Source organism: Artemia sp. Qi Xiang Cuo, chromosome 2 (genome assembly GCF_049724085.1).
Source record: "Artemia sp. Qi Xiang Cuo chromosome 2, ASM4972408v1, whole genome shotgun sequence".
NCBI lineage: Eukaryota > Metazoa > Arthropoda > Branchiopoda > Anostraca > Artemiidae > Artemia > Artemia sp. Qi Xiang Cuo.
This window is the reverse complement of record NC_142795.1, coordinates 95454089-95598267: the sequence shown is the minus strand read 5'-3', so window position 1 is coordinate 95598267 and position 144179 is coordinate 95454089. Positions and strand designations below refer to the sequence as shown.

At 35.8% G+C, this 144179-nt stretch overlaps 3 protein-coding genes and 1 non-coding gene across 8 annotated transcripts in view; all 4 read right to left on the bottom strand.

Annotated features, from left to right (window-relative positions):
• Positions 1 to 25915: 25915 nt before the first annotated feature.
• Positions 25916 to 85140, bottom strand: LOC148955852 (uncharacterized). Of its 5 annotated transcripts, XM_089108383.1 has the most exons (7): positions 84987 to 85140; positions 69903 to 70127; positions 61805 to 61910; positions 36890 to 37006; positions 32501 to 32639; positions 30432 to 30575; positions 25916 to 26460 (listed from the first exon to the last, which is right to left on the bottom strand). In XM_089108383.1, the coding sequence occupies exons 4-7, from the start codon at positions 37003 to 37005 to the stop codon at positions 26083 to 26085; spliced, it is 777 nt and encodes a 258-aa protein (XP_088964509.1). In that variant the 5' UTR covers position 37006; positions 61805 to 61910; positions 69903 to 70127; positions 84987 to 85140; the 3' UTR covers positions 25916 to 26082. The 5 variants fall into 5 exon arrangements, with proteins under 5 accessions (XP_088964509.1, XP_088964507.1, XP_088964508.1 ...); XM_089108381.1 differs by lacking the exon at positions 69903 to 70127; XM_089108382.1 differs by lacking the exons at positions 61805 to 61910; positions 69903 to 70127 and adding an exon at positions 38729 to 38855.
• On the bottom strand, positions 39006 to 43612 carry LOC148955853 (uncharacterized). The gene is made up of 2 exons (XM_089107922.1): positions 43037 to 43612; positions 39006 to 39020 (listed from the first exon to the last, which is right to left on the bottom strand). The coding sequence occupies exons 1-2, from the start codon at positions 43610 to 43612 to the stop codon at positions 39006 to 39008; spliced, it is 591 nt and encodes a 196-aa protein (XP_088964048.1).
• Positions 85141 to 91075: 5935 nt separating the features above from the next.
• Positions 91076 to 144179, bottom strand: part of yem (yemanuclein) — a 102766-nt gene continuing 49662 nt past the window's right edge. Inside the window, exons 3-15 of the mRNA XM_089104629.1 lie at positions 134600 to 134698; positions 129406 to 129627; positions 124399 to 124479; positions 121800 to 121932; positions 119366 to 119707; positions 117131 to 117350; positions 115103 to 115261; positions 108242 to 108370; positions 103986 to 104174; positions 100324 to 102011; positions 99040 to 99197; positions 94587 to 94698; positions 91076 to 91212 (exon numbers count right to left, since the gene is read on the bottom strand). Of these exons, the coding sequence (XP_088960755.1) occupies positions 91181 to 91212; positions 94587 to 94698; positions 99040 to 99197; positions 100324 to 102011; positions 103986 to 104174; positions 108242 to 108370; positions 115103 to 115261; positions 117131 to 117350; positions 119366 to 119707; positions 121800 to 121932; positions 124399 to 124479; positions 129406 to 129627; positions 134600 to 134698 (3564 nt within the window). The 3' untranslated portion in view covers positions 91076 to 91180. The remainder of the gene's footprint in view (positions 91213 to 94586; positions 94699 to 99039; positions 99198 to 100323; positions 102012 to 103985; positions 104175 to 108241; positions 108371 to 115102; positions 115262 to 117130; positions 117351 to 119365; positions 119708 to 121799; positions 121933 to 124398; positions 124480 to 129405; positions 129628 to 134599; positions 134699 to 144179) is intronic.
• Positions 105859 to 106150, bottom strand: LOC148955851 (signal recognition particle RNA). The gene has a single exon (XR_016143753.1).

Genomic DNA, 144179 nt, shown 5'->3' with positions numbered 1-144179 from the left:
TGATAAAAAAAATTTATTCACTCTAACACTTAGAATTTGTCAATTTTATCCTATGTATCTGAGAAAAGGATATTGATATAGATTTTAGTCTCTCTTATACTTAGATTTTGTCAATTTTATCCAATGTATCTGCTAAAGGATGTTGATAAAAAAAAAATTTATTCACTCTGACACTTATATTTTGTCAATTTTGTCCGACATATTCGATAAAGGATGTTGTTATAGAATTTATTCATTCTGAAATTTAGATTTTGTCAATTTTATTTGATTTGTCTGAGAAAAGGATGTTGATAAAAAAATTTATTCACGCTGACACTTATATTTTGTCAATTTTATCCGACGTATCCGACAAAGGATGTTGATAATGAATTTACTCATTCTGAAATTTAGATTTTGTCAATTTTATTTGGTGTATCTGACAAAGGATGTTGATAAAAAAATTTATTCACTCTGACACTTATAATTTATCAATTTTATTCGATGTATCTGGCAAAGGATGTTGATAAAAAAATTTATTCACACTGACACTTAGATTCTGTCAATTTTATCCTATGTATCCGAGAAAAGGATGTTGATAAGGAATTTAATCACTCTGATACTTAGAATTTGTCAATTTTATCCGACATATCCGACAAAAGGATGTTGATAATGAATTTATTCATTATAAAATTTTGATTTTGTCAATTTTATTTGATGTATCTGACAAATGATGTTGATAAAAAAAAAATTTATTCAAACTGACACTTAGATTCTGTCAATTTTATCCTATGTATTCGAGAAAGGGATGTTGATATAGAATTTAATCACTCTGTGATCACTTGTCAATTTTATTTGATGTATCTGACAAAGGATGTTGTTAGAAATATTTATTCACTTTTACAATTATATTTTATTAATTTTATTCGATGTATTTGGCAAAGGATGTTGATAAAAAAAATATTCACTCTGATACTTAGATTTTGTCAATTTTATCTGACATATCCGACAAAGGATGTTGATAATGAATTTATTCATTCTGAAATTTAGATTTTGTTAATTTTATTTGATGTATCCGACAAAGGATGTTGATAATGAATTTATTCACCCTGACACTTAGCGAAAAATGGTATTCCAACTCTTGCATTTCAAGGAAAGAAATCCAAAATGAACTTTGAAAAGTCAAGCGAATGTAACTATGACAAGGTAAACCATAACAAAAAACTACTGAAATATTCCAACTCTTGTATTTCAAGGAAAGAAATCCAAAATGAACTTTGAAAAATCAAGAGAATGTAACTGTGACAAGGTAAACAACTACAAAACACTACTGAAATATTCCAACTCTTGCATTTCAACGAAAGAAATCCAAAATGAACTTCGAAAAAATAAAGAGAATGTAACTGTGATAATGTAAACCACGATAAAACGCCACTGAAATATTCAAACTCTTACATTTCAACGAAAGAAAATCAAAATGAACTTTGAAACATCAAGAGAATGTAACTGTGACAATGTAAAGCACATCAAGACACTACTGAAATATTCAAACTCTTACATTTAAATTAATAAATACAAATAGACCCTAGAAAAATAAGTTGAATGTAAAATTTACAATTTAACCACATACACAACCTCGATGAAGCTGAACAATACGTTCATTTCAAGGAAAAAATCCCAATAAATATTTGAAAAATAAATCAAACTTGACTGTGTCAATGGTCGCCCCTCAACTATAGTAATTGACATTACAAACACTAGAATGTAAACTGGCTAAATCCAAAAGAAACTTAGAAAAATTAAAAGAATTTAAATGTGACAATTCAAACAACTAAATAATAGAACTTAAATATTACAAATCTGTCAATACAGGGACATATATCAAAATTGAACATTTGAATTTCAATGGAGTGTAAATCGTATTCTTTGAACGCATAAAAGACAGGTCTGAAACAGTAAGAATCTTGCATTCCGTGACAGTAAAAACCATAATACATTGAAAACTAAGGATAAGTTAACTGTGATAATGCCTATATCACAAAAAAAAAGATGAAATATTACAAATACTGAATCTAAGCGCAATAAATAAATATTGAAATTTGAAAAATCATGAGAATGTAACTGTGAAAAGGTAAACCACGACAAAATACTATTGAAATATACCAACTCTTGTATTTCACGAAAGAAATTCAAAATGAACTTTGAAAAATAAAGAGATTGTAACTGTGACATAGTAAACCACGACAAAACACAACTGAAATATTCCAACTCTTGTATTTCACGAAAGAAACTCAAAATGAACTTTGAAAAATCAAGAGAATGTAACTGTGACGAGGTAAAGCACAACAAAACACTACTGAAATATTCCAACTCTTGCATTTCACGAAAGAAATTCCAAAATAACACTTAAAAAAAAATTGAATTTAACTGTGACAATGTAAATCAAAAAAAAAACACAAATTAAATATTAAAACTATTTAATTTAATATAAATAAATCCAAAATTAAATTTTAAAAATTAAGAGAATGTACCTGTGAGAAGGTAAAGTATAACAAAACACTACTGAAATATACCAACTCTTGAATTTCATGAAAGAAATTCAAATTGAACTTTGAAAAATCAGGATAATGTGACTTTGACAATGTAAAGCATAACAAAACACTACTGAAATATTCCAACTCTTGCATTTCAACGAAATAAATCCAAAACGAACTTTGAAAAATTAAGAGAATGTAACTTTGACATGATAAAGCACAACAAGACACCACTGAAATATTCCAACTCTTGCATTTCAACGAAAGAATTTCAAAATGAACTTTGAAAAATTAAGAGAATGTAACTGTGACAAGGTAAACCACGACAAAACACTACTGAATTTAAGTTTGTTTCATCTCATTCGAAGATATGTAAAAAAAAAGTTGAAAAAATATATCATGTTAAAAAAAATAAAAAATAAACAAATGGGGAGGGGGACAAAAAGTTGGAGGGACGGGGCCCCCTTCGAGTTTGGGGGTAAGGGACCTTTGGGGGGTTGATGTCTCTGCTGGTTAGGGTCGTTTGTGCTTATGATCCTTGATGGTTCGTACTCCCATACACCTTACAATTTGATTTTCAAGCATTTCTAAGGTTTGTTCTGAATTTCATTATTAAAATTCTTTTCTTGCCATCTAAATCTCTCTTAGTATCAACTATTTAGTATACTATAACGTTAAACTCTATTTTGAATTGACAACACTGTCCAAAAATCACTTATATATTATACAGTACAAAATCAACCCATCTCCCCCAAAAAATATTTATTCAGAGATTTCATGTTAAAAAATTATCCAATCACTAATTAGAATCAATCACACTCCTATTATTCAAAACATTAATTAATATCGTTCATAGTGTCCAATTTGCGAATTCCATATCCCTTTTTGCAAAAATGTCAATCAAAACAATTCCTAAATACGCAATTTGACAATCTCTAGTTTTCGATAAAAAAAAAAAAACAGCGGGGAATCCCCGCTAGTAATTGATAATCACTTTAACCCTTTTTTTCACTCTCTTTGAAAAGTTGTAGGGCATCCAGAGAAATGTCTTTCTATAGCTTCCATAGAAATATAAGGTCATGTGAGAGGATACTCACTCTCTTTGAAAAGGTGTAGACCCTTAAAATAACATGGGAGGGAACATAAGCCCTTAAAATAGCATGGGAGGGAATATAAACCCTTAGAATAGCATGGGAGGGAACATAAATCCCTTATAATAGCATGGGAGGGAACATAAACCCTTAGAATAGCGTAGGAGGGAACATAAGCCCTTATAATAGCATGGGAGGGATCATAAACCCTTAGAATAGCGTAGGAGGGAACATAAACCCTTAGAATAGCACAGGAGGGAACATAAGTCCTTATAATAGCATAGGAAGGAACAAAAGCTCCTAGAATAGCATGGGATGGAACATAAGTCCTTAGAATAGCACAAGAAGGAACATAGAATCACCGTTAAACCTTTTTCATGATATTAAACCAATAAGGAAGAAAAGAGTAGTGGCTATACGTCCCCCCAAATCCAGAAGGCGCATTCTACTCATAAAGAGCCAGGTGATGAGGAGGGGGCAGTCCCCCTCATACATGGAATAATTTCTGGTTGTTTTGGGTTTTAATGTTACTCATTGCTTTCAGTTGACAAAAAATTAGTTAATTCAGTTTCTGAATATTTTTAGAATAATGCCAGGAAACCCACCTCTCAGCCATCCTCATCATCATTACAAAATTATGGTACAATAAGGTACAATTCAGTATTTTTTTATTGATGTTTGAATTCTTTCATGTACAAATATTTTATTCGTTCTGATCATCTTCGCCATAGTCAAACAGTTCGTGGTAGCGAACTGTAAGTAAGGAGCAACCCGGCTCAATGGTAACCGAAACTCTAGAAAACGGTATTTTGATGCAAATAGATACATCAAAAGAATCAGATTTTAATGCTGATTTCAAATATATAAGTTTAATCCTAGTTTATCAAGTTATCAAGGTACCTAGTTATCAAGTTTAATCCTACCCATCAAAAGTTAGGTGCCTGAGAAAATTTGGCTGATTTTCGAAAAAAGGAGAAAGACCCCCTAAAAGCTATAGAACCTTAATGAAAATCACACCATTATATTCCGCGTATCAAAGAACCCTACTGTAGAGGTTTCAAGGTTCTATCTACAAAAATGTGGAATTTTTTGCCAGAAGAAAGATCACGGGTGCGTGTTTATTTGTTTGTTTGTTTGTTTTTTTTCCCCCAGGGGTGATCGTATCGACCCAGTTGTCCTAGAATATCGTGGGAGGGCTCATTGGAATGGAAATTGAAAGTTCTAGTGCCCTTTTTAAGTGACCAAAAAAAATTGAGGGCAACTAGGCCCCCTCCAACGCTCATTTTTTCCCAAAGTCACCTGATCAAAATTTTGAGATACCCATTTTGTTCAGCATGTTCGAAAATATTATAAGTATGTCTTTTAGGATGAATTAATCCCCCGAAGTTCCCGGGGGGAGGGATGAAAGGTATGAACTTTACCCAATGTTAACATATAGTCTTGGTTATTTGGAAGTATACAGGCGTTTTCAGGGGAGATTTTTCCTGGTAGTGGGGGGGGGAGGGATGGGTCAGGGGTTATGTGGGAGGATCTTTCCATGAAGGAAGTTTTCATGGGGGAAAAGACATTGCTATGAAGGGGACGCCGGACTTCCCAGCATTATTTTAAAAAAGATCAGAAATTTAATATAAAAAAAACAAGTATTTCAACTGCAACAGCAGCAACATCGAAACTTTAAACGAACAGAAAATATTACATATATAATTGAGTTCACCCCGTAGTCAATGCCTCGCTCTTTAAGCCAAAGTTTTCTAGTACTTTCAAAAGAGCTATTTATTCTAATTAAACGGCCTTTGTAATTCAGCGGTCATTCTTAAAGAACTGGAACAAAATTTTAACTTAGTCTAGAGGGCAAGGTATTGACTAGGGGGCGAACCCCTTAATATACGTAATAAAAATATATGAATATAGAAGTTCGTTACGTAAGTTAATTCGTAAGTTACGTATATTTATTACTAATAAAACGTTCGTAAATAAAATTAAACAAGTTTCGAGAAAGCCATTTAACTAAATAAAAGTAAATTAATATGAAAATTTTGTTTTAATTATTCATTTCCGGTGAGCCAAAATCAAAACCTGCATTAATTCAAAAACGTTCAGAAATTAATTAAAAAAACAAGTTTTTTTAAACTGAAAGTAAGGAGCGACATTAAAACTTAAAACGAACAGAAATTATTCCGTAAATGAAAGGGACTGTCCCCTCCTCAACGCCTCGCTCTTTACGCTAAATTTAGTAGTAAGGCCATATTGACTCCGAGCGGGAGTCCATATATGGGCATAGCCTCCCTAGGGGAAATGGATTTCCGAGAAATTTATTGCGTAATCGAAGGGGAAGTGAATTTCCGAGAAATTAATTGCGTAATCGAAGGGGAAGTGAATTTCTGAGAAATTGATTACATAATCGCTAGGGGCAATGTATTGATCTAGGACTCGAGGGGGAAGTATATTACCGAGAACTTGATTACGTAATCGAAGGGGAAGTGGATTTCCGAGAAATTGATTGCGTAGTCGATTGGGAATTTTATTGATCCGATAACGGGAAACAGGATCACGTGTCTCCTTCTCAGCCAATCAGAGGGCTGGTTACATATTAGCGGTAGAGGTTTGCAGAGAATATAAGCAAATGATTTTGGCTATATTTGTTTTATTAGTCTGTGAATAGAGTTCAAAAGAGTAAGAAGAACAGTTTGACTTTACTCTTTTGGATATATATATTTGTGTGTTGATAAGTGGAATATTTACTCTATTAGAAGTTGATAGTGGAGTTGATGGTAATAATAATAGAGCACCAAACATTGCGGTGGAAATCACGAGAGGATCACGGCTTTGTCTGGAATGGGATGAAGTATATGCAAGATATGTGATATCCTTGAGCAAATTTAAAATGGAGGATGAATTATGTTTCGCTGTAAAAGTGGATATAGCGCATGTTAATGGACTTCAAAGTGCTTTAAGTGCATTAGTGAAGCGAATCGAAAACAATAAACTGTATCGCAAATTATACATGCTTAGTATTATTGTTGTTGTAATTATTCAATAAAATTGTTTCGAAATCAAAAATTTTCCATTTCTTTTCTGGTCAGGTTAGACTAGGGGCTAGCGAATCAGGTTCATTCTAGAGTCAGAAGTCAGAGTGAAAGGATTGAAAAATGAATAAATTTGAGAAAGAGAGAATTAGATCAAATCTAGTGTTTATGGAAAAACATTTGATTTTGGATGATGAATTTCTCGAGTTATCTCTTCAACGCAGGGTATTCTGTCGTCAGGGAACACTTGACAATATAATGAGGAGTGATTCTCCCCCATTGGACTATTGTATGAAACTTTTAAAATGTGATTCAAGTGCTTATACTCAATTTATTGATATATTAATTGGAATTAATATATATAGCACATGTGAATAGACTTCAACGTGCTTTAAGTGCATTAGTGAAACATATCGAAGACAATAAACTCTATCGCTAATTGTACATGCATAGTATTATTGTTGTTGTAATTATTCAATAAAATTTTTCGAAATCGAAAATGTTCCATTTCTTTTCGGTGCAGGTTAGGTTACTTTACTCTTAGGGTACTTTACTCTTAGGGCACTGAAATCAATACTGTATAGGTCTGAGAGGATATTTTCCCCTAGAAAGTCGTTCAGACGTGAATTGTCACTATAAATATGGAGAAACTGCTTGTAAGTATAGCCGTGACATCGGAACACAAAATATAGTAGTACATGGAAGCCACAGCTTTTAGTCGTTAGATCCTGCACCCTCTTTCAATTTTGAATAATAGTTTTCCCTTTGCTCTCACTGTAGTTTCTGATGTGGGGTGTTTAGAATGTATAGGGTGCACCAACAGGATCAAAAAATTCAATCGTCTTTATTGTTTGAAAGATGCACAGCCAATCACCCACCAGCATAGTCGACGGGCTGCTATTAACAATAATCAAGGTATTGTAGACACTTTGAATTTTTCCAAGAAAGTCCGAGGGTAGACAATAGGATTTGTACTGGGACATGTAGGGGTCCATATTAAATACATTGATTATTTGACTGGTGTTCATGGCGCCAAGTCTAGTAGAACACCACCTTTGGGAGTGATTTCCTAATAGGTGTCACATTGATTTTGTAAGATCAGTGCAATACTCTCAGTCGAAGGATTATTAAATGAACACTCTAAACGCAAAGTCTCCGTATTTACTCTACTTATATCATGTGTGCCAGAAGAATCTAATACAATGATACCATTTGTTTTAGCAAACATTCATTCGGTTATCTCATTTTTAAATAGTTGCGAATCATGATCTAGGATTTGAAGTGTCAGCTCATACAATGTTCTATAGGATTAATCAAAAGATAGATTGTAGAGTGGGATACCATTTACTTTACACACAAGAGATGAAAGTCCAAAAATCTCGAATTTATGTGGGCATTCAGTTCACGATCCTATTGCACTGGCGCTTTTTACAAATGCCAAAGCGAGTTTTGACGGAATTTCGCCATTGATAAAGGATGAATCGGTGAAGGTGCGTGAGCCCATGGTAATATGACGTTGATTGGTGATTGTATGAGGAACAAGTAGTTTAATATTATTTCCATTGGCTCTCAGTTTTTCCACGGCCAAAGCAACAGAACTCATGACCTGTTGTTTGCGTTTTTGAAGTATTGCCGAGGTGAGCGAGAGACTTACATCAGGATTGGCAGCAAGTTCTTTTCTCAATATGAAATTAGATGGTGCAAGCGTCAGTTTTATATCCACTTTAACATTGGGCGGCAGCCATTGGGGTATATTAAATATTTCATGATATATTTTTCCAACTAGATGTAATTCACTAGTTGTATTATTTTTAAGTGCATCTGTACTATCAGTATTAGTAATATATTCATATCCATTGGAGGTGCCTCTCAATTCCTTGTATGACTTGGGTTTCATTAGCATGAATTGCATATAGCTTGTATAATTTGAGAGATTGTTGCTTGTGCTCACCAGCGTGCCATTGATGTAGACACTGATTTGACGAAATAGATTATGTAATATACAATTTTCATAGGATATTCGATCGGCCCGAATCGGCATTGTATTATCGGATTTCCGGACTTTCATTTGTAAATCTATAAATGTTGAAGACATGTCCATAAAGTAGTCTTCATTGGAATAAATTTGAAAGTGGATATTATTGGAGAGGGGTTGTTGAGGATAAAATTGTTCATAGTATCCATACTTGACACTCACATCAACATTTTCAGCATTGAATAGATTCAATGAGGCGGTGATTGAAGGTTGAGAATCCTTATGCGGCAGGTAGGACATCTTAAGAGAAGAAATCTAGTTTCGATCTAACAATTTTCTTCCTGGGGCTTCTTCTTCTGTTTACAGCACGTGTCGGCTTTTTCTTCTTTTCTTTGACAAGAGGGATGATGTCTTTCGTTTCCGACCTGAGTGGAGACTGATGAGTGATGCATTGTTTCTTGACCTTTTTAAGCCTTTACCATTTTGTTTTAATCTCTCGCCAAGGCTTCACGCACTGGACCTAAGATTTTCCTTAGCACTTTTTTTAAAATCCTTGCTAGAGCCCCAATCGTATAGTGTAGAGGATGCAAAATCTGTCACAGCCGGTACAAGATATTTTATAGCCAGTGGTAGTGAAGAGCGAAACAGCTTAGCAAACCAACTGCCAAGACCGTAGCCAGACATTGACGAGCGACCTTTGTAATAGTCCATTCCATTGCCCTGTTGTCTTGGGCCAAGAGTATTAATATAGCAGTCAATATCAGGACAAGTGAATACCACTTTTCTATTAGACATCTTGTTGTTGAACGATGGGACGAAATTGGCATGTAATCACAGCCAAACATTTTGAAATTGCTATGGGATCACCCAATTCAGTTCTTAGTGTTAACTGACAGAGTTCCAAATAGGAAGTGTTTACGGGAATATACTGAAGATGCTTCATACTGTAGTGGTGAATATGTTCTTGATTGGTTTTTCGTTCAAGAACTCGTAGGAGGGGAACATTTGAATTACCAACCCGAGATGTTTCCACAAATGAGGCGTAGAGAAATATACAAGTGTCCGTGGAGAAGGCAGGCTGGTAGTCAGCAAAAATGAAATTAGTGTTTCCGGCACTTTTACCATTGATTATATTCAGCTTAAAGCCAAGAACATCCTTTAGGTTATCATTGAGAATAACCTTTTCGCTGGCAATTGGTGAAATAATGTAGATCTTGCCCTCCTCCTTTGAATAGTTGAAGTGAAAAGCTCCTTTTTTACGAGCGGAAATTCTTTTATTAATAGAACGATATAAATCATTCATACAGGTGAGTTCCTCGTAGGGTAATTCAATATATGGATAATCCATCCAATTGATTTTTTGAATTTATTCTTGATCACTTGATGATGGTGACGGCCAATCATAGCGATTACTTTTGATTTCATATCTACGATCTTTTCTCAGTATGTCATAGGTATTATTGAGAATACAGTCGACAAAATCCACTTCATACTGTCCACTCCCGTCGAATTTGATGGTGGGGAATAGTTTTGTCCAAAAATCACTTATTCTATTCAATTCATTGTAGAGAGGATCAGAAATATTGGACATGAAAGTCACATAGAAATCATTGGGCATTGTTAATATCTTCAGCACTGACCCAAAAATCAATATCTGAGTTGTATCCTAGCCAGTGAACAAGCAACAGTCTCTTGCCCCTACGAGTACGACTCTTTAATATCTTTTCATTTTGATAAATTTTACTAGTGTTTCTAACTTTTTTAAGCTCTTATTCATAAACACCGCTAAGAATTTCATCATTTTTGTCCTCTCGTAGTTGATATGTCGTTGGTTAATCGTCCAAGATTTTGGACACTTTAAAAATTTCAGTGCTTAACAAATAAGTCCTCATTTAAAACACATTGGTGGTTCGATTAATGCGAAGACTATCACCAATAATAAATTTTTTCTTCACATTTTTTTTTTCTTTTCCACTATCGGAGTATTACTTTAGAACAGTATCAAATGTATTTTCACTGCAGTGAACATCCCAAGGGCTCGAGTTGGGCAGAGATCGATGAGGTCGATGGTTGTATATCCGCATGATTTTATCTAAATCATGAATAAAAGCCGGTGTGTTATTCAGGCTACAATATCTTGAAATTAATAGACGAATCGTTCTTATCATTCGTTCAGCCAATGCAGCCTTTATCGGACTGTGACTATGATAGAGTGCTTTATTATATTTTAATAGAACCTTTTGTACATGAGGATTAACAAATTCACTACCAAGATCTGATTGAATTTATCTATACAGATCCTGTTCAAGAATAGTTTCAATGGCCCGAGCAACTTCAACACCTCTCTTTGATCGCAGTGGAATGGCATAGGAATAGCGACTAAAGACACTGATTGCCACCAGAATATATTTGTAGGGCGCATTGTGACGCTGTTGAATTGCATCTAAAGTTAAAAGATCCGTTTGCATTATATGCAGAGGGAAAAAGGCTTTAGTTTGTCAATATTGTTTGCCGCGAAGCCTGTGATTCCGATGCAGTGTGTAACTCGGTTCATTCTCTAGATACTGTTTTGCTTTTTTCAATGTGCTGCCGGAGACAACTTTAGAAAGCATTTTGGGAGAACTTAAACTTCCCGCTTCACCAATATTTTCATAGACACCTTTCTGAAGTACATCCATTTTGAACGCAAACACATAGTGTGATGTCCACTCTTCTTTTGAACACTGGAGTGTGAATCAATTCATCTTCGCTTTTAACTAGCAGCAACAGGTGTTGCAAAATCTTTGCTGCTGCTGCCGCTAGTATTTTCCAATATTGAATCTTCTTCTTCTTTTTTAAATGGTATTGGTGATGGTGTTGTTGGATGACTATATTCTCTTAGTTTCTTAAGAATTTTCTTATTGTCAATAAGACTTTTTGGGAAGTTTGATACACTTAGAAAGGTGTATAGATTATTGTCAAATGATAAAAGTCCTTTACGATTCGTCACCATATCATAAATTAAATCAACTAGATTATAACTTTTTACTTGAATAGTAATTTGTCTCTCTGCGCGGTCCACTTGAATTTGATGTTCATCAACAGTTTTCAAAATAAGATATGATGCGACTCTTTTACCCCGTTTACAATAGGTGAGTGGAACTAGGTTCCGAATTTTCGTTGCAATCGAATTCAATTCTTTCTCCTTTGATGCTGCTGCAGAATCTTGAGAAGATGTTTCCCGTTTAAAAGGATCGGTAACAGTGGTGGGTCTCTCACGATAAGGTTTATGCTTTTCCACACGTCGCAATGCATCTTGAAGTAAAAGCAGTTGTTTGTCATCGGCAATATTCTCATCATTAATGAATTTGCTTAGATTGTCTTCAAAATGTTCGACAGGCGAGAGGACAAGTTCAAATGGTGTCAATTTTTAGGGTTTTGCCATTCTCTCTCTAGAGAAAACTGTTTACAAGTCCTGCAATTATTGGCAGTAAAATTGTAAAAAAGCTACCGCCTGCTTGAAGGAGACGTTTTCTTTCAAAATTTTTTCCTTTGTTTTTACAAGCCAAGGCACGTACAGTGGAACGATGTTGCTTTGTCTTTTGTCTAACACCTTCTGGTAGTTTAACATTGCCCTCAGTTAAATTTAAACAAAGTTCAGATATTAGATTAATGAAATCGTTGTCAACACCATGTTTGAGTATGGCCTTCCTAAGCAAGGGTTTTGAAGTGCTTAAAACGGAAAATAAATGCCGTTGTTCGTCTAGTTTCTTCAGTGTCATAACAGCAACTAACAGCCTTTTCTATTGTTCACTAGAAGATATACTGTAATTTCGTTGTTAAAAATGTCATTGACTACACGTATGTACTCAGGTTTACTCTGATTATGATCCAACAATATGTAACCGTAGGGCTTGTTAGTCACCTGAGTGTACACTGACAATAGAACTTTTGGGGAGCCGGGGTATATCTGTTTATTTAGAGTTATGAGCGATCTAGAATCACTAACGACTCGATAGATAATATAGATGGTGCAATTAAAAGCAAGGGTTTGCATACATTTGATCTGATGAAACAGATTGTGTATAACTAGGGTTATGGAAATCTGTTCATGGTGGAAGCAAACAGTCAAGAGTTGTAGCATTTCCTGTGAGAACTGTTCAATGGATTTAGCCGAATCATCAATAATCAGCCAAGAGTTCAATTCAATACTATTGAAAACATCAAGTTCCCGTATGAATTGTATTGGTATGGTTGTGGCAATAGCTTTTATTTGATCGTAGGACTCCTGCCAAATACTATAGCAATAGTAGATTTTTTTTCGGCTTTTCCAAAAACATTTTATCGCAATGTCGATTTATTCTAGCTAAGAGTGTTGCCGTCCCCAATATTTACGGCCAGTAAGGAAACGATCTACAGACTGTTTTAAATTGATATTTGCTATTGTTTCCGCTGCTGACAAAAGTCGGACTATAACTAACTTTAATTCATGCGTGCCCAATGAAAAAGTAGTAGTAGTAGTAGTAATTTCCCCATAGATCTATCTAGTACGTTATCAAGAACAACAACAACAAAAACAATATTTCATGGCAGCATTTATTTCGGCAACATGAAAACAAATATTTGTTCAACATGAACCTGACAACGATAAAAATAACATTTTATGTTCAACAAGAACAGTTGACAATATTTCATGGCAGCATTTATTTCGGCAACATGAAAACTCTATTTGTTCAACATGAACATGAACATGAACAACAATGATAAAAATTACACTTTATGTACAACATAAATAAAAACACTTTTTGTCCATCAACAGCAAGAACCTGACACTTATTGTCTTAAAAACACTTTTTGTCCATCAACATGAACACTTTATGTACATTAGTACACAGAGTAGCAAACTTTTCTGTACAACAACAACAACAACAACAACACTTTTTTTTTTAAAACAAAAAAACACTTGAAAAAACAACACTTGAAAAAAAAACACTTGAAAATTCTGGATAGCACAGTTGAACATTATGAATTTAAATGGGGAGACCCCCCCCCCGGAGTGGCTGCAAGCGGGACCCCCCCCCCCCGGGGCCGGCTGCGGGAAGGGTCCCTCCCCCCGGGGGCCGTGGGGCGAAAAAACTGTACAATAGTTGTCGTCACTGCGGCAGGTTAGGTTGGGTTAGTTGGGTTAAGATGGTTAAGGTTGAGGTTAGTTAATTTATGAAAGAGTTAGAGCATTTAATTTATGAATGGGTTGGGTGGTTAGTTGGTTAGTGGTTGGGTTAGTTGGTTAGGTTAATTTATCCAGACTAAGTTTATTACGATAGTCTTTGCATTGAATAGGGTCTGATATACGGTAGTGACCATGAGGTAAGAAACACACTATTCGCGAGCACATAGACTTTGTTAGATATAAACGACATTGCATTTTTTTCCACTCTCACAGTATAATTTCTATACTGTAGAGAGCGAATTGCAAGCACTTGTGCTCTCGGCACTAGGCTACTTTCTACACAGTCTCTGTACATGCTCATGTTGAAATTGCTCTTTACAAAGTGTGTAGGCACCCCTTTACACGCCTTCTTTTCATCCCCATTATGATTTTTTACGCAATAAATTTTGCGACCTAGGAACACCCCCCTGGATGTCAAGTCACTCCCCGTCTCTGATTTTAACATTAATAGTTGGTTGGGGCTTGACGTTTCACCAACTCGGGGTAGAGTGATTGATTCCAGTTGGTAAAATCCATCCGCGAGCTGATGTGTTCCCCCTGCTTTAGATACTCAATTAACTCTTCTGTCCCATTTATCTTTAAACACCGAGGATTTGAATTACAGCAGCAAAATTGCCCCTTTCCCTCTCTATGCCAATACAACAGGAGCAAAGTGTAAAAAAAACGACCGCCAAAGCTTTTTTGGACTTTCCAATACTGAACTGCCTAGTACTAAGATGGTGCTGTATACAACAACCAAACCCAGTGTTTGACTAATTAAATTGACGGGCCCCTTACAGGGAAGACCATCCCTTTTTTTTTAAACGAACCCCAACTTCAAATTCAGTTTCATACTGAACCACAGTAACGCCGATATTTAAATGGGCATTAGCCCTTTCAAAAATATCGATAGATCTTTGCGTCACTGGGTATTTTCCTTCTAAACAAGAGAAATCTACAATGGGGAAATTGGACCCGTCCTTCCCATGTACAGCCCAATCGTCTAAATTTGTCTTGGTAGCTTCACGTGCTAGAGGCTCGAATGCTGATATGAGGAAAGCATACTTGAAACATTTTTGACCTGTTTCAAAACAGATCCGCTGGACACCTTTACATCCTTCTAAATCTGGATTATATTTTAAAATTGTACACTTATCCCTATGCCCGCCTCTTAAAATAAAATTTTTCTTAAATTTACAAATATTAACGCTTAAATTTTCAATAAATAAAACTACAGACCCACTTCCGTTTCGTTTAAAGTTCTCAAGATGCGCAATAATATGACCTATCCACTCGCAAAAAAAACCCTCAAAATTTTCAAAATTCGGATAAATCACACGCATCTCGGAATGTATATAATGATAGTAAACTTCACTTTTCCCCTCATTTAAATAAAACCCCTTTAAAACAATAGAAACCTTAAATGAAACCCTACCCCCCATACTTGACTTTGGTTCTCCAGCATTGGACGAATTTTATCTTCAGATATATGCACAATTTCTATAGGACCAAACACATAATTTCCCCCCCATTAATGAATTAAACGGGTCCCCAAAAATCGCAGTGTAAACAACTATTGCATTTAAAATTGTGCTGGACAACTGAAAGTCTGGAAATGTCGTCAATTGGATGATTACCCCCTCCCCCTCTTGTATATTACCAACACTCCCTCCACATTGTTCAACAATATTTGGGGTATGCGAATGCTCCACTTCAGTTGTTTGAAGTGGATCGTTAAGGTAATCGGAGGCTAGAGGAGGAGGGTTCCCAGTTAATTGGTTTGTAAAATCATCTAAAAGCTGTAGGGTATTTTGACTCAAGTCTCCCTGCTCAACTGTGCTATTATCTACATTAAAAAGAAAATCATTTAAAAAATCATCAATATTATCAGGTATTTGACTGTCATTAACGATACGACTCCATGGTGAGTTGCTGTGGAAGTCCACCGATGCGTCCTCTCCGTCTCCAACTGACGAGCAGGGGGGGGGATGGAGAGTATGGAACCAATGGTCCAATCTATAAATGAAAAATAGCTTATTTTCAAAGTGTTCAAATCACCCCTACTGTTTTTTAAAATTTGGATTATTATTTACGTATTATTTAAAACGCGCTTAGTAGTAGTAGTAGCAGTATGCACATAGTAGCATTTGGTTAATTCACTGTTCCCCACACAACTATCGATATTCTGAAAGTTCCAATTTCCAACTTAATATAAGATATTTACAATCTAAAACGCTGCTTTACATAGAAGTTGGCACTGTTTGATTTTGTTCAAACAACTCCCCTCAATTTCCAGTATTTAATGCCCCCCTCCGAGCCGCTCAATGAGCTCGGCCCAGCGCTTCCCGCGGCACTTCCAGCGGCACTTCCCAGGGCGCTTCCCGGCCCCCGCAGCGCTTCCCGGACCCATAGCGGCTCCCCACCGGTTAATATAAGATATTTACAATCTAAAACGCATGACATAGTAGGTTTTGATTTTGTTCAAACAATCCCTCCAAATAAAATTTCGTATTAATATCTCATTATCTGCTCTGGAAAAAAAACATGATTTGAAATGGATAGCCATCCCCTGTCATGATACACAACTCATTCCGATAGAAATTTGTTTTTATGAATATTTGTAGAGGCAAGATTAACCTTTCGTTATATCGCAATAAAAATTACCTTACCCTATTATGAACAGAATATAGTTCCTTTTTTGGATTTACTAACCAAATTTAGCATGGTGAATGAATGCACTTGACATGATTCAAAGGAAGAAAGTTATATTTCCTTTGGGAGAAAAAAATCTTTTAATATATCTGAGATACACGTTTACTGTGTTCGAAACTGGGGAAAAGAAAAGGCCTAAAAAAGTTGGAAGAATTAGGTAGATATTTTTATAACTAGAGGTAAATTCTCACAGCCTTCAAATTGAGTGGGGAGGAAAAACATCCTTTAAAATCTATGATATAATTTTACAGTGTTGAAAAAAAGCGAAAAGCAAAAATATGGAAAAAAAAGGTAGGAACGAATCATATTTGAAAAAAAGTGGAAAAGTCACTCTAAAAGTAATTTCATATAAACTATTTAAAAATATTATTATGAGATAAAGAAATATATTATGAACTTGAGGGGGGGTACCAGAGAAAATATGAAAAAAAAGAGCAGGTTGACAAGCAAAAACAAAAAAAAAATAGCTTTAGATAGCTCTCAGGGCGGGGGGAGCAGAGAAAATTAAAACAATGGTTGGGGCGGTGGGTTAGTATTTTAATATCTCTGAGTTTATATTAGGTTGAAAAATAGTTTTGTTTTTAGATATTTCTATAAGATAGGTAAGAAAACATGCTCACATTCACATATTCTGGCTGTATATGACTGTCCGAAAGCCCAGGTAAAGCATACTGTACCATCTGTGGACATTGCGTAGGTGGGGCAGTGACATTACCTGCAGCGAAATTTGCCATTATGTAGGAAGCTGCCCATTCACTTTTGAATTTCCTGCTATTGGATGGGCCAACGATATCATGGGCTTGGGTAGATTGGTTTGCGGTTTTAGTGGGACCATCATGTCTTATGACCACAGACCTCGAAGGTTGCGCAGAGGGTACGGTTTAGGATGCTCCAGCCATCTCTCTCCGTTGTACGGGGGCTGCCTCGTCCTCTCTCGCTCTCTTGGATGGAGGGGGTATACATTCTTCATAATTGGCCTTAAAAAAGAAGAGAAAAAATTAGTATCAAAATAATTTCCCCCTTTTTTAAAGAAGGAAAATTAGTATCCCCACCCACACTAACCATAATTTTGTCTAGAAAAGCATTTATCACTAAGAAAGCCCCCCTACGCCAGCATTTTCAGTAAAGCAAAAAGTAAAAATATACTAAACTCAGAAATCAAATGCTATTTTAATTAATTAAAAAAGCTTATTCATAGAAATCCCAACCTAACCTTACTTTTCATGCAAAGAACCACTTTGTTTTCATTTTACAATAATGGCAATAGAATTGAGGCGTGTCCCCCTCCTTCCTTTCACCAAGGTCATGCAAATATTGTTATTTATTATTTTCTTAAATAATCCCGTTTCCCTCCTCCAAAAATACAGATTACGAATCCACGAGCTTAATAAACAGCAATCCCATTTTGCTTAGAATCGTTTTAATTTGAGAAAGAGAGAAACAAATCCTTTTTATCACTGAGACCTTTTGGTTAATTTACTAACGTAAAGGATTGACAAGCAGGAAGTGCAATTGTGGGGTATCACCTGTTTAAATCACTGCGGAAAAATCTTTTTAAGCCAAGTAAGCGGCGGCGGCTTAAATGGAAACGGTATATTAATAGCTAAGGGATAGACAGAAGTTGAATGTCACTTTTTGATAGGCTTACAGAAATAATAAATTTATCTAAAAATATAAATTTTTCTTTTGGAAGAATTTTAATTTCAAAAACAGTGGGGGTGGGGGGTTTGATGGGGGTTAGGTAGTAAAAAGAACATATTTTATGTTTTCTATCGAGTATAAAGCTAGCACGGTGGTTAGGTTTGTGGGGGCGGGGGTACTTACCTAAATATACTGGAGGGTGATCAAGGAAAATAATTTTATTTGAAAATAAAAATGAAAATGTACTAAAACAGAACTTACATGGTAAATTGAAGCGGCTAGTGCTTCAAGCTCATCAACAATATCAATTCTTGTTCTTTCAACTGTGTCAAAATACTTTCTGAATGTTTAATCACAATGCATGTCCGTTATATACGAAATCTAAAGGGCGAATTGTTATGTAACGGGGAAAACCATATGTAAGCAAGTCTCTGATTGGCTGAGAAAGGATATGTAACGGAGTCGCTGATTGGCTGAGAAGGATGCATGTACTTCCGGTTTCCTATTTCTGGACACCTTGACATTCGCCCCGAGCATGCATTTGACCAAAACAACAACAACGAATAAATCCCCAGGCCTAAAGATTAAAGAAGCCATAATGTTTCTTAATTCCCCTTTCGTGAATCAATAATTCCCCGCCGATTATGTAAATCAAGTTCTCAGGTTAGGTTCGCCAAAAGATCAATGAAGCCATGTTTGTTTCTTAATTCTCCTTTCGTAAATCAATACATTCTCCCCCACCGATTATGTAAATCAAGTTCTCAGGTTAGGTTAGCCAAACAACAAAGAAGCCATGTTTGTTTCTTAATTCCCCTTTCGTGAATCAATAATTCCCCGCCGATTATGTAAATCAATTTCTCAGGTTAGGTTAGCCAAACAACAAAGAAGCCATGTTTGTTTCTTAATTCCCCTTTCGTGAATCAATAATTCCCCCGCCGATTATGTAAATCAATTTCTCAGGTTAGGTTAGCCAAACATCAATGAAGCGATGTTTGTTTCTTAATTCCTCTTTCGTGAATCAACACATTCTCCCCCACCGATTATGTAAATCAAGTTCTATTAAATTCAATTCACCCTCGAATCTTAGATTAATACATTGCCCCTAGTGATAATGTAAATCACCACCCAGTGTCATAAATCAATAAGTCCCAGAGCGATAATATATATCACCCCTCGTGTCCTTATACATGGTCAAACAACAACAGATATATAATCCTTGAATAAATTATGTAAAAAAGTTGTAGGTGGCAGCAGGGGTGACTCGTGGGAGTCAATAAGGCCTTTCTACTCAGGACTTGTTGTGGGGGATGTTCAACTAACCAAAAGAAAATATTTGCATCCTAATAATACGGCTTCTACTCACACTACTACTAATGCTACTATTATTAATACTTCTACTACTACTACTACTGCCACTAAAGCTAAGTCTACTACTATTAATTCTACTTCTACTGCTACTAATACTGCTATTAGATTTAAGGTTATTAATTCAAAAAATGTTGGATATATTGAAACTGTGTGGAAATAAATCGAAACACAGGTCAAAAAGGTGACAAAGCAATCAAGAACAGCCTACATTATTATGTTAAACCTTTAAGGGTACGTTATGCCGGATTTTAAACTAGCCAGAAGGCACTACGCATATACTATTAATACTACCACTACAGTTACTGTAAAAAATGACGCTAAGGGTATTAAGGTGAAACTATTAAGGAACGTTCAATGGGGAGTTTCAATTAAATGAAAAAACTATATGCATGAAGGTTTTCGAAAGGGCACATAGGCAATGTCAGCGCCACTCTATAATAACTAGCGTGCAGGCAGCGCCGCTCTATAATAACTAGAAATGTCATTGAAACTTTTAAAGAAGCTAGCTCGTTACAAAATTAAAAGTTCTAGTGCCCTTTATAAGAGTAAAAAGAGATTGGAGGGAAAGCAGCACTCCTCCCAAGCCCATTCATTTTCTACACATCCAGGCAAAATTTTGACACAGCAAAGTAGAACGGCCCAGCAACTATGTCTCTAGGGATATTGGCTATCTCAACCCCCCACAATTATGCAATTGATCCTTTTATGGTTTAAAACTAAATGTTGCTGTAAAACTAAATCAAAAGACACTGTGTGTATAGTCACCAATAAGAAACCTCAGCAATATATCGATAACAACTGGGGATATTCAGTTTAAACTTTCGAGGCTACTACTATTTCTACTTTTGCTCTCATAATTTAAATTAAATCAAAAGAGTGTAAGTGTATCCAGGTTGTCAAAGAGCATTAATACAGTTTTCTTGGAATTAAATTAAGTTTTATTTTTCAGGTCAACTTGAAGAGGCATAAAATGAAATTAAGCAATTCTATTTATGTCAGGATTAAAAATTATTAAAAAAGTTTCTCCAACACACAAATAGGAAGCCAAGCTAGGGATTGTTATAGAAAAAAAAAACAAATAAGATAGAAAATAATTTTTTTTTTTACCAAGAAAAGACCATGTAAATAAAAAACGAACATAAATTAAATTAAAAATCTTTTTCTACAAAACAAGTTTTTCAAAGAAAAGTAAAGAGCTCTATGAAACCAAAAATGAGCATTAATAAAGTCAGATAATCTTCAAAGAGTAAAACTACCCCAAATCACCATCAACAAATAAATGAAATTCAAAGCGGACAAATATTACAATAAATAATTGAGTCAAACTCAAAACGAGCAAAAATTAACATGAATAGTACTGACACCCCCATGTCATCTCAAGACCAGAACATAATTTGCACTTTACTGAAAACAAAATACATTTTAAATTTTTTCAATTCTTTTACTTAAAAAAATATTAAAACTAAAGAATAAATACCTGTATATGTATATTAAACTGACAATCCACAGTCATTTGTTGTCTCGCAGTGAAGGATGACAGAAAGCAAAAAAAGCCATTGCCGCCCATCAATCTAGGGCCAAACGATAAGTAGATCGTCCGAAAATGGGGCCATAGGATGTCGTAAAGAAAAATTTAGGGATTTTGGAACTTCTTAGAATGACGTGTAGAGACTCTGAATATACTGGGATGGAGAAGGAACGTACGTAGCTATCTTAACCTCAGGTGGTTTGGTGTTCCAGTAACTTGTCACCACTAGTAGTACTAGTACTACAATAGCTAGTCAGTCATTATCTAGCTATTGAAGACTGAACTCCTATAATCGGATTACTTTTTCAAGTTAAAAGGATTAAATTTGATATTGTTTTGAACTTTGCCATTGCGTAATTTGATGGAAGTGTAGACTTCTACGTGCGGATTATAGCATTCATTATGGCTGTCACTGAAGCAAAATTTGATGAAGGAATGAAACGGCTTCAGGCGTTGCTGGATGAAATATTAGCAGAGCAGAAAAGTTTTTCTGTCTCAATAATTTCCCTTCAAGATGAAGTTAGGCAAATGTCAGCTGAAAATGCGAATCAACGAGAGGAATCTAAAAAGCTTCGAAATGATCTAGAGCAAGAAAAATTGCGGAATAACGATTTTGAGAGTAAGCTTTTGGACACCGAAGTGAGAGAAAGAAAGTTGAATTTGATTGTTCATGGTCTGCCTGCTGAAAAGCATAATCAATCAGTGACTAGCAACGTAAAGTCTCTTCTTTCTGACAAATTGCAAGTTACCGAGGACATTTCTCTTACCAAGTGTCATCGCTTTGCGAGAAATAGGAGTTCAAACATCACTAGTAGGAAAACTAGTGTTCGACCGGCCCATGTTTTTATATCGCTAGACACAGATCATAGCATTCAGGCGACTCTCAGTGAGGTGAAAAAGTTGAAGGGTAGTGGAATCTGCATTTGCACTGATCTCCCACCAAAGCTACATTTCCTGCAGAATGAGCTATTGTCTAAGGAAAAGGACAATCTTGACTTGGGTTTGATTCTTCTTACACGTATTAAACAAAAATAAAGCAAACTATGGCTCGAGTGTAAAAAGTCTCCGTTTTCATAGTGGGTTAACATTGACTAGTTACGGTGATTAATAATGCCATTCGTTTGGTGGGATTATTCTTATTACTTTATGTAATGTTTCTCTGTTCATAGGATCTATTATTTTTATTTCTTGTGAGGTTTTTTGTCCCTCTGTAGCTTATTATAAGTTTATTTTCTGTCTTTGTTGTGTGTTTATATTGAAATGAAGTTATTGATTACAATAGTTTTTTCTGCATCCACATTTCATTTTACAATAAATAAGGTGCATTTCTTTCTTTGGTTTATCCTTATTTTTAAGAAGTTTCTTTTACTTTCATAAATGTTTTGGAGTTCTTGCTGGTTCAGCTGTTTTCGCTATGTTAACGCTCGGACGGCGTGAATTTTGTGAAAGTTTCTGTCGGCCCTGATCATAATTCTGATTATGTACATTGGATGATAATTGTATTGGGGATAAGACTGAGAGACTTAGAGTCTAACCCTTTTGACTTTTCCATTTTGGAAAAGTCAATAAATGATGACCCTTTTGAAATGAGATAAATGATGGTGGGCTAATTAATTTTCCAAAATGGAAATATAAATTACCTTCCGAAGTTTCTTATCTTCCCAGTACCGGTGTTGTGAGAACTGGATTTTTAAATTGTAGAGGTTTTATTAGTTCACAGGATAATCTTGTCGATGTAGTTCATAAGCTATCTTTACATGTCGTTGGATTCTGTGAGGCTTTTATTACAGACCCGACTCCTCAAGTTATGTTTCCTGGATATCAATTTACTTTCAAAAACCTACTGACAAGGTGCCAAGGTGGTTTGGCAGTATTAGTTAAAGAAGGTATCTCTTTCCGACGGCTTGCAAATCTAGAAGATTCTCTTGATGAAATACTTTTTGAAGTACAAGTGACTAAAAATATGCTTGAAAAAATTGACGTAGTTTTTTGCAAACCATACTAACTTTATTCTCCTCCAGCCAAGTCTTTCCTTTATAAGATCATTGATATCTTTTACCAAAATCATTTTTAAACTATATATATTGTCATCTCCGGGTATTTCAACATTAACCTTCTCGAAGCTTCAAATAAAGCTTCTGTTGATGTATTGTCTGCTTGCTTCTCTGCATATCTCCTTCCTACTGGCCTGATACCTACTAAAATTTCACCTAGTTCTGCTTCTCTCATTGATAATTTTTTTTTACATCCTTGCCAATTAAAGCCAATTTTGCTGTTTTAAGTGATATATCGGATTATTTCCTGCTTGTTTCAGATTTAGCTTTTACTTATAAAATACCGCAGGTAAGTAAGGAACGTCAAGTACGGTTAATAAATAAAATAACATTAAAGCACCTGAATGAAAGCCTTGGTTTGTTAGATAGGCAGGATGTAATATCCATGGAGGATACAAATATGGTAGCTGATACTTTCCTAAGAAATTTCAATTGCTGCCTTGATTCTAGTTGCCCATTTGTTACGAAGAAAATTTGCAGTGAAAAATTTCCTTAAGGCCGATATCAGTTAAGAAAAAAAACCAGTTATTTAAAAAGCAGTTAAAGAATCCAACTGATTATAATATTAAAAATTTAAAAATTTTCAAAAATAAATTAACCGCACCGATACGATTGTCGAAACATAGGTATTATAAAGAGTCTTTCGAAGAAGCTCAAAATTCTCCTCGCAAAACGTGGTATTTAATTAATTCTATTATAAAGAAAACAAAGGAATTCTAAGTTTCCTGAAGTTATTAGTTTAGAAAATGGTTCGACTGCTAAGAAATTGGAGAAAGTGGTTGATATTTTGAATACTTATTTCGCTAGTATAGGAGAGAAAATTGTTTCATCAGTAATGAACCAGTTTGATTGATGTAATAATAAACATTTTTCTTCATACCTTCCATCTCCTCAAAGTAATTCAATTTTTCTTGGGCCTATTTCTCGGTCTGAAATAACACAAATAGTGTGTGACCTAAATCCAGGTAATTCAGCGGGAATCGACGGGTCTAGTTCTATAATTGTTAAAGAAATATTGTCTGCAGTAATTTTACCATTCCAGCATATAATTAATCTTTCATTTAAAACTGGAGTTTTCCCGTCTGCTTTTAAAGAAGCGAGGATAATTCCGCTTCACAAAGGTGACTTTCCTGAAAACCCATCAAATTACCGCCCTATTTCTATTTTGTCAGCATTTTCTATAATATTTGAGAAGGCAATTTATAGGAGGTTCTATGACTTTCTTAAATCGTCAAATTTTTTCACAAATTCACAGTTTGGTTTTAGGTCTGGACACAATACTAAACATGCTATCATTGCTCTCATCCAGTATATTCATGAATGCTTAGATAGATGTGAAATTCTAGTAACAATATATTTGGATTTTAAAAAAGCATTCGATACAATATCCCATTGTATTCTTTTTCGTAAATTGGATATTTGTGGTGTGCGCGTACCGGCGTTGGATCTAGTTAAATCTTATCTTTATAAGAGAAGGCAACGAATTGATGGAGGGAATCTTCTCTCTTCGCCTGTTCCTCAGTCCTCGATGGTTGGGGTGCCTCAGGGTTCTGTCCTCGGTCCTCTGCTTTTTCTAGTTTATATAAATGATTTTCACCGCGCTTTAGCAATCCCATGTCTCAGCACACATTTTGCTGATGATACGGCAGTTTCAATTTCTCAGAGGAATGACGAGGAGTTGGAGGCAAAACTTGATACTGCATTTTCTAATGTTCTTGAATGGTGTTCTGCAAATTCTATTGCTTTGAATTTATCAAAAACTAATTTCATAATTTACGGCAGGAAGTCAAATATATGCCCTCGTATTACCCGAATTACTTCTTCAAAGTATCTATTATCAATATCTCGGGTGAAAGTGATAAAGTACCTTGGACTTATGATTGATGAAAGCTTTTCTTTTAAAACACACATTCAAAATATACGCTTAAAGATTTAAAGGTATGTTGGTTTATTGCGGAGGTTGAAGCATTATTTACCCTACTCTGCTTTAAGAAGCATTTATTTTGCTCTGATTCAGTCTACTATTAATTATTGTTCTCTAGTATATTTATCTACATTTAAAAGCCATATTAAACCAATACAAATTTTACAAAATAAAGCAGTAAGAATCCTGAAGCTTTTTATTCCATCACCTATTGCACTTCCAAATAACTCTTCTACAGCATCTTTATATAATTATATAGATATACTTCCAGTTTCTCAACAATTTACTTTTAGAGCGATTATTTTCAAATTTAATTATGACATTAAGAAATTACCGCCATATTACCTCAATCAAAGTTTGTTCTCCCAATCACAAGATTTACATGGTTATAACACGCGACAAAAAAAGAGTATCTACATTGACAAGTATAGTACTGAGAAATCTAAATTCGCCCCGTTCATGTCAATAACGGTGCTGGGATGCTCACAAGGATTTTATTGATAAATTTTCTTCTATCCATTTAATAAAAAGGAATCTTAAATTTCATTTAGTTCAGGATTACTTTTAATTAGGCGTCTTTTTAATATGACTAAGTTATCTGTTTGGATTGTTGTTCTGGGGGAATGTGGGCCTCTTGGCCATCTTTTAGTATTAATTTATATTTAATAATATTGATTTTTTTTTTTTTTTTATATATATATTTGGATCCTGGGCTAGCTGCTACTTTCATATTATTGTTGTATTATTGTATATTTGACGTCGTAATTATCTTTGTATTGTAGCGTAATTTGTTATTGTATCTATGTTTAGGCCTAGTTTTTCGAGATTGTCTCCCCATGGGCCTATGTCAATTATATACATGTATATGTTAATAATAAAATGATTGAACTTGAACTTGAAATAGATATGACACCTCGGAAGTAATAATGAGCTTTCTTTAATATTTCACAGAAATTAGGTAATATTTAAAAGAAAAAATAAGTTAGAGAATTCAAGCAGAATAAACAACACGTATTTAATTACTTAAAAAGAACTTGTAAACGAAAATTGTGTAATAATATCTTTTCAAGTGTTTTCATTATTCATTTCTATTCTTTTAGCTATTGGAGCTAGAATACTTTCAACTTTCACAATCAGTTCTTGCTCTAAAGCACCAATCTTTTCTTCAATAAACTGATTTAACCGCTCTTCAACCCCATCTAATTTCTTTTCGAGCACCATTTCAAGTGTTCGTTCTTTATCCACTGAATCAAGTTTTGTAAAAATAGAATTTAACAACCTACTTTCACAGGCCTTCACTTTTTCATCAACAATCCGTTCAAAAACGTTGATTGAAGAGCTTAAAGGACTTACTGAAGTAGATGGCGTGGATGAAGCTTTGATTTCTTGACAAACAAGCACTACAAACAACATACACCGACGTGGTTCACTTAGTTTTGAAAGCTAAAAAAACAAGGTACTATAAGTAAATAGGCTATTCAGTTACCAAATTAGTTAGCTTGTTGCTCAATAAAAAAAATATCAGAGAAAAACCTTTCAAATAGAACGCTAATCGTGGCCGCCTATAGGCTGAATTTTAGGAGAAAGGCTTGCTTGGTCTAATCGGCAATTCCAATGTTGGATATCGACCCTGGTGACGGGCCGGCGTATGCATCGAACGCCACTGACGAGAGGCCCGGTCGACTGCCGCCAAAGTGTCGTAACGCCACCGGCCGAGGAAGCGGCGTTCCGCTGACTTTAAAATAGTTTGAGCCACTTCTTTATTGCGTCAACCGCAATTCTGGAGCTTTTCTTTTCTCGTGTGGTTAAGGATTTCAATTTCCTCGCTTAGAAATCAAGTGCGGTTTTCAAAATAAACAAACAAGTGCGCACACAAATAGTTTGCAAGAATGCCTCTTGCTTCCAGGGTGAGTTTTTATTCAGCAGTAGTTCTTGTAGCACATCCATTGAATAGACAATTATCTTTCGAAAAGACACCAGATTAAATTCCAGATAGGAACTTAAGATTTAAGGACCTTTCTATTTCAAGACACCTTAGTATAGCAAAGAATCAATATTTATTGAGTCCTTGCCACAGGCAGGTGTTTATAAATACTGAGGTTTTGATTCCGTGACATAGGTGCGTTACGACGCACCTGAAAATTCTCAAGTTCCTAACTGTTAAATTCTGAATTTAACATGGAGGACAATTAATGTGTTTCCTTATTTGTCATAAAACTACAGGAGCCGTAATAACTAGGAGTAGACTAGGAGTTGTCTAATTACAGGACAGGGACCTATTTCAAACATCGACAGAAATGAATGAGAAGGAAACTACAAATGCAGGTCTCCATAATTACCATTTATTTTTATTTGATTCAACACCGCAGAAATCTGTCAAAATTTTCTTAATAAGTATTTCATTAGTTTGAATATTTCAATCATATACATTGGTAACTAAATTAAATGCACAGACAGTTAATAGTAAAGACCTGATTGTAATTGCAAATTTTTAGCTTGACTCTAATATAAGGAAAATAGGCTGCTGCTTATTTTCCAAGATTAAAATCTTGAACAAAGAATCTTAAAAGTGAAATATCTCAATCATAGACAGATTCAATCACTGACATGCGTTGTAAAAAAGTAGTTAGATTTAAATAGACTTGGCTATAAGATTGTAGTCAGCCAGTCCCAACTATCTGCATGAGGTCCAAGATTACGAACCTGCTGTCCTTGTTTAGGGAAGATACATTTTGGTCAAAACATTTGTCCAAGTTCACACACTGTCGGTTTTTACCGACACTGGGTATTGTTTTTTTTTTACCCTAAATCCTCTTTCATGTAGTAGATATGATCTGGCTGTTCAGGCCACTTTCACACACTACCTCTCCCACCATTCATAGTCGTCACACTGACCTCTGCAGTAGGTTCTACCTTCTTCCAAATGACCCTTATAGATGACTTATACAAAGTTGCCAACTGCAGCCCAAATCAAAACTAAGTACACATTCTTTTTCCCTATCTTACCCAAGAGAACTGTTTGAGTTGTCATCAGCAGTCACTGTCTGAATTTCTTCAGTTTCATTTTCACCCTCAATGCTGTCTTCTCACCAAATCTCTTCACAGCCTGCTTCTTTTTTGTTTTCTTGCTTTTGCTGCTTCAATTTTTTTTCCACTTCTTCTTTGCCTTCCTTGTAGCAAAGGATGCTTCAATCTTGGTTTTCACTGATGTATCATTGAGCATTTTTGCTCTACCCTCCTTTCTTCCTTGAAGCATTTTATTTTCTTGGTGGTGCTGGGGTGTGGTTGAACTTGTTCAGGTGTGGCTATCCTATTTCAAAGTGGCTGCAAAATAACAGGGCTTACTGAAAGCATTGGGGGAGCGAATGGCAGTGCAGGTAGGGATGGGGTTAAGAGTTAGAACCTCTGATGAGTTTGGCAATTTGCCGCCAGCTTCATTGGCTAAAAAACATTTGGTTGGTCTGTATTTAAGAGCGCAGATATTCATTATCAAAACAATCTGGATTGAAAGGGGATATACCTTCCAAATCCCTTCTGGGTGTTTGATGGTATGAAAGCTAGGGGGATAGATTTTCCTACCAACCCAGCTGTGATGCAAATGGTGATAGTTCTTCTCGATAGTGTCGGTTGCTCGATGAAAAAAAATACTACTAATTTTGATAATTAATTCCGTTATGAAAACATAGCTGTTAGATATTTCAACTATTATGCAAGGGTTCTGAAATGCCACAGCCATTTCGTTTCTACCAGATTTCTGCTTCTCTTGATGAAAAACGAAGAAGACCAGCGGCCAGCCAGCAACTCACGAAGTTTCCAACTCGTGAATACGCCCAAATCTGATGTATATTAAAGCTGGGATTTGAGAAAGCCTGATCAAAACAAAAATGTTTGCAGTCAACAATAATCACGGCAACGGCGCACCGCTGCTGCTATTTTTTACCCCCGCCGCCACCGACCTTCCCTTATCGGAACGGCGCCAGGGTCTAGTTATATAACAGAAATCTCAAAACAAAAATATAAAACTGCGTCATTCAGCCTGAGGGGAGGAGCTGGTCCCCCCCTTATGGGCACCCATGACGCTAATATCTCTAAATGTACTGAAAAATATAAGGTAACACTTTTTTCCTGCTGCTCAAAAATTAAAATTCTTAAGACTAATAAACATAAAGCATAAGGTGGCCATATTATAGAGCCGTCTTTGAAGAATTACACAACATTTCTGATTACTTCACACTTGTATCTTCAGTTTTAGAACAGTTCAATATTTCTGGGTACTAAAATTTTTTTTTTTTTTGCTTTTTACAGCATTCGAAAATAAAAAAAAAATTTCAAGTTGTTTTAATATTTTTAGTCAGCAAAATCTTTTGGGACGAAAATGTAAACATTTTCATATTTCGGTTTAACTATGTACAATGTACGAAAGCGATCGAAAAAGCACAAAAGTGGAAGAGTTGGCAACCCTGTTAACTGATGTTTCATATACTACCAAATATTATTCTATACCACAAAATATAAGGCCAAGACCACGCCTACATCTTCTTCAAAAACCAAAAACCAATCATTATTTGCATAGGATACAGACCAATTCTCGTAAATGGGTATTAAATTTTGAAAATCGATTTTTGAAGATTTTGTCCTCTATACAGGTAAAGTCGAATAAAAGTAAATTGAAAAATGAAAAAAAGGTAAATGTAAGCTACCCCATACTCAGCTCTCAGCCACTCCCGGTAATTCAGCCGAACTTTTACTAGATTATCAACAAATGCATACTCTACCATGTTTCAGACCTATCATTTTCTGCTTTCGACGGGTTTGAATAATGAATATGATCGCTTTCCCCATCGAGTGACGATCTACAGACTTCACTGTGGGTATACTAGTCAAAAGTCTACGTTCAACTTTGCCTCGTTATACTGAAATTCAAAGTTCATTTTTCAAGATTATCGTAGCAAACAAAACAAAAAACGATTTTAAATTTTTTTAGCTACCACAGATTAGCCCTGGAGGGGATATTAAGACTTGCAGATACAGTTTACACCTATATAGAAAAAGACTGATTAAGCAGAGAACTGCTTGATGCTACAACTTAAGTAAACCAGACCAAAAAATAAGAAATAAAATGAATTTTCATTATACAAATTGACTTTTCTCCTCCTCTTAGAAATTAGAAACTAAAGTGGTACAGAAATTCTAAGACAAAGAAAATTAAGAAAAATGACGAAAAATGACAATCATAAACTAAAGAGAAAATCTGACTCTACCAATAAACACATGATTCGGCTCACATTTATAGGCTACTGAGTATGATGGGGTGGTTAAGTAAATTATTTATTTTAACCTAATTTTGGGGAGTTGTGACAAAAAAAGGCTGATAAATGTATAGATTAAACTATAAAATAAGATGCCCTTCTCACCTTTAATGTTAGATATTCACATGGCTTCTCCATTCGCATACTTACAACAGACATTACAATGTCTTCCCTGTCTAAATGCTGAATTGCTTTAGATGTAAAGAGATACTCTTCAAATTTCCCACAGTAAGCTTCAACGGTTCGACTCTGAAAACAATTTCGACCAATTTGTATAAATAAAGAAAAGAGTTTAAACATAGATAAAGAAAACAGATTTTCCATTTTTTATTCTTCAATGAAAATACCACTAAAGGGTATTTATCAATGAAAGCAAAAAAAGCTATTTTTTAAAACCTAGGGGGCTAATCCCTCTCTCCCCCTCCCCTTCTTTGCCAATTTGAACCCCTGTCGGTTGTGTGCCCTTTTAGGGAATGTGGTTATTTTATCTATGGCCCAATGTAAAGCAAAAGTAAACAAAGATAGACAACAAAGAAGTACACAAACAACTTGATTTAGGTTTTATCAATACATACTAATGTTAATACATAGCTTTCGAACTTTAAATGACGTTGGCAATTCGCTCCTTGTCTTTTTTTTTAATTCTACTAAAATCAAAACCCATCTGATGCAGTTTAGATTTTTATATTTCTCACTAATGATTCGTGGTAGCATTTTCCTTTGTATTTCAACTTGAATTTCAACTTAAAACAAACTTGACGAACACCTGCGGAGGACAGGTTGAAATAATTTATTGATAATTTATATATAATAATAATAATAATTTATAAATAATTTATTGAGGATCAAGATTGCCAGATTTATTCAAAACTAAAGATACACTTAATTGAAATTCCAATAATAAAAGATTTGAGCTTCTGTCTTATTAACGCCTTGGCATTTCTTGGCAATCTCAGCTATACAGTTCTGCTTTTCTCTTGCGATGGCTAAACGCAGAGGTTACGCAGTGAAATATAACGCTAAGAAAGAATAAAACGAACCTCTTGCGTTCTTGCGTTGAATTAGCGCGCAGACATCAAGAGTGGTTTATTTGGCTAACTTATAACTGAAGATTCGGAGGAAATACTGGCAAACATAGCGTAAGAGTGACCTGGACTGTACAAAAAAAAAGAAAAACAGACTAAAAATTACAAATATTGCATGAGATTTCTCTGTGATATTTTCAATACAGAATTCAGCAAAAGCTGAATTATAAATTACTGTATCCCAATTGCAATTAAAGGTTTTAAACAGAGGCATAACTAGAGGGTTTTTCAAAAATGGGGTTGTAATTATAATGGGTTTAATTACAACAATGTTATTGACAAATATTATATTGGAAGGAGAGGACTCCAGGGCTAAATTCAGGGCCATCCCCACGATATTTGGTCCGGGGGGGATACAAAATAACTTTTAAAAACACATCAAATTTGTTTATATGCATTTTTCTTGCGTTTTTACGAGTCAGACTAATATTTCAGGGGGGGAGGTAAAAAACCCCTAACCCTCCCCCCCAGATATGGTCTTGGCTAAAGTGAACCCCAAAACACTGCTTGAAACGTCAAGCCCCAGAAAAAATTATAAAGAGTTATCTAGAAACCAATCCTAATTATTGAAATGGTTCTGAATGGTACTGAATTATCAATCGCTGCAAAATTGGTGCAGCGACTGCAACGCAAACACAACGAGCTGCACCGACGCTTTACTATGAAAGAGGCAATCACCGATCTATACTAGTCCAATTTCATAATTGTCGAAAACCTTTCAGCGCTAGAAAAAAAAAGTTTAAGATCCAACTAATTAGAAATAGCAGGTATTGACTTTCTATATAAAACTAACATGTCTATCATATAGCCCCAAGGTTGAAGATCAGGTTTCGGTAGGACACGTAGTGATTTCATTTAGTTGGATAAAATTGAGAGTTGAGCAAAATAGAGCGCATTGTTCTCTAAATAGGGAGAAAGCAATCATTGTAAAATCTCGCTGAGCAGAATTTTACTATCGCTACGAGTTTCCAAACAGCGGCGTTATTAGGATTGGTCAAACCTCTTTCAAAACTCGAGCTTGAATAAAATTGAGGATTCTTTATAAACAGAAAATAAAAATACAAAAGGTAAAAGGAAACTAGTTTATACCTCGGAAATGATGGTAACTGCAGCAAGAGAATGTCCACTGTCTGCTTCGAGCATTAATTTTAGAGGGGTTTGACCACCTCCTTCCGGATGTTCAAGCAAAACTGCATTATCTATATCAATCAAATCAAATGCATTTATCCTAAAAAAGGAAAAAAGATAAATATTAGTCTTAGAAAAAACGGCACAGAACTGACCTTAGAAACAGGGAAACATTGAATAAAAAAATTTCTAGAATCTAATGTGGCTTATAATCTCTCTTGAGATTTTTGCCCTGTCTACACTCCCACCATTTTTGTGTCTATATTCCCAATAATTATATGCGCAAGTGCTTACCCCACAGAAGCTCCACTTATGGGGTTCTTCTTTGTATGCATTCTACAACATTTTCTCTGAAATAATAAAGATCAGTTGAAGTTGAAAATCAGTTAAACCCCAGTAAATATGCGTATCTATGCATTTTCAGCAGGGGTCATAATACACAACAGATGTAACAAAGTAAGGAAAGAGCTTAATTGATCAGAAATACCCGTTTATAGTGCCCCTTTTAACGGATGGAAATGATTGGATGGCTCCTCAATGTCTTATATTCCCATGTAGCCGCAAATGGTTATCAGACCAAAAACTTCCAACATTTTAATCAAAACTTTCAAAAGGCCAAAAATAAATGAGTTCAAATGAGTGTTCAAACAATTGTGTTCAATCCAATTTAATACAAATGACTAAATTTTTCTTATATGCATTTAAGTAGAAATGTGGATGAACTGCGTCTTGTGGAAATCAGTCAAGCACGTATTTCGAGCCTGTTTTATTGTAAGGAATGAAGTAGAAAGAGAACTAGTAACCCCCCCCCCCTAGCTCCTAAATGAAACTGTTGCGCATAAATATTTGCGGTAAGTAGAATGGGTTTTAGAAATGTTGCGGTAAGTAGAATGGGTTTTCTGAGGCGTTAGAAGCAGCTGACATAGGATCCACACCGGTTGTTTAGGTCTCACTATACAGACTGAATGATTTCACTCATGATTCCATCATTCTTGTTAGATCAATAGGGACTGATTACCTGTTTGTATATTGCCAAGCTTTTTTCTAGTAATTTTCTATAATATTTGGACTATATTCAGGCAATAAATCTAAGACTACAACTAGAACCTACTATTCGGTAACCAGAGTAAAATCGTCGACAAATGAGTCACCACATGTCACCCACCAACGATTTATTTCTTTGTTAGGCTATTTATCCGATTAAACCTATTGTACATGGATATGATCTGACCATATCCAGCTCGTGATTTAGGCACCTTCCGTGTAGATGAGAAGACAGAATGAAAATGAAAACAAAAAGTAAAAAACAGAATGGACAAAAACAAGAAGTAAAGATAAATCAGAAATTTTTTAAAAGGGAAACTAAAAATAATTAAAATTCGAAAAACTAGACAATTCAAATGTACAAGTTACTGACGACAATCCAGGCTGTTTCTTTGCTAGTACTTTTTGTTGTTGCTTGCCATGGTTTTTCAGGTCGGGTTCTAATCTTTCATTGAAGTTAAAAAAAATACTTAAAGAGTATGGGGGCAAATCGTATTGAAACTTTTGGCAAATTTTTAAACCTTATTTTCTATAGCAACAATACAAAGTTAGAACTCAATCTATCAGTGTCCTTTCTTCTTCTTGTTTATACTAGCATTCAGACGCTTCTGCTTAATCTCCATCACCGCAGTCAAATTCAGAGTTCAGCACTTTGTTGCTGCAGCTGTGTCCAAACTCTTGGTTGCAAATTAGGATACACTAACGGCGTTAAGTTTATGGATAACAAAGCTTTGGATCCTGGTCTACTACCTGCAGCGGTTCTGCTTGATATCAGGAAAGCATACCATTCAATTCTCCTCGGGAAACTGGAACATATAGGAATAAGAGGTGAAGCTCTGGATTGGTTCAAATCATATCTGAGGGACCGTAGGATTTATTTGGGAGAAGATCCTGGAAACGATGTGCTCGTTAACTCTGGTGCCCCCCAGGGCTCAATAATAGGACCATTACTTTTCCTGATCCATTTTAACGATCTGAGTCGAGTGCTGAAACCGGCACAAACAAATATTCCCTGCTGTTACTTGTGCCAGGATGAAAACTCCTTCCGGTCCAAAGGTGAAGATGATGAGCTCGTGGCCTTTGCTGATGACACCACGCTTGGTTGCTGTGAAACGGATAAGACAACGCTCAAGTCTAAACTGACAGAGGTTCTGGAGGGGATGTATCTCTGGATGGATGCTAACCGACTTGTTATTAATGTTGAGAAATCTTGCGTTCTATTTTTTTCCCGGGTTGGAAGTGTCCATCCGGAGATATGTGGTATCCAGACATCCAGAGGTGTGATTAGTCGGCCAGAAAAGCATTTTTGCAAAATACCTAGGAATCCTCCTCGATGAGAACCTATCATTCGCGCATCCTATTCAAGCGGTAGAGTTGAAGATATCCCGGAATTTTGGAATAATAAAAAAACTGAAAAGCGCTTTGCCGCAGAAAACGCTGGTCCTCCTGTACAACGCTCTTATAAAACCCCATTTACAGTATTGTGCAATGATCTGGCAATCAACTTTTCAATCCCAACTGCAAAAACTGAATTTGATTCATCAACGATGCCTGATATTAATTGGAAAAAATTAAAAGTACTTGTCATCAGGGTCCCCGCAACAATTATCATGCTTGACCTTCGTGTTCAAGTTTTTAGCTAGAGAGCTGCCATCTGCGTTTAAAAGATTATTTCGATCTATTTCAGACCAGCATAATTTGCATACCCGATCATCATCAAACCTGCAATTACCCCTCACCCCGACCGTGCGATCAGATTTCGCTCCTAACGTAGCTTGTGCAAAGATGTGGAACCTGATCCCAGAAGAGTTGAGAGGTAGGAGCTCCCTCGCATCATTTAAAAAAAGAGTAAAAAATCCTTTAATAGCATTACAAATGAATAGTTAAAAATAAAAAAAAAAAAAAAAAAAAAAACAAACTAGAATTAAATGTAAGTAGTAAATTTAAATTACAAATGTATGATTTTTAAATATGACGGGGTGGTTTCCCCTGAGGGTAAGGAACGGGAAGGTAATAGTTTTAGTTATTTGGTAAATGAGGGGTATGGTTGTGTCTGGGATTAGGAGCGGTGACCATTCTGCGTATTATGTTAAACTGTAATGATCTTGGCTCTCGGCGTCCAGGAATGGACTGAGTATTTTGATTATGTGTGATTTATTCTTTTCATTTGTTAATAAACCCATTGAACATTGAACATGAACATAAATTACCAAATTGATATCATACCCACTGCGCCACTACATTCCCATTTTTCCGCAGATCTGTAGAATTTGTTGTCTGTCTATGGACAAAAGAAAGCAGTTGCAGAATCTACAGAAAATAAATTGAAAAAACGGATTCCCACTGAAAATGTAATATTCACACATTCTTTATAATATGCCCAAAGTTACCAGAGAAAACCGATGCCAAGTCTAAGTTTCAGTTCAAAACCAAGGTGTCAGTCAGGCCAAAATTTTGATATATTCGGTATAGGGAATTTTTGCTTTTGTGGTATTGGGAACTCGTACTTGTTAATAGGGTTTTTGAACAAGACCCTTATATATATATGTATATATATATATATATATATATATATATATATATATATATATATATATATATATATATATATATATATATATATATATATATATATATATATATATATATATATATATATATATATATATATATATATATATATATATATATATATATATATATATATATATATATATATATGTGTGTGTGTGTGTGTGTGTGTGTTGAACTTCACTGACCAGAAAAAGAGAAAAAGTTTAAAACCTGGTGAATTCCAATTTCGCCAATTTTCTTTTAAACCAAATTCAGCCGATAGTCGATGCAAAACTAATACATGAGCAGCATGGCTTTCGATCAGGCGGGCCAAGTGCTGATTTAATATTTAGATTGAGAGTACACATAGAAGAGACACATGAATGGCTGACTGAGATTAACACTGGATGTTGCGTTTATATATGTGCTATGTGCTTGAAAAAGTGTATATTTCATTAAAATAAGTATATTATCTTACCTTGAAGCCGTTTTTACCACCTAAATACCATTTTTTAGAAAACAACGGTAGTTTCTTATTACCAATAACTCTCAATTTTCGGTATTACTGCTTAGAAGTAGGTTGGGAAAAGATCCTAAATTAGTACAAGTTGATATAGATTCAAGTGAAAACTTTGATTCGAACTAAGAAAAGCCGAAAGGTTTTTCCTGTGTGTAATATGTAATAATTAAAAGAACGAGCTAAAATACAAAAAAACGTAACTTGAAATTAAAAAGTGACTAGTGAGTATTCACCTTGAATAATCTTGAAGAGAATTGACACGATTGACAACCAGACATTCAGTGCCATCTTCTTCACTCAAGTTGAGGATTGACCAATTAGTTTCCAGCTGTTTTCTATCTTTAGCCATTCTGAAAGACATACCAGTAACCAGAACTTTAAGCTGAAAACTATGTTGAGTTCGATAGACTTTAATACCTTCTCTCTCTCTCTCTCTCTCTCTCTCTCTCTCTCTCTCTCTCTCTCTCTCTCTCTCTCTCTCTCTCTCTCTCTCTCTCTCTCTCTCTCTCTCTCTCTCTCTCTCTCTCTCTCTCTCTCTCTCTCTCTCTCTCTCTCTCTCTCTCTCTCTCTCTCTCTCTCTCTCTCTCTCTCTCTCTCTCTCTCTCTCTCTCTCTCTCTCTCTCTCTCTCTCTCTCTCTCTCTCTCTCTCTCTCGGTATGAAGAACTTCATGCGCAACGATCTAATGGTGAAGAAAACTTGGTCATTCAGGGAACGCAATTGTTCCAGAAAACGTGTCTACCCCTATCACAGCAGTAGCTGTGATGGATACAAACTAGGTGATTCTCAAAGAAATGAAAATAGTGTAAATAGCCCAGTGTCTTCTAACATTGAAATAAGTACCATTGATAAATCAAATGATTTACTTTACAGTGCAAGATCAGTAAGATGTACCCTTTCCAAACAGACTGTTTTCATGAGTGTTGATTCATAATAATAGCAGCATAGTGGATAATGATGCGCACAGCCTGAATAAAATTTGCATGCACTGGATGGATAATGGATTGAAAGTTGTCTTCAGTAATGAATATTTTCTAACGTCAAAGCTCTGTCTAACGTCAATGGCATCTCAATGGAAATGACAGACGTTTATGCTTTTGGCAGGATCAAACCTAAATGGACCAATACTCCTCTTATGGAAACCCAATTGGATAAGATATCCAATTATACCCTGGTAACCGATATTAATTCACATCATCAGCCATCATCAGCTAATGTTGAACAAGTGTGGGCATCTGTTCTCCTACCTTTTGGGCCATTCTTTATTGGTTGCATGTATGGAAGCCCCAGTTGCCTTAGCCTTGAATCCTCCCTAATTGCTATTAGTACTTCAATTGATATGAAGCAACAAGGAAATGTGATTATTATTGGTGACTTTAATCTGCCAAATATTCAATAGGTTGATGGATATGCTTTCCTGAAAATAGTTAAATAAAACCATTCCTGGGGTGCATGTTTTAATCATTCTTTGTATAAGGCAGTTAACTTCCTGGCAAGATACAGACATGGTGAGAGCCCCTTGCTGCTTGATCTTCTACTAGCGAAAGACCTAGAGTCTATAATAAGCATTGACCCCCTACCACTATTTGGAGCTAGTGACCACATTGCAATAGGCTGCAGTTTTAGACTCTATCCCCAAAGACTAGAATTTACAGAGCATGTGTACACTGATTACAATCTAATTTGTCAGGAACTGACTCAATGGTATTGGTACTTTCACTGAGAATACAGATGTAGAAGAGTCATGGTCAACTATGAAAAGAATATCACTGAAAGCTGTTGAAAATCACTCTTCTATAAAATGGAAGAGGAAACTAAATGCCCTCCTATATATTACAAAAGAAATTAAAAAAGCTAGGAACAGAAATACTAGAAGCTGTACACAAAGAATCAGAACGAGGCTAACTATTACATGAAATGTAAGCAGGTGTATAACAAGCTGAGAAGTCTCACTAGAAATATCACCAAGAAATACAAGGAATCAGTGGTAGCTGCACCAAAAACCAATCCCAACAAATTTTGGAGGTATGCATATGCATCATTGAGTAAGCCTGGAAGGCACTCTGTCACTCACCTTGTACAAGATGGCCAAAAAATCTACAACCTAAGGTAGATAGCTAATACTCTAAATAAGCAGTTCATCTCAGTAGTCGCAGTTGCAGATAATGCTGGCACTTCTAGAGCCCCCATAGTATGAAATTCTAAAAAGTATGCATCCCATTAATATGACCAGAGTAGATGTAATGACTTGACTAATGAAGATTAACCCTAATAAATTAACAGAACCAGACAGAGTACCCTCCTGGCTTTTAAAGGAGGCATATACAGAATTATCTCATCCTCTCGCCCTACTATTCCGAAAATCCCTAAAAACAAAACAAAAACAATCGTACATACAAAATGCATGAATAGAGCAAAAGATAAATAATATAAAAAAGAAAAAAAAGACATTAATACAACAAATTCACACAAAACATGAAAACAATCAATTAAAAATAAATAACTATTAAAATAAAGAGTAACTCAAGGGCTAATTGCGAAATTTAGGCTATAAGATGGATCTAGGGGCCTCCGAAACTTGGCTTGGTTTTTCAAAATGGCAGAAACTGGTTCCGCGGCCCCATACTTATTACTTAAAAATGAATTTTTGGCCCATAGAGGAACATTCAATTGAAACTTTCAAAATTTATAGAATTTAGACCGAAGTTTTCTCTTATCCGTTAAAGAAAAAATATTCCAAAACGGAGCCAGTACTAAAACATGGGGTATTACTAGCGCATTATATAGTCTAGCACGAATTTGGCGATTATATTTTACCTTTGTTGAAGCAAGAGTTCCGTAAATAATATATATAATCAATATATATAGTTTTTACTTTTTATATATAATCAATATATAAAGTTTTTACTTTTTATATATAATCAAATATAAAGTTTTTACTATTATAACTTTAATAAATAAAATAATATTAAAATTTTAATTACTAAATATCAGTATAAGTATATTAAACTGACAATGCACATTCATTTGTATTTTTTTTTCAGTAAAGTGCAAATTTTGTTCTTGCCTTGGGAAGGCATAGGGGTTTTGCGTCAAACTTATGTTAATTTCTGCTCGTTTTGAGTTTGACTCGGTTATTTATTGTAATTTCTGTTCGTTTTGGGTTTCATTTATTTATCGATGCTGATTTGTGGCAGTTTCACGCTTGGTAGATTATTTTATTTTATTTTTTTGATTTTATGACTATCTGAAAATTTTGATTGGATGTGTTTGGAGGAATGGCGGGCGTGAGAGGGGGGTTAGTTACGCTCCAATCACTTTCAACTATTACAAGGCGCACTAGCCCTCTCAATTTCGAATTGAATGAGCCCCTTTTGAAGTTTTACGACAACTCTATCTAAAAAATCTTATATGCCCCCAGGGCATACACTACAACCTTTGCCCTTGGGGCTCTTGGGGATTTGTCATCCTTAAATATACATAATTTTCAGAACTTTCAACTATGTTGAACAAAATGGCTATCTCTAAACTTTGATTGAATTTTTTGGGGGAAATGGTGGGCATAAGAGGGGGGTTAATTACTCTCCACTCACTTTCGACTATCAAAAAGGACAATTTCAATTTCCAATCAAATGAGCCCTTTTTGAAATTTCTATAACAACTTTCGATATAAACTTTAATGCCCCCAGGGCATAACTTACAACCCTTGCACTGAGGGCTCTGAGGGGGTTGACCGAATTTCCAGAACTTTTAACTACGTTGAACAACATGGATATCTCAAAATTTTGATTGGATGTGTTTGGGAAAATGGTGGGCGTGAGAGGGGCGTTAGTCGCTATCCAATCACTTTCAACTATTAAAAAAGTAACTAGCCCTTTCAATTTCCAAATGAATGAGCCCTTTTGAAGTTTCTACACTTTCATTTAAAACCTTAGATGCCCACAGGGCATAAATTACGACCCCTACCCTGAGGGCTGTGTGTGGCGGAGCTATCATCCTTAAAGACCTAATTTTCAAGACTTTTAACTTCATTGAATAAAATGGTTATTTAAAAATTTTGATTGGATGTGTTTGGGGAAAAGGTGGGCGTGAGAGGGGGGGGGGGGGTAGTTGCTCTTAAATCCCTTTTGACAATTAAAAAAGTTACTGGCCCTTTGAATTTCAAATTGAATTAGCCCTTTTTCCAGTTTCTACGACGAAAATTCAATAAAAACCTTATCTGCCCCCAGGACTTAACTTATAATCCTTGCACTGATGGTTCTGAGGGAGTGTCTGGGGAAAAGGTGGGCGTCAGAGGGGGGTTAGTTGCCCTCAAATCACTTTCGACTATTAAAAATGGCACGAGCCCTTTGAATTTCAAATTGAATGAGCCCTTTTTCAAGCTTCTACGACACAGATTTCAGTAAAAACCTTATCTCTATGTGTATCTATGTGTAGTATCTCTATGTGTGTCGTCTCTATGTGTGTGTCGTCTCTGTGAGTGTGTCGACTCTGTGTGTGTCTCGTCTCTGAGTCTGTGTCGTCTCTGTGTGTGTTTCGTCTCTGTGTGTGTCGTCTTTGTGTGTTTGTCGTCTTTGTGTGTATCGTCTCTGTCTGTGTGTAGTCTCTGTGTGTGTGTCGTCTCTGTGTGTGTGTCGTCTCTGTGTGTGTCGTCTCTGTATGTGTGTCGTCTCTGTGTGTGTGTGTCGTTTCTGTGTGTTTGTCGTCTGTGTGTGAGTGTCGTCTCTGTGTGTTTATCGTCTCTGTGTGTGTGTCGTCTCTATGTGTGTCTCGTCTCTGTATGTGTGTCGTGTCTGGTCTATGTTAGGTTAGAGGGGTTAGTTGTCCACAAATCACCTCCGATTATTTAAAAGATTATTAGACCATTGAATTTCAAATCGAATGAGCCCTTTTTCAAGTCTCTTCGTCAAATATTTTAATAAAACCCTTATATGACCTCGGGACATAACTTATAATCCTTGCACTGAGGGTTGTGAGGGAGTGTCTGGGGAAAAGGTGGGCGTCAGAGGGGGGTTAGTTGCCCTCAAATCACTTTCGACTATTAAAAAGGGTACGAGCCCTTTGAATTTAGAATCGAATGAGCCCCTTTTCAAGTTTCTACGACAAAGATTTCAGTACAAACCTTATCTCTATGTGTATCTATGTGTATTATCTCTATGTGTGTCGTCTTTGTTTGCTTGTCGTCTCTGAGTGTGTCTGATCTCTGAGTGTTTGACGTCTCTGTGGGTGTGTCGTCTCTGTGGTTGTTTTGTCTGTGTCTTCTCTTTGTGTTTGTCGTCTGTGTGTGTGTCGTCTGTGTGTGTGTGTAATGTGTATGTGTTTGTCGTCTCTGTGTGTGTGTCTTCTCTATGTGCGTGTCGTGTCTGGCTGTGTGTGTCGCCTGTATGTGTTTATCGTCGCTGTGTGTGTGTCATCTCTTTTTGTGTATCGTCTCTGTGTGTATGTCGTCTCGGTCTATGTTAGGTAAGGTTAGAGGAGTTGGTTGCCCTCAAATCACTATCGACTATTAAAAAGGGTACTAGCCCTTTGAATTTCAAATCGAATGAGCCCTTTTTCAAGTTTCTACGACAAAGATTTCAATAAAAAACTATATATGCCCCCAGGGCATAACTTATAATCCTTGCCCTTAGGGTTGTGGGGGAGTTTCCTCTTAAAAAATAGGTTTTCTATCTGGAAATCAACTACGCTGAACAAAATGGCTAAACATTCAAAATTTTTATTGGATGTGTTTGGGGGAAGGATCGGTGTGTGTGTGGGGGGGGGGGCTAGTTGCTCTCCAATCACTTTCGACTATTACAAAGGGCACTTGCCCTTTAAATTTCAAGTCGAAATAGCTTTTTTTTTGAAATTTCTACAACAACGCCTCCTTTTAAAATCTTATATACCCCCAGGGCATAACTTAAAACCCTTACCCTGAGGGTTGTGGGGGAGTGTCCTCCTCAAAAAGATATTTTCTATCTGGAAATCAACTACGCTAAACAAAATGGCTATCTCAAAATTTTGAATGGATGTGTTTGGGGGAATGATGGGCGTGGGGGGGGGATAGTTGCCCTCCAATCACTTTGGACTATTAAAAAGGGCACTAACCACTCCAATTTCCAATCGAATGAGCCCTTTTCGAAGTTTCTACGACAACTCCTTCGATACGAAGTGCCCGGGTATGGAAAAAAAAAAAACACACATCGTTGTGCCCACATCGTTCTTTACTTAGGCAGGGCTAGCGCGCTGCCTATGATATTACAAAGTAGGCCAGCGCGAGTAGAAATTATATCTGAGCTTATTGGCAGTCCTAAATACATGATGGAACTAGATCCTATAACTTGCTTATTTCCAAATTTACAAACAGCATCAGAGGAATCACCATTAAAAACAATAAACTCACTTTTACTAGAATTAAATGACAGGCCAATCCCTCCATACATTTCATTACGAATATCAAAATTCTCTTTTCAATACGAGTTAAAGATCTACTTATATTAAGAATATCGTCTGCATAATGTAATAACGTTATATTTACACCACGAAATATAAAACTTGGTTTAGCATACTTTTGCGCTTTTATAATGCAGTTATTATAAAGTAGAGGCGATGATATTGCACCCTGCCTAATACCCTTCTTCACTTGGAATTTTTTAGAAGATAAAACTGGACCCTCATTTGACGGAATATTAATTTGTACTTGAAGATTCTTATACATATTTCTAAATGCTAATATCACAGACTGGTCAACCGCGCGCTTAAGAGCCGACAGGAGTAGCTGGGAATGAATCCCCGAATCGAAAGCCCGGCGCACGTCGTGACTTGCGAGCAAAAATCTTTCATTTAAGTCAAGTACTTCTGCAATTACATTAGCAAGAATATAATGCACATGCTCGCAGCTAACCCCCTTTTTGAAACCAAACTGGGAGTTGGGAGTAGAACACTTATCTATGAGCATATCCACTACAAGTAGTTCCATTAATTTACATAAAACTGGTGACAAGGTTATAGGACGGTACGATAAACATTCAGATGGATTTTTCCCCTTTGTCAGTATCGGTGTAATTAACCCCCTACAAAACAAATCAAACAGTTCGTGGTAACGAACTGTAAGTAAGGAGCGACCCGGCTCAATAGTAACCGAAACTCTAAAAAACGGAATTTTGGTACCAATAGATACATCAAATGAATCAGATTTTAATTCTGATTTCAAAAATATAAGTTTCATCAAGTTTAATCTGACCTATAAAAAGTTACGTGCCTGATAAAATTTGACTGATTTTCGGAAAAAGAGGGAAAGGCCCCCTTAAAAGTCATAGAACCCTTATGAAAATCACATTATCATATTCAGCGTATCAGAGAACCCTACTGTAGAGGTTTCAAGATTTTATCTACAAAAATGTGGAATTTTCGATTTTTTGCCAGAAGAAAGATCACGGATGCGTGTTTATTTGTTGTTTTTTTTTGTTGTTTTTTTTCCCCAGAGGTGATCGTATCAACCCAGTGGTCCTAAAATATCGTCGGAGGGCTCATTGGAACGGAAATAAATATCTCCGAGGGTATTTTTAAGTGACCAAAAAAAAATGGAAGGAAACTAGGCCCCCTTCCACGCTCATTTTTTTCATATAGTCTAAGGATGAGACTCGTTAGAAAGCTATGATGTTGGGCATGGTTGACATTACTATAGGTTTGTCATTTAATATGACTTAATCCCTCGAAGCCCCCAGGGGGAGGGCTGAAAGTTATGAACTTTACCCAATGTTAACATATAGTATTGGTTATTGTGACCCGGCTCAATGGTAACCGAAACTCTAGAAAACGGTATTTTGATACAAATAGATACATCAAAAGAATCGGATCTGATTTCAAATATATAAGTTTCATCAAGTTTAATCTTACGCATCAAAAGTTGGAAATTTGAATTTTGCATTTTTTTGCCAGAAGAAAGATCACGGGTGCGTGTTTATTTGTTTTTTTTTCCAGGGGTGGGTGATCGTGTCTACCCATTTGTCCCAGAACATCTTGAGAGGACTCATTGGAACGTAAATTAATAGTTTTAGTTTTCTTTGAAAGAGACAAAAAATGGAAGTTCACTTGGCCCATTCCCACACTCATTTTTCCTCAAAGTTACCTGATCAAAATTTTGAGATAGCCGTTTTATTCAGCATGTTCGAAAATATTATAATTATGTCTTTTAGGATGACTTAATCCACCGAAGTTCCCGGGAGGAGGGCTGAAAGTTATGAACTTTACCCAATGTTACATATAGTATAGTATACATACATATAGTATTGGTTATTGGGAAGTGTACAGTACAGACGTTTTAAGGGGAGATTTTTCCTGGCAGTGGGGGGGGGGTCGGGGATTATTTGGGAGGTTCTTTCCATGAAGGAATTTTTCATGGGGGAAGGGACATTGCTATGAAGGGGACGCCGGACTTCCCAGAATTATTTAAAAAAAAGATCAGAAATTAAATATAAAAAAACAAGTTTTTCAACTGCAACAGCAGCAACTAGACCTACACAACATAAAACACTTATCAAGCTCCCCATTAAACTTATCCTCGAGCACAGGATCAGGGGGTGAGAATTCAGCCGTAAAGTGAGATAACCAATCATGTTCATTTGGGGGAGTAGTTTCAGATTTTATAATACTACTTTATTTGGATCCTGACTAATCTTCTCACTATGCTCATGAATAACGTCTCATTTATGCTTAGATAAAAGCTTTCCAAGTTCATGTTTACTATAAAGACGAATCTGGTTAACAACGCCAGATCTAGGCCGATCACATTCATTCCATATCCCAAGCCAAAATTTTGCTCGATGACAAGCTTCACTCAAAACTGGGTTCTGCGACCACTTAGGAATTTCAGTACCATCTTTGACCTTGCGTGTTGGGACAGCAGCCGTTTCAGCACATAATAAAGCATGAGTTATTTCACTGCAGTAAATATTAAGTAGCCCTTGTCTCTTCCTATCTGGTATATGTACACTCTGTTGAAACAACTTAAAATGCATTTTGATCTTATCCAAAATATTATCGAACATAGCGTGATCGAGGATAGGATCAAACTTATTCCAATCTTCTCTAGTAATCCACTTTTTGGTGTAACCAGCATTAGCTGCTTTAATTATTTTAAAACTGTTCATAATTGGAAAATGATCTGATGCGCAAACACTCAGATCTACATGAGAGGTGCCATGCGTCTCAAACATCGATGAACTTAACATAAAATCAAGAGAAGAGGTAGAGCCAGAATTATGCACATAAGTAAATTCAGAATTATTGATGGTCAAGCATATATCGTCACAGAAGGCTAACAATAATTGGGTTCTTGCACTATTATTATTTTTTACATCACAATTCATATCCTCGGCAAGAATACATTCGAAACCTTGACTAAGACAGCTCCTAATAGAATTAGAAAGCTTACTGCATGCTCCACTAAATTTCACTTCAGATTTATTGTTTCTATAGTCAGTAGGCATATACACAGAGAAGACGATTGGCTTATGCATTCTTAACAGTGATGAAAAAGTCAGATGTCTTATATAACACAGGGTTTAATGTGTCACTAACTAAGATGGCCACCCCACCAGATGGTCTACCTTTTACAGATGACTTTGCAGGAACCGCAAAAGCTTTCACTCCTTTGTTTAACTCGAGGATACTGGTGGCTTCTATTGAAAGGAAATGTTCCTGTAAACAGACTATATCATTACAACACAACAATCTCTCAAATAATGGTAGTTTTTTCTTCACACCACCATTTAAGTTCCATGAGGCTACGCGTAATGTATCGAAATTCATTGCTTAGACAGGACTTTCTGAGCTTCTGGACATTTAATACTGTTGCATGGATGCCTATCAGATCCACACAAAGCACATTTTTGAGCATTTTGGCAAGGATTAGCCCGAGAATTCGAATGACTTCCACCGCACCTGGAACAGATTGGAGGACTGGTACACGATTTAGCTGGACGACCGAATGATTGACAATTATAGCATTCCACAGGCTTAAATTTGAATTCCTTTACTAATAACCTTTCGTAACCAAAGATTGGCAAAGAATCCATTACAGCACTTAACTGAAGCTTGCTATCGAACTATATCTTAAAGGATCGAGTATTACCCATCTGTATTGCCTTAACATAATTTGGTATCGTTGCACAAACCTCTTCAGCTGAAATTCCATTAGGAACATGACAAATAATTCCAAAAAACGAAGGGCTTTTTACTTTTGCATTTACTGTTGTATCTTTTACACTCACTGTTTCAGCGAGTGATTCTGCTGCACTTTTGTTGTTAAAAAAAAGTTTCCATTTAGTTTTTCTTGCTTTTAATTCGACAATATTTGAACTATTATCTCCACATATACTGTCTAAATATGCTTTTCGCGCTTTAGGGTTTGGTAGATCTTTGGGGGGATTCTTTAAGACTACAGCATATGACGATTTCGTTGCAGTAGAATGAGGTTCAGCAACACACGCACAGGAGGAGCAGGAACATGAGAAGAGGGACTAGACCCAACAAAGCTGTTAAACTTGACGCACAATTCATTTACTTTTCTGGTAAGAGTAGCCGTGATCTCACCAGTGATTAATGGAACTTCGTCGGGCTCGAAAATTACAAAACGTGACAAACAAGTATTTTTATCTTCTCACGCATGAAATACTTTTATTATATCCAAAACATTGTCTATAATTTTTGTTCGCACAGTAAAACGAGTAGAAATTCCTGCCAGAGGCCACAACAATTCTTTAGCGTTAACAATCGAATCCTCTGAAAAAAATTCCACTGCTTTATATCGTCAGAGCGATTCCCGGCTTTAATTGCCCGACAAATCTAATTCAGAAAAGGATTCCATATAAGATTGTCGTCACTCATTATTGTAATAAAAGAAACACAGTTCACAATACATATACCACAGTCCTATATAAGCTTTTGTTTTTAATCTTATAGCTTAAACGTAATAATTTCTCCAATAAACAATCGGGGATTTTAGAGTGATTCAATTAGAGAAGTCCAAAAACAAGCTTAGGTCATGAGTCAATACGAAAAAAACTGGTTCAGCAGGTAGATCTAATTATCCAATAAATAATCCAACGACTTGTTATCACCTCGAATGTACAAATGATACTAAGTGTGAACAAGGTACCATCGCCTAGTCAGCATGGCTTTCATCCTAGTAAATCAATTGATACAGACCTCATTGATGCTTCACAAATGTAACATCACACACTTTGGAGCTAATGGCCCCCAGAGCCAATACTTTATGGATTCCAATGATAGTTCCAAACAGCTACTCAAAACTAGTCACTAGCAAAAAAGACCTGGGAGTCTTGGTTGATGATAAGTTCAAATGCAATTTACACATGCAGTCTGTTGTAGCCAAAGCTAACCAAACTTTTGGTATAAATAAAGAGAATGTTCTGCACTATATCCCCAGTAGTGATTACTAAGCTCCTAAAGGACCCAATTCAACCTAAATTAGAATTCAGGATGTCAATTGCTACTCCAGTTAACAAGCTACATAAATCAATTCTGGAACCAGAGCAAAAGGGAAGTAACAAAATGCATAAGGAGTTTCCAAGAATTACCATATTCTACCAGGCCTCAGAGGCTAAAAATGCCACCTCTTACAAATTATCGTAGGCATGGGGTTGCATTAATGGCATATAAATTGATCTGCAACCATGATATCATCCCGAACCTATTCCAGATTGACAGTTTTTCAAGAACAAGAGGGCACCCCCTGAAGATTTACCGAAAATGTGCTAATACTAGGCTGCAATACAAAATTTTTGCTAACTGTGTGGCAGGCCTATTGAACTCCCTTAGCCGGAATATAGTCAAGGTCCCTAGTACTGAAGCCTTTAATTCAGCTGTCAACAGAGATTGGTGTAGCAAGCTATGGTGCACAGTTTGGGATGCACCCAATGAGCTGAGTCACCATCATCATTGATCAGCAGCTACAGGATTCGTCCTTATTGCTCGAAAGTGTGATTTAAGGTTAATTGAGAAATGTTTTTGCAAATTCTACATAAGAACATTGCTCTGTTTCCAAAAAAAGAATTTTCACACAGGGTAAGATACCCAGTAGTTATACAGCTAATTCCCTCTTCGGCAGGTTGATCATTGATCAATCTCTATTATACCACCTAGAAAGTGGATTGTTTACCGATTGGATGTGTTAAAATCTTCTACATAAGCGATTAGCTTGAATATTTTAATCATATACAACACTTGCATTTTCAATATACTGATGGACAATTGAGGAGCCCAGCAGCAGTTCTAAGCCTGCGCAGCTGCTCCCCCTCCTAGTTTTTCTGACCAAAGACATTACATCCCTCTTATTTTGTATTTTGACTCTCCTATTAAGGTACTTAATTGACTTAAAAATTATTTTTGAATAACTTGCCCTCCCCCCCCCACCCATTTTATGAGGTCTATAACCATTATTGGTGGAGCTTAATCTTAACTACACATTTCAAACTTGAGTCTAATCTTAGAAAATGTTATCTAATATTGGAAACAGGACCTCAAAGTTAAAACAACACATCCTAATCACAGATAAAGTTGATCTTTGACATATTTAGGTAGAAGCCAAGAATTGGAGCAATTGAGAAGGAAATATGTAAAGAAAAAATTCTTATTCCAAAATATGCAGAAAAATTGTAGTGAACAGATTTTGAAAGCAATTCCACTATATTAGTACTTTACCCCTAACCTCTTGTCCCCCTTCCCCTTTTGCACAAATATATAGCCAAAATTATATATTTCCCCATGTATTTTGCTATGCTTCACTCTTGTTTCAACCCCTGTACCCATAAGTGGAATCAATACTGACAAAACCAAGAACTGGAAAGATATACATTTTTGGCTATGTATTTGCATATTAGGGGGAGGGGAAGTAAATTATAGTGAAATTACTCTCACAATTTGTTCAATACAATATTTCTGCATATCATGAAGTAAGAATTGCTTTCTTTAAATGCTTCCTTCTCAATTTCCTTAATTCTAGGCTTATACCAAGATCTAATCAAAGACAAAATGATGCAATGCAGAGTAGTTGCACTTAAATAAGCTAGAATGCAGGGATAATATACTAGGCACTAGTTTGCATATATAATGCAAACTAGTGCCTTGTAGAGCTTCATAAACACGCTTGGGGCATCTTCTGGAGATAGTTCTTTTGATCATTTCAAGAGATTAGAGGGCAGACAACTATACAGATTTTGCATGGGTGCTGAAAATAAGTTGACAATTAACAACGGCTCCAAGATCTTTTTCTTCAGAGACTGCCAAAAGGGGGTTACCTTGGAGATGGTACTGATGATGAGTATTGTGATTACCAAAGTAGATTACATGGCATTTATCACCATTGAAAGAGGAGCTCCCAAGTATCAGTCCAAGTCCCAAGAATGTTAAGGCCCTTTTGGACAGAGGGTAGGTCAGAGGGTGTAGCTGCTTTACCAACAAGTTTTGAGTTGTCAGCATAAAGAGTAAGGAGGTTCAAGAGAAGATTTGATGCATCATATATATTGAAGTTGAAGAGACTTGAGGAAAGTTGCTTAAAACAGTATCTACGTCATGCAGTATCTAGTAATGGAGATTCACCATTCGTGTTTTGCTTATCTGACAACTTCCTTCATCAAACAGTTGACAAGGCATCATGGCAACCAGAATCCTTCCTTGTTGGATCTCCTAATTTTGAGTTAACCTGATTCCCTTATCAGAAATGAATTTCTTCCTCCAGTTGGCAACAGTCACCATCAGTGACCCTTTCTGTGTTATCCTTGAATACACGTCAGTTGCAACCTAATCTTTGTCCACAAACTTTTATTGACTATCAAGCAATACACAAGGAACTAGCCTCAGTAAATTGGTCAGAACTAATTATTTCTTATGTCAACATATCATGAACAAATGTTAAAGAAGCCCTCCTATGAACTGAAAGAGAAGCACTCCCATGTCATGTACCAAAAACAGCCAAAAACAGTTCCAATCCTCACAAAGGATGCAAAAAGAATAATCAACAGGAAAGCCAGAGCCAGGAAAAGGTACAACAAGGAGAAAACACAGGAAAATTGGATAAGGTGTGCAAAGGCTCAGAATCTTGCCTCCAATGTAGTTAGGAAACTGAAGTCTCAACATGAGGAGAAGCATGCCACAGATATCAAGGCAAACCCGAAATCTTTCTGGAGACATGTTTCTGCTAAAAACCCTAACCGTCACACCATTCCTGACCTCAAACATTATGGCATAACCCACTCATCGCCAGTAGATAAGGCTAATGTATTCAATATCCAGCTTGCCTCTGCCTTCACCATCCAATCTTATCCAACTATCCCTTCAGCACAATCAAACTTAATATGTCATCGAATGACAAAATTATCAATTACTGAAGATATGGTCTTAAATAGCCTGGAACAACTTGATGTTAATAAATCCAAAGGATCAGATGGGATGGGATACACCCAAGGCTTCTCAAGGCATCCCAAATTGTTCTCAATTCTCCCTTGTGTAGACTCTTCAAGCTCCTAAAAAAACAGAGAACTATCGTCGGATTGGAAAACAACCTATATAACACCAATCTACAAAAAAGGCCCCAAAGATCCTGCATAAAATTATCGTCCTATCAGCATCAATTCTGAAGTTGTAAAGGTGCTTGAGACATTTGTCAACAGAGCTCTAATTCAGCACTTACAAATTAAAAACATTCTCACTTCCATTCAACATGGCTTCAGATCTTTAAGATATGTTGATACTAATCTAACACACACATATAAGTATATTACATCATTGTTGGATAATGATTTACCTATTGACATGGTGCTCCTGGACCTCTCAAAAGCATTTGACAGGGTTTATCATGAATTCCTCATCACTAAACTAAAAGCAGCAGCTGTTGACGATGTTACTGTCCAGTGGATACAGAGTATCCTTTCAGAAAGAACCTGAGTTGTAAGAGCTCACGATTCTCAAGGTGTTCCTCATTTCTCCTTGTCTACAACTGTTTTAAGCAGCATTCCCCAGAGGACCGTTCTTGGGCCAAGTCTCTTCAACTTATATATAAATCATGCACCCAATCTTCTCTCAAACCTCCTCCCTCTTGATGTTGACAATTCAAAACTTGTTGGTAAAGCAGCCACAACCTCTGACCTGCAATCTATCCAAAAGGACCTTGATATTCTTGAAAATTGGCCTGATACATCACTCCTTTCTTTCAATGCTGACAAATGCCATGTCATCCACTTCGGCAATCTTTGTTAAAATTTTGTTATCTTTGTTAAAAAAAAGAAATCTAGAAAAATTAAACTAAAGTTTTTTTTTGCGTAAACCAAGACATATATTACCGGAAGGGAGGGGGAAGGTAAATAATTTTTTTTTATATCTAAAATTCCCTTCACCAAGCAAATCGGTCTACTAGGGCTTAAAACTGATAACAATAGATAAAAAGTATGGGTTTGTACCGCCTATGCGTGAACATAAAATTTCTAAAATGTAAGAAATATAAGAATATAATGCTTGGATTCACTTTATCCTACTTGCATCAGACATTTTGTACAATATATTGATGCAGAGATAATCCACTTCGGCAATCTTTGTCAAAATTTTTGTTGTCTTTGTTAAAAAAAAGAAATCTAGAAAAATTAAACTAAAGTTTTTTTTGCGTAAATCAAGGAATATATTACCGGAAGAGGAGGAGGTTACAGAAGTTTTTTATATCTAAAATTCCCTTCACCAAGCAAATCGGTCTACTAGGGCTTAAAACTGATAACAATAGACAAAAAGTATGGGTTTGTACCGCCTATGCGTGAACATAAAACTTCTAGAATGTAAGAAAAATAAGAATATAATGATTGGATTCACTGTATCCTACTTGCAGCAGACATTTTGTACAACATATTGATGCAGAGATAAATACCACACAAGCAGTGCCGGCGTTATGTGAAATACAACTAATAATACTAATGATTCTCAGTATATTTATGTTAATTCTTTTTTTGGAGCTGGTTAAAATAAATATATAGAAAAGTGAAAATGGCGAGAAGTGTTCATTGTATACTATAGCAGTTCTATATTGAATGGTTAGTATATAAATCCAAAACGCAATCTCTTAGTTGCAGCCCCCCTCCCTCAGATGACCCTGCTAGGTTCAGCACTAGGCAAATATTTTGCAGTTCATATTATTGACTTACAAATAAAGTGAACATACCACTTAATCTCTTTTTTTATGCTCTTTATGAATATTGTTTAGGCAAAGAAGGTATTAATAATAGAATACTAATCACTCATTTTATGACTAAAAAGTTCAATGTATCAGTTATAGTAGTATCTGCCTCTTTCTAACCGACTGCCGGTTATACTAGTGAATCAGATTAATTTTACTCACAGATAAAGGAACAATAAGTAAGGATCCCAAGCAAAAATATTATGTTTTTACTAGGAAATTTTAACGCCCAGGTCGGTAGAAATACGGATAGATGGAATCCTAGCCTAGGCAAACTTGGTGTAGAAAAAGAAAACAGCAATGGATACAGACTTTTGCAATTTTGTAGGTACATCAATCTAGTTATAACCAACACGGTGTTTGGTCATAAAATGGCTCATAAGTTAACATGGTATTCACGTGATGGTAAGACAGGAAACCTTATTGATTATGTTATAGTAAACCGAAAACTGGCACGATCAATACAGGATACTAGGGTATATAGAAGTACTGTTATTGATGTTAAAAGTCTACCACTACCATCTGGTAGTGTCAAGGGTTAATTTAAAGCTCAAATTTCGGAAGGGTAACTACCTCCCAGGAAGTTATGATGTTAGTAGACTCAAGGATGAGAATTTGAGAGAAACTTTCCAGGAACAGTTCAATACTAAACTTGAGAGTTTAAAACTTGATAATGTGGAAGATGGTTGGAATAATTTTAGAAAATTAATTTGCGAAGTTGCTGAAGGTGTCATAGGGAAGAAAGCTAGGACTGCAGCTAAGAATATTAGTGAAAAAGCTTTATGTTTAATAGAAAGGAGAAAGGACTTGTACAATAATTATCTGAGTGACAGATCATATGAAAACAAAAGGAATGTAAAGAAAATGGAGAAAGCATTAAAATATGAACTAAGGAGGTGTGAAGTGGAGACCATGGATAAAATTGCCGGCATAATATGCCGGCATAATAGCGGCATAATAGTAAATATTGTACAGGCATGTCAATAGATTGAGAGGGAGTAGTCAATCCGGACTTGGCCCAGTTAAAGAAAGATTTTGCAAGGAAGAATTAACAACAGTCCTAAAAGGATTAAAAAATAATATGGCTCCAGGCGCTGATAGGGTAGTAAATGAGTTTCTTAAATATGGTGGCTCTGAGGTTACAAATAAGTAACAGAAGATTATGAATATGATTTTTGAAAAAATGGAAGTAGCAAATGATTTTAGGAAAACCTTAATTAAGCCAATTTACAAGAAAGGTGATTATCAAGGCATTAGTCTGGTCTCTGTAGGTAGCAAATTACTTAGTAATATGATACTTTTTAGACTGAGCGATGCCATACACAAAGTTTTAAGAGAAGAATGGTGCGGTTTTAGAAACCGTACCGCAGAAACCGCAGCTGCTTTTGTATTAAATCAGGAGTTAAGCAGGGTTGTGTTCTATCCCCCTGTATACGGGTTATTTCGATTGATTTTGTATTAAGGAGCACAGGAAAGGCAATGGGGGACCACATAATCAAATGGGGAGGAAAAAGTCTCCTGGACTTAGATTATGCTGATGATTTAAGCATCCTAGAGGCAAGTGTGAGCAATATGAATAAACTTTCTGAAGTTTTGCAAGTTGATGGTGCTACAATAGGTTTGAAAATTAATGTTAAGAAGACTAAGTCACTAAGGCTAGAAATAAGTGAAGACGAAAAGGTGACGTTGGGTAATTAAAAGATTGATCAAGTGGGCAGCTTCACTTGCCACTAGAAACTGGGTTACCTTCATAAGACTATATAGAAAATTTTGTCTTTATATCTGAGTGATAGAATATTGTCATTTACTCTTATATAGAATGCAGTATAAAGTCAAACAGAAGACAATATCATGCTTTCTCCTATTATGTAGAATGTTAAAAAGTCATACAAATGACATTATGCCTCATTCTTTTACAGAGCAAAAATACATAAAGTCATATAAATGACTTTTTGCCTCATTCTTTTATAGAGCAAGCAAAAATAAAGCCATACAGATGACTTTTTATATATCTCACTATTATAGAGAAAACATGAATAAAGTCATACAGATGACTTTTTATACCTTACACTATTATAGACTACACATGAATAAAGTAATGCAGATGATATTTTATACCTTGTATTATTGTATAGCAAACGCGAATGAAGTCCTACAGATAACTTTTTAAACTTCATACTTTTATGGAGCAAACATGAATGAAGTCATACAAATGACTTGTTATACCTTGTATGTTTGTAATTATATTTTTCTATCATAGGCAGCACGCTAGCGCTGCCTAAGTAAAGAATGATGTGGGCACAATGTGTTCGGTTTGTTTTTGTTTTTTTCCTCCATACCCAGGCACTTCGTATCGAACGCAGTTGCCGTAGAAACTTCGAAAAGGGCTCATTCGATTGGAAATTGGAGTGGCTAGTGTCCTTCTGAATAGTTGAATGTGATTAGCGTGCAACTAGCCCCCCCCCCAAACCCATCAGTCCCCCAAACACATCCAATCAAAATTTTAAGATAGCCATTTTGTTAAGCGTAGTTGATTTCCAGATAGAAAATATGTTTTTGAGGAGGACAATCCCCCACAACCCTCAGGGCAAGGGTTTTAAGTTATGCCCTGGGGGCATATAAGGTTTTTAAAGAAGGCGTTGTCGTAGAAACTTCAAAAAAAGCTCATTCGATTTGAAATTCAATGGGCTAGTACTCTTTTTAATAGTCGAAAGTGATTTGAGGGCAACTAACTCCTCTAACCTAACATAAACCAGACACGACACACACACAGAGACGACACACACATAGATACGACACACACAGAGAGACGACAAGCACACAGAGACGACACAAACATAGAGACGACACACATACATAGACTAAACTCACACAGATACGACAAACAAAAAGAGACGACACACATACAGAGATGACACACACACAGAGTCGTAACACACCCACAGGCGTCACACACACAGAGACGACACACACACAGAGACGACACACAAACAGACGACCAACACACAGAGACGACACACACAGAGAGACGACATATACACAGAGACGACACACACACAGAGAGGACAAACACATAGAGACGAAACACACACAGAGACGACACACACAGAGAGACGACACACACAGAGAGACGACACAAAGAGATAATACACATAGATACACATAGAGATAAGGTTTTTACTGAAATTTTTGTCGTAGAAACTTGAAAAAGGGCTCATTCAATTTGAAATTCAAAGGGCTAGTACCCTTTTTAATAGCCGAAAGTGATTTGAGGGCAATTAACCCCCCTCTCATGCCTACCTTTCCCCCAGACACTCCCCCACAACCCTCAGTGCAAGGATTATAAATTATGCCCAGGGAAGCATATAAGGTTTTTATTGAAATCGTTGTCGTAGAAACTTGAAAAAGGGCTCATTCGATTTGAAATTCAAAGGGCTAGTACCCTTTTTAATAGTCGAAAGTGATTTGAGGGCAACTACCCCCCCCCCTCTCACCCACCATTTCCCCAAACACATCCAATCAAAATTTTTAGATAACCATTTTATTAAAGGTAGTTGAAAGTTTTGGAAATTAGGTCTTTAAGGATGACAACCCCTCCCCCCACAGCCCTCAGGGCAAGGGTCGTAAGTTATGCCCTGGGGGCATATAAAGTTTTTATTGAAAAGGTTGTCGTAGAAACTTCAAAAGGGCTCATTCGATTGGAAATTGAAAGGGCTAGTGCCTTTTTTAATAGTTGAAAGTGATTGGAGAGCAACTAACGCCCCTATCACGCCCACCATTTTCCCAAACACATCCAATCAAAATTTTAGAGATATCCATGTTGTTCAACGTAGTTGAAAGTTTTAGATATTAGGTCTTTTAGGATGGTAACCCCCTCAGAGCCCTCAGTACAAGGATTGTAAGCTATGCCCTGGGGGCATTAAAGTTTATATCAAAAGTTTTTATAGAAATTTCAAAAAGGGCTCATTTGATTGGAAATTCAAATTGCCCTTTTAAATAGTCGAGAATGAGTGGAGAGTAATTAACCCCCTCTTATGCCCACCATTTCCCCAAAAAAAATTCAATCAAAGTTTAGAGATAGCCATTTTGTTCAACGTAGTTGAAAGTTCTGGAATGTATTTAAGGATGACAAACCCCCGAGAGCCCCAAGGACAAAGGCTGAAGTTTATGCCATGGGGGCATATAAGATTTTATAGATAGAGTTGTCGTAAAACTTCAAAAGGGGCTCATTCAATTTGAAATTGAAAGCCCTTTGTAATAGTTGAAAGTGATTGGAGCATAACTAACCTCCCTCTCACACCCACAACTCCTCCAAACACATCCAATTAAAATTTTCAGATAGTCATTTTGTTCAACGTAGTTGAAAGTTCTGCAAATGAGATCTTTGAGAGTAATATCAGGGTAAAGGTTGTAATTTGTGTCCTGGGGGCGTTTAAGGTGTTTATAGAAAGCGTTGTCGTTTCCAAAAGTGCTCATTCGATTGGAAATCGAAAGGCCTAGCGCCCTTTTTAATAGTCGAAAGTGATGGGAAGGTTTGATATTTTTCAAACAGTTCGTGGTAACGAACTGTAAGTAAGGAGCGACCCGACTCAATGGTAACCGAAACTCTAAAAAACGGAATTTTGATACCAATAGATACATCGAAAGAATCATATTTTAATTCTGATGTCAAATATATAAGTTTCATCAAGTTTAATTTTACCCATCAAAAGTTACGAGCCTGAGAAAATTTGGCTGATTTTCGAAAAAAGGGGGAAAGACCCCCTAAAAGTTATAGAACCTTAATGAAAATCACACCATCATATTCAGCGTATCAGAGAACCCTACTGTAGAGGTTTAAGCTCCTACCTACAAAAATGTGGAATTTTCCATTTTTTGCCAGAAGAAAGATCACGGATGCGTGTTTATGAATGAATGAATTTTATTAATAACCTGTCTTACAATAAACAGAAAAAGACAGAGCACGAACTAGAAAAGAAAGAAAAAGCAAAAACTGGCAAGAAAAAAAAATACAAACAGAAAGAACTACATAATAACACTATTTGAGTAGGTGGGCCCACTGGTGATCCAGGAGCTCTTGTTTTTTCACGGAATTATGAATTACCTCCTCCACGACCCTCAGAGGCTGAACAATTCCATATTTCACAGCAATACGGCGGTTTCTAACAAAAGGCGGCACTTAAAGAAGATTTTGGGGATACTTGAAAAATATCGACCTTATGTCTTTTCGGTTTCGAGAACTCAGAAGCTTACAAAAAGAAGACAGGTACAAGACATGAGGCAACGCAACTGTATTATAAAAACGAGCCAAATATCTACGGCTCGAAGTATGATGGCTAGTGACAGCACCTATATAAGCAATGTGCACATTTTCAGACAGATGTTCTGTAACTAAATATAGGGTCCCGTAATGATTACGACCAACCGTCAGGCCAAGGTAATGTTACTCTATGATATTATGGTAACTCCATCAATCCCGGCAGTAGCATTATCTTCAGGGCAATTAAAAAACAAAACGGCAGACTTTTCTACATTTAACTGCAAACCAATATCAGCATAACTTTTTTCACGACGCGAGAAATTATTTTCTAATGAAGAAAGCAACCGAGACAGATTTAAAAGATCATCTGCAAAACCCAGAAGTGACAAGTCAATATGCTTGCAAATATAATTCGGAGAGATAACCTGTTGTGCATCATTAACACTGTTATTATACAAAGTAGGAGACGTTATAGCCCCTTGCTTAATTCCCTTATGTATGGATATCTCCCCACTAAGCTCACCATCTTGCAAACGAACACGAAGCTTGAGGGTCTTATACATATCACGTAGTGACCTTACAATAGAAGAACGCACGCCTCGCTTACACAGCTCAACCAAAATCTGGGCATGAATCCCAGAATCAAAAGCTCTCCTGACATCATACTGACCTAAGATCAAAGTCTCTCGCGAGAGAAGAGCATCAAGTAATATGTTAGCAATAAGATAAAGTACATGGGTGCACCCGAGGCCTATTTTTTTCCTTTTTTTCCCCCAGGGGTGAACGTATCGACCCAATGGTCCTAAAATATCGTGGGAGGGCTCATTGGGACGGAAATTAAAAGTTCTAGTGCCCTTTTTAAGTGACCAAAAAAATTGAGGGCAACTAGGCCTCCTCCCACGCTCATTTTTTTCCCAAAGTCACCCGATTAAAATTTTGAGATAGCCATTTTGTTCAGCATGGTCTAAAATATGATAAAAATGTCTTTTAGGATGACTTAATCTCCCAAAGTCCCCGGGGGAGGGCTGAAAGTTATGAACTTTACTCAATGTTAACATATAGTATTGGTTATTGGGAAGTATACAGACGTTTTCAGGGGGAATTTTTTCTGGTAGGTGGGGGGAGGGGTGCATCGGTGGCTATGTGGGAGGATCTTTCCATGAAGGAAGTTTTCATGGAGGAAGGGACATTGCTATGAAGGAGGGGCCGGATTTCCCAGCATTATTAAAGAAAAAGATCAGAAATAAAATTAAAAAAACAAGTTTTTCAACTCATCAACTGATTGTGATTATGGGGTCATTTTTAAAGAATTGGAAAAAAATTCGAACTTTAGCTTAAAGAGCAGGGTATTGACTAGGGGGCGAACCCCCTAATATACGTGTTAAAAATTTATGAATATAGAAGTTCGTTACGTAAGTTAATTCGTAAGTTACGTATATTTATTACTAATAAAAACGTTCGTAAATAAAATTAAACAAGTTTCGAGAAAGCCATTTAACCAAATAAAATTACAATTAATATGCAAATTTTGCATTAATTATTCATATACGGTGAGCCAAAATCAAAACCTGCATTAATTCAAAACGTTCAAAAATTAAATTAAAAAAAAAACAAGTTTTTTTTAACTGAAAGTAAGGGACGACGTTAAAACTTGAAACGAACTGAAATTATTCCATATATGACAGGGGCTGTCCCCTCGTTAACGCCTCGCTCTTTAAGCTAAAGTTTGACTTTATCACAACTCTATTTTTTTTAAACAATAAAAAACTTTAGCGTAAAGAGTGAAGCGTTGAGGAGGGGACAGCCTCCTTCACATACAGAATAATTTCTGTTCGTTTTAAGTTTTAACGTCGTTCCTTACTTTCAGTTAAAAAAACTTGTTTTTTTTATTTAATATAGTAAAGATCGATATGGGTATAATGTATTATTTTTTGTTGTTGTTGTTGTTTAGAGCAGGGCACTTCGTATCGAAGGAGTTGTCGTGGGAACTTCGAAAAGGGCTCATTCGATTGAAAATAGAAAGGGCTGATGCCCTTTTTAACAGTCGAAAGTGATTGGAAGGCAACTAGTTTCCCTTCCACTCCCACCCTTCCATTTACCCATTATGTTTAAAAACTAAATGTTGTCTTAATATTAAATCAAAATACACTGTGTTAATGCTAATTCCCAATAAGGCATCTCAGCAGTATCCCAAAAACGATTGAGGGTATTATATTCAAACTTTTGGGGCTACTTCTGTTCTTAAAATTCCACGAAATAAAAATAGCGTACGTGTACCCAAGCTATCAGATAAAATAAACATAATTTTTTGCAAAAGGTATAAAGTTTTTCATTTCAGGACAACTAAATGTGGTTTGAAACTAAATTAAACAGTACCTTTTGTATCCAGGTTTTTAAGAGGGTTTATGTAGTCAAAAATTACAGAAAATTATTCTCCAGTATACAAATAGCAGGCCAAACTACAAAGTCTTAAAAAAAAAAGATTTAAAGTATTATTTTCTTTTTCCTTGAAAGGACTATGTCAATATAAAACGAACAGAAATTAATTTAAAAAACTTTTTCTACAAAATAAGTTTTCAAAGAAAAGTAAAGAACTCCATTAAACAAAAAAAGAGCAAAAATAAAATAAAATAATCTACCAAGCGTGACACTACCACAAATCAACATCGATAAATAAATAAAACACAAAACGAACAGAAATTACAATAAATAACCGAGTAAAACTCAAAACGAGCAGAAATTAACATAAGTTGGGCGCAAAACCCCTATGCCTTCCAAAGGCCAGAACAAAACTTACACTTTACTGAACAAATACAAATGAATGTGCATTGTCAGTTTAATATCATTATACTGATATTTAGTAATCAAAATGTTAATATTATTTGATTATTAAAGTTATAAAAGTAAAAACATTTATATTTATGAAATTTTGAAAGTTTCTCTCAAATTCTCCTCCTGGAGTCTACCAACATCATAATTTCCTTGGAGGTAGTTGCCCTTCCTAAATTTCAGCTTTAAATTAACCCCACACACAACTAGATGGTAATCTTTACTTTTAACATCAATAGCATATACACCCTAATATTTTGTATTGATCCTGCCAATCTTCCGTTTACAATAACATAATCAATAACATTTGCTGTCTTACAAAAAAGTGAATACTATTTTAACTTCTGAGCCATTTTATGACCAAACACTATATCGGTTATAACTAAGTTGTTATACCTGTAAAATTGCATTTGCCTGTAGCCATTACTGTTTTCCTTTTCTACACCAAATTTACCTAGACTAGGCTACCACTTATACTTATTTCTACCGACCTGGGTATTAAAATCTCCTAATAAAAACACCATATTTCTACTTGGGACCCTGTTTATTTGCTCCTGTAACTGTTATTAAAATTCATCTGAGTCATCAGTATCTCCGTCAGTCGGTTCTACAGGGGCATATTCTACTGTAAGGGATAGCCTGAACTTTATAGGCATAAAATGAGCGATTACTATTCTATTATTAATACCGAGCCCAAACAAGACTTAAAAGCATAAGTCCAGTTCGAATCATCTGAATTCGTCAGTCAAGATGTCGATACGATATTTATTCTTTACGTCGTAACATTGAAACTTTCAATTTTCAATGTTAGGAAAAAGGAGCGTAGAAGGGGGTCTACTTGCCTTCCAATCTTTTTGGTAACTTAAAAAGGGTATTGGAACTTTTGATTTCCAATCCAGTTAGCTTCTTTTCCAATCTTCTAGAACAATTGGTTTGATATAATTACTCCTGAAAAAAAAAATTAATAAACATGCATGTATTATTTTTTTCTGGCAAAAAAAATTCAAAATTCCACATTTTTGTAGATAGAAGCTTTTAACCTCTACAGCAAGGTTTTCAAATATGCTTAGTCTGATAGTGTGATTTTCACTAATATGGCTTAAATTTTTGATGGTGTTTTTCCCCTTTTAAAAAAATAAGGCACATTTTTTCAGACTCGTCTTTTTTTATGGATAACATTAAACTTAACGAATTTTTGTCTCTGGAATCAGCATAAAAAGCCAATTTATTTATAATGTCTATTTTTATAAAAAGTGTTTAGAGTTTTGGTATATGTCCAGCCGGAGTTACTGCTTACTTGCAGTTCGTTATTACGAATGGTTGGGTAACGTCATCTATGCAATAAGCTAAATTCTATAAATAGTAAATGGCTCTCAATATAAAATGACTGTCATCTGTGCTATAAATCACATGCCAGATTGTGAATTGGAATAGTTTGTTACAAACACTTGGACGATAACTTTAGAAAAAGATGTTAGCCGCTTGTACACTGTTGCCCGTAGGAGAGGGAGATCTGTTTATGTCAGACGATGAAAGTAATGTGAAGCTTATTGGGGAGAGAGGGAATTTATACCAAAGTGATAAAGATAATAAAATGAAAGTTGGAAAAACAATTGGTTTCTCTATGGTTACCAGTCCTATGTCTACCAACGATGGAAGAGAAGAAATGAAATCAATAAAAAGAGGAAGGAAGTCTCTTAAACTGACATCAGTTCGTGCAATCACTAAAGCAAAAGTCAATAAAGAGCAAGTGGAAATCTTTCCAGTGACATCAATTCGTGGAAGTACGAAAGACAAAGTGGATAGAAAGATAATGGGAAAGTTCACGGAAAAGACAAGAAAACTGCCATCCTTGTTTTATAAAACCACGCCCGACTCTATAGTTGTTAGACCAAGAATTGTAGAAAATTTTCCATGGGTGAGAAAACCTACTTGGCCACTGAATCCAGGAATGTATTCAAAATTGGTAGCAAAACGGCGTGAACAGGGGATTGATGTTCATATTGAAGCTCAAAAGATAACATTTAGAATTTGTCAATAGAAGAAGTTGATGATATGAGTGAACACTTTCCAATTTTGTAGTAACTAAATTATCGTTGTTTAAATAAATAAGAATAAAAAAAATATTGGCTTTACTTTAAGAAAAACCCTTTACTTTACTTTAAAAAAAAAAATTGAAATTAGTTTAGATTTCGACGTGAGTTAGGTAAGAGTTTTGGTTTAAAGATATGCAACGATTAAATTAGGATTAAGTTACACACCAGAACTTACAAGCCTGGGATTATTTGTTAGGGATCTAACAAAAACAAAGAGTGTTTTGTTTTGATGCAATTTGCCCCATCAAATTCATCACATTAGAGAACCATATTGCAGAAGTCTCTACCCTCTATCGACGAAAATAGAAAGTTTTGTAGTTTTACAAATTACAGAAAGATGTTTTAAGTACCATCAAGAATGATATCAAGTTCCAAATAATTCGTTGACGATGGATACTGATTGAGATAGAAGACTAAAGATTGCTAAAAAAAAAGAAAGGCTTCTGTGTTTTCTTGGGCTCTCTATTTTACGGTGTTCCAAATAAAGAGGTGGTTGTGAGCTAGAGCTTGTTTAACTTGTACATAAATTCACCGCTGGTTATAAAAAAATAAAATAAAAGACACTTCAAAATATCTATTGTTTCTGTACTTTACAAATTATATTCTAGCCTTTAAGGGTTTACAGAAGACCACAACCTCATTTTCTTTTTTAATACTTCACATGTTTTCAAACTTCGGAAGGGCTCATTTGATTACAAACTGAAACATCTAGTGCCTTTTTAAAAAGTCAAAAGGGACTAGAGGGTATACAGCTCTCCTTCTTCGCGTCTTGTCTCCCAAAGCTCCAATGAAAATTTGAAGACAGCCATCCTGTTTGGTATAGTCGAAAGGTTCAATAGCTATGACTCTGGGGATGACGACTTACACAGTCTGTGGGGCAAGAGATTTAAGTTACAAAATTAGCCGATTCTTTACGTATAGAATTTGTTATTGGGGAAGGGGGCGTGTTTGACTCTTTGTGTAAAAAAAAGATCAATGGCATTTAGGTGAAGTTCTGAGGGAATGTTGTGTGTGTTATATGCTACTACTCACACTGCTAGTATCGCCACTTATGTTTCTAAACCTGCTAATTCTATTATGGTTGCTACTAAGGCTAAAGGTATTAAGGTTTAAATTCAAAATGTGTTGTCCTTCAGGCAAGGACTGTACGTTACACATTTCGCCGATTCTTTACATATAGAATTTGTTATTGGGGAAGTGTTTGACCTTTTGTGTAAAAAAAAAACCAATGGCATTAAGGCAAAATTCTCAGGGAATGTTGGGGGAAATTATCTACTGCTACTCACACTGCTACTATCACCGCTTATATTTCTACACATGGTACTTCTTTTGTGATTACTACTAAGGCTACGGATATTAAGGTAAAAATTCAAAATATGTTGATCGGAAGTCAAACTAAAATCAGAACACACTATGTGCAAACAACTGTCAAAAGGATATATTGGCAATATTTTAGGAATGGTTTAGTGTTCAATTTGAGGAACCAGGACATGATGAGAAGGATGTTCAACTGACCAAAAAGCAGTTTGGGCATACTAATGCTATTACTGTTCCTAATATTACCAATAAGGCTAAGGGTATAAAGGTGACATTTTCATTGAATGTTTTTTTTTTGTTTTTGGGGGGGGGGGGCGGGTTTAACTAACCAAAAGCCAATATTAGCATGATTACTATTAAAACTAAAGCTAAGGAGACTAAGGGTATTAGAGAGCCAAATCAAAACACTATGTGCATGTAATTTGTCAAAAGGACGTATCAGCTATGTCCGAGATCTCAGAAACAGATTAAAGTATTCAGATGAAACTATCAGGGTACGGTGAGGGAATTTTGAACTAGACCAATAAGGTAAAATGTGAATATTATTACTGCTACTGCTGCTATTAATATTACTCCCCATAATCCTACTATTAACTATAACTATAAATAAATAAAACCCAAAAAGAAAAGTAAGTACATTGCATAGCTGAGTCATATTCAAACGAGCAGAAACTAAGCAGAGTAAGGGTGCCCCTCCCCCGCCCCCCCCGTTCCTTCTGAACACCCGAACATAATTTGTACTTTACTGACAACAGTTTTTATTTCGGTTTATGTGTCTTAATTTCTAATTAAAATGAAAAAAATACCATCATAACCAAGATTATTGAAAAATAACCAAACAATTGTGGATTGACTTAATATACAAACTGATATCCATTCCGGAAAGTCTTAATAATTCTGGATTTATTATTTCCATTCGTTTTGTATTTCATTTATTTATTGACGATGATTTAATTTGATTTTGTGCTTGGAAAATAATTTGACTTTATTTCTGCTTATCTCTGTTTAATGTAACTCGACTTTCCTCTGGAAAACTTCTTTTAGGGAATAAGTTTTTTTTTAAATTAATTTTTGTTTGTTTTTAGACATATTCTTTTTCATTGGTTAACAGAAGAATATTCTAAATGTTTTCGGTTTTTCTCTCTTAGAATCTAGATTTTGGCTCAATATTAATATGTTTGACAAATTTTTTTACTGTTTCTAACAGTATACACCCTTTTGAAAACCTGGATACAGATTGTACATTTTGCATTATTTTTGTACCTCAATTTTCTATGAAAAATACAATTTAACACTCTATCCTGTTCTTAAAACATTCTGTCAACTCCATTTTGACAACTTAGATGTACTTACATCCTTTTGGTTTAGTTCAATAGTATGAACAGAAATAGTAGTAGTAGTAGCTCTGAAAGTTTCAACTTATTGCCTTCAATAATTTTTAAGTATTGTTGAAATTTGTTATTTACAACCAGCATGGAAATGCTGCCTTTTGATTTAATTTTAAAGCAACATAAACCTTCCCTGATAGTTACTACTTTATACCCTTTTCCAGTCCTAAGATATCCCACCTGGATATCTTAACAAACTGATCTATTTTGACACCCTAGATGCACTTAAACTATTTTGATTTATTTAAATAATAGCAATAATGCTAGTAAAAGAAGTAGTAACAAAATTGGCAGTAATATTTGCACCCTTGGAAGTTTCAGCTTAATATCCTAAGGCGTTACGGAGATATTGTTAATAATTCCCTTCAATAACCCACACGTACATTATTTTTACGATTCAGTTCACCACCTTAATTTGTACGGTAAAAACGGCAACACCTTAATTTTTACGGTTATGTAACCGTAATTTGAATACGGTTACATAGACAAGGACCATCATCAGTAGATAAATTCTTTATCTACTTATCTGCTGATGACGGTTACTGCGATGTGACCGATTTATCCAGAGATTTCGTTATTGTTTTTACTGTCTAATAAAATAATTTGTCTTTATTGTAATGTTACTTGTACGCAACATATCACTCGGTAATTGAACAACTCTCAATCAAAATTTAATCATTGAGATTAGTATGGAAGTGGTAGATATTAGAGGCTATACTAATGAGAACCATAATCAGAACCATAATAGTATTTACCTTCTTTGGCTTATACGAGTTTCAGTAAATCCTGGACAGCGCAGTAAATAGCGAAGCTGGTACTTGTATTAATTTTTTTTTTCTTTCTTTAAGAACTTTAAGGCACTTGGTATGGAAGGAGTTGTGTGGAAACTTTGGAAGGGGCTCCTTCGATTAGAGATTGAGCATTCTAGGGTTCTTTTCAAGGTCAAAAGTAATTGTAGGGTAACCCCCCCCCCACTCACACCCCCCTTTTCCTCAAATACATCTGATCAAAATTTTTGGACAGCTATTTTTTTCTACATAGGTCCAACAGAAAGGTACAACAACTGTCCCTCTGGGGAAAGCACCCTATAACAGCCTATTGGGCGAAGATTATAAGCTGTAATTTGCCCATTGTTTATATATAATACTGTTTATTGGGAAAGTGTGGCATGTTTGACCCTTGGTGTCCAAAATACCCAAGAGCATTAAGGTGAAGCTTCCAGAGGATGTTACAGGGGTGTTGAACTAAATGAAAACACATGCGCATACCGGTTATGAAAAGGACGTATCTCAGGAATACTTTATGGTATTAAGTTGAAACTTTCAGGGAGTGATGAGGGGGATGGTCAATTGACCAAAAGGCAATATTTGCACAGGTAAAGGGCTCAGGGAATGTTGGAGGGAATTATCTACTGCTACTCACACTGCTACTATCACCGCTTATATTTCTACATATGGTACTTCTTTTGTGATTACTACTAAGGCTAAGGGTATTAAGGTAAAATTCAAAATATGTTGATCGGAAGTCGAACTAAAATAAAAACACAATATGTGCAAACGATTTTCAAAAGGGTATATCAGCAATATTTTAGGAATGGTTTAGAGTGTTCAATTTGAGGAACAAGGACATGATGAGAAGGATGTTCAACTGAACAAAAGGCAATTTGGGCATACTACTGCTACTACTGTTCCTAATATTACCAATAAGACTAAGGGTATGAAGGTGACAAGGTGACATTTTCATTGATTTTTTTTTTTGGGGGGGGGGAGTGTTGAACTAACCAAGAGCCAATATTAGCATAGTTACTATTACTACTAAAGCTAAGGAGATTAAGGGTATTAGAGAGCTAAATCAAAACAATATTCGCATGTAATTTGTCAAAAGGACGCATCAGCTATGTCAGAGATCTCAGAAACAGATTAAAATATATTCAGATGAAACTATCAGGGTACGATGAGGGAATTTTGAACTAGACCAATAATGTAAAATGTGAATACTATTACTGCTACTGCTGCTATTAATATTACTCCCCATACTCCTATTAACTATAACTATAAATAAATAAAACCCAAAAAGAAAAGAAATTACATTACATAGCCGAGCCATATTCAAACGAGCAGAAACTAAGCAGAGTAAAGGTGCCCCTCCCCTCCACCCCCTTTCCTTCTGAACACCAGAACATAATTTTTGCTTTACTGAAAACAGTTTTTATTTCGGTCTATGTGTCTTAATTTCTAATAAAAATGAAAAAAACACCATCATAACCAAGATTATTGAAAAATAACCAAACAATTGTGGATTGACTTAATATATATACTGATATTCATTCCAGAAAGTCTTAATAATTTTGGATTTACTATTTCCATTTGTTTTGTATTTCATTTATTTATTGATGATGATTTAGGTTAATTTTATGCTTGGAAAATAATTTGACTCTGCTCATCTCTGTTTAATGTAACTCGACTTTTCTCTGGAAACTTCTTTTAGGGAATAAGTTTTTTTTAATTAATTTTTGATTGTTTTTAGACATAATCTTTTTCATTGGTTAACAGAAGACTATTGTAAATATTTTCGGTTTTTCTCTCTTAGAATCTAGATTTTGGCTCAACATTTATATGTTTGACAAATTTTTTTTACAGTTTCTAACAGTATACACACTTTTGAAAACCTGGATACAGATTGTACATTTTGCATTATTTTCGTACCTCAACTTTCCATGAAAAATACAATTTAACACTCTATCCTGTTCTTAAAACATTCTGTCTATTCTATTTTGACAACTTAGATGTACTTACATCCTTTTGGCTTAGTTCAGTAGTATGAACAGAAATAGTAATAGTAGTAGCTCTGAAAGTTTCTACTTATTGTCTTCAATAGTTTTTAAGTATTGCTGAAACTTGTTATTTACAACCAAAATGGAAATCACTCCCTGAAAGTTCCAACTTAATACCATAAGGTATTCCTGAGATACGTCCTTTTCATAACCGTTTAGCGCATGTGTTTTCATTTAGTTCAAAACTCCCTGTAACATCCCCTGAAAGCTTCAGCTTAATTCCCTTGGATATTTTGGACACCAAGGGTCAAACATGCCCCACTTTTCCAATAAAAAGTAATATATATAAACAATGGGCAAATTACAGCTTATAATCCTCGCCCAAAAGGCTGCTTTCCCCAGAGGGACAGTTGTTGTACCTTTCTGTTGGACCTATGTATAAAAAACGGCTGTCTAAAAATTTTGATCAGATGTAACTGGGGAAAAGGGGGGGTGCGTGGGGGAGGGGGTTTGCCCTACAATTACTTTTAAAAGTATTACAATTACTGATAAAACAGGCAGTAGTAGTAGTAGTAACAGTAATTTATTATAAAAAAATAAAAATATCGTAGTGCACCAAAAACGTTGCTTGCGAGGGTGTGCTACTAGTAAAAAGAAAAAAAAAAATAAGGCACATTTTTTCAGACTCGTCTTTTTTTTATGGATAACATTAAACTTAATGAATTTTTGTCTTTGGAATTGGCATAAAAAGTCAATTTATTTATTGTGTCTATTGTTATAAAAAGTGTTTACAGTTTTGGTATATGTCCAGCCGGAGTTACTGCTTACTTACAGTTCGTCATTACGAACTGTTGGGTGACGTCATCTATGCAATAAGCATAATGCTATAAGTAGTAAATGGCTCTCAATATAAAATGACGTCATCTGTGCTATAAATCACAACACTTTCGAATTTTGTAGTGTCTAAATTATCGTTGTTTAAATAAATAAAAAAAAATATTGACTTTACTTTAAGAAAAACAAGAAGCCAACTAAATTGTAAATTATATTACCCCTTTGACAAGCATTGACAATGCTTGTCAATGCTTGACAAGTCTTGACAATGTAGTTATGAATTTGACAATTCATAACTGCAAGTGGGAAGTACAGATTGACTGCCAAACCTTCCATAAAAGCGTGAATAATATAATAATATCAGGAAAAAAAACTAAAATCTTACAAGTACCATACCTTACAATTTCCTAAAACAAAGTGCAATAAAGACGCACAGACGCAATCAGATTTGAAAAGAGCAGAAATAAGCATGAATAAATAAATAAAACATCAAAATAAATGGTAAAGCCAAACTTAAAACAAGCCGATATACCACAAATTGTCGGTGCAGGATTTCTACTCTTGATGATTGAAAAGCATCGCCAAGTGCTGAAAACCATGTTCGGCCCAGGATTGAACAAAGCCTGCATTCAATTGGGAGTTTCAGGGAGTTCTTGCTGTCCAAATCTAAGCGGGCTTAAGCACTTCGTGCATACTTGGAGAAAATGTGTTAGTCTCTGTCCTGCACTGGTTCTGGGACCATTGCTTTTCTGGAGGCCTAAATAATTTCAGTGATTTAAAGAATATTAAAATTGAAACTTGGAATGTTACGATGTTAAAAAATGACTATCGTATCGACATTTTGACTGACGAATTCAGACGATTCAAACTGGATTTATTAGGAGTTTCAGAAACTCATACCCCAGGGGTAGGAAGTATGAAATTAGGTGATTTGAGATTTGAAGTGTTATTTACTTTTTCCCTGAAAAGAATTTGCACTTTACTTTTTAATTTTTTTTAATTAAAGAACAAAATTTGCACTTTACTGAAAAATTTAAATGTTTTTGCATTTATAAATTTAATAAATCAAGTAATATTAACACTTTGATTACTAAATATCAGTATATGTATATTAAACTGACAATGCACATTCATTTGTATTTTTTCAGTAAAGTGCAAATTTTGTTCTGGCCTTGGGAAGGAATAGGGGTTTTGCGCCCAACTTATGTTAATTTCTGCTCGTTTTTAGTTTGACTTGGTTATTTATTGTAATTTATGTTCGTTTTGGGTTTCATTTATTTACCGATGCTGATTTGTGGTAGTTTCACGCTTGGCAGATTATTTGATCTTATTTTTGCTCATTTTTTGTTTAATGGAGTTCTTTACTTTTCTTTGAAAAACTTACTTTCTGGAAAAAGTTTTTTTAACTAATTTCTGTTCGTTTTATATTGACATAGTCTTTTCAGGGAAAAAGAAAATAATACCTTAACTCTTTTCGTTTTTTTAAGACTTTATAGTTTGGCCCGCTATTTGTATGCTAGAGAAAAATTTTCAGCAATTTCTAACAACATACACCTTTTTAAAAATCCGGACACAAATAATAGTGTTTAATTTAGTTTCATACCTCCTCTAGTTGACCTGAAATAGAAAACTTGATACAATTCGCAAAAAAAATCTGTTTACTTTCTTTGATAGATTGGATACACTTACGCTATTTTGATTTGTTTAAATTTTAAGAGCAGAAGTAGCCCCGAAAGTTTGAACATAATATCCTCAGTTATTCTTGGGATACTGCTGAGATGCCTTATTAGGAATTAGCATTATTACAGTGCATTTTGATTTAATCTTAAGGCAAAATTTATTTTTTAAAACATATTAGGCAATTGGGTGGATGGGAGTGGAAGGTAGATTAATTGCCCTCACACAACTTTCTACTATTAAAAAGTGAACTAGCCCCTTCTATTTTCAATTTAATGAGTCCCTTTCGAAGTTCCCACGACAACTCCTTCGATGAGAAGTGCCCTGGTCTAAACAACAACAACAACAAAAAATATCACTAATTACTTTTGACTATTAAAACTGGTACTAGCCCTTTGAATTTCAAATCGAATGAGCTCTTTTTCAAGTTTCTACGACAAAGATTTCAATAAAAAAACTTATATGCCCCCAGGGCATAAGCTAAAACCCTTTCCATGAGGGTTGTGGGGGAGTGTCCTCCTCAAAACATATTTTCTATCTGGAAATCAACTACGCTGAACAAAATGGCTATCTCAAAATTTTTATTGGATGTGTTTGGGGGAATGATGGGCATGAGGGGGGGCTAGTTGCCCTCAAATCACTTTCGACTATTGAAAAGGGCAGTAGCCCTTTGAATCTCCAATCGAATGAGCTTTTTTTGAAGTTTCTACGACAACTCCTTCTATATAAGCCTTATATGCCCCCAGCGCATAACTTAAAACCCTTGCCCTGAGGGATGTGGGGGATTGTCCTCCTCAAAAACATATTTTCGATCTGGAAATCAACTACGCTGAACAAAATGGCTATCTCAAAATTTTGATTGGATGTGTTTGGGGGAAGGATTGGTGGGGGGGGGCATAGTTGCCCTCCATTCACATTCGGCTATTAAAAAGGGCACTAGCTCTTTGATTTTCCAATCAAATGAGCCCCTTTCGAAGTTTCTACGACAACGCCTTCTATAAAAACCTTACATACCCCCAGGGTATAACTTAGAAGCCTTGCACCGAGGGTTGTGGGGGAGTGTCCTCCTCAGAAACATATTTTCTATCTGGAAATCAACGACGGTGAAGAAAACGGCTATCTCAAAATTTTGATTGGATGTGTTTGGGGGAATGGTGGGCGTGGGGGGAACTAGTTGCCCTCCAATCACTTTTGACTATTAAAAAGGGCACTAGCCGTTTGAATTTCCAATCGAATGAGTCCTGTTTTGAAGTTTCTAGGACAACGCCTTCTATAAAAACCGTATATGCCCCCAGGGCATAACTTACAACCCTTCCCTTGTGGGTTGTGGGGGAGTTTCCTGATCAAAAACATATTTTCTATCTGGAAATCAACTAGCCTACGCTGAACAAAATGGCTACCTCAAAATTTAGATTGGATATGTTTGGGGGAATGATGGGCGTGGGGGGGGGGGGGGGGCTAGGTGCCCACCAATCACTTTTGACAATTAAAAAGGGCACAAACCCTTTTAATTTCCCATCGAATGAGCCTGTTTTGAAGTTTCTATGACAACACCTTATATAAAAACCTTATATGCCCCCAGGGCATAAGTTAAAACCCTTGCCCTGAGGGTTATGGGGGAGTGTCCTCCTCAAAAACATATTTCTATCTGGAAATCAACTATGCTGAACAAAATGGCTATCGCAAAATTTTGATTGGATGTGTTTGGGGGATGATGGACGTAGGGGGGGGGGGGCTAGTTGCCCTCAAATGACGTTCGACTATTAAAAAGGGTACTAGCCCTTCAAATTTCCAATCGAATTAGCCTTTGTTGAACTTTCTACGACAACGCCCTCTATAAAACCTTATATGCCCCCAGGGCATAACTTAAAACCCTTGCCCCGAGGGTTGTGGGGGAGTATCCTCCTCAAAAAGTAATTTTCGATCTGGAAATCAACTACGCTGAGCAAAATGGCTATCTCAAAATTTTGATTGGATGTGTTTGGGGGAATGATGAGCATGGGGGGGGGGATAGTTGTCCTCCAATCACTTTTGACTATTAAAAGGGCACTAGCCACCCCAATTTCCAATCAAATGAGCCCTTTTCGAAGTTTCTACAACAACTCCTTCAATACGAAGTGCCAGTCGAAGAAAGAAGAATGCCCTCAGGACATAACTTGTTGTAGAAACTTGAAAAAGAGCTCATTCGATTTGAAATTCAAAGGGCTTAGTACCCTTTTTTATAGTCGAAAGTGATTTGAGGGCAACTAACCCCCCTAACCTAACCTAACATAAACCAGAGACAACACACACACAGAGACGATACACACATAGAGACGACACACACACACAGACGACAAACGATGAGGGCACATAAAGAACAATGTGGGCACATTGTGTTTTTTTTTTCTCCATACCCGGGCACTTCGTATCAAAGGAGTTGTTGTAGAAACTTCGAAAAGGGCTCATTCAATTGGAAATTTGAGTGGCTAGTGCCCTTTTTAATATTAGAAAGTGATTCGCGGGCAACTAGCCCCCCCCCCCACGTCCATCATTCCCCCAAACACATCCAATCAAAATTTTGAGATAGCCATTTTGTTCAGCGTAGTTGATTTCCAGATAGGAAATATGTTTTTGAGGAGAAAATTACCCCACAACCCTCAGGGCAAGGGTTTCAAGTTATGCCCTGGGGGCATATAAGGTTTTTATAGACGGCGTTGTTGTAGAAACTTCAAAACAGGCTCATGCAATTGGAAATTCAAAGGGCTAGTACTCTTTTTAATAGTCAAAGTGATTGGAGGGCAACTACCCCCCCCCCTTCCACCCCCATCATTCCCCAAAAAACACATCCAATCAAAATTTTGAGATAGCTATTTTGTTCAGCGTAGTTGATTTCCAGATAGAAAATATGTTTTTGAGGAGGACACTCCCCCACAACCCTCAGGGCAAGGGTTTTAAGTTACGCCCTGGGGGCATATAAGGTTTTTATAGAAGGCGTTGTCGTAGAAGCTTCAAAAATGCTCATTTGATTGGAAATTCAAAGAGCTAGTGCCCTTTTTAATAGTCGAAAGTGATTGAAGGGCAACTAGCCCCCCCCCCCACCCAAGCCCATCATTTCCCCAAACACATCCAATCAAAATTTTGAGCTAGCCATTTTGTTCAGCATAGTTGATTTCCAGATAGAAAATATGTTTTTGAGGAGGACACTCCCATACACAGTCCTCAGGGCAAGGGATTTAAGTTATGCCCAGGGGGCATATAAGGTTTTTAAAGAAGGCGTTGTTGTAGAAACTTCAAAAAAAGCTCATTCGATTAGAAATTCAAAGGGCTAGTGGCCTTTTTAATAATCAAAAGTGATTGGAGGGCAACTAGCCCCCCCCCCCACACCCCTCCTTATCCCAAACACATCCAATAAAAATTTTGAGATAGCCATTTTGTTCAGCGTAGTTGGTTTCCAGATAGAAAACATATTTTTGAGGAGGACACTCCCCAACAACCCTCAGGGGAAGGATTATAAGTTATGCCCTGGGGCCATATAAGGTTTTTATTGAAATCTTTGTCGTAGAAACTTGAATAGGGACTCATACAATTTGAAATTCAAAGGGCTAGTGCCCTTTCTGATAGTCGAAAGTGATTTGAGGGCAAGTAACCCCCCTAACCTAACCTAACATAAACCAGAGACAACACACACAGAGACAACAAACACACAGAGACAACACACACACAGAGACAACACACACACACAGAGACAACACACACACTGAGACAACACACACACAGAGACAACAAACACACAAAGACGACACACACACAGAGACAACACAAACACAGAGAGAACACACACACAGAGACAACAAACATACAGAGACAGCACACACACACAGACAACACACACATTGAGACATCACAGACATAGAGACGACACACACACAGAGAAAACACACACACAGAGATGTCACACACACAGAGACGACACACACTGAGACAACACACACACAGAGACAACAAACACACAAAGACAACACACACCCAGAGACAACACACACACACAGACAACACACACACAGAGACAACAAACATACAGAGACAGCACACACACACAGACAACACACAAATTGAGACAACACAGACATAGAGACGACACACCTAGAGATAATACACATAGATACACATAGAGATAAGGTTTTTTACTGAAATCTTTGTTGTAGAAACTTGAAAAAGGGCTCATTCAATTTGAAATTCAAAGGGCTAGTAGGGTGAACTTGGGTAAGTCCGGCCCTTTATCGAGTTTTTTTCAGCTTAATCTGGTCCCAAGATTGTTTTGGAGTTTCTGCCACAATAAAAACTATTTGATGTTGCTGTTGATCATACTAGTAATATTCTGCATAATCCAAAAAGTCCCCTAGTTTTGTTGTTTCCATGAGTTGCTACACCAAAGTAACCCATCTCAGGGAGGCCAAACTTACCCCAAGTCTGGGGGTAAATGAGGCACTTCCCAGGTAAATCTTATCTATGTAGAGATAAAAATTATTTCACACTAAGACATGACAGAGGGTCCCTCAATGTACGGAAAAACCATAAAAACCAAAAACTCTCGTTAATGGTTTGTATGTGCCACAGCGGAACATCAGCTTTCTGCTTATCATGGGGTAACTCCGACAGTGGTGGTTTTACCCCGTAAATATGAGAAGTCTCTTAGAAATTAATTTTTTCAAATTTTTCATTTTAAATATGAAAAAGGTAAAGACATACTTCAAATAATAGGATAAAAAAAAAAGAAGCAGTTTAAATTATTATAAAAGAGATTTTAAAAAGCAAACTTTTGATCACTTGCAGGCCCTAATGTGCTTCTTGTAAAGGCTAATGATGTGCCAAATTTGGAATGGTGGTAGAGTGAAGGTTCCAGCTTCAGAGAGCCTCAATGGTTTGGCAAAGATGTAGTTTTCTTCGACTTTGTCAATGTCATCCTTTTTTGATCAATCGTATGAATAGTCGGCTAGGCTCAGGCATCAAAGATATTTTATACGAACAAGATTTTCATCGGGAAAATCAAGCACCCTTCCAATATACAAGCCTTGTTGATCTCGTTTGGTATCGTATGCTACAGTATAGTACTCATTTAGCTGTATTTTAGCTTCTTTTCCTCCTCTTCTTCATGCTTGAGGAACCCGATGAGACATCCAAGTCAGAGTCTTCACTGGGAAGATCATCTTTCTTATTCTTTTTCAGTTTTGGCTTGAACGTGTTCTTGTTTACTTTCCATTTTTTGTTCCCTAGCTTTTCTTTTTTCTCTTTCTCTCTTTGTTCAAGCACTCTCAAAGCCTCTGCAGATGTGATTACTTCAGCTTCCCGGGCAACTCTCTGTCTACCGGATGTCCCGGATGCTGAGACATCAAGAGAAGGGCAACGTACTGAGTCCAAGAGAAGTTCTTCTAAGGTTTTGTCATGCGTATGATTCTTCTTCGGACTAACCAACACCGAAATGGTAATCTGTTCAGTTGCAGTATTCACCCTGGTAGTCACTCTTGTTAAATTCTGAGTCTCCGATTTCTTACTCTCAACATATCGTTTGAACTTGGCTGGATCAAACTTCGCGTTGTCGACCATGTCGCGGTTGATACGCGCTGGAATAGCGGAATCGTAAAGTCCTGTCGCTTGAAATGATTTTTGAATCAGTGAAGGGGTTAAGTAAGTCTCCCAGATCTGACATAAAATTTTCACGAGGCCTGGTCGTGACAAGCCGTCACCTGGGTGTGCTCGTTGCCAGTTCACGAGCTTCTTCTCATAGGATGATTTCAGCCCTTGGAAAATAACCCTGTCAAGGGGCTGCAAAACATGGGATGCATGGGCTGGCAACTTGAGGATGGTAACGTTCTTCTCTGAAGCGAGCTTCGCAAGAGCCAAGGATAAATGGGAGCCATGGCCATCAAGAATAAGATGTGGTTTTTCTTTCACCTGAGGCAGGAAAACATCTCTAAACCAGTTATAGAAAAGGTCCGCAGTCATCCATCCTTTCTTAGTAGCTGAATAACATGCATCTGGATGGAGGTTTCTTAAGCGAGATGTTGTTTATTTTCTTAGACCCAAGCCACCAGTCCTCACCTGACCGGTTGTTTGTGAAACAAGTATTGATTTTGTTCACGCAGACGCATTTTTGCACTTCGTCTGGGAACTGTTGTTTGGTAAGACCCATACCCCACTTTTTTATGTCCTTCAGTAACTTTGCCATACTGTTCTCAACATCAGGAGGTAGGTCCGGAGCTCTCCCAGGAGTAACAGCAGGCGATTTCCGGAAAGTCCTTTGCTTCTTTATCTGATCCAGTAGTGTTGTCCTTAGTATGTTGTAAAATTTCACAGCTTTTTTTTAAAGACATTCGACATGATAGAACTTCATCTTTGGCTTGTTTAAGCTGTTCAGCAGTATATCGTCCTCCTGCCCCCTTGTTGGTTTTTTGGTTGTACTTGCGTGGCATCTGGAAAAAATGCAGGTTTATAGTAACAATAGTAAAGCGTAGCTATTGCATGAGAAACGACAAGCCATATTGACAAATTCAAGCTTATAGCGCGTCCATACTATCCGTTTTCTGGAAAATTGGAAGAAGGAAAAGCTGTCCAGACTTAACGTTTTTTTTTAAAAATATCTTTACAAGTTTATCAGATATCCGCATCAAGGTTTTTTATTATCCAAAACCTACAGAAAACAATTTTAGAGCCTCAGTTAGACAATTTACCTTTTTTTTGTTCTAAACCACATTAAAAAAAACAATTTTTATTTTCCAATTATGGCCTCGTTGGGGAGGGGAAATCTCTTGAAGATGGGGAGCAACAAATTTTCTCTCATGAGAAAATTGTTGGCGTTTGCAACCTGAGAAAAACATCAGAAAATGTGTTTATTCTCTATGGGTACTCGTGAATTCAGCTATATTGTTACTGATTGACAAACTTTAGAAAAAAATCATATTAATCACAGTCAGTATTTTGGTGTTTTCGACCCCAACCCTCTTCACACTCAAATATATTCCCCTAAACGTGTCTACCATGCATTTGTTTTTCTGTTAGAACCAAAAATCCGATGTTATCTAGTGTTTCATTGGAAAGCAATCCGACGATACTAGGTTTAATATTAACTTGGCACAATGCGATTCTTCAATGCCTAATTACTTTCAGCTTTGACAGATTTAGCTGTTATTAATGGCATTGATTTTCATGGGTGTAGCGAGGGGGGCAGCTGCCCTCCCCCCTCTAGACCTTCGAATATACATTAGATATGGCTGAAAAAGCAGATGGTTTGGAAAAAGCAGTTGATAAAACTCCATCACACTATCGACTTGGGTCAAGACAGTGAATAAACTAAACTAAAAAAGATTTGTATATATCATTTTCATGTCTGGAAACCTTTATTATTAAAAAAAAACATAATAAGCAACTGGAAGATGCAAGAAAATCACATAAAAAGGGAAAAATATGAAAGCAAAATCTTATGCAAAAAATTAAGACACTCAAATCTGAAAAAAGTATTTTCGATCAAATTAAAATCAAAAAAGGAATTTATTCAAGGTTTTCTCATAACTTTAAGTATATTTTTGGCATAATCTTTCTTTTCCAGTTCCATTTTTCAGTTGATGTCACTCCTTTTCGTCAAGATCTTGGGATCAAGGAATAGTTGACAAATATAATTCACTGAGATCTAGGCTAGAACTGCAGAAGACTAGCCAAACGTATACACGGGGAAAGTCCGGCCCCCCGTGTCGGAATTTACCCTGTATGGGGCAAGTCCGACATGCCGAAGTTACCCCGAACGGGGTTCTTTCTGGGGTAAGTCCGACACCCCGTGTATCTCCTGACTGGCTTGAGGATAAAATACTAATAAATTACAGTAAATTCTTCAACTATCCTATTAACTCATCGGCTATTTACAATCATTCCATCCTCTCTTTAGTTTTCCGCACTATCAGTTAAAAATTAGTACCCACCTCGTGGCCAGCAAAGATGCCCTCCTCGAAATTTCAAAATTTCGTCACCACCAGAGAGGTTAAAAATGGCGGCAATACTGAACACTGTTGTCAAGTACCAAGCCAAAGGAAGAAAATGAAGTACAGAACCACAGATTTCTGTCTTCACTGAATCAGATAAGACAGGGGTGACGGAGTTACCCCGGTGTCGGACTTACCCAAGTTCACCCTACCCTTTTTAATAGTCAAAAGTGATTTTAGGGCAACTAACCCCCCTCTCACGACCACCTTTTCCCCAGACACTCTCCCAAAACCCTCAGTGCAACAATTATAAGTTATGCCCTGAGGGCATATAAGGTTTTTATTGAAATCGTTGTTGTAGAAACTTGAAAAAGGGCTCATTCGATTTGAAATTCAAAGGGCTATTACCCTTTTTAATAGTCGAAAGTGATTTGAGGGCAACTACCCCCCCCCTCTCACGCCCACCTTTTCCCCAAACACATACATTCAAAAATTTTTGATAACCATTTTATTCAACGTACTCGAAATTTTTGAAAATTAGGTGTATCATAATGAAAACCCCACCCCCCACATCCCTCAGGGTCCGGGTCGTAAGTTATACCCTGGGGGCGTATAAGGTTTTTATAGAAAGCATTGTCATAGAAACTTCAAAAGTGCTCATCCAATTGGAAATTGTAAGGGCTAGTGCCCTTTTTAATAGTTGAAAGTAATTGGAGAGCAACTAACACCCCTCTCACGCCCACCATTTCCCCAAACACATGCAATCAAAATTTTGAGATATCCATTTTGTCCAACGTAGTTAAAAGTTCTGGAACTTAGGTCTTTGAGGATGATAACCCCCTCAGAGCCCTCAGGGCAAGGGTTGTAAGTTATGCCCTTGGGGCATTAAAATTTATATTGAAAGTTGTTATGGAAATTTCAAAAAGGGCTCATTTGATTGGAAATTAAAATTGCCCTTTTCAATTTCCTATTCAAATTTCCTATTCAATTTCCTAGTCAAAAGTGAGTGGAGAATAACTAACCCCCCTCTCACTCCTACCATTTCCCCAAAAACATTCAATCAAATTTAGAGATAGCCATTTTGTTCAACATAGTTGAAAGTCCTGGAAATTATGTATTTAAGGATGACAAAACCACAAGAGCCCCAAGGGCAAAGGTTGTAGTTTATGCCCTGGGGGTATATAAGATTTTATTGATAGAGTTGTTATAAAAATTCAAAAGGGGCTCATTCAATTCGAAATTGAGAGGGCTAGTGCCCTTTGTAATAGTCGAAAGTTATTGGAGCGTAACTAACCTCCCTCTCAAGCCCACCCTTCCTCCAAACACATCTAATCAAAATTTTCAGATAGTCATTTTGTTCAACGTAGTAGAAAGTTCTGGAAATTAGGTCTTTGAGAATGACCTTAGGGTAAGCGTTGTAATTTATGCCCTGGGGGCATATAAGGTGTTTATAGAAAGCATTGTTGTTCCCAAAAGTGCTCATTTGATTGGAAATCAAAAGGCCTAGTGCCCTTTTTTATAGTCAAAAGTGATTGGAAGCCTTGACATTTTTATAGTAAAGATTGATGTGGGTATAATGTAATATTTGTTGTTGTTGTTGTTGTTTAGACCAGGGAACTTTGTATCGAAGGAGTTGTCGTGGGAACTTTAATAAGAGCTCAATCGATTAAAAATAGAAAGGGTTGGTGCACTTTTTAATATTCGAAAGTAATTGGAGGGCAACTAATCCCCTTTCCACGCCCACCTACCCATTTTTCAACTATGTTTAAAATATAAATGTTTTCTTAATATTAAATCAAAATGCACTGCAATAATACTAATTCCAAATAAGGCATCTCAGCAGTATCCCAAAAACAACTGAGGGTATTATGTTCAAACTTTTGGGGCTACTTCTGCTCTTACAATTTAACCAAATCAAAACAGTGTAAGTGTATCCAAGCTATCAAAGAAAGTAAACAGATTTTTTTGCAAATGGTATCAAGTTTTCCATTCAGGTCAACTAGAGGAGGTATGAAACTAAACTAAACAGTACTATTTGTGTCCAGATTTTTAAAAGGGTGTATATTGTTAAAAATTTCTGAAAATTTTTTCCAGCATACAAATAGCAGGCCAAACTATAAAGTCTTAAAAAACGAAAAGATTTAAAGTATTATTTTCTTTTTCCCTGAAAAGACTATGTCAATATAAAACAAACAGAAATTAATTAAAAAAACTTTCTCTACAAAATTAGATTTTCAAAGAAAAGTAAAGAACTCCATTAAACAAAAAAATAGCAAAAATAAAATTAAATAATCTACCAAGAGTGAAACTACCACAAATCAGCATCAATAAATAAATGAAACCCAAAACAAACAGAAATTACAATAAATAACCAAGTCAAACTCAAAACAAGCAGAAATTAACATAAGTTGGGTGCAAAACCCCTATGCCTTCCCAAGCCAAGAACAAAATTTGCACTTTACTTAAAAAATACAAATGAATGGGCATTTTCAGTTTAATATACATATACTGATATTTTGTAATCAAAATGTTAATATTATTTGATTTATTAAAGTTATAAAAGTAAAAAACATTTATATTTTCTCAGTAAAGTGCAAATTTTGTTCTGGCCTTGGGAAGGCATAGGGGTTTTTCACCCAACTTATGTTAATTTTGCACCCAAAAGATGGAAAATGATATAAAGTTTTCTGTATGACTTTAAATATCAAATTATTTTAGAGAAGTATGAATGAAGTTATACAGAAGACTTCTTGGTTTCTTATTTAATAAATATATGATCCACTAAAATGTCATACAGAAGAAATTATATTACCCCATGGATACATAGAGAAAACAGCAAAAAGTCATATGAAAGACTTCATTCATGTTTGCTCTATTACAGTATGAAGTATAAAAAGTCATCTGTATGACTTTATTTATGTTTGCTCTGTGATAACAGGAGGCATAAAAAGTCATCTGCATCACTTTATTCATAATGTTTTATAGTAGAGTGATATATTAAAAAGTCATCTGTATGACTTTATTTATGCTGCTCTATAATGAAATCATGCAGGCCTAGGCTATAAAAAGCCATCTGTATGACTTTTTGCTGTTTTCTCTATGTATCAGTGGGGTAATATAATTTCTTCTGTATGACATTTTAGTGGATCATATAATAAATAAGAAAACCAAAAAGGTTTTGGGCTCGTAAACCCAAAACTCTACCATTTATGACCAAAAAAATAAAGAAAGCCAAAAATAAAAAGAACAGGTATTGGAAACTATATAAACAGAATGTACACCGTAAGAACTAGTACACAAAATATACTTAGACACGAAAAAAAGTCAGAGATGTAAGCAGAAATTTATTTGAACATCATGAGGAGGCTGAAGCAGCAGCAAGCAAGTTAAATCCAACACGCTCTTGGACTTATGCCTCAGCCCGTAAACCTGGTAGACACTCTTTTATGCGACTTAAAGAGAATGACCGCATAATAGATGACCCATTAGAAAGTGCCAATGCCGTAAATAGGCAGTTTACATCTGTATTTACTCAACCTGATAATGCCCCTCTTCCCGACCCCCCCACCGCTCCCCGCATAACCCCGCTGCGCCTGATTACAGTCAATAGGGTAGATGTAGGGGCACACCTAAAAAGTTGAATCCAAATAACTCGGTGGGACCTGATGATGTACACCCAAGGCTTCTTAAAGAATTGCATGTTGAACTATCAGGCCTGCTCACTCACCTTTTTCAGAAATCCCTTGATGAAAAGTGTATCTCGCAGGATTGGCACATGGCCCACATAACCCCCATACATAAGGGTGGCAGCAAAGAGGACGCAAGCAATTACTGGCCAATCAGTGTCACCTCTGCAGTCGGGAAGCTACTAGAAGCGATTGTTAACACTGCAATCCTGAAACACTTGACAACCAATAAACTATTCTCATCATGTCAGCATGGCTTTAGGTCTGGTCAGTCGGTTGAAACAAACTTGATTGATTCTTATAATTATATCACTGATCTTCTAGACCAGGGGTTCCCAGTCGACATCATACTACTCGATTTGGCAAAGGCATTTGACAAATTCTGCCATAAAAGACTTCGAATCAAGCTCCAAGTTATTGGGGTGAGTGGTGGTGTGGTTGAGTGGGTGATGCAGTTCTTAACAGATAGGAAACAGACGGTTAAAGTATTTGGTGAGGATGGAAGGACGTTTTTCTCCAAGGTGGCCGCTGTTGGAAGTGGTGTCCCCCAGGGCACGGTTTTGGGTCCGACTTTATTTAATATATATATAAATGACGTGCCAAAAATCCTAAACAACAAAGTAAGCCTCTACACTGATGACTCGAAACTTATCGGTTATGCAGACGCATCGAAAAATATTAAGTTAATCTAACAGGACCTCAATACATTTACTCACTGGACTAATATTTGGAGGCTTGAATTCCATGCATCAAAATGCAAGACTCTCCACCTTGGGACGAAAAACCCACACAATCAGTACCATATGGATTGTAGGGAAAGCCCGCCTGCTGTTAAATAGAAGAAGATGTAGGGATGGGTCCTGAAATGCCATTTCCAGCAGCCACGCGGAGAGAGATCTTGGTGTCCTGGTAGACGACAAATTGAAATTTCATATTCATGCACAAGCGACGATTGAGAAGGCTAATCAGACACTTGGCTTAATCAAAAGAACATTCACTAGCAGATCTCCAACTGTTATGACCAAGCTATACAAGAGTCTAGTTCGACCAAGGCTAAGAGTTTGGAATGTGTATTGCATGCCCAATCAATAAGACAGACCAAGCAGCTCTAGAATCAGTCCAGAGGAGGGCAATGAAATGTATTAGAGACCTCTATGATGTCCCTTATCCATCCCGTCTCCGTAAGCTTAGAATACCATCTCTAACATATCCTTGCAAACAAGGCGATGTGATAACAGCATACCAGCTCCTAAATACTGAGGATACCATTCCTGGCCTTTTCCAACCGGACAATTCAAACAGAACTCGTGGTCATTCTCAAAAGCTTTTCCAGAAACGAGCCAACACCAGACTAAGGAACAAGTTCTTCTCAAATAGAGTTGTCAGCTTGTGGAACTCCCTTAGTGAAAAAACAGTAACCTCTACCAGCGTGGATGTGTTCAAGTCATCAGTGGATAGGCAGTGGCTCAACAAACCGTGGTGCACCATTTGGGACGCCACAGATGATGATTAACTATCATCACTAAAGCTGGCGGACACAGGATTCGTCCTATTGCTAGCAAGTGCGATTTAAGGTAATTTAAGGTAAAAAGTCTTCTGTATTACTTTATTCATACTTCTCTAAAACAATTTGATGTTTAAAAAGTCATACAGAAGACTTTATATCATTCTCCATGTTTAAAGGAAACACAATATTGTCTATTGTTTGACTTTATAGTGCTTTCTATATAAGAGTAATTGACCACATTTGCTGCTTAGAGTATAAAGAACCAACAACTTTAATAGTCAAATGTTGCTCACTCCTAGAAACTAAACTAGCCTAAGGTTGTTATTTATTTGGTCAGAGCAAGTATATGTGGTATAAAATGTGTATCATATTTGGAAAAATAAGATGCTACAGTATACAGTGATATAATTAAAATTGGTAAAATTCTAGTTTAGCTACTTTTGGCTATCTTGGAAAGGGGTTAGGTTAGGAAAATGAAACTTTCAAGGATGGGTCTACAGGCTAAAGTTTGTCCCGGGAAGGTATTTTGAAGTACCTACTTCCATTCCTTCTTTGTCTAGAGGGTCCTGAAATTTATCTATAGCCTACAGGACAGGTCTATAACCTATTGAAATTTTGACAAAACAACATTTTACCTTAATTTTCAGTTATTGGCTATTTTTCTCTGGCTTTAGTTCTAGAAATGCAATTTCTGTTATTTGAGTAGAATTTTAAGCCATATCAATGTTTTTTTAATTTATGAAATGTATTTGCAACCTAACCTCTTTCCAAGATAGCCAAAAGTAGAATTTTACCTTAGAAGAAGCCAAGACAGATAGTCCGAGTAATTTAGAGGCAAATCTGCGATAAGCCCTTTTTAGGATTGTAAGAACAGTGATTCTTTAATATCCACGTAGTTTGGGTTTTGAAAATATGACCCCAAACATCGTCATCTAAATGGCAGCAAAATTCTATACATTGATGCTGCTCTAAAACCAATTTTTACTGTAACTGACGTTTCACAGTGATGTTAAAAATTTGCGATCATTTGGCTCCAGCCCATTTTTATTTCGGTTTCGATTTATTTATAAAGTTTTGTCTGTATTGACATTATTTACCCTACCAACACCAGGACCAACTTGTTTTATTTTCTCCAGGGATGATAGTATAATACCAATAGTCATGAAAGGTCGGGAGATGAATCATTCAAAGGGACATTAAAGGTTTTAGTGCCCTTTTTAAGTGACCAAAAACAGTGTTGGGCAGCTAACACCCCTTTTTTGCTATAGGCTCAAGATTTTGAGAAAGAAAGACATATTGTTCAGCATAGTTGAAAAGTCCGACAACTAGGCCTCTGCGGGTGATATAACCCCCCATAGCCCCTGGGGAAAGGGAAAATGAAATTTGTCTATTGTTTAGATCTAATTTTGTTGTTGGGAAATATGGACATTTGGGGGGGGGTTAGGGGGTAGATAATACTATGTGGGCGGCAATTTTCCACGCAGAGAATTTTCCGTTGGCAGGGAAGTTTCCTGGGGGTTTTTCAAAGGAAAATTTTAGACGAGGGGAATTTACCAGAATTCATACTTGGAGTTTGAATTTGTCTTACTTCCTCTTTGGCAACTCTGTTTTGAATGAGGAGATGTACCGAGAGGTGAAATTTTCTGCGGGGCTGAAATTGTTGTGGGGGATTTTCCGTGGAAAGGATTTTCCACAGGAAAAATTCTTCATGGGGAAATTCTCCGCAAGGGAAAACATTCCATTAGGGGTGAGGGAGGGATTGAAGAAACATTTTCTGAGGAGGGGGAAACTAAGGCATGGTTTGAAAAACTATCAGAAATTAACAAAATAAAATTCAAATGAAAGTAAGGAGCATCTACCAGGGGGAATTGTCCGCGGAAAATTTCCTTGGGAGAATTTTCAATGAGGATGAAACTGTTCCGAGGGAATTTTTGGGGAGAGGGGAGGGTTTACGCGGCAGGAATTTTCGATGGAAGAGTTTTCTGTTAGGAGGGTTTACGCGGAGGGACAGGCAAATTTTTTGATATTATTGGACAAACAATCAAAAATTAAAAAAAAAAAATTCAACTTAAAGTAAGGAGCAACAATAAAATTTTAAATAGACCAAAATTATTCCATATGTGAGAGGGGCTACCCCTTCCACTCTCCCTCACTCCTTATGGTAAAGTTTAAACTTATCGTCCCAATTCTTTAAGAATATCTTCTGAAACACAAGGACCGTTTAATTGGAATTATAAGCTTTCTTAAAGTACTCAAGAAATTTTACGTAACAAGTAAAGGATTAAGGAGGGGACAGTCCCCCTCATATACGGGATTTCTATTCGTTTTCAGTTCGAAGGTTGCTCCTTAGTTTCAGCTGAAAAAAACTTTTTTTTTTATTTAATAATACAAACTACAACAAAGCACTTGCTATATAATCAGAAGTATCAAAACTCGAAAAGCATGTTTGTCTGTTTTACAAATTCAATGCCCCTTTCAGGAATAAGTATGGATAAAGACTTTATTTGAAATATTGTAATTTTTTTTTCCTAGAGTACCGATTTTCTAGCTTTCTTTTTAGCAAACCTACTCCGTCGTTTTCTCCCATTTATATCTCCAAAGTGCAAGAAAAATTTCGTACGAAAGTACACCCCTCGGTGGCTAGTAAAACAAATTCACGTTCAAATTCATTTAATTCAAAAACAAGACATAGCTCTCGTGGGCAAAACCCAAATATGATGTCTCTTAGTCATAATTAGCAAAATAAAGTTGTCTGATAAAACTTTGTCAGGATAAATAAACTAAAGGATAAAAACACTTGCGATTGAGAATAAACTTGTCGGATAAAACTTCGTCAGGATAAAATAAACTAAACAATAAAAACACTAGAGATCATTGTAATATTTCACAAAGCTTGGCATAAAGCTTTTACTGTAGCGCATAGTGTTACAGTCGACTGGGGTTAGTTTCGGAACCTTCTCAGCCACTTCCCTGGGGGGACGAGATCTTATAGGGACAAAAGATAGGGGAAGGAATGATCGGTAGATGGGATGTTGAAGGAGGGAGGAACCAAATCTTTGGCATAAATTTTCTTGGCGGGAAGAAAGGGATTCAAGTTTAAAACAGGTACAGGCAATTTTAGCAAATTCTAAATTTAAAAATTATGATTTAAAAATTTCAATGCATAGGTTTAGGTTGAGCCTCACCATGAATAGTACAACAAGAGCCATAAGACTTGTGTATCTTAAGAAGATCACATAAATTATAGAGAACATATCCCGACTTGTCTTGGTTCATGTACAAGAACATTGGAAGTGTCTATAGTACTATCCGCCTCTTCTGAGCATTGTTACTACCTCTCTTTTCCTTTATATTATTTTCATAATTATTGCACCTCCTCTCCTTGCAACACAATCGGAAAGATAACGCCTGTAAATGTGAATCGCTTCAAATCTAAGATAGATTATGGTTACAGCGATAGCTCCTCCTGGCCCTTCCACAATCCTTGTGTTTTCACATTTCAGGAGATTTATTTCAAACATAGGAGATTTGTTTAAAGTGAACTGAATTTATTCACTAATTAGGGTTAAAATTCAATACTTAATAAAATATCGTATCGCGCGTCGCTGATAATTCATAATATTACTTGCATATCGTTATTCTTGTTGAATAGCAATTATTGAGTTCGTCACAGTAATATTATTGCATTGAAAAATGTTTACAGACAAGATCATATTTGAGATTCATGGGAACTCGTATGCAGTTGATATTTTGATCTATTTTTAAATAGAGATAATGCAAAGTGGACATAAGAACGTTCAGCTTCCGGACCCACATGTACCATCAAAACCTAGGGCTGGTAGATCACACTCAGGCCATAGTAATCAGAAATATAGCTTCGAAGAGTTTATACTGGAATTGAAAAACAAATTATGCCATCCGTAGAGAGGCAGACAAGAGGAATAAAGAGGCCAGTAGAAAGGCTGATGAAAAATATCACTTACAATTTATGAAAATCGGGGAAGGACTAGTAAAAGCTTACTGAGGAATTTCGGAGAGTAATATTTCATCAGCTTACAGGCCGTCAGATCGCCAGGAAAATTTTTCTTGGCAACGGTTGCGAGGAGGTAAAATGCGTAAAACCTTACAAAGAAACGCTAAAGCACATGCCTTCTAAAACATTGGGGAGGGACATGACATTCCGTAGAAGAGTTGAAGAGTCAAAAACAGCGAGGCCAACCCGTCAAAGGGATGATACAGAGGCAATGCCTGTAGCAGTGGGAGAAAGCTTGTCATTCCGTAAGAGAGAGGGGGATGCGGCATAGGCCAGGGCAACTTGTATAGAAAATTAGACACGTAATAGTCGGGTTCCGAATATAAATGTTTTTGAAAATCATGATTGTTCCAATTACTTTTTAGGAAATAACAAACTTCAAGACATATACACTAAAAGTGAGACGCCGACAGGTAGAGACCAAAATGAGGTACTTCGTGTGCCAGAGAAAATTGAATAGAACTTTAGAATACACACTTTTCTTCTTAAAGCTCGAGAAATTCTAGTACAATATGAAAAACCCAATGTGGTAATTCAGTTCCCATTTAGTGACGATATATTTGACACTGCGACAAGAGTAACAAAAACTAAGAGACAGAAAAGTAAAACGAGACTGCCATAGAGAAATTCAGTCTAAGAAAAGAAAGTGCAAATAAAAAAGAGAAAAGAAATATGATTTGTAAATTCAGTCTGCGATGGCAGACAGGGAGATTGTGGGAGAATTACAAAACAATGGGAGGACAAGGGAGATTAGGGGATAGAAATAGGTATATATTCCACTCGGGAACACCAGAGATGATCAAAGGGTAGAATTGAGTGGACTCGACAGGATTCTGGAAAAGTCGGGTGGCATTGAATTTCAGAAGAGTTTGGAAAAGCTTGGGAAGGAGTCTGAAATTTGTCCTATCAATTATAAGGCGTATTTGACTTCGCTTGGTGGGAGGTGCCCTCTCAGGAATTCATGAAGGACAACCACCTCGTTCAACACACAACTCTTGGGCCAGCTATGATCGCTTTGCCCAGACTTATACTTTCTAACTAGGGCCCCTGGGAGATATTCTCTCTCATTAACAGTCATTACATATTCCTCCCAAGCCTTTACCCTGCAGCCACATTCCCTATTTTTACCCTGTATCGGTATCGACATTTATTCCTAACAAATCTATTTCCTCGAGTCCTACGTCCAATTGTAGCATTCATTTGACATCGGTGTTTGTTCTTCATACGATTATCCTATTGGAAGGAGTCTAGAAAAAGCTTATTCTTGTTTCACTCACATTTTTACCCAATTTCCCTGTATCCCAATCGTGACGGCAAACCTTTGCAAATTTGTTTTAAAATAGTGGATACGTTTTCATCGTTGGAGATTAAGAGACTAGTTGAGCCAGTCCCTTCTGATGCCTGGTATCGTCCCATATACCATATACCTACTTTCTGCTTCTCTCAAGTGTAAATTCGTGAGAGAAAGAAATTTCTGATTTAATCCTGCTACAAGGCTCTGATTAGTAATGTCATCTAATCAGAACCCATATGAAGTTGTCCGTAATTTAATTTTTTTTTTTACTCTGCTGTTAGGTTAGCGTAGACATGAATTTCTCTGAGACTGGGCCCGAGACTCTCATCACTGTATAAGCACGATCATTTTCCGCTAATTTTGCGGATATCATTCTTCAAAATCCCAAACCTGGCGAAGATGGCTATATAGCCAATAGCTCCAATAGTTTTACAGAGACGTTGAATGGCAATTGATCTTGGGCCAGGTTGATGGCATGGGAGTTGAAAATGTGGCCAAAGCGGTTCGGCCGATGCAGTGGGAATTGGTAAAAAAAGAAAGACGGGAATATTATTGAAGTTGTAGATTTTCACGTTTTTTTTTTGTTTCTTGTGTTTTTTTACTCACGAGGTTCCAGCCAGTTCAGCGTATTGGCGGCCATTTAACTTAGCATGGAGGCATTCTGCACCTAGGCCTACTTATCAGATGAATGACCTTTTTGTAAGCTAAATCCAATCCCACTTTGGGGTTCTCTGTTTCGCCCCATCCCCACTTTCCCTTAAATGACTTTAATCTTCCTTTTCATTTCCTTCGGTAAAATTAAGGGGTGTCCCTAGTCAGCATAGTATTAAAAATAGACTGACTGATAATGATTCATCAGCCAGCCAAGAGAGAGGGTTTCACGATTAAAGCTGGTAGGGTCAATAGGGAGGAGGAAAGCCCATTGATTCGGCAGAACAGGTGAGGACCGCGCTGTCACCCCTTGATGTTACTGATTGGCTGGATTCTCGTGGCCTCTTCTCTCTTGCTGTCCCTACCGAAAAAAAAACGAGAGAGAGAGAGAGAGAGAGAGAGAGAGAGAGAGAGAGAGAGAGAGAGAGAGAGAGAGAGAGAGAGAGAGAGAGAGAGAGAGAGAGAGAGAGAGAGAGAGAGAGAGAGAGAGAGAGAACCGTGTTTTGGAATAGAAAAATACTCCTATACTATTTGAGGTATCTTTGACAAGGGAAGATATAGTCCATGGGAAGTACAACCCGAAGTGCAAAAATATTGAATAGGAAAGAAGGAAAGTAAAAACAACAAAAAAAGGCCAAAGATGTCAAATCACATGCAATTCAATTCTTAATTTGAAAACAAATAATTTGATTTGATACAAAGCCTCGCCCCTCCCTCTTGAAACGCCCCTGCTATGAGAGTGTTTATTAGCTGTATATATAAAGAGCATTCAGTTATTACGACTCAGAGACAAGCAGTTGGGTTTCATGATGCAGGTCTAATTAAGTAAATAAATTAAGTTGGTCCTACTTCCCCAGTCCTACTTCTTAACAGACGAATTGCAAAAAAGAAGCACAAAATCAAAACATGCCAAATCTCTTATAATTCGGTTCATAATTTTCAACTTAAAAGTACCAGTTTGAATTTCAGGGCAATAAACGATAACTAATAAAGTAATAAAGTAGAAATTTCTATCTGCAGGAGCTTTTGTAATTCTCGGAACCTGAAAATAAAAGAGAAAACAATGAACTGAACATACGATAGCAATCGGAATAAATAAAAAATAAATATTATGGCACTATATTAGCCCTATTTTGGGGCACCAAATCAATGTGGCTTCCTGAGGACGAGGAACTTCATCAGATAACTAAACCCTAAGTTGCTAAGTTTCTTAGTTTCAATCGCCTCAAAAATTTGAAGCTTCACTGGGAAATCATAGAAGTCTAGATCAAGTTTCTTTGCTTTAGGAATAACAAATCATTTGTAGGGGAGTGTTAGCGGCACCAAAGTAAACTCCTTTTCTTGGAATTCACTTATAAATAAAAAATAAATAAATAAGAGATGGAAGGTTTTTCATGAAGCAAACATATCCTTAGTACGTTGATAACATTATTAATCAAACAGTTCGTTGTAACGAACTGTACGTAAGAAGCAAAACTCTAAAAAACTTAATTTTGATAACAATTGATACATCATAAAGAAATGCTTTTTTGGTAACTCCAAATATATAAAATTTATTACGTTTATACCGACCAAAAGGTACGAATCGGAAAAAATTACCAGATTTTCTAAAAAGGGGGGAAATAATTCCATAAAATCAAACGATCATAATCATCAAAATCAAGCGAAGTAAATCAAGCAAAATCACACCATTAGATTCAGCATATAAGAAAACCCTCCTGTCGAGGTATCAAGCACTTATCTAAGAAAATGTGGAATTTCGTATTTTTTGCCAAAACAAAGATCACAGAAACGTGTTTATTATTTCCAGGGGTGATTTTATCGAATGAATGATTCTAAAACGTCACGAGATGGTTCAATCGAACAGAAATCAAAAGTTCTAGCGCTTTTATTAGTGACAAAAAAAATTGCAGCAATGCCCTATGCCCCTTATTTCTCCAAAGATGTCCGATCAAAATTTCGAGATAGCCATTCGATTCAACATAGTTGAAAAGTCCAATAACTATGCCTCTGGGAATGACATGACCCTTCACAATCCCTGGGAAAAGTGATATAAAAAATACAATTTGTCCATTGGTTACATATAGTATCTGTTATTGGCAAATATTCCGAATTTTGGAAGGGGGGGGGGATTTTCCACGGGAAATTTTTTTCAGGTGGAGGAGTTTCTAGAAGGTATTTTACACGGAGGGGGGGGGATGTTTCCCGGCATCGTTTGAAAAATGGTCAGAAATTAATTTGGTTAATTCTAGGAAGAGTCTTTTGATTTCTGGAGTTGGGACCTTGGAAAGACAGGGTGAGGGGTGAAATTATCTAGGATGTTATTAGATGGGGAAAGGGGCATTGCAACGGTGACTATTTGAAACTCTGACAACTTGCAACTTCAACTATGACTACTCTTACTTGCGACTATTTTTTAGAAATACTGAGGGGGTTATCGAATAAAATCAAAACAATATATGCAAGCTGGTTGTCAAAAGAGTCGATCAGAAATATAGCAGGGGTGGCTGAGAGCATTAAGTTGAAACTTTCAGGAAATGTTCAAGAAATGTTCAAAAATGATCAGAGGGCAGGCGGCCCTCCTCCGCTTGTCCTGATTAGATGCTCCCTTCCCAGCAGTAATCAAAATTTTATAAAAAGACAATTTTTCCATTCATATAATCATATAAATAGTCAAACCTTCTAATAACTATGGTTCCACGCATGCCAAACCCCCCACAGCCCCCAGGGCGAGGGCCGTAAATTATGCATTTTTCCCATAGTTTCTATACATCATTTATATATCGTTTTCTTTTTTTTTATTAACAAATAGGTCACAAAAAACACAACAGCTAAATCTTCATATAACACTAACAAGAACAAACATTACCCCATTACATTCACAATAAGTCCCGACGCAAATTAGCGTGTTTGGGATAACCCAAAAAAACACAAACAACTATTAACACACTTTATTGGAAAAAAAAATCTCTTATTCCTCTACCTCCCCAACACCTGAAGAACAATTAACCAACAATTCTAAATTTAATGTGTGTACAAAGAGTTCGAATGAATCCCACACTCATAATCAATAATTCATCACAATTTCCAACACATACCGACACTCACCCAATCACAAAACATATGAAACAAAATTTCTTTTAACAACACAAAAGCATAAACTCACTCCGAAATCAATAAATCAATCAATACATCCCTAGAATATTAATTAAAAAAAATACATCGTAAATAAACAAAAAATTCTTCAAGGGTCTTCTTACCTTTACTTGTGCTGAAAGTCTGTTCCAGACTTCAGGGTCTATATACTACTACTACTACTACTAATAACAACTCACCACCGCACCACGCCACCTGAGGCCAACACAGCTACGCATGCTCCTCCTCCATCCCAACCCATTCAAAGTTTCCCTTCTTTACACCCTCCCAAGAAGTTCCTATTTCCTTTAAATCTTTTTTTACGACATCCTCCCACCCCACACGCGAACGATCTCCTTTCCGTTAAGCCCTAGATAGCTGGCAGAAAAGGACATTCTTTGGCAGTCTGTTATTCTTCACGTGCAGAACGTGCCCTAGCCATCTCAACCTTTATTTCATTATACCCTTAAAAAGCGGGATTGAACCAAATTTTTCGTACAGCCCGTTTGAAATATTGTTTGAAATACGGTCATTCAGCTGGGTACCCAGAACAATCCGTAGGCAATTTTTCTGGAAAACATCTAGCAAATCTTTATCGGCTTTTTGAAGTGCCCATGCTTCAGAGTCATATTTGACTACTGTCACCACTGTAGCTTCTAATATTCTAATCTTGGTTTGCAGACTTATCTTCCTATTCTTCCAAACTGTTTTTAATTGTGAATTGGGCGCTTTTCTGAGCGCCCAAGCTTCAGAGCCACATTTGAACACTGTCATCACTGTAGCTTCCAATATTCTAATATATATATATATCTAACTAAGGTAGTTATGTGACTAACTAATATATATAATATACATCTGGTAGGATTAGGAACTTAACGTAGGCTTTGAACTGCAATAGTTCCAAAGTAAATATTACATCACTTCTCTCAGCGGTACAACATTCTGAAAATCTCAAGTTTTGAGGCGGTGTTGAAGTCAGACTCCAGACAGTGGGTGGAAAATTTAGTGGGACTTCCTTGCACTTCGTCATGGGAGGTCTGGCTACCAACAAAATACGGAGAAGTATCAAATATCCAAAATCCAGTTGCCAAAGTTCCCCCTATGGCAACGTAGCATCAACTTATGGTTATCATAAGAAGACTGAAAAAGAATCCCCAGTACATGTAGTCAGGTCCATTTAAATATTTGGCCTATAGTGCAATTTTAACTTACTCGCTATAATGATCAAAACAAAATAAAAACATTGCTGTTGCAAAAGAGTTAATAAAAACTAAGGCCAACCTGCTTGACTAGGTAGATTATGAGGATCAGAGTAAGGTGTGGGTATCTTCAATTTATGTTTATCATGCGCCATCTGATCCCTCGAAGAATGTTGCCCTTGTGGATACGAACGCTAAAAGTGATAAATCAAATTTATTACGAATTCCTTTACTAGGATAAATTAACAAATTTGGTCCAGAAGAAAAGAAAATTGCAAAGAAAAAGTGGCATTCTTTCCTACATTCGAAAACTTTTTCAAGGCTGGCCTCTCCTAGAATATGCTCAGTAGTATATGGTTGTTATAAAAAATCTCTAAAAAATCTCAAAATTTCAAACTTAAAATATGATCATAATTTTAAGAGCTCTGTAGTTTATTGCAAGGGTTAAAACAAGAAAACTCAATCGGTGAAAATCATCATACTAATAGAGCGGTTTAATATTAGTACATATTTTCTGAAGTGTTGCTTGGTGTCAGAGGAACTGAAACATTATCGCCCAAATACTTACCTAAATACCAAAATCTTAAGAACTAAATAATAACTACTGCTTCTACTACTACTACTACCGTTACTACTTAAAACTTTCTGCAGCACCGAGTCAACTTAGGATAACAGTTGCGCAAGCTCCTTCTTAATTTTATCTATTCAAGGCCTTCCTCTTTATCCCCTCCAAAAAGTTCCGATTTTCTTTAATTTCTTCCCTACAACCTCTTCTCACTCTATCTAGGGATGACCTGTTTTTTGTTCAGCCCTAGATGGATGGCCGGAAAAGACAATTTTTCACAATGTGTCATCTTTCATCCACAGAACGTGTCCTAGTCATCTTAACCTTTATCTTATTATAGCCCTAGAAAGTGGAATAGAACGATTGCAGAAATTACTAATTTACACAGCAGTATAATATACATAATTTTGTTACTCTTCCCATACTCTCAAAAACAGTTATTATGAAGCTAAAGGTATAGTGTCACATTGGCAGAATGATATTTTAGGGACCATTGAGCTCAAAATTAAATGCTCAATTCTTATAATTTATGTATCATAAGACTATATGCTGTTTTTCATGGGATATAGCTTTGTGATACGTAGGTGGTCAAACCGACAAATATGTCAACCCATAAAATAGATTCTTAGCCATGTACTTGAAATAAACTGTCTTGAAAGTAAAGCGTAGTGATTACATATTTAACATTAAAGATCAATGAAGTAAAAGTTAAAATATTTCGTAGACGGCAGTGCCTTCCCGTTTATAAACTAAATTGAAATTTAGAACAAAGTTATATGGAAAAAGGATAATATAGAATAAAGTCAGTGACTTTTCTGGTTTCATGAGCGTAGCTAGTAATTATATATGTGAGTATTAATTACACCCATGTATATATATATATATATATATATATATATATATATATATATATATATATATATATATATATGTATATTAGTTAGTCTGTTTTAGTTGTATGGATATTTTTATTTATATTGTTTTAGTTTTAGATTCTAGTTGGTTTTTTTTTTTTTTTTTTTTTTTTTTTTTTTTTTTTTTTTTTTTTTACGCTGAAGACGCCTTGATCTATACGGGCGAAATATTCATTTGATTCTTGTTCTTTTTGTTTCATTGGGCCATAGATCCGTTTGTCGTTTCCAGAATCATTTTTTTTAAATATAGAAACAGACACGTAATTATTCGTACTATAATTTCGTTTTAGAATTTATAGAAAATACCCAAGACGTCTTAAAACATTCAAAAAAATTTAATAAGATTCCACGCAGTGGAATTCTCGTTAGCAACCGGGAGAGTTCTATTTCAGGAAGGTTTTGAAACTCCTTCCACTATATTTAACATCCGAGAACCTTAGTCAATGAAAGAAAAAAGAAAGGAAAACTAGGCTAAACAGATAAAAAAAATTAAAATAACATGGAAAAACATACTTGGAATATGTATACATAAAAAGTTAAGCGGCAAATTGAATTAAAAAGCAAAAAAAAAAGATCGAATATTTTTTATTCGCGTCAGGAAGTTTTTGTCAACAAAGAAAAATAATAGGAAAAGAAAACAATACTAGAGGGCTAAAACGTACTAGAGGGCTAAAACGCACTAGGAAACAATATGTGAAAACAAAAAGATTAAGCTGGTTTTGTATTAAATCAGGAGTTAAGCAGGGTTGTGTTCTATCCCCCTTTGTATGGATTATTTTCATGGACTTTGTTTTAAGGAGCACAGGAAAGGCAATGGGAGACCACGGAATCAAATGGGGAGGAAAAAGTCTCCTGGACTTGGATTATGCTAATGATTTAAGCATCCTAGATGAAAGTGTGGGCGAAATGAATAAACTTTTAGAGGTTTGCGGGTTCAGGGTGCTAGAATTGGTTTGGAAATTAAGGTTAAGAAGACTAAGTCACTAAGGCTAGGAATAAGTGAAGAAGAAAAGGTGACGTTGGGTAACGAAAAGATTGATCAGGTGGGCAGCTTCACTTACCTTGGTAGTATTATTAGTAAAGATGGTGGGAGCAGTGAAGATGTTAAAAGTAGAATTGCCAAGGCTCAGGGTGTTTTTTCACAATAAAAAAAAAGTCTGGAAGAATAGGAAGATAAGTCCGCAAACCAAGATTAGAATATTAGAAGCTACAGTGATGACAGTGGTCAAATATGGCTCTGAAGCACGGACGCTCCAAAAAGCGGACGAAGATTTGCTATATGTTTTCCAAAGAAACTGCTTTAAGACCGTTTTGGGTACTCGGCTAACTAACGGTATCCCAAACAATAGGCTAAACGAAAAATGTTTTGCTATACTACTCTCTATGGTTATAATGAAAGGAAGTTCGAGTTGGTTGGGGCAAGTTGTGCGGATGAAGGATGACAGATGGCCGAAGATTGTTCTTTTCGGCCAACCGTCTAGGGCTAAACGGAAAGCAGGTCGTCCCCGTCTGGGGTGGGAGGACGTCACAAAGAAATATTTAAAGGAAATGGAAACTTAATGGGCGGATGTAAAAGGGAGGCTTTGAATGGATTGGGGTGGAGGAGGAGCGTGCGTAGCTGTGTTGGCCTCAGGCGGCTTGGTGCTGCAGTGAGTTGTTAGTAGTAGTAGTAGTAGTTATCTCATTCTTGCTCTTGATCAAATAGTATCCGTTTCTTATATGTTTCTATGTTTTGCATTTATTTCATACCTAGATTAGAATAGATTTATTTTATTTGAGCAGATTTTTTTTTAATTTCAGCGTCAAAGCAGCGAGGACCAAATACATTTTTAGACAAAACCTTCTGTCACTGAAAAATTTAGGTATATTTTTTTAGATTTTTGGTTAACAAGGACAAAAATATCAAGCATCAAGTCATGTACGAATTATTGAAAATAAATCTCAGCTCCCTCTCCCCTGCTCAGGCAGAATTCCCGCCACCCCCAACAAATCCGTTTGAAAAGGTCACATGTTTTATAAGCGTTTGAAACAAACTGGGATGTATTACTTAAGAAAAAGTGACTTCCGAGACAAAGGTTCCAGAAATAGCTCTTGAAATTAAATTTTTCTAGCACTCAAAAACTTTGAATTTTAAATGTTCATTTTTGAAGTTTTTCGGTTGAATTATTAAATAGCCAAACGTTTCTTAGAGCCCAACATTTTTAAGTTTTCAAAATATTTTGGAGTTTTTATTGAATTTGTTCAAACAACCATATTATTAGAATTGTGGGACTAAAAAAAGAATAATCACGTTTTTGGCTAAGCCATGGAGTTTACTGATTCTCTAGGCAAGAATTAGTTCACCAGATATTAACATTAGTTGACTGATCTTTGATTAATTAGTTGATTGGTTTTTAATTAATTAGTTGATCGGTTTTTAATTGGTCGAATGGGACAGAATAGGACTATTCTGGAACATCGAAGCCTCTCAGGGGGATAACACTTAACCAAATTTTAAGCTTTTATTTTCCCAGTCCAACTTACTTTAAAGAGTCTTAATGCGTAGTGATATATTAAGCAAACTGCTATGGACGTGCCGGTATGACAATATTGAACCCTAAAAGACCAAATTAAGGAGACATATTCGATCCTCGTCATTCTCATGTTTCCTAAAGTGCATTTTAGAACAGATCCTAGACCACGCGAGGTTCCGAGGCTAAGCAAATTTCCAATCCCTGATCTTTCATGAAATCACAAGAACCATATATTTTTCATTCTAAATTAAAACCGAAATTCAAACTGAAAAGAACCCAAAACCTCATTTTGAGGCATGCACAGTGGTGCATCCAAAGGCGAGGAAAATGGGTAGGTTACAAGGTTTGCGCCCCCCACCCAGATTATTTCTTCAACTTATTAATTGGCCGTAAAAAATACCGGTAAAGAGACTATTTCTTCTAGATACTGAAATATATTTTCCGACTCACCAATTTGCCTTAAAAATGCAAGTAAAAAGACCCTTAACAGCCCCCCCCCCCTTCTCCAAAACAAATTTTTTATACAGCCCTGGGCATGCCTACCTTCATTTCACCTTGATAGGACATTGAGTTATTGTAGCTCTGCATTGATGTATAGGATGATAGTCCTGAAGTGACTGTTGAGCTACGAGAAAAATTTAGTGCAGTCTCCGGTCTCTCCGACGTATAAGGTTGATAAGACAACTGATCACTCATGTCACCTGAAAAGTCAGAAATTTTGTCAAAAAAATTCTTGTAATAAACACAACATTCCGAAAAGTTTCCAGGTAGGGTTGAACATATAAGCATTTTCCCAAAAAAAGTCACGTTTGAAGAATTTCAAATCTCATTTTGATAGCAAGGAGCCACAACCTGATTTTTACTTTTCTTTCAAGCAAAATTTTCGGCGGTTGATAATTTAGTGATATCCTGCAAGTACCGGCAAACAGCTGATCCAACATTTTAAGTGGTAAAACGAACGAGAACAGAAGACTTATCCAGAGATAGCTTCCGAAATAGGAACTACCAATAGTATTTTGCAACCCCCATCAGAGCTGTTACCTTGGAACGTGTATTGTGATGAAGCAGAAATTCAACCAAGATGCGGAAGTATTCTATGATCCTTTTTTTAATGTTTAATATCCAGTTTTGATAAATAGTCAAGAATTGCACATAGGATAAAAAAAAAAAAAAAAAAAAAATCAAATTTGGATTTTAAAGGACCTCAAGCCTTTTCCAGGTTAGGTATTCCTCAACCTATTGGCATCAAGCCATTCCTTCAGTATTATAACATTGTCGTATATTTATTTTCTTGGGATGTCGGAGACACACTCTACGCATAAGACACTAGATTTGAATAAGCATATTCTATTTTTTTTTAACATCATTAAATTAACATAGAATCCTAACCTAACTAAAAAGTTTACCAAACATAGTTGCATCCAAACATACTTTCATCCATCACATATTCGAACAGAGCACTGTGAGGCAGCTATATAATATCATTTGTCAAAATTTTTTTCATTAACTTCCATCTGGTTCAAATTCTTGAAAAAACACCAAATATATTCCCTCCAAAAACACTTAATTCGACTCAAACAAAAAAATTACGCACTCTCAAGTTGAAACATGCATCATTCGTTCAAACAGCTAGGGCAACAATAAATCTGGTCACCATACATATTGATTCAATAATTCTAGGGCCTTTAATGCTAATTCATTCAACATGTTCTTAACTTTTGACAAAACTAATTCGTACCCTCTATTTCTTTCGTGTTAGGTGACGATTTATTCCAATCACAAAACGTGTTCAAATTTATTTCTTCAGATAATCAAGAACCAACTTACCAATCCGATTGAGTTGACCATGCAGAGAGTCCTGAAATAAACGTTGGTGAGAACTTGCAGACCCGCTGTCAGTCTTCCTGTCATCTTTTCTATTCTCTCCATGGAAGTCTGTATCTTTTTGATTAAAGTATTGAGCAGCAGAATAAGAAGGAATATCACTAGGTTTTATTGGAAAACCATTTGATTCTCCACTTTTTTTGTTATTATCAGTTACTGCTCTGCTACTAATGTCCCGGTCCTTAGACCTTGGTGATATGCTTAAACTACTAGGGTGTGTGGGACGATTTATAGATGGTTTAACATCCAGTTCAGATGGAATATAGCTACTACGATGATTTTTCAGAAAATCAAGATAGGCTTTTTGATTTGGATCAGAATAATACATCTCAGATGATTCTGATTTTTGATACTGGAGTGCTTTATGTTTCTTTGATGAGAAACTGGGAATTCTTTCATCAGTTTCCTTTTGCATTTTGTGATTAACACTTCTATGTCCTTTTGCATCATGTTGACCATTGTTGCACTTCTGTGTCTTATTATCCCGAATAACATTTTCGGTTAGTTCAAACATTTTCCCAAAAATATCATTCATCTTCTCGTCATCGATAGTTTCACCGGTGTCATGTTTCATATTTGTGCTGGGGGGTGTAACTGTCACTTTAGGATTTGAAGTATTCTTGTAATCGGACGTTTTCCCAGCATTAGGATGGTTGTTTTCTTCATTGGTTTGGGATAACTTTTTATTATCACCAAAGTCATGAATCTCTGAGTCTTTAGCTTTTTGAGAAATTTCAGAAAGATCATTGAAGACCCAAGAAAGATCAAGCTGGTCTTGTTCTTCACTGACTCGTGTTTCATCTTCAGAAGAAGATACTGGTTCATAATTTTCAATGTCCTTCACAGCTAGCTTCTCTTCAGGAACGGCATCCAAACGCTGGTTAATGTCCTTCTCTTGAAAAGATACTTGCTCTGCCTCACTTGCATATCCATAAGTAGGACTCATGAGTGGCAGAATACTTTCAAGTGCTTTTTCTGCTTCTGTATGCAACTTGAAGGTAGACTTAGGGGCAGGCTTATGTTCCATATTTATAACTTCAGTCTGCCTTTCTTTCAGCTGTTTTACAGCTTTTGGTTTTGGAGATCGAATTTTAGGTTGCCTGGCAGACTCTGATGTGTTTTCAACCCTGACAACAGTGGCTCTGTAATTATCTTGTGAAATAGAAGGGGCAACAGGTGGTTTGGGTGAATTTTGTGGGGCTTTGTTGGGTGATTCTGATCTATGTGAGGGTGAACTTTTCATCTGACTATTTTCTGGGATTTTTACAGTTGAGACCGTGATCCTTGGCCTGTCTTGCGCATACCTTTTATGTTCGGAAATTTCGACAGAATCAGTTCGTGCCCGTTTCAGGCTTACACTTTGATTTTTTTCTGGTGCTTCTTCTTCTTTTTCCGCCAAAATCTTCATTTCAATTCTCTTAGACACATCCCAATTAGAAACTTTACTTTCCCTTGATACTTCCGTCAGTTTTGACGAGGACATACTTTTCTTGGAAACAACAGCTTTCGATTTCTTCACAAGCTTAGGAATAGGTGAAACTACTTTCGGAGGCTTTGTTGGCCTTATGAGGGTGGCAGATAAACGTGCATGATCACTCTTTCTTTCTTCTGCCGTTAGCTTTCTTCCAGATCTGCAAAAATGAAGACTATTATTAATTTAGATTATATGTGATGATTGAAGTTATCAATAAGCGAGACAATTTTGATAAATATGTTTAAAGATTTATTTTAAAGCAGCTTAATACCAGCACGCAGCACGCAGAACTAGATTTTGCCACCAATATCCAATTTTTATGGACAATTTATGATCGTTGGTATTATTTTTATGTAATTATTCAAGATTTCTTATCATTAAAACTAAAGATAAAGAAACAATGATACTTAAAATTTCAGTTTCTTTATTCAATCTCTGACCGTAGTTCTAGAAAATCCGTCTTTCCCTAAGTGGAAGAGTTCCCACGATCAATTCCTCCCGCGGAAAATTCCTCCCACGTAAAATTCCCCTTGACAATTCCCCCCTCGCTGAACATTCCACCCAGAAAATTTTCAGCTGACAATCTCTCCTGGAACCCAGGTGGTGGTCCGGGTTTGGCCCTCCCCCGCCTGAAATATTTCTCCGACTTGTAAACTGGTTGCAAAAAAGGTAAAAAAAACATTACCCACACCCCAAAAAATTCTTTTGATAAGCCCCTTGACCAAAAATTCTTTTGGCATCCCCGGCCTGAACCGATAAATTTTGGATATAGCCTTGAGTAGCGGTAGTAATTATTTGTAATTGCAGGACTATGTAAACAAACTTTGCATTCAGATTTATAAATGAATGCTTGGCAGAATTCAGCCCAGGTGGTGTCAAATGACGAAAATATAGTGCGGGAGGAAAAAGGTGAGTGGTAAAGTTTAGTTTCAAAATTTAGCAGGAGGGAGGAGCTTGTCAGCTTTTCACATTCAACCTACCCAAAAAGAGCATTTTCAATGAAATTACCCACCCCCGAAAGGTATTTTTAAAATCTAGGGGATGGAGGTGCGACAGATATTTTGGGGGACACATACCACACCCGTTATACCACCAAAATATTATCTGGAGACCGTTACACAAAGTGCATAGGAGGTAAACCCCTTCTTCATTCGTTTGGTACTCCCCCCCCCCTAAAAATTAATTTTAGCACCCCACCTTCCCTGACTAAAAATCCTGGATACAGCTCTGGTTAAAATACCCGATTTTTTAAACATTAATGATATAAGTTATATTTAGAATAAGCAACCAAATACATAAATCGCCAGAAGTCAAACTGATTAAGGCTAAACACCCTTTCTAAACAAAAAAATATTTACACTTGCGAATTGTGATCATCAGGAAAGAAAAGAAAAAATCAATTAATACAAAATTAAATTAGGAAATAAAAGATATATCAATGAAACTAGTGTGACTCAGCCTGGTATAAAGCACGAAATACCAGCATTGAAGCAATAATTTTGATTTATACCGACTGTTTTATCATCACCACCAACATTATTGTGATATTCATCTTGACGGCAAAAGTGGGAGAAAAATCTTATGTGAAGCACTTATTTGCACAAGTCAATTTAAGGAAAGTAGAGGGGGGGGGGGGCAGAAAGCATTTTTTCCAATTCCAGGTGGCCAATTTTATAGTTTTTCAAGTTTTTAAATGAAAGCACCAAAAATAAAACAATATTTTTCGAGATCTATGAGGGGGGGGGATCCCCTCAATGGACCCCAGTGAACCCCAACCTATCGTTGCAAAGATTGCAGATTTCACAGGTGCATGTTTTGGTTGTTCAAAACATTATTTGCTTGTACTAACTTTATACACATCCGGGTCTGATCTCACAAGCCTCTCATTTAAGAGCAAAAACGCTTCCACTAGTATTACTTTTTTCAAATCCATGTAAGGTAAATCCATCTTACTGAATACCGTCCCCCGTCCTCCTTCCTTGATGAAAAAATGCCCCGTTCCATATATTCGGTTTTGTTGAAGAAGGATTAGTTGAATCTACGACCTTTAATGCTGAGAACTCACCTACTAACCTCTCAGCTGAAATTCCCCTCCCCCAAAGCTACCAATATAAAAAAAACCAATACTCACGTTATGTTGTAATGGGATCGTTGAGTGACATCGTAGATGAATTCGGCACAAAAGAATGCTGGTAAAAAAGCAAGTGATACTTCAGTGCGAAGAAACAGCAGAATTGCTTCTTTTGGCTTCAAATCTTTCCGGCTTTTGATTATCTTGAAATGATGAGACTTCAAGAAAATTATCTTGCCTAATAATTCCCTGAAAAAGATGAAGAACATTACGCTATTCATTAAAGTTATAAATTATTTCAAACGAAATTAAACATAAATTATAAAAAGAAGAACATACCCGTGACCTGAAGGTATAAGCTAGCTGGATAAATCCTTAGTAACGTCAATTCACCCCTATTGTAAGTAAGTTGGGGTTAAACTACTATGGACACCCCTAAAAATATTAAGCATAAAAACATCACGGCAATTGTACGCTAAAAAAGAAATTTAACAAAGACTATACTTTAAACTCCCACAAAAGCTATTCCAAAGATATTGCGTCTTAGGCATTATTCAATTGAGTTACTCACGACCAATTCTTACGACTTGATCTATACCAACATTTCAACATGAAGGACTTGCATGAAACAGATTCACTGCTACTTCATCCATCCACCATAGATTTTCCTTTTTCTTTTGTAAGTGGGAAGGTACATTCTCTTTGCTCTTGTAACCTGGTCAATGACTTGTGCTTTCTAGGGATTACCCCATCCACATATTACACTCAGGACATCTATAGCCAAATATACTAGAACCACAACAGCTTTAATTGAATGTTTTTACTTCCTAAGTTAATTTATACAAATACTACTGAATACCACAATATTTAGTTCTCTACACAGTGAGGAATACAGCTAAATGTAACACACATCCACATACTTAAAATCGATTGCATATGTCCTATGTAATGGTACATCCCATTTGAATTACCGGCCCCCACACCCCGCCTAAGAAGCAATCGTTTCTGCACTTTCAATCAGAGGGGGGGGGGGGGTGCCCCCTAAAAATTAAATTCTAGCTTTAGGTAGGTTAATTTTTCAAACTGGTAGTTTGCAAATCTTTCCAACGATTGTTGGCAACATTTTTCATATGTTCCCCACATCAGGATCGCCAAAAGATCAACCGATTTGATCCAGACCACAATATTAACTAGTGAACGGACAACCAGAACAGAACTTTGGGGGAGGGGTTGAGGGAGGATTACAGAGAGGGCTATTTGAAATGCCAATTTATCTCTGTTCCGCAAATGTTATTGCCAAACTAAATAAGGCCCCTTACTGACCAACGTGATATTCGTATACCCTTAGTCTAACTTGTGCACAAGACGAGAAACAGCGGGGAGGGATCCGTCTTCATAGACGTTATCCTGCCATCACCCCAAGAGAAAATAGCGGCCTAAAAATAATAGGCCTGTTCTGGTGCATCCACCTAAAGTAGGCCCTATGATTCCCTTGGGGATTAGCCCTTTCTGGACATAAGGCTAGGTTACTTAATGCTGTGTGCATGGATGGGGGCTAATGAACGTATAAATGAGTTTTGTGCCAGTGAATGTCGAGCCCATCCCCTCCTCCAGATTACAACTATGACGATCTGCCCTAAGAACACCGATTATCATCATTTATCAATATTATAGGAAAACTCAAACTGAGTTGATATGCAGGTTAATAAGGTCCATTGACTCAATGCTCAAATAAAAAAATAAATAAATACGGGTCTTAAAAACTCTCTGAAGTCCCCTCCCCAAGATTGATTCAAACACTTATTGCAAAAGGGTCATTTGTCTTGGAATTTAGATGGGGGAAACATAGTTTTGAAAAAGGGGAAAGCACGAACTTGCTTGAGACACTTGCTTGGATCTAAAAAAAAAAAGATTTTGTAAAACAGATGGCAAAATGGAATCAAGTCTGATTACATTAGATGGGCTCCAACTTAGCCCCTGTTCACAAGCACAGTCCCACTACTGCCCAACGCGGGTACTTCTAGTTGCTAGGTTCCCCTTCTAGCCCGGTTCGCACCTCTAAATAAACCTCGTGATTTGAGCCTCCGCAGAGAACACGATGTTGAAGCTAGAATTAGTGTGGACACTCACTCAACATGGGCAACTAGGTCAGAGGAACCCATTCTCAAACCATTCTCTGGTTCCGGCCCCTGCTTTGATTACAAAAGTGTGCTACCGTTTCCAACCGTTGGGACGAATTTATTATCGAAATGATGAAGTAATCGATGCTTGGTTTCCATAGGAACCACACTTATTTTTATGTACTTACTTAGTGAGATACTTCTTTTTTATTACAAATAATGCAAATAACGTTTTGTTACACTCTTCATTAGGAATAAATGTACCTGTTCACAAGTTTTCGGCTTTTGAACTTTTTCACAGGTTTCGCTAAAAAATTACAAAAAACTATTATGCTATAACAATGAAAGCTGGAAAAACTGGAATTTAAAAAATTTGGTACATAAAGCTAAAATGGAATAATTTGCCAAGCTATTAGAATCTATTTTTTCGTAATATCGAAGACACTAATTATGGCCATAAGAAAGGTATTTTTTCGGTGGGGGGAGGGGGGAATCAAAAGAATGAAAAAGAAGAGTTTGCCTCCCATGGACTTGGTATAAAGATCTAAAAGAAGGTTAAGCCTAAGCTCCTAACTTGAGACCAATAACCCATTACTGCGATTGAGGACGCGCCACTGGCCATACTGTTGGAATCTTTTGCAAGTCAGAAAGAATAGAATTTATTTGTACTAAAAGCCCATAGGCCATGACAAAAAAAAGAAGGAGAAAAAAGAAAAAAAAAACAGCTCTATGATTCATCGCGAGAGAAAGGACTCGTGTAAAACTTCTGACACCCGTAAAACCCTCATCGGCACACCCTCACCAGCCACTGAAAATCAAAATCCCCCCCTACCAAACACTTCATCTCCAATCACTCAGCTCCTCACATTCACACATCAAGGGATATATACTCTCATTTAAACCTCCACACATAGGACAAAAATAAGGACCAGCTTTTGACCTTTCCCTCGCGATAAAATTTTTTCTTTGGCCCAGTGGTAAACTATCAGCCCTCACTTCAATTAATAGCTTTATTTCTTTTTTTCGAACTTACCTTTAAAGATAAAGCTTCACGCCAAATCTCCTTCGACCGACAATAAAGACCCAGTGAATTCGAAAGCGAGCGCTGGGCCTGCCATGCCTCTATTTCCTGGTCCTGTAAAATCCTTTCAACTAATCCACTTGCTTCGTCCCTCATATCCTCAAGCCCTAAATCATCCCACCACAAATGACTTAATCCCACTGATCTAATATACTCTTATCTTGGTACGGCCACCCCCTACCTGAGCCGCTCTTCAATATTTCTAAATAAGCCGCCTTCATCACCCGCAACCTAGGCGCCATTAAAAATTTTTCCCAACGCCTAGCGATGTTAATTAGCCTAGGACTTCTCAAAGAGGACAAACTTAAATCACCTCTAACAGCCAAACTTTTTTATACTTATTTATCCCTAGCCACCTCTTATAATACACTAACTACATATTTCTAGCCTATTTCCCTTCGCATATTACAACGTCATTCGGCCGGTTTTTTCTAAGCTTATCACAGTCAGTGCTAGTCAAAACGGCAAAATTTCTTCCCTACAAAAATATTTTATTACCTTTTCAGGGCAGATGTCAATGTTTCTACAGAGGCTAGCAGGACTCAACCACCCAGTCTTTCTCTTTTTTAAAGTATCCAAGAAATGAAATATTTAGTTTTAGAAAAATTTACACTCAATTCAGAGAGCCTTTCTTTTTTTGCAGCGGGTGGGGGGGGGGAGAGGGAACATTTTAATTAAATTTAAAAGATTATCGCAAGATATAGATTTTATATTCTCATCGCAGTACGTCTGATTCCAGATTAAAATTCAGTTAAACAACAATATCTCTTAGTTTTTGAAATAACAAATTTAGAATACCTTTGCAAAGAAAAAAAAAATAATGTTAAACCATAAATAAAGCGTACAACAAGAAAAAGCGTATACGCCTGCTGATGGGAGGATCAATAAGATGTCAAACATTTTTCTAAACGCATTTTAAAGACTATTCTAATATGGCATTCGTAAAAAAAAATATTCCGAAAAAATATTTCCACAGCAGAAGAGAAAGAGGAAAAACTTATGTGTACTCCTGGCTAGAACCATACACATGAATTTACCAGAGAATTTTTTTTTTTTGGGGGGGGGGGGCAGGAGACTGCTCGTTGGATACGTGCCTTCTTGTTTTCAAACCTTACCTGATGTTTTCACTGAAACTAATAAAACTCTTAAAAACAACTATTTTCTCATCCTCTTCAAGATCTTCCAAGTCAGCCCCATATCGTTGTAGAAAATCAGGCAGTACTTCACTTACTAATGTCTTCAATCTGTAAGCAAAAAAAAAAGCATAAAAAATAAATGAAACAAAAAACAATTTAGACAAAAATAATATTATAAGAAAAACAATTTCAAATTGATAAAATTCATTAGAGATTTTTTGTTGGTAGCAGTTCTTTCTACCATCTAGTGACAACTACCTAGTGATTGCTACAATACCAAATTTCCGTTTTAAAAATTTTTTGCCCAATTTTTGTTTTTTTCTACATTTTTTTATTCACTATATAAAGATTTTGTTCCGTTTATAATATATATTTTTTTAGTTCAAGACACAGGTTTCAAAAATGCTCTGGTATCTGCATACTTCGAATTTTATCACATGGTTTAGCCTTCACCTTCTATCTCCCACTAGCTAAATACTCAAAATTACGACTTTTTAACTCTATCAGTGCTATTCAGTAGGCAGATACTTTCTTAGACAATATTGCTTTTGCATTTATTATTAAAATGGAGTGAAAATGTATAGTAACGGGTAAAACCTTCAGTCAACATACCTGAAAAACTGTATTTCTTCCTTTGTTTTTTAATTAGAAGTTTTACTGGTATAATACATTTTCGTTTAATTTCAATCGTTTTTCGGGTGGATTATTTACAATGTGTCTTATGACCTAAAACAGGATTTTCTGATAATTGCTTGGAACCGACCATTTCATCACATTAAATGAGGATAATTAAAACTTAAATGATGATGGTAGTAAAAATCTATTTCTTGGCCATAATTTGTCGTGGAGGGGAGGTCTTTGCAACTTAGTTTTTTGGAACCTCCCCCGCTCACTATGTGTGGATACAATACAAAAAAATAAGGTAGCATTTCAGTCACTAATGTCTTAAATATGTCAATAAAAAAAGAACCTTTTGGTAAGATGAGAAAAAGTTTATAATTGATGAGATTGATAAGAACAATATGATTAGCTCCGTAGTCATTTATTTAAATACCTTTCGTAGTACTAAAAAATGAACGATAAAATTGGCATTTTTCCAATAACAAATAAAACATAAAAAACTAATGAAATAGAGTAGAAAAGAGTTTGCAAATAGATACATCATATAAGATGTTGTAGTTGGAACTAATAGCTGGTAAGTCCGCTGAGTGTAGAAGGTAAAGAAGAGATTCGTGTTTCTCGTTAGCCAATTTCGCTTTAAAAAAGAAAAACACAAGGCTACTTTCGAATTTGCTGTAATAGGGACCCTCTTTCATTTTAGCAGATCGTTTGTAAATATCTCCTTATTTTGCAGAGTTCTGAGCATGGAGCACCACAAACGGGACAGCAGTACTCGAGGAAAGATCTGATATAAGGTGTATGAATCCATACTAGACATACTTTTAAATTCTCGATTGAGTAGCAGCCTTTACATACAATATCATCACATAAATGGTAATAATGCTGAAGTTTAAGAGTTTAAGAAACATAAACAAGAAGAAGCCTTCTTTTATGTGAGGTTTGGCTAATTTAAAAAGTGCATAATGTCCAGAGATGGTGACCAGGTTCTTTCAAAAATATATAAGTAGATAAAAACAGAAGCCAAAAGTAGACGAGCATGAAACAATATTTTGGCTCGGATGAGATTTGAAACATCAGCTGTTCAATCATTGACGCACTATCACAAATGATAGAAGTCTAACCGTAAAGAGTATCATTAGATGTTAGACTTTTAATCGTTAAGGAAAATTGTTCGATGTTCTATTTTTCTTCGAGCTTGCAAAATGAAACGAATAGATTAGATAGATTCTTTCTTCAAGCCCAATAAGAACCGCAAACTTTCAATTCAGCAGTCGCAAAACATCTATTCGATTTTCGGCACTATAATATAGGTTTGAGTTTTAAGACTAAGTCTCTAGGATTAAGGAGAATCGATGATGAAGAGGGGATTTTGGTTAATGAGAAGATAAATAAAGCGGACTTGACTTGCTTAGACAGTATTATTGAGTTGGATGATGAATGTATTGAAGATGCAAAAACGAGACTATTTACTATTTATAATCCTATTTATAAGCTGGCTTCGACCTTCTGAGCCATCGTCCTCGATTTCAAAATTTTGCTCATAGCTTTAAGCTTTAACCTAATGGAGCAGAAATAGAGCAAAAAAAAGTTTGCAAATATATACATCATATAAGATGTTGTAGTTGGAACTAATTTAATGTATTTCAAAGTAATTTTAAAGAGAAGTGTAAATATAAATAGTATTTACCTTGTATTTACCGGTAAATATAAATAGTATTTACCGGCTCCCAATTCTATTTACCTTGTTTGTAGTTTTGCTTGAAAAAAGTGGAAAATTGGATGAATTGGATCAACAAGTAATTGCAAATCTTAGAATCTTTTTCGTTGGCTTGTTATATGGGTTTTATCGATTATTAGTAAAGGTAGTATTGTCTGAGATTTGACTGACTACCCAAACCATATCCTTTGATATTTAGATGGTGAGAGGTTAGGGTAGTTTAGGTTTCTAACCCATTTTTGAGATCTAAACCTAATTTAACCTAACCTAACTTTAATTTTTACCGTCAAACCTTGCATAAGACTGACAAAGCTCACTGGCAAAGCTGACTGAATCCAAGCAGAGAAAAAGGAATTTCGGACATTCACCGGTGAATATCGACATTTACCAAACTTCTGTCTTTCACCATACAAAAACACGGGTATAGCTAAAAATGTTTCTTCAAGTAATAATCATAACTCTATGAAGTACAGGGACTAATATGAAACCTATAATTAACAAAACATGAATCACAGGGGTTATATGTTTTCTGAAACCAGATCGTATAAGTAGTCGCCATGTTTGTAAGCAGGCGCTTTTACTTGTCTCTTTCTCCTTTTTTATCTTCGGTTAAACCCTTCAGGATTCATCAGCCCATGCAAAATTTTTTTTATTTCTGCCCAGTCTTTGAAGCTCATTTATTTCTGACTTTTATCTTACCCTTTCAGTCTTTGTTTTAAAGACTGTAGTCTTTGTATTAAAAAACCAACAAGCTACCCATAACGTGTCTGGTTGGACAGGTCAGATATTGTTTATTACGCGATGGTTTATACATCAATTAGCCTGCGTTATTTACACTGGGTCCCCCCAAGATTTTTTTTGGTGCCCTCGTTCCTTGTTCTTCTTCTGTTTTTCACTCTTTTAAAAATAAATTTGTCAATTTTGTTAGTTCTCGGCACCCTTGTCACATTGCCCCCTCCCCCAAGATTCGGCTCTAGATCCGCCCCTGGTTATACATTCCAACCTAGTGCTAACTTTTCTAAAATCAATAAAAATAGTTTAAAAACAAAAGAATCTGCCCAATTTCAGGCTAGATCTAAATTCAGCTTGTATTGTGTTTTTCAACCTGTGCTGGGTAAGCCTGCACTGTCAGTGGTGTAATTAGTTTTGTCGTTAGATGAGAAGTAGATGAGCCGATATTTTGGTTGGAAAAGCTTTTGAAACCTCAGCCGGAAAAGACAAAACTTACCAGCACAAATGGTAACGAGCCATTCTCAGAGCTAACGGCCACCCACACAAAACTAATTAGGACAGGAAAAAAAAACTAAGGTATTCAGTGTGACTTACTTAATAAACTAAACACATAAAATCAAAAAATTGGGTAACATGAACGTTAAAAAAAAAGCAAAAAGCTTAAGAAGAGTATAAGTAAATTTTTCCAAGAATTTCAGAAAACTTGGAAATAGTATATTTACAGTATATCTCCAAAAAATTCGAAGAGAGGGTGTTCTTCAGACTTACCGAAGGGAGAAAAATCCCTTCCTTTTTGTGCAGGCTTGTAAGAAGAAAGTCTGAGAACTCAGTTTTTTATCGATACCCTTGTTGCTCTTTTAAATTTAATTTTGCAACTTATACCCCAATGGTCCCTTTATTTCTATTTAAATATACCACGTTAAACTAGTTTTTTAAAAGCCGGAGGTGAATAAAATAACCACTAAACAGAAAGGTCAAGGTACATATGGGACTCAAATTTCGAATCAACGTTAGAAAAGGAATGAAAACAAATATTTAAAAGGCTCAGTATTAATGTGTATCAAGCCTAGTACCCTTTTTGTTATTTTTTTAATCTATAGTTTTATTTAGTATACAGCATATGAATAGTATATAGTATTAGTGTACTTAGTATATAGATAGTTCGTTTGAACAGTAGGTCTTAGTCTTTAGATGGGGGTCTCAGTGTACCAAGATCATTTCTTATATTTTCAAAGAGCTGATAGCACTGTAATGCCGAAAATATTTGTTAAGGGCATTTATTAACCAATTTATAACTCATGCCTAGACGAACATAGTTCAGCAGTTGCTGATGTCCTGGAGTATTTGATTATAGCTAGATCTTTTTTAAAGTCTCGGTTTGTCACAAGACATCCGTATAGCTATGTATTCATATACCTCATAATTTTTCCTTTTATGATTCATAATAAATAAAATTGCGTTAAGTTGCGTCCTTAGCGTTGGGTTTCTTATATAACACTTTTTTCTATAATATTTTCTTGGAATCCATTTCCGATTTATTAAAAAAAAAATTACTTTTATAGAAAGTTATAAAATATTTTCAGATTCTAATTTTATGTTTCAAAGTTTTCAATTATGCTTGGTCCTCTGAAAATAAGTAAAACTTATCTGGGGATAGTACAACATTTAAAATGAATTTCTTGGTAAAAAGTATAGTTTCCTTGAGACAAAACCCATCATTTGTATTAAGAAGCAAACGAACTACAATATTTTGCTAAAGAAACTCAACACCGAGGATTTGTTTTACAAGAAATTAAAAAAGGGACCTAAAAAAAACTTCCTTGCAGTTTCCTTGTCACTTTTAGTGGCAAAAAGCCGGTTCAAGTCCGCTTAAACTAGTCGGCTGTCCTCCGACAAAACCTAGTATCTACATCTGAGTAAGTTCCGAGAAAAACAAAAAAAACGTTGTTCTTTAAAGCTGCTGCTTTTCCAAGACCATTTTTAGTGTTTTGAAGTATCTTTAAAATGATTGTTTTCACTGGTAAAGTGTAATTTGTCAGATACTAGATTTTGGCGTAAATGTCGATTTCTAGTATGTATATACTAGGTATGACACGAAAACAATGGTGAGCTCCTCTGTAGATACTAGGTAATACCAACGAAACTAAGCATCGGAGAATAATTTCGTTTGCACCGTTGGATTCCTCGTGGTCTAATTAGGCGGGATCCACTCTTAACTAAAATTCGAATTTTTTGTAGATACTAGGTTTTGTCAGAGGACAGCCGTGGTATCTGGGAAGAATCTTGGCATACTATTTGGCTTAAGCACACTATCTGACTTGAAGCTGGTAAGCTTATCCCTACATTTAATTTACCTGGAAAGACGAGCAAGAAGAAATTTAGGAAAAATTAAAAAACAGAACCACTGAGTGCTAGATGGCGTTGTTCATTTTCGACACAGGCGCAAGTCTCCAATCATTATAAGCGTCCAGACTATTTTGCTCGTTATGTGAAGGCTTTGTAATTAGATTATATGTAAAATAGTACGCAGTAAAATAACGTAAATTAAATAACATCACGAAGTTTATCTCTAAGTGTGAAAGATCCTTAAAAGTTTCTTAAGTGGTCTTAAGCTCCGTCTTGACTCGCGTAGGGGCTTGTCTTAATTGGTGAAAATGGCTAAATGGATCCTTCATTTTTCGGCAGTGTAAAGAATAAGATTAGTAGATCTCATAACTCTAATTTACTTCTGTTTTTTTTTTTTTTTTTTTTTTTTTTTTTTTTTATTGAAGTAATACCCGATCACAGGCTATTTGTTTAGAGGAGGAACAGAAATGCGTTGTCTTTTCTAGTTGTCTAACATCTAATAGCAATTATATTAATCAAGGAGAGGAGGACGTGGTCTCTTCTAATAGTCTCGTACATGAATTAAGAAAATGCTAGATCTGCTCTCCGCAGAAAGTGTAGACTCATTAAGGTCATTATTATACCAACTCTCAACGGGAGTTGAGAATTACAATCGATGAAAGAAATTTATCCTGTTGTTAAATGCGCACCTTTGTGGGCTCACATTTTAGTCATGACGAATTAAATTGAAAACTTCTAAAAGTTTTTTTGTGTGCTCAGTCAGTTTAGAACTGTCAATTAAACGAGGTAAACCAAGAGGAAACCTGATAAATTGTTTTCAGTCCTTCGTTAAACAGTCGATAAAAATCTGAACCAAAATATGATACTTCCAGTTAATATTTCTCTGTGGTTCTTGGTACAAATTGGTACCGTTTTTGGTACAAATTGAAGGTCCTGGTGCAAAACAGTACATTTAAATATTTCATGGTGCAATACAAAATTTCTTATACATCTCGGTTCGTTTGGGCTGTATTTGCTGGGTCAAGTCTTTTTTTTCGAAATTTTCAAAACTTCTCAAGTCACCTCTTAGAGACTTAAGCAAAACAAGAATATTTTTAATGATGTCACACAAAAAGAAATCTCCGTGAATTTTAAACTAATCACCGCAAGAGAAACGGCACGCAAAATTGGTTTCTACAAGACGATGAAGATATTACTGACAAAAATGTTGCTTCCCTTTCAGGTCATTCTAGTATTTTTTTTTCTAGTATTTTCTTCTGTGAAATGGAAACTAACGTGGAATGCTATATTTGTGCAACAAAAAATCTTTTGGGCACAATTTGGTCAGAAAATCGGTACAATTTACCTAAAAAAATTGGCAACGTTGGTATTTTATAGCTCCAAAAAGTTACAGTCCCTAATTTACCCTGTTAAAGATCACTTACTTTCCAAGAAGGATATTCTTCCGTTCAACAATATGATGAGCTAGTGAATTGCGAAGACGTTTGAGCAATGTTCCCTTTTTAATAGGTAAAAACGAAGTGAGGTAGTAATACAAATTCTGTCGAACTTGGAACTGCAACTGCATTGAATGGAGCTCAACTCTGAAATGAGACGAACGAAAATAAAAATTCAAACACTGCTATGTAAATGGCAATCTCGACACGAAATCGATCAAGTCCATAAAACAAACACTGAAAAAAGGATAACATTAGTGATGGAAACTATACAGTAACATTACTCTGAGGACCTCCTAGCCAAGTGGATGGCATGCTGGATTTGGAATCCTTTGTCCGAAAGACGAGGGTTCGATTCCTGGTGTCGCCACTTATTTGGTTTGGGACGGGGGTCAGTGGCGTGACTCTGTAAGCCCAGCCTGAGTCGACCAAGCTCTAAATGAATACTTGAAAATAACTGGGGAAGGTAAACAGGAAGGGTGAGCGAAAGCAAAGGATGGGTAGCCCCGATTCCCCCATTGTACTTCGTGGCCGAAGGGCCTTGAGACGAAGATAAATGCCGCCGGTTCGGACTTTAAAAATTCTAGTGCCGTATCCTTTACCTTTTTATTTTACTCTAAGGACTGTGATTCAAACCTTCCTTTCACATGCCCTTGTTCCTTGAGGCGGGATTACACTTGACATAAATATAGCCTAGAGAATGAAACAAGAAATCGATTAACTTCATAAAAAATATAGAATAAAGGAGACACAGAAGATACCTAGCAGGTGTATAATATATTCTAACTACATGACGGGGAATGAGGTCCAAACAAATTGAAAAATAAGCAGATTAGGCCTATATAGAAATATTGCAAATTCACAAAAAATAGAAAATGTTGGAATTATTAGAAATTATCAGAACTACCTTAAAAATAATTTTCCAGCAAAAAGGAGTTTGAATACCCTTTTAGCAGGTACGGAAGTCCCTGCCACTTTTTTGTTAGTTAAATTGACACATTTTCCTTAAGAAAGAAATTCTTTACAGGATAGAAAAAAGCGGTATAAAACATGTAGATTTTTCTGCATGAGAAAATGCTCAAAGAAAAAGAGAAAACTACCAGAAAACATTAAAGTGCTAAGGATATGAAAATAATAAAACATTTTTACCCCCCCCCCTCCCGGGACCCATCTAAGGTCTATCCATATCTCATTACATTTTTCTTTTGGTTAATTCAAATTAATAAAGTTTTTGTAGCAGTACACCATTTTCGTCAGTGTTGCCAAGTTGCATGGTGAAAAGGAATTAGCAAAACTAATTAGTTTAATTTCAACAATGCATTTCGTCTGTAACAATTCAAATATTACCAATTTCTTGATCCCAAAAGACATCTACACCTCCAAAAAAGTTAAACCTTTTTAAGCTGTTTGGCACCTTAAATTAAATTCCCGATTTGTCCCGATTTTTTACGATATACATGGCTGTGTAAGTTTCCATTAAATCAATTTAATCAACTAGATTTAATTTTCATTGTCCTTGGTACTTTATTCTAAAAGAAAAGGAGAGATTATCGTCCTACGTCAAAAAAGTGTGCTTCAATCCCATTGTTTTATTTTAGATGTATTAGCAAATCACATTATGCCTTAAACATAGTCAGAAGGAGGAGCCAGCCAGCCCTGCCTTTTTTTACCCGCCGGTGTGTTTAACCCCTTGTTGCTACTCAAAATTTCATTTTACTTCACAGATTTAATTTTCACTGTTCTTTGTACCTCAATATTTTTCCAGACTAAGCATCTATTTTTACAGGCTGCAAAACCTAACAGCCTGTCTTGAGTTGGGTACTGAAGTATTTTATTAAATTTTTACATTGTTTTAACGAAACAACCAGCAAAAATCCGTGAGAATGTATATCATAACAGCAAAAAAACATTTAAAGCTAATACCACAGGACTGCAGAAAAATAACAACAAAACTTATATAATCTAAACAATTTACTTTTCTAAAAAATTAATAAAATTAGAAATGCAAATATTTACCTCACTAAAATTTTATTAACTTCTTCAGTAAAAAATTTTGATTTGGTGCCAGGATCTTCCTCCGCCTTTTCTTTAAGAGCATTTATCACAGATATCAGTTCAAAAGGCAAGTTCTCTGGAAGCACTGCTGTACTACTCTCAACATCCTTTTTGACAGAAGGAGAAGACTCCTCCCCTTCACTCTCTTCTCTCTCACTCTCTTCTTCCTCCTCTTCCTCTCCTGAAAAGAGCAAGGATTATAATAATTAAAGCTAATGGCAGGTTAGAAAGAGGAGTAAAATAGGAAGAAAATGCTGTGGATAACAAAAGCAGATTATTTTTTAAATTTCTGTTCCGCCAAGGACAATGAAGTCAAAAATATAACCTTTAAGATTTTGGAAATTTTTCCAAGAGAGACAGTCAAAAAACCCGAAACTGTGTTTCACCCGAAGCAGAGTAACTCTCTCTCTCTCTCTCTCTCTCTCTCTCTCTCTCTCTCTCTCGATTTTATTGTGAAGAATTAAAATAAAAAAATCAAGAGGGTTACAATGAAACAGTCCGTGGAAACGAACTGTAAATAAGGAGTGACGCGGCTCAACAGTAACCGAAACTCTAAAAAACAGAGTTTCGATAACAATAGATACATTAAAAGAAATGAATTTTCGCTCTAATTCCAAATATATAAAGTTCATTAAGTATAATGTTACGAATCAAAAGTTACAAGCCTGAGATGATTTACCCAATTTTTGATAAAGGGGAACCCCCCTCTCCCCAGAAGTCAAGCAATATTAATGAAATTCAGCATATCAGAGAACCCTACTGTAGTGGTTTCAACTCCCTATACACAAAATGCGAGATTTTGATTTTTTGCCAAAAGAAGATAGCGGATGTGTGTTTATTTCTTTTCTTGTCTTTTTTTTTTTTTTTTTTTTATTTTGCCAGAGATGATCGTATCAAAGCAATAATCCTATAAGATCAGGAGAAGACTCATTTGAACGGAAATCAAAAGTTCCAGTGCCCCATTTCAAGTGATCAAAAAAATTGGAGGGCAACTATACCCCTTCACAAGCCCCCTTTTTCCCCAAAGTTATCAAATCAGAATTTTAAGATAGCCATCTTCAAGTTCAAGTTCCATTTATCTGAATCAGCATACTTGGAAGGTCTGTGCCTTTGGGGATGATATGAGACCCAATAGTCCATGGAGAAAGAGCTGTAAGTTCCGCAAAATGTCCATTGTGAACACATAGTAATGTTATTGGAAAGCATACTGACATTTTTTTAGGAGGGGGGAGGAGGGGAAGCAATTTTCATGGTGAGAATTTTCCATGGGTGGGAAGTTTCCAGTGGTGAGCCTTCCAGGGTACACGAAATTTCTTTACGCAATTTTCTTTCTTTTTTTTTGCGAAATGTCTTTTTATTTGTCTTATTTTGTCTTTGCCGACTCAATTTTATATGTGGTGACGTTCTGGGAATATTTTCAGCGGGGATGGAATATTCGGGAGGACTTTTCCGTGGGGAAAAATTTTCCACGGGGGGTTCTTTCACTCCGTGTCTAGAAAGAATTTTCGACGGAGGGGGCTGGATTTCCTGGCATTATATGAAAAACGATCATAAATTAAATTTAAAAAAACAAAACATTTTCCACCAAAAGTAAGCAGCAATATTAAAACTTTATAGGAACAGAATTATTACGTATATATGGGGGGTGCTCCCTCTAGTTTACCTTTTTCTTTACTTCGAAGTTTGACTTTTGTCTCAATTCTTGAAGAAGGTCATACCCCCCCCCCCCCCATGTATGGAATAATTTCTTTTTGTTTTAAGATTTAATATTGCTCCTTACTTTCATTTGAGAAACTTGTTTTTTATGTTTAACATTTTCCAAGGCAATTTGTTTGCTGGAAAACCTGGATTTTTCTTGAACAGTAAAACATTCTAGACTTTTCAAATGTTCTGATTAATTCAGCATCTTAAAACTTTACCCCATGCTATTCGGGGTTGCAGAGAAACCAAGGGGCAGAACAAGAATTGCGAAGATGGTTGAGTGTTTTTCCATTCGGACTGTCATTAAAAAAACCACATTGTTTTAGAGCCTGCGATATCATGAACCCTCTCAAGGCCTTTTACGACCATCCATTCGGGATGGAGAGAGATCGTACTTTACTAGATCAACAATTCTGTGTTAACGATGACCCCCCCCCCATATCAAGAAATCGACCTTTAAAACCTATAAAGTAAACTATAAGTTACTTTACTCACCACCAGAGCTGCTCGTTTCATTCTCCGACTCACTATCATCACTAACTGGTTTCAGACGTGTGCCTTTTTTAATGACGGGAGTCAAAACCTCCTTTTTAGCACTCGCAGAGGTATCACTTTTATCACTGTCACTTGATTTAGGCTTAGATTTCATTATATCACTTTTAAGGGTGGAGATTCTGCCAGCTTTAGGGGAGTGAACTTCTGGCGTCGATGGCCTTGGAGTTTTAATGAGATCAATCTTTCCATTCGCAGTAGGTCCACTTTTCAACACACTTGCTTTGACCACCGATTCTATTGTGTCGAACACCGAGTCTGTGGCAGTTTTGTTCGTAGTCAAATCTAAATAATAAGTAATTTACACGAAACCTCAGCTTAACCAAGCCTATCTTAAAGACTACACTCTTGCACCTCTTTGGTTTATGATTATTTATCCTTTTATCTGGTAATCCTTTAATAGTGGTTATTATATTACCTGTTTAGAAAGTAAAATTACAGAACCGGAAATAAAAGCTGGAAAAAAAAGTTCGACAATCAACGTTTCTTAATATCAGTATCTTGAGCCTACAAAATAATTTATTTTGAAGATTATTTGGCAAATATTTTAGCGTCGGCTCTAGACCAGTTACAAGCTACTAGTAAATCAATTAGGGATTAAGTCCCCCCCTGCTTCAATCTATCATCAGCAATTGGTAAATATTAAAATCTATTTTTTTTTTATTTAAGTAATTATTAGAAATTGATTTTTCTTCACAGAAAATTCGAGTTTTTACAGTCCGTGGAGAAAAGGACTAATTTATATTTTATATTTATATTATGTATATTTATATTATATATATTTATCTTATATATATTTTATGGTCACGTTTTATATATTTATTAATACTTTACATTATATTTTATATAATATAGAGGGTTTGAACCCCACCCCGAAATGTTTGTCTGACTCGTTAAAACAAAAATGTATATAAACAAAATTTTTATGCGTTTTTTGAGGTTTTTTTATGTACCCCCCCCTCCCCGAAAAAGTCTTTGAGTACCCCCCCCCCCCCCCAAAAAAAAAAAAAAAATCCTGGGTACGGCCTTGAGTGTAGGCCTAAATATCAGCTAATTTTAGAATAGATGTGAAACCTTAACAAGTTAAAATTTCTGGTAGATATTATATTTTTAATAAATTTAAATATAACCTTTGTTTATGTTTTCGGTGTAATATGAATGAATCTGAATTCCCAACTCATTCCACCCTCGAAAAATTAGTGCATTAACACTCGATTTAATTTACAAATGAACTAAAGCTTCTGATTCATCAAAATTCTATGACGTCCCTAAGGGTTTCAGGGCAGTAGTTATAGCAGCATCATGGCTAATGCTGATATCAGGCTGTTCCCTTTCTACCTTGCATACTATTAACACAACTTATTCCACTGAGACAGTCTACGAGGACATGTTCAATTCATTTAAAGGAGGCTTTTCTCAATACACATACTGCTTGGATTTGAACTACGATGGCCTCAAAGAGTAAGGGCTCATCACTAGGTTTCAAAATTTCAAGGATTAAACGTTTTAATGGATTAAATGGATTAAAATGGATAAAAATGGATAAAAATGGATTAAAATGTTTTAAATTACTTCAGGTTTAGATGCATCCCAGACACAATTCAGAATCAACAGGCCCAGATTTAACAATATAGGCCCACTAGACCTGGGCCTAGGGGCGCAAAAAATTATCACTGAGTAATTTTTTTCTTAACAGAAACTGGACTGCTGTGATTTATCGTCAAAGTGCAGGGTGCAATCCGCCACCGCACTGCCTATTCACAGAAAAGTGATTTTAAGGCAACACAGGAATTCCGTGGCCACTTATAAATGTCAGATGTCTCCCAAGAAAGGCAGCTGAGAGTTCAGTAACACCTGTCTCTTTCATTAATTTTGGCTCATCAGTTGCGTTCTTTTAAGTGCTTCAACTATCCCCGATTTTTCGGGGATTTCCCCGGCAAAAATGCTTGGGCCTAAAAGCGTCAAAGCTTTAAATCCGGCCCTGAACATCAAGCTGCCATTGAATATTTATTTTGCAAGGCACTACGACTACGCAAACAAACCACAAACGATTATGTAATTAAATTTTGCCAAATAATGCTAAACAACCATCAGACTAAAGTGAGAAGGAAATCAAAGGTTGTGAATATTTCCAAAGAACATGTTACTACTTATTAGCTCAAAGCCAATAAGAAGGGGCTAATAGCCACGGTAACACCTTATTTTTACCCTTATTTTGCAATAGCCAAGAGTTCATCTGACACAGACTTTGTTGGCTAATGATGAAACATAAAACGGAAGAACATAAGCTTAGATAAATCATTATTTTGAGCTTGTAGCAGAAAAAAAGCCTCAGCAAACAGTAGACCCACGGAAGGACAATTCAAACAAGATTTACCTGTTTCAGATTTAGACGTCGGAAGCTCTGGTGGCTTAGCCTTTTCCGCGTCAGTTCTTATCAATTTTGAAGTTTTGTCTGATACTCCATTGACTCTCTTCACTTCTTCAACTTTCTTCCTTTTAACTTCAATCTAAAACGACAAATTTCATGACAGTATATAATTCAGACAGTGCACACAAAATTCATTGACCGATTCGAGTCCGTTTACTTCTCCCTCAGCAACTGAAAACACAACACTCCTTTGCCCACCTAACCCCAGAAATCTAATTTAACATCGACATCTTTTCTCAAGAAACATAACTTTGAATGTAATGGGTTTACCATGCCGAAACTTAAATTTTGTAAGTAAATTAAAAAAAATATCGTTGCTTCGTTGGCTCTACATTTAATCTTTTTTTAATGGCTCACTGAAATAGCAAGACATCTTTTTAATGCATTAATTAAAAAAAAAAAATTCCGAAAAATAAGTTTTTCAAAGAAAAGTGAAGGCCTTATTATATAGAAGTTAGTTACGTAAGTTAATTTGTAAAGACATCCATTTAGCAAAAGAAAAGTAAAATTTTTATGCGAATAAAAGCTGCATTAACTTAAAAACGATCAGAAATTAAATAAAAAAAACAAGTTTTTTAAAACTGAAAGTAAGGAGCGACATTAAAACTTAATACGAACAGAAATTATTCCGTATATGGAAGTGGTTTGGCCCTCCTCAACGCCGCGCTCGTTTCGCTAAAGTTTGTCTCTGTCTCACACCTTTATTTTTTTTAACACTAAAAAACCTTAGCGTAAAGAGCGAGGCGTTGAGGAGGGGACAGCCCCTTTCATATACGGAATAATTTCTGTTCGTTTTAAGTTTTAATGTCGCTCCTTACTTTCAGTTTAAAAAACTTGTTTTTTTTTATTTAATTAAACTTAAGATCAGCAGAAAATATTCCTATAATAATTCACACTCAAAACAACTAAAAATTACTATTAAAGAATAAATGAAACCAAAAATGAATAGAAAATAAATAAACAATCATAGCAACAACCATACAACATGTACTAATATAAATGAATAAATACATCTTAAAGCAAGTAAAACTTAAATTGAATATGCAAAACAATCTTAAAACGAACAAAAATTTCTACAAAAAAGAGATTGGCTACTGCTCCCTTCCCTAACTCAAAGTGGAACAGCCCTTTAACTGGTCGAAAGTGAAGTCAATTGAACACTTTCAGCCAATCAGAGGCCTTTTACACTGACACACCTACGAAAACTAATTTCAATAGCCTCCATTGGTCACGGGAATGGTCTTTTCCACTAAAGTTCTGGAAGACTATTGTAAATGTCACCGTAGGTAAGAAACAAAACGGAAAAAATAGTGAGTCATCAATTCATTTTCAAAATTTTACCACCAAAACCTTAATTTTCTATGTGAGCATATTAAAAGTGTTATTTTCTAAGCCTCAGTTCTGCATGTTCAATAGGTCAGTTTGACCAAGGCCATAAAAACTAACTCTTGATAAAATCCAAAATGAAGATTTCGTGGTGTCACCGACTTCCCGCCACCTGGTATATTTCTCGGAACTATGGCGGAACTTTGCCAAACGTGGCGGAATTGTGTTCCATCACGCTTCACACAGTCCCTTGACGCCTGGCACTCTTGGCACACCATATACTCTATTACTAGGCGCTAACAACGATTGGGAGGATAAATTATCTAAGAAAAAAAAGGGCTTTTTGATCATTAGTCTCATACAGAGACATCTCGCTTTTATGATTCTGTAATTTGTATATTGATCACACAATTTACCCTGATTTTGGCTATTTCTAGACCACCTTCCCACCCCAAAAATTATAACCAAAATTTAGAAGTCAATCGCCAGATTTTGTTTATTTATCCCTGTAATTTTCTACGTTTGCATACTATTCATCATTTTTTTGCGCTTTTGGTGCCCCTCCCCGCAGAAAATTAAGTCCTGCATATATGTATCTGAGCGCCAAATAGGCTTTTTGATTAGGATTTAGTGGCACAATTTATAGAAAATCAAATTTTTTCTTTATCTGCCAGGAACTTTGAAAGAGGAAATTGTGACTTTTAATTGCAACCTATTCAATCACAGGTATCGCATAACCATCTCGTTATGTGTTAATTCTGGTAAGGTTAAGCCAAGGAGTTGTACATATACACCTGGTTGCTAAGCAACAATTTCAGCTGTAACGGCTGCAACTGCTATGAGCGTTTACACCAATCAGAGCACTCGTGGGACTTAAAAAGCGGGTGCTTTTTAGTCCACCATCTTTCGGATTGGTTGAATCTCACAAAAGACTTACAGCTAGGATTTTAACTAAGCATGGATAGCTGGATCGTATTCGTAAGCCTACCTAAATACAAGGGGAAGGGGAGAATGATAGAAGGGAGAAAGGATCTCATTTCCAGAAACACAATGACCCAAATTGCACTTTTATGCTTGGACCAGCCTCTCAGTAAAAATTCCTCAATTTTTCTCTTTTTCCTCCTCAAAATTCTCTCTTTTTTAACCTTTTCATTGGTATATTTTATAAAACTAGTTTATATGGCCTCTGAACTACTGAGGTACAAACAAAAGTTGCTACCTTGTCTTTTTGCTTCTCGGCGAGATTAGGCGCATCAGGTGTTGCTGGTCTAGAAGAACCACTTCCTTCTGTAGATATTAACTAAAATAAAGATAAAAATATTAATATGAAAGTTGTTAAAGAATGGACAAATAAAAAAAGAAAAAATACATTTGAACAATTCAAATATTGTTTATATTTACTTGGTCTCTCTCTCTTGCTCTCGGCAACTTTTCAGGGTAAACTTTCCGTGGGGGTTAAGCAAATTAAAGGGTCAAATAAGGCAGTTCATTAAGGCATACAAGAACCACTCAGGTCTGCTCGTGTCAAGTCAAGTCTGGCGATCTGAAAGACACTCTTGGGCGTCTTCTGTGGGATAAATAGGGTTAAAACCGACAACACTCTCTTGGGCTGACCTTATTAAGGTAATTATTTCATGTGAAAACAGTCCCAGATGTTCTAGTTTTCAGCTCCTTCGCCTCTGGACTTAGGTATACATAACCCCTAATTTCATCGGGGTTCCTACGTTGCTCAAAACTGGAAATTGAAGCATTAGTGATGGATTCAAGAAGAGGATCATGATCGACCCTCCCCAGCATGAGTATAGCTGAAATTTGTGCAGTATGTCTGGGGAATTTTCAGTGGGAGTAAATTTTTAGGAATAATTTCCTTTCAGCGCGGATGTATTTTCCGGGGGGCATTTTCCGAGGGGGGAGGGGGATTTTCCGGGGATATTTTCTGCGGAGGGGGGGTATTAAATTATACATTAGATAAGTCATGCATGTAGATTTGTCAAGCGAAAAGATAGTCATGCGACCGCCCTCTCCCCTCCCTTCTCCATATCCTGGATAAGCCACAGTGTAGCATTGAAAGACACATTATCTTTATAACCTATTGAACAATTATCTCAAACGATTTTTAATTTATTATAGTCGAGTTCTGTGAAGGGAGGGAGGCGCAATGGCCTCCCAGCTTCTCGAATCATCGAATATCCAGGTTCAAGTATCATGGGGGGAATTGTCTCAAGATTGATTGGATTCTTTTTAATTTTTATTCACTTGTTTATCTCAACGCACCAACTTTTTTGTGGCTTCTTCTGTTTGTTTGTCACATCAATTTGTGAGCCATTTTTCAACCACTTTCAAATGTTCAATTACTTCCAAATTTTATTCTTTCCTCCCTCTTGCAATCCTCCCTCTTGTTTCACCCCTCCCATTTGTAAACAAAAGACATAGACAGGTGATTGGGCACATCAAAAAGTATAAAATAAATAATTTTAATTTGACTTATATAGCGCAGTGGTTAGAATACCGGTCTGTGTTTGTGTTTTAGTCTTAAAGTTAGAGGAGATTGAAGATATTTAGTCTTAGAGGAGACTAAAAAGTTGAAAACAAAAAAATATAATTTTTTGGCTCGCTTTTAAAACTCAACACAAAGATGATTTTTTTTTTTGAAATCTATGAATAGGAGTGAAAACAAGGGGCGCAAAACGGATTGTGCTTTACATATATAATTTTTTTAACCCATTTTTTTTTTACTCACAAACTTTCTTTCATTTATGCATTTATAAAGTATATCAATAGCATATCTATGTTATGTAAAACCCAGCCCATTTTGCGCTTTTCGTTTTCACTAGTAGTCATAGATTCTCAAGAAACAAAAAAAAATTCTACTTTTTAGCCCATTTTGAAATTTTTTTTTTCTAAATTTACTATTACATAGTCATCTTATAGTATTTGATAAATAAAACACGTAATAGAGTAACATAAGCACATAAGCTTAAATTTATGGTTCCCAACCGATAATAGGCCATGCCCACCTCCCTAGGCATTTCTACAATCCTGATGCCCCCTTGTGATATATTCACCTGAAGGAAGCTCAAAAGGCCATTTATTTGGTATTTTTTGGGGGGTCGTCCTAGGTTCTGGCATTAATTTTTACTTGCTAACTATTGCTTTTTCGTACTTTTTATACCCCACCTTTTTGGTCTTGTTTGGTCTGTCGTATGTAAGAAAACTGTTTGAAATGAAACACTTAAATTTTCTGTCCTGAAAGATCCTATGGTAGAGCGGTCCTTTGGTGCTAGAAAAAGAGGAAATTTAGCAATACTTGGGCAAAATCTAGACTAGGACGAGTAGTTTGATTGTTAAAAGTAGACTTATTCGCATTATGCCGTATATCAGGCATATACATTTGTGGAAGGTAGCCTTCTTTGTCCTTCCCCGCAATATCCCTTTCCTGCGTGCCTACACACGTCGTGGATTATACAATAAAACTTTTAAAGAGAAGGAAACTTAGTACTTTTCCCTCATGGCTATTCCACGTCATTTCATCCTTTCACCATGAATACGACCATTTTATCGAAAATCTATTCTTGTACATTATGATAGGCTATATATATAGGACGTCAATATGACTTATTACACGCACATATAGCTAATAGCTCTCTTTTGTGTGTGCTTATAGTGTATATTTTTTTCAGGTTTAAAGACTAATAGATGGTATATATTATGGTTATAATCCTATGGTAGAGCGGTGGATTGATCTCTATGACAAAATGATAAAAAATACAAATTTCTTATCTACAAATGTACTTGGATAAAAAAATTAAACTTTGTCCTGACGACCTTACACGTTTAGTTTTAATCTCAACATTTCAGTTTTTCCGGGTAGTAGGGAGAGAAAATTATTTTTACTTTTTAGTAAATTTGGAAACAAAATTTTTAAAATATTACTATTTCTGTATAGGATTGCGTTCGAGCATGTTTCGCTCATTCAACATCGCAAGAATTAGAAAGATTAAATTTTGAAGTCGTTGGCTCGTTGGTCAACGAGTCAACGGTCAACATTGTTCAGCGACCTTTGCCTTTCTGTTTATCTAATTTGTGTTCTACGGAGATTGTTACTATTAATTGCAATAGCTTATTGAACATTAGGCCCTATTGAACACGGTTTCTAGTTAAAATAAATTTCTTGCTAAGAAAAAAGAAAAATCAAAAAGATCTTTCAATGTCATTGAACCTATGAAACAAACCAAGAATAATATAAATTTATAGTGATAGAAAATTATACCAAAAATTATCTATCTGTAAAAGAACAAATTGCAGTTTATTGAATACCAAAAATTATCTATCTGTAAAAGAACAAATTGCAACTTATTGAGCTCTGAGGCATTATAAACAAATAAGTTATTGAAAAACAAAATTTAATAATCGTAGTCGCCTATTCAACACCAAAACTGATAAAAATCAACGTCAATAAGCTTATTCAACGCAAGGTGGATCTGTTTCAACAAAAAGATGGCAGCAGATGGGATAAGGTAGATGTCAGGATGTTTTAATGAAATGGTAACCGCAATCATAAACTAAAGTTTCACTTGCACTAGGAATAGGCTATATCCAATTCCCAAGACAAGAAGAGGAGGGGGGGGGGCTACGTATTTCAGTGCTTTGAGGTTGGTTACATTAATCAGAGCTGCCACTAACAATTTGACAATAACCAAAGATTTAGTTATAAATAATCATAAGGCTTTAAAAAAAACTCCCCAGAGATTAAATAATAATAATAATAATGTATATTTGATATGTTCTTTAAGGGTAATGCTTTAAACGTATAGAGGCACCTACAAAGGAATACTTTCTCGGAGAGGGAGGGGGATAATACCACAAAAATCGGCAAGGAGGTTATAAATGAAAACAAAATTTGACAATTTAGTCAGGAAGTGTGTAGAAATTCAAGAAAGTTTACGATTATTTTTTTTTTTGGGGGGGGAGGGAATCCCGAGACCCCACATCTGTTTTTTATGGAGGGGGGGATCCCGAGACCCCACATCTGTTTAAGTTCTTGTATTGTACCAAAACTCAAGACTAAATCCGAAGACGTTGGGGAAAATCTCGAGGGGTGGCGGTCCAGGTATTAATGGGGATAATTACCTATAATTCTGTATGATTTTTCAAGCCTCGAGAAAAGGGAGAGTCGTAAAGTGAAGGGGAATCATGAACCATGATTTCATGCAGATTGGAAGTAGGCTTTAGCCCTAGCCTATAACTGAACTTTTGCTAGGGTCTGTCAATTTTAAGTTAAACTTTTACTGATTACCTTTAATAATATTTATACATACAATAATATTGATAGTTCATAAAAAATAGGGCTTTTGACAACTTTTTTGCTGGCAGGGAGGAGAAGGAGGAGCAAAGAAATTCTTAAGTGAATCTTAAAGGTGTCGCTGCCTTAAAGGCGTTGAGACTTAAAGGCTCATTGTAGGTATCGTGGTTATTATTCATGATTCATTGAATAAAAATCGCTATCGTAAGACATATTATTAAACGAAGACGCATCAATTCCTAATTTATGGATATATTTCTTTAATTTTTGGCAAATCAAAAATGAAAAAGTTGCTATATTTTCGGGCGAAAATTTTTGTCCCCGTAGGCAGTACCGATTTCATAGTGAATACATTCAGCAGTATAATGTAATAACATTAATAAGAAAACACTTATATGATTCCAATCTATTAGGGATTGGAAATAGTAATATACAATATTAAACACTTAATAAACAGCCTTAAATTATTATTCCAAAAGACACGCAGTGCATAGAATATGATGCCACGGCAACGAGGCACTAGTGATCCTGTATATGCTTTAGTGGGGAATTTCTAAGGAACTATTGACAGATAGTTTTGAATATGTGGCGAAAAACAATTGTCACTGTCTACAGTTTCTCTGCAACTACCTACAGCAATATCACTATCTACAGTATATGCCACTATCTACAATATCCCTGTCACTCTACAGGGTATGTCATTACCTAATATCTATCTACTGTATTCTGAGACCCAAAACCACTTAAGTAAGTCTTTAAGGGACCGTGACAAGAACATCTTCGGGAAGCACCTCCCTATAAAAATAATTACCCTTTTTCTATTCTTTTCGACTTTTTCTTTTTCACTGCTTTCCTCTTCTTCACTACTATCCGACTCACTAGAAGAGCTTTATACCCTTTAAATACCCTTTCTGAAATAATTACCCTTTTTCTATTCTTTTCGACTTTTTCTTTTTCAGTGCTTTCCTCTTCTTCACTACTATCCGACTCACTAGAAGAGCTTTCAATTCCGGAGCTTCCACTTGAGGTATCATCCGATTCACTTTCTGACTCTGAAAATTCAACAGCTTTGAATTCCAGATTACCACAATTGACGTAGAAACCCCCATGGACTGTGGATACATTCGGTGGTACAAATTCATCATACTAAAAAACGATTAAGTAACGTTATACTCAAATAAATAAGAACATTATTAGTAAGAAAGCAGGAACAGAAATAAATGAAATTTCTGACAATGTATTAACCTAAGAAAAACAATAATATATAAATAAATAAGGCGAGAGCTATGTAAATTATTAATGGTTAGAAATAAAAAAGACGGATTATATAAAACCAGCCCCGACGACAGGCATAAAAAAAAACGTAGCGTATACTCTTTTATGATAACGGTAGAAAAATATTTTACCCCCTTCCCCAAACCCATTTTGAAGCCCCCTCACCCTAAAAAAACGAAAATTAAATCTCCCAGCCGTGAGACAAAACAGGGTAGATTTAATAGAACTAGGTAAAAAATGTGTTACAATTTTGATGAAACCTACAGAAAGTTTAATGAGAAATGATTGCCTGACTTCAGGCTCCAGTTACCCGTTATGCAACTTCAGAAACATTCCATAAGTGTTCTCAGAGCTGAAGATATGATGGGACGGGACTTCACACAACACAACCAATTATATTACAAAAATAGATTATAGATACTTCTGGAAAAAAACAACTCCTGTGAAATTGCATTCATGTCCAACTGCGTGGTTCAACTTTAATTTAATTTCTTTTTCGATTTGTCGGTGTTTTTTATTCGGCCTATAATCCAATTCGACCATATCGGAAAAACGTGTCAAAACAATCAAAGCATCAATGCAAAATTTCCAACATGTGGTGATTCGACAGCAGAAAATGAGAAATATCTAAGAGCTATCAATGCTGAATGATTGATTGGTCGACTGAAAGTTAGCTACTCTTATAGGTATATTGCAGAAACTGATTCACATGCGCACTTTTTTTAAGGTAACACTTTGAGGGACCCGTATGCGTTAAAAAAAAAGAATAAGAAAGGGATAATAATAAGGGATAATTAAAAGGGATCACAAGATTTCATGGCATTTACGACTTAGGCCAAGCACCCTTCGTGGTTGCGTGACTGCTTTTAGGCATTCCAGTGGCTTTCTATTTGACAGGAATGATTGCGCAACAGTCAGTCCCAAACTCGCACTTACAAGTAAACCTATCTAAGGGTTAGCAAATCTGTATAAAAGAAGAATGGAACATTAAGCAAAACCATGGAAAGAGGAAAATCTTAAAATTTCGGAGGAAAGAGCAGGAGTTAAAAACCTCCCTCCTCTGTATACGCCTTATTTTAAGTGTATTTGAAGTTGTGACCCTAATCTTGCCTCCTACGCCATTGGTCCTATATCACTCTCACTACGGTAGTCCAGACTCAATGCAAAATAAGTGCCATAGTATGCAAAAAGCACATAGCATCCTTTTTCGGATGTAGGTATTGAACTTGCGTTTCGCATAAACTCAGTTTTTACTGAAATTGAAAAAAAAGAAGAGACAATTTTGCTTATTTTAGCTGGTTACATTTATATAGGAACGCAAAACACATTTTGCCATCAGCTCTAAGAAGTTAACTAGCTTAATTAGTAAAATCATAAACTGATTAACAATGGCGGGGTATTAACGGAGTAATGATAAATAATCAACAAAATAATCAAGAGACGGTTGTGATGGGACAAGTACGCTTGAGCCATTGTTGAGAGTTTCTTATGCAATATTTCTAACTTAGAAGTTATACCAGAAACACCAAACTTACTCTCAAAACGGATTGCTCATCCAAGGTGGAAGAAAACACAAATTTTTCAATTATTAATCCAGATTAACCTTGACAGGAACCTGCGTGAGGTGAAAGTCTCCACAAACGTTGCAAATGCTTTATTCGGAAAAGGTTTTACCGTAGACTGGTAGAAACGCTAGGTCACGACTTCATACCCAAAGGCTGAAGGAAAGAAGACCCAAAAATTTGGTGCGTAAAACTAATCCAAACACGTACTCAAAGAGGGGAATATAGACTAAACTCATCATCCCCCAATTCGCTTATGGGTTCGCTAAAATTTTCGATTTTTTTTAACAATATAAATACAATTCCTTTCAAATTGTGCTCCTTTCCAAAGATATACCCCCCCCCCCCTCGCATAAGAATATCATCCTTCTCCGAAAAAAAATCTGGCGTATGTCCTGTAGCTAATTGCGAAGCTAATTGCGCTGTTCACTTTCATTTTTCAATAGGTTCTATATGTAATTTTACTTCCGCTGCCGTAATTTCGAAGGCATCTTACTGATAGCTTTACTACCTATTAGATTTATTATTGAATTGTGGATAGTTACATGGATTATAAATTAGCTATAAATTAGTACTTCAATGTTAATTCAACAGCAGAGGAGAAAAACTAAAAAATGGAGCTAAGATATACATTTTTGTACTATCATTCAAGGGCGTAATTTGCTATGGGGCAGGGGGCAACTGTCCTTCCCAGACCTTGCCCCCAAGAACCCAGTTTGAACCCACCGAGCTGAAATTTAGTTTCTTCAAAAATCTTGTCAAAACTAAGATAAGCCTGCATAGTTCAAGCATCCACAGAAACGCGTCAGTTTTCTTTAGAATATCTTTATCTTTATAGTACTTTATGGCTAATTTTTTCAGTTTTCACTGTCATTTTTATCCTGAGGCGTCGTTTTTTTTTTGGGGGGGGGGGCGGCTTAACTGAGGAGAAAAAAATATTATATAATCCCTACCCCCTGACTATCCGGATATGGACCCCTCTTGCCCCCTCGCCCCATTAAAACTGCTGGAGATTCGCCCGTTTTATTTTGATTTGGGAAAAATGGCTCCAACTTTACCCCTCCCCCAGGATTATTGACAAAATTACGCCCCTGCTATTATTAACCGCCTGTTTTGGTTAATCTCTTTTTAACGTACATGAAAAATAGCTAACATAAAAGCTCTAATTTTCTAACTTTTTCTTCAAATAAGAGGCAATATATTAGAAAGCGGGAGTCAGGAGTTGAAAAAACGGTATTGGTACAAGAGAGGAAAAACGAAAAGAAAAACAAAAAGAAAAAACAAAATTGCACAGAAAAACATTTTTTTTTGCATCTTTTTAAGTATTAAGTTGTGGAAGCCAGGTTAGGTGACCTCCTCCTTTCCCACACACATGTGTGCCTCTCTTTGAAATTAGGTTGCGCACCTAAATTTATTAATTAAACAAAGAGGAAAAGAGACGAACTTTTTGTAAGATATGATAGCTGTCTACGTGACGAATACCATGTTCAAACGGAACAATTAATCTGATATTCATTCGCTTCTCTGCCACTGCATGGCACCCAGGTAGGCAATTTAAGGAAAGGGGTCAGCTATGAGGTTGATAAATAATGACCGGGGTTTATATTCTAATTCCATGCTTATCCTTCCAAGTTTTGCTGATGATACCCATTTTAGTGTGGCAGCGAAGACTTCAGCTGTTTAATAGAAATAATGAAAAAAGGTGTGCTATGTATATAAAAGTGGATGAGAGTAAATAAATTGTTGTTAAATCATGGTAAATCAAGTTGTCTTGGTACTTGTCTGTTATAGCACCTATTACTCAAGTTGTTCGTCAATTGGCGCACAGTAGAACCAGTTTCTTTGTTTAGTTTCTTTCAGCTTATCGTGAGACAAGACCACAGTTTATATAATTATCCAGTATGATCATTCTCTATCTCACCCATTATAAAAACCCGGACCGGGGTGCGAGTGCTCCGGAGAACGTTTTTGCAGATATAAACATAAGCGAAGTCAGATCTTTTCACGGGTAGACAAGTGAGGCGCGAAACAATCGGAAATAAGTGGAAACCCGCTATTACGAATAATACACTTGGTAACCATTTCTCATTGATAGACGCAAACACACTGATCCATAAGTGAAGAAATAAGTGGGAGGAGCTTTTTGTTCGCACCGAAAACGAAGACCAGAAATGATCTGCGATAAACTTACTGGATAATTCTATAAACTGTGGACAAGACAAAGAGAACTGACCGAATAGATGGAAAAATGTAATTTGGGCTATATATTTGCACAATAGGGGGCGCGGAGGGGGGGGGGCGGAGGTAAACTAATGTCCAAATATCCAGCCCAAATTTGTTTATAAAGTATTATATTTTTATTATGCTTAGGTAAATTTCATTAGGATTAACTTAACTTCACTTCTTGAGTGGCCGGCACTATAACAGACAAGTACTGTTTTCTTGCATATGTTAGGTCTTCCCTTGGATTATAACCCTTTCTAGTTATAACCCTTGGATTACTGATATACAAATGGATAATTATGTAGTCAAAAGTACCAATAATATTAGATATCTTGGTATTATTCAAGATGAATGCCTTGGTTTTAAAAATCATATATCTTTTATTAGTAGTAAGATTGCAAGAAACGTTGGAATGATGAAGAAGTTAAAGAATATATTATCGAATTATGTGATGAGATCATTTTATTTTCGCTTCAGTCCATCCGTAATTGGTATATTGTAGGAGTATATGGTCTAGTGCGTTTTCAGTTTATTTGAAGCAATTACGTGTGATGCAGAACATGACACTGCGAGTGTTGACTGGAAATAGGAATTGTACATCAGTAAGATCTCAATATGTACAGTTGAATATTATCCGTCTGTTAGGTCCAGGAGAATTTAATCATGCATTATTCATGTATAAGTATTATTCCAAATTAGTACCTAAGTATTTTCTAAATTTATTTATTGCTGGTGTAAGGACATGTAAGGACACGTCAAGTCATTAGAACTAGATTTTAATTTTGAATACGTCATATTAGGGCAAATTTTTGGAAAAATTTGCCCGAATTTGAAAAAGTCGACGAATGAATGTTATTTCCGTAGACATCTTAAAACAATTTGTCTCCGGTTGAATGATTTTTTAAATTGCACTGAAAATATAAGAACTAGCGGGGGAAATCTTAAACCATTTTAAAATTTAGAGGGGGCGGATTAGGTTCTCTTTCTTCCCTGCGTACACGCCTCATCCCAATTTCTGATTTTGATCGATGAAACAAAAATTTAAAGAATCTACTTACGGCTTCAGTATTATCTATGAAGGGGTCAGTTTCATCATACCCCGCTCCAATATCGACGAAGTCATGTTTTCGTCGGTTTTTTGACTTTGTTTCATTTCCCTAAAAAGATAAAAAAATTTGTAAAATTAAAACAATACCCAAAGAAACAATTAAACAAAAGTAAGCAAAATCAAAATAACAAAACTCACAAAAAATTTAACAAAACATAGGCTACTTAATTAGATAATAAGATTTATGATAATTTCTTACACCACATTGGCCTGCCATAATATAAGAAAAGGCAATTTACAGAACGTATAGGGTTGGGTATTTAAATCATGTTATTAGCGATTGCAAAAGCAAGCGCTACCGGTTAAATCAGAATATTTTCAGACTAGAGCGAGAAATGTTATGCATGCTTTCTTATGCAGATTTTCATCAAAGTAAGTCTATTGCTGAAAATTCTTTTCAGCATGATTTTACCATTTCTAGACAAAGACTTTCTGAGAAACTCCACCTTTTAAGATTGGAAAAATTAACTAATAATCCGCCTTTTGTCCCAAAAGCATCTCCTGGTGTTGCTGTGATAAATCTCAGCTCCAAACCCCTTACAACAGAGCAAAATCAGGTTCTGTCGAAAGGATTGAAACTTTCAATACCCCCCTCAAAAATACCTTATATTGAAATCATGGCGAACAAAGAAGGGGCATTTCATGACTCTCGTGCGGAGGTTGGAGAGATTGCTGAGGTCAGACCACATTTTGTTGAAACTTTATTGGATACGCCTTCTGTTCACGATCCAAAATTAAAATTTTTTAGTAAAAATGAACACTTAATCTTACAATTACTACATAAAGATCGTTCCAGGATTATTTCTAAATCTGATAAAGGCAATACTGTTGTTGTATTGGATTCAGATGACTAGGCTACGATAAAAAAAAAGTCAGAGAGATTTTAAATGATTCTAACACATATGAACAATTAGCTACCGATCGTACAGAAAAAATTGTCCAAGAAGTCAAAAAACATCCTTCTTATTTAAAAGGAAAAGGTGAGATCACGGATCAATTGCACAAAAGGTTTTACCCACGTGGCTGCACATCTCCTCGTTTTTATGGTCTTCCTAAGATTCATAAGCCCGGTAATCCACTTCGACCTATCGTGTCCTCATTTAATTTTCCTACAGCAAAAATAGGAAAATTCTTATCAATTGTATTTCGCCAACTAATTCAGGCTCAAAAATCAGGCCGCTGATTCAGGCCGCTGATTTCGTTTCCAAGGTAAAGCAAGTTTCGGTTAAACCAAATACAAGAACTGGCAGTTTTGATGCGGATTCAATGCATATCAATTGTGATTCCCAAAAGGCCGAACTCATTTTGGAGCATAAACTCAGTTCTAACCCATCTATATCATACAATTCTAAACTTTCAAATCAGACACTACTTTCACTTACAGCCCTTTGCAACAGAACTTGTTTTTATTTCCATTATAAAGGTATTTTTTATAAACAGAAATATGGGCTTCCAATGGGCACCCCCTTTCACTAATAGAGGCTGATATTTTCACGGAAGACATTGAAGAAAGGGCTATTTCACAAAGTCTTTGTAAACCTGAATTTTGGGTTCGTTTTGAATATGATATTTTTTATTCATGGGAGCAGGGTGGGGTCTTTCCTTCACTTGCTTAACTCTTTGGATCAAAAAATCAAATTTTCTCAGGAATCAGAGGTAGATACGCATCTTCCTTTCTTGGATGGTCTGGTACACCGAAATGATACATGTTTCGAGTTCGGGGTTTATAGAAAATCTACGCATAGTGACCGTTACTTAAATAATTCCTCTAATCATTCTCCTGCGGTTAAAAGAGGAATGTTGACATTTTTAGTCGATAGGGCATTGCAGGTTCGTTCACCACGTTTCCTGGATTCAAGGCTGGAACAACTATAGGAGATTTTATTTGGGAATGGTTATCCAATTAGTTTAATAAATTCTGTAATTGAAAAACATATTAAAAAGCTATCAGATGGTGACACAGCTAATACAAATCAAAGGGAAAATTCCGTTTACCTTGGTCTCCCGTACGTAAAAGGGTTTTCAGGACACATTTCCAAAGACCTAAAGAAAAATAATACTTACACTTTTTATAGACCCAGTAATACTATTAGTTCTCAAATTTATCAAGGTAAAGACCCTATCCCAAAAGGTGAAAACTCTGGTGTCTACAGAATGCCATGCTCATATGGTCTTTGGTACACCGGAAGAACTCACCAACGGCTTACGGATAGATTAAATCAACACTTTACCTCAATTGATAACACCCTTAAAAAGCGAAAAAAAACGGAAAATTTTTACTCCGCCCTTGCAGAACATGTCTTTAATTTTCCGGATCCAGAACATGCTATTTTCTTTAACAAAAGTAGTTTAACTTTTCACAACAAAGGTATTATTCAACACTACAGGGAAGTAGCTGAAATTTTTAAATACTTATGTTTAGGTTTAGCTTTGAACAGATTTTCCGGTGATTTAAGAATAAACGAGTCACATATCGTCTTTCTCAAAAGAAAATCCGATACTTAGCAATCCCTGAAATAAACCTTGAACAACTTTCCCAATCATGTAATCAAACACGTGAACAACCCCTTGGATTTCAAAGGATGTCTGCAGGAAATGCAATAATTAAAATAAGAAATCAGATGTCATAGTTCTCCAACTTATTTAATTGCTGGTTCGGTTTGTTTTTGAGTGAATGAATTGTTTTCTTTCAACTTCTCAGTTGTTCGCTGTTATCCGTCGTTGGTAGTTCATAAGTTTTTGTATTTTGTGCAAATCGCGGATATTGGCGAATGACTCGCTTTTATGGTTTTTAGGTATTTGGTTTTAATTCTTGCAATTTTTGGCTTTTATTGAATTTTATTCATCTTTTAAAAATTTTGTGTTTTTTTCATTGGTGTTTTGTTGCTTTATTTTCACACTGACTTTCCGCGTTTGTTTTTTGTTGTTGTTTTTTCTTCAGCACTTTTCTTAAATACATTATTTCGTTTCGCGCTGAAGAAGAGAGGCGGTTGTCCTCTCGAAATATTCGCTTTGTTTGTTTATTCAGTATTTTCGTTTGGCCTTAAAAACCCCATTTTTGATCGATTCCTTTTCTTATAATAAGATTTATGTCTTATTAGATAAACGTGGAAGCTCAGTCCTCCATAGCCCTCGCTTAGATACTATCTAAAGTTACTCAAGACAAACAGGATACAAGTTGGGAAAACTAAGCCACTTTTTGTTGAGTCGAATTTCGCTTCGAAGCCGGATTTTACTCCACTTTGATATTATCGCTTAGATATTAGACTCCCGAGAAATTGTTTTGGGCACTAGTTTGACGAACCATACATCAAACAGTAAACAATGCGAAAAGTATGGTTCTATCCCACTAGAGCTATAATGAGAGATAGGTTGAGCTAGCTAGGACACGTTTTGCGGGCGAAGGATGCCGGATTGCAAAGAATCGTCATTTTGGGCCATCCATGTAGAGCCAAACGAAAAGCAAGTCGTCTACAAATGGAATGGGAAAAGGTCGTAAAAAAGGATTTAAAAGAAATTGGAACTTCTTGGGAGGTTTAAAGACCAAAACTTTTGAATATATTGGGATAGAGATGGAGCGTGCATAGCTGCTGAGGCACCAGTCTTGACCTCAGGCGACCTGGTGCTGCAGCAAGTAGTGAGAAGTAGAAGAACTAGATAAGACAACTTCACTTAGAACTTATAAAGTTATCAACAAAATGAATTGCATCTAAAAAGGGGGGGGGTAGGCAACCTGCACTACAATGCTCGTTGTGAAAAAAAAATCCATTCGAATTTCAGGTTTAAAACCAGTGCTATGCCAGGAATCAAATTTTGTTTCGCGATATTTCGCGAAAATTCGGCCGCATATTTAATATATATATTTTTTTTCTTTGTCGCCAAACCTGTGGAGTCCCGCATCACCTGATTTCAGGTGGGGGTTTTGTCAATTTGAATGAACTCACTTGCCTTTTGTTTCTTCTTTTTTTCTCTCTAATTCTTTCTTTCTATTTTTGTGAGTATATGTTTTTGTAATTTCATGTGCTTAAATGATTAATAGTTTTTAATATTTGAAAGTCTTATTTCGTGATAGTAGAAAAGGGGGTGCCAGTCGTGACGGGAGTGACGTTACAGTCAGATAATTTATTCAGGGTTCTGTTTGTTGACGCTGTACGGAGTATACATCATTGCCAGATAAGAAAGGTTCTATTTGGTGCTTTGAAGGTACCTTTTTCATGGTCAACAAGGAACATTGGCACTACTGCTGGGAAAACGCAAATGTGTACTGAATGCTAACGGGAAAATGCTATTGATCCACGAAGGGAAGAGCATAGGACTAGATTTCTTGGAAATTGATTGCATAGTCTGACGAGGAATTCTGATGTAACATGAGGGGAATTAAGAAACTATATGGCTTCTCTGGTCTTTAGGTCTGAGAGATAAATATTAATATTCTATCGAAGCCATAATAGTGTAACTAGGAATACCTTAGATATATTTTCAGAAATTCAAACGAGATCAAGACAGATTGAATATATTTTACGCGGGAAAGGGTTTCCTGGGAATTTTAAATGTGACATCGCAAAAGGATGCCAAAACAAAAGGAACATCTTAAATTACTTTTAGGGGATTATTTGGGCGAAAACAAATTAACCAACATTTAGGGATTTTTTGGATGAAACAGTTTAAGACATTTTAGAGCATGATTTAGGGCGAAACTCTGTGGTCGTTATAATACACAAGTTCCATTTGAACAGTGTTGTAAGGTCCCCAACCCAAAACCCCAAGGAACCCCCCACAACTTTTTTGCCCCCCTCCCCCATTTTTTAAACTTTTTTTGCGCGCTTGAGACACAGGAGGCCCCCCAACTTTTTTGCCCTCCCATTTTTTTACACTTTTTTGCGTGCTCGAGACACAAAAGGGCCCCCCAAGGACCCTCCCCCCAAATGTTTTACCCCCCCCTTCATTTTTTCCACCTTTTTTTGCGCGCTTGAGACACAGAAGGGTCCACCAAGGACCTCCCCCCCAACGTTTGCCCCCTCCCCATTTTTTAATACTTTTTTGCACGCTTGAGACATAGAAGGCTCACCCCCCCCCCCCTTTTTGGCCCCCTTTTCATACTATTTTTTGCACGCTTGAGACACAGGAGGGCCCCCTCCATCCAACTTTATGGGCCCCCTCCATTTTTTTGAACTTTTTTTATTTTTTTTTGACATGGTATTTTTTTCAACTTATTTTTATTATTATTTTTTTACCATTATATATTTTTAAACTTTTTTTTCTACGTGTCTTCGAATGACATGAAACATACTTAAAAAATAAGAAATTCACATTTAATATTGGCACAATTTGTTAGAAGTAACAGTTTTTTTCTTAGCAGTAACAAATTTCTTCTAATAGCACCAAGTTTTCCATCAAAGATAACAAATTTATTCATTATGATCACTAGTTTTCTGTCAGAAGTAGCAAGATCACCTTAACACTAACACATTTTCTCTTGGAAGTATCAAGATTTTCACTTATTACTAACAAACTTTTATTTAAGACACTCAAATTTCTCTTCGAAGTATCAACATTTTCCCTTAATACTAACAAACTTAAACTTAAAACTATTAAATTTTTCTTAGAAGTATTATTTTTATCCGTTCATGATAAAAAGTTTTCTGTCAAAAGTAGCAAGTTTTCCTTAACACTAACACATTTTCTCATCAAAGTAACAATTTTTCCCTTAACACTAACAGAGTTTTAGCTACAACTATCAAATATCTCTTAGAAGTTAAAAGTTTTCGTCAGTGATAACAAATTTTTTGTTTCAACTAGCAAGTTTTCTGTCAAAGATAACAAATTTTTCTTAAAACTAACAATTTTTTCGTTTAGGTAGCAAGCTATCTTTCAGAAGTATTAAGTTTTCCTTTCACCCTAAAAAATTTTCTCTTCGTAACAACAACTTTTTCCTCGATACTTTCAAACTTTTACTTAATACTATCGAATATCTCTCAGAAGTAGCAATTTTTTCGTTAGGATAGCAAGTTTTCTGTCAGAAGTAGCAAGTTTTCCATTCACACTAACAAATTTTCTCTTCAAAGTAACAACTTTTTCCTCAATACTAACAAACTTTTACTTACTACGATCAAATTTCTCTTAGAAGTAACAATTTTTTCGTTTATCATAACAAGTTTTCTGTTAGAAGTAGCAAGTTTTCTGGCAAAGAGACCAAATTTTTCTTAGAAGTAATTTTTTTTTATTTATGATAACAAGTTTTCTGTTAGAAGTAGCAAGTTTTCCTTAACACTTAAAAATGTTCTCTTCGAAGTAGCAACTTTTACCCTAATACTAACAAACTTTTACTTAACACTATCAAATTTCTCTTAGAAGTAATAATTTTTCGTCAGTGATAACAAGTTTTCTGTATGAAGTAAAAAGTTTTATGTCAAAGATACCTAGTTTTTCTTAGAAGTAACAACTGTTTCGTCTATGATAATAAGTTCTCTGTCAAAGATACCATATTTTTCTTAGAAGTAACACTAACAAATTTTTTATTCAATGTAACTATTTTTTGACAGTTATAGCAAGTATTCTGTTAGAAGTATCAAGTTTTCGGTCAAAGAGACCAAATTTTTCTTAAAAATAACAATTTCTTCGTTTATGATAACAAGTTTTCTGTTAGAAGTAGTAATTTTTCCTTAGCAATAAAAATATTATCGTCGAAGTAGCAACTTTTATCTTATTATTAACAAACTTTTACTTAACGCTATCAAATTTCTCTAGAACTAACAAATTTTCGTCAGTGATAACAATTTTTCTGTAAGAAGTAGCAAGTTTGTTGCCAAAGATACCAGATTTTTCTTAGAAGTATAATTTGTTTCCGTTCATGATAAAAAGTTTTCAGTCAACAGTAGCAAGTTTTCCTTAACACTAACAAATTTTCTTCTCAAAGTAGCAACTTTTACCTTAATACTAACAGAGTTTTAGTTACAACTATCAAATTTCTCTTATAAGTAACAATTTTTCATCAGTGATAATAAGTTTTCTGTAAAAAATAGCAAGTTTTCTGCCAAAGAGACCAATTTTTTCTTAGAAGTAACAACTTTTTTATTTATGATAACAAGTTTTTCTGTTAGAATTAGGCATTTGTTTTTAACTCTAACAACTATTCTCTTCAAGGATTCGGTTTTTTCATCAGAAACATTGAACCGTTACTTAAAACTGTCTTGTTCCTCATAGAAGAAAAATTTTTTTCGCGGTTTAAAAAATTCATCATGTAGAAGGCATCATATTCAAGGTCCAGTATACAAAATCTCTATTATAAGCTACAATTTCATTATTTATGATAACATGTTTTCTGTTAAAAGTAGCTATATTTCCTTAGGACTAAACACTTTTCTCATCGAAGTAACAAATTTTACCTTAATACTAACAAACTTTTACTTAAAACTATCAAATTTCTCTTAGAAGTAACAATTTTTCGTCAGTGATAACAAATTTTCTGTCAAAGATACCAGATTTTTCTTAGAAGTAACAATTTTTTCGTTTATGATAACAAGTTTTCTCTCAGAAGTAGCAAGTTTTCCTTAACATTAACTAATTTTCTCATCAAAGTAACAATTATTTCCTTAATACTAACAGAGTTTTAGCTACAACTATAAAATTTCTCTTAGAAGTAACATTTTTTCGTCAGTTATAACAAATTTTCTGTCAGAAGTAGCAAGTTTTCCTTAACACTAACAAATTTTCTTGTCGAAGTAACAACTTTTTCCTCAATACTAACAAACTTCTACTTCAAACTATCAAATTTTTCCTCGAAGTATAATTTTTTTCCGTTCATGATAAAAAGTTTTCTGTCAAAAGTAGCAAGTTTTCCTTAACACTAACAAACTTTCTCATTAAAGTAACAATTTTTTCCTTAACACTAACAGAGTTTTAGTCACAACTATCAAATTTCTCTTAGAAGTAACAATTTCTCGTCAGTGATAACAAATTTTCTGTTAGAACTAACAAGTTTTCTGTTAGAAGTAGCAAGTTTTCCTTTCACACTAACAAACTTTCTCTTCGAAGTGACAACTTTTTCCTCAATACTAACAAACTTTTACTTAATACTTTCAAATTTCTCCTAGAAGTAACTATTTTTTCGTTAGTAATAACAAGTTTTCTGTCTAATATACCAAATGATTCTTAGAAGTAACAATTTTTTCGTTTATGCTAACAAGTATTCTGTAAGAAGTAGCAATTTTTCCTTAACACTAACAAATCTTCTCTTGGAAGTAACCCCTGTTTCCTTATTACTAAAAACCTTTTATTTAACACAAATCAAATTTCTCTTAGAATAATAGGTTTTTCGTAACTGTGAAAAATTTTTTCTAATACCCCAAGTTTTACGTCAAAGATAATAAATTTCTCTTAGAAGTAACAATTTTTTCGTCAGTGATAAAAAATTTTCTGTTAGAAGTAGCAAGTTTTATTTCAAAGATACCATATTCTTCTTAGAAGTAAAAACTTTTTCGTCTATGATAACAAGTTTTCTGTCGGAAATAGTAAGTTTTCCTGAATACTAACAAAGTTTCTGATCGAAGTAACAATTTTTCGTCAGTTATAACAAGTTTTCTGTTAGAAGTAGCAAGTTTTCTGTCAAAGATACCAATTTTTTCTTAAAAAATAACAATATCTTCGTTTATGATAAAAAGTTTTTTGTTAGAAGTAGCAATTTTTCCTTAACACTAAAAAATTTTCTCCTTGAAGTAACAACTTTTACCTTAATACTAACAAACTTTTACTTAACACTATCAAATTTCTCTTAAAAGTAACAATTTTTCGTCAGTGATTACAAGTTTTCTGTAAGAAGTAGAATGTTTTCTGTCAAAGATACCAAACGTTACATAGAAGTAACAATTTTTTCGTTTATGACAACAAATTTTCTGTCAGAAGTAGTAAATTTTCCTTAACACTAACAAATTTCCTCATCGGAGTAACAAATTTTTCCTTAATACTAACAAACTTTTACTTAACACACTCAAATTTCTCTTAGAAGTAAGATATTTTCTTAACAGTAACAAATTTTTTCTAATAACAACAACCTTTCCGTCCATGATAATAAATTCCACTTAAAAGTTACAATTTTTTCGCCAATAATAACAAGTTATCTATTAGAACTAACAAGTTTTTTGTCAATGATACCAAATTTTTCTTAGAAGTAAAAATTTTTCGTTATAACAAGTTTTCTGACAGAAGTAGCAAGATTTCCTTAACACTAACAAATTTTCTTTTCGAAGTATTAACATTTTCCCTTTAATACTAACAAACTTTTACTTAACACTATCAAATTTCTCTTAAAAGTAACAATTTTTCGTCAGTAATTACAAGTTTTCTGTAAGAAGTAGAATGTTTTCTGTCAATGATACCAAACGTTTCTTAGAAGTAACAATTTTTTCGTTTATGACAACAAATATTCTGTCAGAAGTAGCAAGTTTTCCTTAACACTAACAAATTTTCTCCATCGGAGTAACAAATTTTTCCTTAATACTAAAAAACTTTTACTTAACACACTCAAATTTCTC

What these genes read in the sequence shown, in the direction of transcription:
- LOC148955852 (XM_089108383.1), bottom strand. Translation starts at nt 37,005, where the DNA reads ATGGCTAAAGATAGAAAACAGCTGGAAACTAATTGGTCAATCCTCAAC. An exon ending in TCTCTTCAAGATTATTCAAG is followed by an intron (nt 32,640 to 36,889) that starts GTGAATACTCAC and finishes TTCCTTTTTTAG; the next exon opens with GATAAATGCATTTGATTTGA. An exon ending in CAGTTACCATCATTTCCGAG is followed by an intron (nt 30,576 to 32,500) that starts GTATAAACTAGT and finishes AATTGTTTTCAG; the next exon opens with AGTCGAACCGTTGAAGCTTA.
- LOC148955853 (XM_089107922.1), bottom strand. Translation starts at nt 43,612, where the DNA reads ATGGAACTACTTGTAGTGGATATGCTCATAGATAAGTGTTCTACTCCC.